This window comes from Salmo trutta, chromosome 5 (genome assembly GCF_901001165.1).
Source record: "Salmo trutta chromosome 5, fSalTru1.1, whole genome shotgun sequence".
Classification (NCBI taxonomy): domain Eukaryota; kingdom Metazoa; phylum Chordata; class Actinopteri; order Salmoniformes; family Salmonidae; genus Salmo; species Salmo trutta.
In genome coordinates this window covers 9,681,502-9,802,541 of record NC_042961.1, presented here as the reverse complement: position 1 = coordinate 9,802,541, position 121,040 = coordinate 9,681,502, and the positions used below count along the sequence as shown (strand labels likewise).

At 42.9% G+C, this 121,040-nt stretch overlaps 2 protein-coding genes across 5 annotated transcripts; one reads left to right on the top strand and one right to left on the bottom strand.

Annotated features, from left to right (window-relative positions):
• Positions 1–54,538: 54,538 nt before the first annotated feature.
• Positions 54,539–82,437, top strand: slc29a1a (solute carrier family 29 member 1a). Of its 2 annotated transcripts, none has more exons than XM_029752459.1 (13): positions 54,539–54,590; positions 69,646–69,725; positions 69,842–69,923; positions 71,880–72,061; positions 73,292–73,431; positions 73,931–74,065; positions 74,201–74,298; positions 74,794–74,878; positions 75,089–75,174; positions 75,286–75,394; positions 75,630–75,715; positions 80,750–80,949; positions 81,215–82,437. In XM_029752459.1, exons 2-13 carry the CDS (start codon positions 69,697–69,699, stop codon positions 81,324–81,326), a joined length of 1,344 nt encoding a protein of 447 aa, XP_029608319.1. In that variant the 5' UTR covers positions 54,539–54,590; positions 69,646–69,696; the 3' UTR covers positions 81,327–82,437. The 2 variants fall into 2 exon arrangements, with proteins under 2 accessions (XP_029608319.1, XP_029608318.1); XM_029752458.1 differs by having other exon boundaries at positions 75,059–75,174.
• Positions 82,438–83,961: 1,524 nt separating this feature from the next.
• LOC115193626 (atlastin-2) lies at positions 83,962–120,155 on the bottom strand. 3 transcript variants are annotated; one of them, XM_029752456.1, is made up of 13 exons: positions 120,011–120,155; positions 114,676–115,046; positions 109,852–109,995; positions 109,562–109,666; positions 109,344–109,394; positions 109,185–109,241; positions 108,973–109,065; positions 90,893–91,031; positions 90,371–90,498; positions 90,189–90,245; positions 90,008–90,079; positions 88,427–88,858; positions 83,962–86,123 (listed from the first exon to the last, which is right to left on the bottom strand). In XM_029752456.1, the coding sequence occupies exons 1-13, from the start codon at positions 120,081–120,083 to the stop codon at positions 86,004–86,006; spliced, it is 1,842 nt and encodes a 613-aa protein (XP_029608316.1). In that variant the 5' UTR covers positions 120,084–120,155; the 3' UTR covers positions 83,962–86,003. The 3 variants fall into 3 exon arrangements, with proteins under 3 accessions (XP_029608316.1, XP_029608317.1, XP_029608315.1); XM_029752457.1 differs by having other exon boundaries at positions 83,962–85,227; positions 109,852–109,992; XM_029752455.1 differs by having other exon boundaries at positions 83,962–85,227; positions 120,011–120,154.
• Between the last annotated feature and the right edge of the window lie 885 nt (positions 120,156–121,040).

The following is a 121,040-nucleotide window of genomic DNA, read 5'->3' as shown; positions in this document are numbered from 1 at the left end:
GGAGGAAGGGTGACGCTTGACTAATGCAGGGTTGAGACATGACTAGGGGAGGTATCAGTTCTGAGGAGGAAGGGTTACGATCTGACTTCTGAGGAGGAAGCTCTGATGATGGAGGAAGGTCTTACTGACATGGAGGGAGTTCCTAATATGTATTCCGTACTTGGTCGACTCCTCATCCAATTCTCTCTCATTAGAATTTTATGTGAATGGAAAAAAATATTTTCTACTTTGGTCAGAAGTTATCAAAGAAATGGGATTCACTTGCAATCCACAATAAATATAAAATCAAATAAGAGGAATTCACAAGTGCTTGTACATTCTTGTCAGAATGTTTAGTATGGGGTAAGGTAGTTAAAAACCTCCACATAGGCCTACTCAAACAAAACAATTAATGTTGCCTTGATGTAGGAGAAGAGGGATTTTCACATTGCCTCAGTAGCAAGAAAAAACTGTCAGTCATATCAAACAACACTCGTTCTCTCCTTTGGCGTTCCTGGATGAGATTGCATGACCTTTCCCTGCCAGAGTTCCCCCAGTGCTTGGTTGAACAATACAGTGCATTCGGGAAAGTATTCAGACCCCTTGACTTTTTCCACATTTTGTTACGTTACAGCCTTATTCTAAAACGGATTAAATACATCAATCTACACACAATACCCCATAATGACAAAGCGAAAACAGTTTATTTTTTATTTTTTTGTAAATATATTAAAAATAATAAACAGTAAGTATAACATGAGTATTCAGACCCTTTGCAATGGGACTCGAAATTGAGCTCAGGTGCATCCTGTTTCCATTGATCATTCTTGAGATGTTTCTACAACTTGATTTGGAAAGGCGCACACCTGTCTATATAAGGTCTCACAGTTGACAGTGCATGTCAGAGTTGGCTGCACCGTCAAACTGAGCTATCGGGGAGAAGGTCCTTGGTCAGGGAACTGACAAACAAGCTGATCGTCACTCTGACAGAGCTCTAGAGTTCCTTTGTGGAGATGGGAAAACCTTCCAGAAGGACAACCATCTCTGCAGCACTCCACCAATCAGGCCTTTACGGTAGTGGACAGAAAGAAGCCACTTTTCAGTAAAAGGCACATGACAGCCCACTTGGATTCTGCCAAAAGGCACCTCATGACTCTCAGACCATGAGAAACAAGATTCTCTGGTCTAATGAAACCAGATTGAACTTTTTGGCCTGAATGCCAAATGTCACGTCTGGAGAAAATTTGGCACCATCCCTACGGTGAAGCATGGTGGTGGCAGCATCATGCTGTAGGGATGTTTTTCAGGGGCAGGGACTCTGAGACTAGTCAGGATCGAGGGAAAGATGAATGGAGCAAAGTACAGAGAGATCCTTGATGAAAACCTGCTCCAGAGCGCTCAGGACGTCAGCCTGGGGTGAAGGTTCACCTTCCAACACAACAATGACCCTAAGCACACAGCCAAGACAACGCAGGAGTGGCTTCGGGACAAGTCTCTAAATGTCCTTGAGTGGCCCAGCCAGAGCCTGGACTTCAACCCGATCAAACATCTCTGGAGGGACTGAAAATAGCTGTGCAGCGATGCTCCTCATCCAACCTGATAGAACTTGAGAGTATCTGCATAGAAGAATGAGGGAAACTCCCAAAATGCCAAACTTGTAGCATCATACCCAAGAAGACTCTAGGCTGTAATCGCTGCCAAAGGTGCTTCAACAAAGTACTGAGTAAAGGGTTCGAATACTTATGTAAATGTGATATTTCAGTATTATTATAAATATATATATATTTTTTAGGGGTTAGATTAGTTTCAATATGGTAGAAAGATTGTAGCTTCCATCAGTGTAATTGTCTGCATAATTTCCAATCCCCCCAGATATATATATTGTAGCTGTAGCTTTGTAGCTTTATGAAACATCTACATAGGCTTACAGAGGCCCATTATCAGCAGCCATCACTCCTCTGGTACAATGGCATGATGCTGGCCTTCTAGGCAGAGTTGCAAAGAAAAAGACGCATCTCAGACTGGCTAATTAAAAGAAAAGATTAAGATGGGCAAAAGAACACAGACACTGGACAGAGGAACTCTGCCTAGAAGGCCAGCATCCCGGAGTTGCCTTTTCACTGTTAACATTGAGACTGGTGTTTTGCAGGTACTATTTAATGAAGCTGCCAGTTGAGGACATGTGAGGCATCTGTTTCTCAAACTAGACACTATAATGTACTTGTCCTCTTGCTCAGTTGTGCACTGGGGCCTCCCACTCCTCTTTCTATTCTGGTTAGAGCCAGTTTGCACTGTTCTGTGAAGGGAGTAGTACACAGCGTTGTACGAGATCTTTAGTTTCTTGGCAATTTCTCGCATGGAATAGCCTTAATTTCTCAAAACAAGAGTAGACTGATGAGTTTCAGAAGAAAGGTCTTTGTTTCTGGCCATTTTGAGCCTGTAATCAAACCCACAAATGCTGATGCTCCAGATACACATCTAGTCTAAAAAAGCCCAGTTTTATGGCTTTTTTAATCAGAACAACAGTTTTCAGCTGTGCTAACATAATTGAAAAAGGGTTTTCTAATGATCAATTAGCCTTTTAAAATTATAAACTTGGATTAGCTAACACAACGTGCCACTGGAACACAGGAGTGATGGTTGCTGATAATGGGCCTCTGTACGCCTATGTAGATATTCCATTAAAAATCAGCTGTTTCCAGCTACAATAGTCATTTACAACATTAACAATGTCTACACTGCATTTCCGATCAATTTGATGTTATTTTAATGGACCAAAAATGTGCTTTTCTTTCAAAAACAAGGACATTTCTAAGTGACCCCAAACTTTTGAACGGTAGTGTATATATACTGCTCAAAAAAATAAAGGAAACACTTAAACAACACAATGTAACTCCAAGTCAATCACACTTCTGTGAAATCAAACTGTCCACTTAGGAAGCAACACTGATTGACAATAAATTTCACATTCTGTTGTGCAAATGGAATAGACAACAGGTGGAAATTATAGGCAATTAGCAAGACACCCCCAATAAAGGAGTGGTTCTGCAGGTGCTGACCACAGACCACTTCTCAGTTCCTATGCTTCCTGGCTGATGTTTTGGTCACTTTTGAATGCTGGCAGTGCTTTCACTCTAGTGGTAGCATGAGACCCACACAAGTGGCTCAGGTAGTGCAGCTCATCCAGGATGTCACATCAATGCGAGCTGTGGCAAGAAGGTTTGCTGTGTCTGTCAGCGTAGTGTCCAGAGCATGGAGGCGCTACCAGGAGACAGGCCAGTACATCAGGAGACGTGGAGGAGGCCGTAGGAGGGCAACAACCCAGCAGCAGGACCGCTACCTCCGCCTTTGTGCAAGGAGGAGCAGGAGGAGCACTGCCAGAGCCCTGGAAAATAACCTCGAGCAGGCCACAAATGTGCATGTGTCTGCTCAAACGGTCTGAAACAGACTCCATGAGGGTGGTATGAGGGCCCGACGTCCACAGGTGGGGGTTGTGCTTACAGCCCAACACCGTGCAGGACATTTGGCATTTGCCAGAGAACACCAAGATTGGCAAATTCGCAACTGGCGCCCTGTGCTCTTCACAGATGAAAGCAGGTTCACACTGAGCACGTGACAGACGTGACAGAGTCTGGAGACGCCGTGGAGAACGTTCTGCTGCCTGCAACATCCTCCAGCATGACCGGTTTGGCGGTGGGTCAGTCATGGTGTGAGGTGGCATTTCTTTGGGGGGGCCGCACAGCCCTCCAGGCTGTAACATAAGAATATGTCAAAAAAGTCAAGGTGTCTAAGTACTTTCTGAATGCATGGTATATCATTAAAGGAAGTCACACCTGCTACCCTAGATATCACTACTGTTAGGGCTGGCTGAGTGACTGCTATTAAAAACAGGACAACATGTGACGCTGTTGCAGTTGATGTGGGATTCTTGGTGAACTAGCACAGTTGTATAGGAGAAGGAAATAAATAGGGCCAACCAAAATAGCCTCTCAAGTGGATATTTATGGCAGGCATTTGTGAGTCAGAGCACATTTCAATGTATACACGCCACAGTGTCTCCCCCAGTGTTAGTGTGTTATGTGGCTTTCTGTTTGGGAGGTGCTGATGTCATGGTAGTAATGGAGAGTGAAATTAAAATTGAGGCAAATTGAAACATTGAGTCACAATCCATTATGCTACATCAAATAGATAACATGGTTGTGACTCCTACAGTTGACTCATTCACTTTATCTCTGCAGGGAATTCATATTATCCATGGAGGCAATCACAACTTGTTACATTGTATCCACAGGAGGATTTCCATCCAGTGTTTAGTGTGCTCTGGCTTTGTTTTCCCCATATTAGGATGTTTATCATCAGAATTAATAGTGTTCATAGTACTCATGAATAAATGCCACATCCGTGTAATATAGGGGCTATAATAAAACTTCCAATATAAACTTTCCATTATAAACTTTCCATTATAAGCGAATCAACGTCCACTACATGTTATGACCCAAATTATTATAGTAAAATATTTAAATCCTGGATTTGTAAGAATTCAAAGTAAGAGGTGCCCTGCTTCAAGGAATTTAGAGCAGCCGGGTCCCCTAATGCTAATTTGCATGTGTCACCACCATCACCACTGCTTTCGGAATGAATGCAGCCCAGTTTACAAGTTTTGTCATCAAATGAGTCGGCAACTGTAACGAATCTGTTGGGAAGATAGGAGAACACCCCACCAACTTTATGTGGCGAAAAATGGAGCGTGTTTGAATGTGACAGCATCACACCACTTCTGATCATGTAAGTACATCGTTTTACTCCTATAGCTAACTATGGAAATACCATTATTTACATGCGACAGCAGTCTGCACATGGCAAAAGCTTTTATTGGGGAGACGATATGAGTCGAATCGTCATGATGTAGCCAAGCGTTCGTCAGCGAAATGTCTAATAATGTTGATGCACAGGTTTTGGGATTAAATTGTTTTAACAAACGCGTTTACCAAACACCGTGCATGCATACTGCACAGAGTAGATCACACATACCAACTCGTTTATAGCTGAAGGTCGAATGGTCACAACATCGCACTGCGCTACCTCGAAATGACAGGTGCACTGCACCGTTACATTTGAAATATGTCATGCCATGTGCGTGCATGATGCGAGGTGTTCGATTAGCCTATGTTACATGCGAGCAGGTCCAACATGTTCTTTGATGTGTGTAACTGCTACATGACCTTGCAACATTAGTAAGCCTATATTTTATAATTTCACATTGTGTGTGTGTGTGTGTGTGAGTGAGTGAGTGAGTGAGAGAGAGAGAGAGAGAGAGAGAGAGAGAGAGAGAGAGAGAGAGAGAGAGAGAGAGAGAGAGAGAGAGAGAGAGAGAAAGAGACGCATAATGTTTGGTTAGCTGTTGGATGTTGTGTTCATATAAACTATGCACAGTCCCAGTGGGCTACACAACCTCATCCTGCCTGTGGGGGGGTCTCTCTGCTCTGTGCCAATGGGAAGGTCATTTTTCAGATATGTCATTAATAACTTTATTGTTACATAATCATAACTCACAAATCGTAATTCCAAAATCATAGCATTGCCATTTGATATTACATTATACAGTGTCATAACACACATTACATTTAACCATCTAACCATAAAGTTTTGCAACCTCAGGTGGTTTTTATTCAATTAAATAATTGTGGCCAAGGGGTTATTACAAGGTCTATAATTTCTGGGCGCACTGACACAATCCTTTAATAACCCTACCTACATGTACATATTACCACAATTGCCTAAACTAACCGGTGCCCTCACACACTGACTCTGTACCGGTACCCCCTGTATATAGCCTCGCTATTGTTATTTTATTGCCGCTCTTTAATTATTTGTTACTTTTATTTCTTACTTTTTTAGGGTATTTTCTTAAAACTGCATTGTTGGTTAAGTGCTTGTAAGTAAGCATTTCACTGTAAGGTCTACACCTGTTGTATTCGGCACATGTGACAAATACAATTGGATTTGATTTGATCTGATCCCTGACAGAGACAGAATACTTATTGGTGCAAAAGATCACGCTTTGGGTTTGAAACTCTGCAGGTGTAAGGAGTTCCAAAGTAGCCCAACAGGCATCCCTGGAACTCATAGCACATTAACATCAGGGTGCAGTAAGCTAGAGTCCTACTAACTAACTAACCCTTCCCATGTGCAGCACAGCACAGCAGCAGAGTATTAGCAAGGCTGTTAACAGTCAACTCTGTGCCCGCTCTCATCCCCAGAGTCCATCCCAAGCCCCCACAGCTCCCAAACAAACAATACTCCACCAGCTCTGATCCGGCTGCAGTGAGACAATATTTAGAGGATGTGACTTTAAAGCAGGAGCGCCGACGAGATGTAACTTGCACAGTAATGTCAAGCTGCGGTTTGGCAGCCAGTACAATAATGTTGGCTCATCGCTGTGAGGATCTTTTTGGGACAGCTCCATGAATCAGAAGACACATTTTGATGGATGGAGGACATCTGTAAGATCAAAGCTGTATCAAATGGTTCCAAAGTACGTAATCTCACATTTACCACTGATATGTGCTGATTTTGGTCTCTCAGGTCCAATCTGATCTAAAGAAAAGTCATACCTCAAGAGATGGAAATTGAGAAGGAAGTGCATCATATACTGTAGGCCAGTTGTTCCCAAACTTTTTATAGTCCCGTACCCCTTCAAACGTTCAACCTCCAGCTGCGTACCCCCTCTAGCACCAGGGTCAGCGCACTCTCAAATGTTGTTTTTTGCCATCATTGTAAGCCTGCCCCACACACACTATACAATACATTTATTGAGTTTTTGTCACAACCCGGCTCGTGGGAAGTGACAAAGAGCTCTTATAGGACCAGAGCACAAATAATAATATAATAATAATAATCAATAATTTTGCTATTTATTTAACCATCTTACATATAAAACCTTATTTGTTCATCGGAAATTGTGAATAACTCACCACAGGTTAATGTCACATCCTGACTAGTATAAGGGGTTATTTGTTATTGTAGTTTGGTCAGGGCGTGGCAGGGGGTGTTTGTTTAGTGTGTTTCGGGGTTTTGGTTTATGTTCTATGTTTTCTATTTCTATGTGTTTTTTTCTAGTTTTCTATTTCTATGTTGTGTTTTTTCAATGACCTCCAATTAGAGGCAGCTGGTTGTCGTTGTCTTTAATTGGAGGCCATATTTAAGTGTGTTTGTTTTCACTTGTGTTTGTGGGTGGTTGTTTCCGGTTTAGTCTGTGCACCTTACTGGACTGTTATCGTCGTTATTTTGTTTAGTGTGTTTACCTTCAATAAATACGAAGATGAGCAATATACCCGTTGCATATTGGTCCGATGATTTCTCCTCTTCAGACGATGAAGATTATGACAGAACCACCCACCATAAGAGGACTAAGCAGCGGAGGAGAGAGCAGCAGCAGGAGAGCTACTTAGAGTCGTGGACATGGGAGGAAATAATGGATGGAAAGGGACCCTGGAGGCAGGCAGGGGAGTACCGGCGCCCGAAGGAGGAGCTGGAGGCAGCAAAGGCTGAGCGACGGAGGTACGAGGCACTATATGCTCCATTTCAGGAGGTGAGGAGGAAGCCCCCAATTTTTTTGGGGGGGGGCACACGGGGAGTTGGAGTAAGTCAGGCAATAGGCCTGAACCAACTCCTCGTGCTTATTATGGGGAGCGTTTGGCGTTGAGAGCACCGTGCACGGTGTCGCCCATCCGCACGCACAGTCCGGTACGGTTGATACCAGCCCCCCGCAAGTGCCGTGCTAGAGTGGGCATCCAGCCAGGGAGAAGTGCGCCGGCACAGCACATCTGGCCACCAGTGCGTCTCCTAGGCCCAGGCTACCCTGTGCCTGCTCTACTCACGGCAGCCATCATGCCTCAGCACAGCCCAGTTTGCCCTGTGCCAGCACTCCGCCCGTGCAGGGCTACAGTGACGATCCAGCCAGGACGGGTTGTGCAGGCTGTGTGCTTCAGACCTCCAGTGCGTATTCAAGACCCAGTGTATCCTGTTCCTGCTCCTCGCACTAGCCCTGTGGTGCGTGTCACTAGTCTGGCGCCACCAAAGCCAGCCCCACGCATCAGGCCTTCAGTGCACCTGCCCAGCCCAGTACGTCCTGTTCCTGCTCCTTGCACTAGCCCTGTGGTGCGTGTCACTAGTCTGGCGCCTCCAAAGCCAGCCCCACGCATCAGGCCTTCAGTGCACCTGCCCAGCCCAGTACGTCCTGTTCCTGCTCCTTGCACTAGCCCTGTGGTGCGTGTCACTAGTCTGGCGCCTCCAAAGCCAGCCCCACGCATCAGGCCTTCAGTGCGCAGTCCCCGTCCAGAGCTTCCGGCGACAGTTCCCCGTCCAGAGCTTCTGACGACAGTTCCCCGTCCAGAGCTTCCGGCGACAGTGCCCCGTCCAGAGCTTCCGGCGACAGTTCCCCATCCAGTGCTTCCGGCGACGTCCTACAGTCCGGAACCGACAGAGACAGCCCACAGTCCGGAGCCGTCAGAGACGGCACACAGTCCGGAGCCGTCAGAGACGGCCCACAGTCCGGAGCCTGCAGAGACGGCCCACAGTCCGGAGCCTGCAGAGACGGCCCACAGTCCGGAGCCTGCAGAGACGGCCCACAGTCCGGAGCCGTCAGAGACGGCCCACAGTCCGGAGCCTGCAGCGATGCTCCTTAGCCCTGAGCCTGCAGCGACGCTCCTCAGCCCGAGGTCTCCAGCGACGCTCCTCAGCCCGAGGTCTCCAGCGACGCACCTCAGCCCGAGGTCTCCAGCGACGCACCTCAGCCCGAGGTCTCCAGCGACGCACCTCAGCCCGAGGTCTCCAGCGACGCACCTCAGCCCGAGGTCTCCAGCGACGCACCTCAGCCCGAGGTCTCCAGCGACGCACCTCAGCCCGAGGTCTCCAGTGACGCACCTTAGCCCAGAGCCTTCAGCAGTGGTCTACAGCCATGAGCCTTCAAGGGGGGTGGGCAGGTTAGAATGGGGACTAAAGCCGGAGCCTGAGCCACCTCCGTAGTTGGACGATTGGGGAGGGGGGGTGTAGCACAGGAGCCGTCGGTGACGGTGGCCCAGATAGGCCAGTCGTGTGAGAAACTCGTCATCATGCAAGCAGTCAGACAAGTGAAAATGATGGTCAGTAAATAAAAGTTTAAGCTCGTCTCTCAATTAAAAAAAACGTGTCAGTACTTTGACCCTTGATAACCAGTGCACTTCTGTATGTTGTAAAAGCGTTACATGGTCGCTGCCCATATCATTGCATAGTGCAGAAAATACACGAGAGTTTAGGGGTCTTGCTTTAAGAAAGTTAACCATTTTCACTGAAGTGTCCAAAACGTCTTTCAAACTGTCAGGCATTCCCTTGGCAGCAAGAGCCTCTCGATGGATGCTGCAGTGTACCCAAGTGGCGTCAGGAGCAACTGCTTGCACGCACGTTAAAACTCCACTATGTCTCCCTGTCATGGCTTTTGCGCCATCAGTACAGATACCAAGATGAGCAGCAGCTACAGTTGAAGTCGGAAGTTTACTTACACCTTTAGCCAAGTACATTAAAACTCAGTTTTTCACAGTTCCTGAGACAATAACGACCCAGACAATAACGACCCATTTTGTAACCTAATATGTCACTTCATCAATACAGCTTGAAAGCCTACACTGTGTGTATGACCATGCCAAGAATTTATTGCACAAACTCAGAACTTCTACATTCACCTTTTTTCCTGAAACTGGCTAAAACGACAAAGGGGAGGTCCAAATTAGGGTTCAATATTCCCTGTATTTTACAAATGTTCCATCCCGAGAATAAATCACTTTTCTCCCCAGCAACCCGGTATTTCCTGCCCAAACCGTAAGTCTCATTCTAAAGCATATAAATGTCTGGATTTGATTAGAGCTTTGATCGGCATGAAAATTCAACCCTGATGCTACCTGAGCCTGATGAGCCATACATTGAAGACATTTTATGAGCCCTACATTAAAGGCATTTTATGAGCCGTACATTAAAGACATTTTATGATCCGAATGTCACGCTCGTCGTAAGAATGAGGAGACCAAGGCGCAGCGTGCGTAGAGTTCCACATGTTTAATAAAGGAAACTCACCAAAACAATACAGAACAAACGAAACGTGAAGTCATGGAGTGCATAACCTGCACATAAACAAGATCCCACAACTCAAGGAGGGAAAAAGGCCTAAGTATGGTTCGCAATCAGAGACAACGATGGACAGCTGCCTCTGATTGGAAACCACACTCAGCCAAAACAAAGAAATAGAAAAACTAGATTCCCCACCCCACATCACACCCTGACCTAACCAAACTAGAGGAAAATAAACGGCTCTAAGGTCAGGGCGTGACACCCAAGCCCAAAACAGCCCAAAATCATCTTAACGAAGATTGAATGGTTATGGGTGTGATTAAAGAACTGCTATGGTCAACCACCATCGCACGTTCTCTCTTCTTTCAAACTCCCTGTGAGTTCTATTGGCTGCTGTATGTAACAGTCAGCAAACATGAGATTGCATCACTCGTCCATTAGTCTATTAGTATAAGAAACAATTTTTAAAAATCCAGCAAGCTAATCTAGTCTAGCTTTTCCTGGGACTCTAAGAGCTAAGGAGCGTTTTTTAAGGAGAGAGGCCAGCAGAGTGCAGGTGTGTAATACGCAAGAGACAGAGGCTATTAGTTAGAAGTTTATGCATAACCCATCATTCATGAACTAAATATAAGGCTAGTAGGCCTACTGCATACAATGTATTACCTGAAAGAGGTAGGCTAGGATATACAGTTGAAGTCGGAAGTTTACATACACCTTAGCCAAATACATTTAAACTCAGTTTTTCACAATTCCTGACATTTAATCCTAGTAAAAAGTCCATGTCTTAGGTCAGTTAGGATCACCACTTATTTTAAGAATGTGAAATGTCAGAATTAGAGTAGAGAATGATTTATTTCAGCTTTTATGTCTTTCATCACATTCCCAGTGGGTCAGAAGTTTACATACACTCAATTAGTATTTGGTAATATTGCCTTTAAATTGTTCTGCCCACAAATGTTCTATAGGATTGAGGTCAGGGCTTTGTGATGGCCACTCCAATACCTTGACTTTGTTGTCCTTAAGCCATTTTGCCACAACTTTGGAAGTATGCTTGGGGTCATTGTCCATTTGGAAGACCCATTTGCCCAAGCTTTATCTTCCTGACTGATGTCTTGAGATGTTGCTTCAATATATCCACATAAATTTCCTGCCTCATGATGCCATCTATTTTGTGAAGAGCACCAGTCCCTCTTGAAGCAAAGCACCCTCACAACATGATGCTGCCACACCTGTGCTTACCGGTTGGGATGGTGTTCTTCGGCTTGCAAGCCTCCCCCTTTTTCCTCCAAACATAACGATGGTCATTATGGCCAAACAGTTCTATCTTTGTCTCATCAGACCAGAGGACATTTCTCCAAAAAGTACGATCTTTGTCCCCATGTGCAGTTGCAAACCGTAGTCTGGCTTTTTTATGGCTGTTTTGGAGCAGTGGCTTCTTCCTTGCTGAGCGGCCTTTCAGGTTACTGTGGATATAGATAGTTTTGTACCTGTTTCCTCCAGCATCTTCACAAGGTCCTTTGCTGTTGTTCTGGGATTGATTTGCACTTTTTGCACCGAAGTACATTCATCTCTAGGAGACAGAACGCGTCTCCTTCCTGAGCGGTATGACGGCTGCGTGGTCCCATGGTGTTTATACTTGCGTACTATTGTTTGTATAGGTGAACCTGGTACCTGCAGGCATTTGGAAATTGCTCCCAAGGATGAACCAGACCTGTGGAGGTCTACAATTGTTTTTCTGAGGTCTTGGCTGATTTCTTTTGAGTTTCCCATGATGTCAAGCAAAGAGGCACTGGGTTTGAAGGTAGGCCTTGAAATACATCCACAGGTACTCCTCCAATTGACTCAAATTATGTCAATTAGCAGAAGCTTCTAAAGCCATGACATCATTTTCTGGAATTTTCCAAGCTGTTTAAAGGCACAGTCAACTTAGTGTATGTAAACTTCTGACCCACTGGAATTGTTATCCAATGAATTATAAGTGAAATAATCTGCCTGTAAACAATTGTTGGAAAAATGTATTGTGTCATGCACAAAGTAGATGTCCATACCGACTTTCATAAACTATAGTTTGTTCACGAGAAATTTGTGGAGTGGTTGAAAAATGAGTTTTAATGATTCCAACTAAGTGTATGTAAACTTCTGACTTCAACTGTATATAAACAGTATATATACACTGAGTGTACTGAGTGTTCCTAATATTGAGTTGCACCCACCTTTGCCCTCAGAACAGCCTCAATTCGTCGCGGCATGGACTCAACAAGGTGTCGAAAGCATTCCACTGGGATGCTGGCCCATGTTGACTCCAACACTTCCCACAGTTGTATCAAGTTGGCTAGATGTCCTTTGGGTGGTGGACCATTCTTGATACCAGTGGCGGTTGGTGACGTTTAAGGTGCCGATTATATATTTTTTGTATGACATTATTTCTATTACAGAATATTGGATGACTGTCATTTATATTGCAGTCACCCAAACTATAGTTTGTTAACAAGAAATGTGTGGAGTGGTTGAAAAACGAGTTTTAATGACTCCAACCTAAGTGTATGTAAACTTCCGACTTCAACTGTTTGTTTGGCCACATGCGGACCGTTAGTTGAATTCCAGCGACAGAGTAACGGTTAATGTGATTGGATGTTAATTATTTGACCAGGTTACCTGTATTTGACATCTTGATGTTGTTCGCTGAACACTAGATGGTTTCATTTTATTTTTGGCAGTGAAACGAGGCTACTAAGGCGAGAAAAAAAACCTTACCCAAGTATATAGCCCTGTTGGAAAATATAAATGAACTGTTTGGAAATGTGAAGAAAAAAAAAAGATAAAATATGAATCACATTTTTACTTGACGTACCCCTGACGGCTAGTTTGGGAGTACCTGCTGTAGGCAATCTGAAAAGGGCAAAAGAAAGTTGTTCCACAATTGTCCCACAGTTTACCAGAATACCTGAATAATTTATATTAGCCAGGGCACGGTTACACAAACACTGTGCAGCAGAACTACCTGAGAGCTGTCAGGGAGGACCAAGGATATGAGAAAATAATCATCTGCAAGAATGTAAAGCTCCACAGAAATCCTCTATGCAGTCAAGATATTTGGTCTGAAAACAAGATTAAATCCATGAAAGTATATTGACTTAAGGCATGGAATGTACTCATTAGCTTCCCATTAAGAAAATAAACTTTGGGTTGTTTTCAGGGCTTAATAAAGCATTGGGGTTGTTTTCAGGTCTTAATAAAGCCGGTGAGACTTCAAGATAGCAAAATACACAGACTCCACAGGTTGAGCCTGGTTTTAAGGTCTGGAGATTAATATCATCTGTATTGATTGTCTTTGAAGGCTAGAGCTTGTGAGATTTACATACCAGGTCTCAAGCATGGATTACACTTGAGGCCCATGCGATTTCCACAGAGTTGGGTATGGCTGCCTTTCCCTGTTACGCTCCTTGCCTATGGAATAGCCTGCAGACTAAACTTAAACTTGAGGCTCTTGTCCCCCTTGCCCATTTTAAATATTTATTGGAGGATTTTTATTTTTGTATTGTTTGTAACTGTTTCGGGTAATGCAAGTTCTTGTGCTGTTAGGGGAATAACCTATGTGTAAATGTAATAATCTGTTGCTGTATTTTTTTGTGTTATCTGTGATCGTTTTATTTGTCTTGTGTAGTTTCTTAATCATTGTACCTAAACTGTATGTGTAAACATGTATACGCAGGGCCCAGCTGTAAAGGAGACCTTGGTCTCAGTCTGTGTTCCTTGTTGAAATAAAGGTAGAATAATAATAATATGGTAAACTGCAGTATTCTAACCAATTGCAGTTATTTGTCATATTCCTTGAAAACGAAAAGAGCTCAAATTGACTGAATGAAATAAATTGCATATTTATTTGCTCTCAGGGGGAACTATTGGTTCAATAAGCACTCATTCGAGGGCAGGGGTTTCACAGGTTTGAATTAAGTCTGATATTTTCAGGTTTGAATCACAGTCTTCACCTCTCACTGGCTGGGGGCCTTTGATATCAGCTTGTTATGGAGGGCAGGGCACATTCCATGGTTTAGCTGTGCAGTGATCTGCTAAGGCACTACCCTGCTGAGCAAGCTGCCAACTGCTGACAGTTTCACAACATCATCTCTTTATCACAGCCACACTGCCAGGGAGGGTTTGCTGAGGTGTTTTCCTAGGGCTGGTTAAAACTTACTATCCTCTTATGCATGGTGTGGTGGACAGCCAAGATATTCAAGGTTGAGAGACAATATAATTATTCCAAATTACATTAAAATGTTTCCCTCCTGCCTCCACCTGGCACTGCAGGCCCTCTTACTCACATAATGGATGGGGAGCAAAGTCAGGAAATTAGCTCCAATCGAATCCTTCAGTGTTTTAGGGTGGTGAATTAATGAACTCATTTACCACCTCAATTAAACCAAATGGGTACAATGTACCATGCATGAGGACAGACGAAAACTTCACTTCTGCTTGAATATTGGATTCAATTTGGGTGGTGTAGTAATTTTCCTCTGCTGCGCAAAATTCTTTGTTTGCTTAATTTGGACTAGGGTTGAATAGCGGGAACCGGTGTACCGAGATTCCGCATCTCAGTATGGAGCACAGTTCACAATGCATGTATTATCTCATCATGGTAGCTTTTTTTTCTTGTGACAGGTAGGCCCATATTTGCTTCAGCATAGACTATGCTACAGTAATATACAGTGCTTTCAGAATGTATTCACACCCCTTGACTTTTTCCACATTTTGTTGTTTTACAGCCTGAATTTAAAATTGATTAAATTTAGATTTTGTGTCACTGGTCTACACATAATACCCCATAATGTCAAAGTGGAATAATGTTTTTATTTGTATACATTTCTTTAGAAATTCATAAAAAAGGAAAAGCTGAAATGTCTTGAGTCAATAAGTATTCAACCCCTTTGTTATGGCAAGCCTAAATGAGTTCAGGAGTAAAAATGTGCTTAACAAGTCATATAAGTTGCATGGACTCACTCTGTGTGCAATAATAGAGTCTATTGACTCACCTGTGCGTCAATCTAATAACATAATAAAAAAAGCTTTATCAAAATCTGTCAGTTTAAGCTAGAGATATCTGTTTTTTTTGCACTGCTGCATCTCAATCCACCGCATTCGCCTATGTCGCCCTTCCACATCTGCGGTGGAAAATGGCAGAGCTACAACGCTGTTTGTCAGACCAGGAGACATCCCAAAAATCGGTTTTCTCATGAAAATGTCTGTAGCATCCGAACTGTTTGTCCTAATAACTAATATGACCACTCTTTAGAAAAGGAAGACTCACAAACACAATGATGTTCTTGGGACTCATCTGAGGTAATCCATAAAAATGAATGGAAGTATGGATGTAAGTTTTGTGCCAACAAAAATAAGGGGTTAAATGTGTAAAAATATATATACCGTGCCTTCGGGATGTATTCAGACCCCTTGACTTTCACCACATTTTGTTACATTACAGCCTTATTCTAAAATGGATAAAAAATAAAAATACTCAGCAATCTACACACAATACCCGATAATGACAAAGCAAAAACAGTTAATTGTTTTATTTTAGCACATGTATTCAGACCCTTTTCTGTGAGACTCGAAATTGAGCTCAGGTGCATCCTGTTTCCATTGATCATCCTTGAGATGTTTCTACGACTTGATTGGAGTCCACCTGTGGTAAATTCAATTGATTGGACATGATTTGGAAAGGCACACATCAATCGGGGGAGAAGGGCCTTGGTCAGGGTGGTGACCAAGAATCCGATGGTCACTCTGACAGAGCTCCAGAGTTCCTCTGTGGAGATGGGAGAATCTTCCAGAAGGACAAGTATCTCTACAGAACTCCACCAATCAGGCCTTTATGGTAGATTGGCCAGATGGAAGCCACTTCTCAGTAAAAGGCATGACAGTCTGCTTGGAGTTTGCCAAAAGGCACCTTAAGACTCTCAGACCATGAGAAACAAGATTATCTGGTCTGATGAAACCAAGATTGAACTCTTTGGCCTGAATGCCAAGCGTCACACCTGGAGGAAACCATGCACCATCCCTACCAGTGAAGCATGGTGATGGCAGCATCATGCTGGGGGTATGTTTTTCAGTGGCAGGGACTAGGAGACTAGTCAGGATCGAGGCAAAGAAGATCGGAGCAAAGTACAAAGAGATCCTTGATGAAAACCTGCTCCAAAGCGCTCAGAACCTGACTGGGACAAAAGTTCATCGCCCAACAGGACAACAACCCTAAGCACACAGCAAAGACAACACAGGAGTGACTTCGGGAAAAGTCTCTGAATGTCCTTGAGTGGACCAGCAAGAGCCCGGACTTGAACCCGATCGAACATCTCTAGAGATACCTGAAAATAGCTGTGCAGCAACGCTTCCCATCCAACCTGACAGAGCTTGAGAGGATCTGTAGAGAAGAATGCGAGAAACTCCCCAAATACAGGTGTGCCAAGCTTGTAGCGTCATACCCAAGAAGACTTGATGCTGTAATTGCTGCCAAAGGTGCTTCAACAAAGTACTGAGTAAAGGGTCTGAATACTTATGTAAATGTGATATTTGTTTTTATTTTTAATAAAGTAGCAAACATTTAGAAAAAACTGTTTTTGCTTTGTCATTATGGGGCAATGTGTGTAGATTGATGAGGATTTCTTTTTTTTAATCCACTTTTGAATAAGGCTGTAACATAACAAAATGTGGAAAAACTCAAGGGGTCTGAATACTTTCCGAAGGCACTGTATATTTCCTGAGATGTATTATACTGTATCGCCTAGATTTTGGACAGACACTTCAAAACCTTATTCCTTATGATTAACCTTATTCCTTATTTTTTGACCTACTTTATTGCCTTTTATGAATGTGTTATTCAATGCGTTTTTATGTGCTATATTAGTAAAGGCCACATTCAATATTTTATCAAATCATTTTCTTTACATTTTCTTTGATACCTAAAGGGGTATTACAATTCTAAATCACATAGCTAAATGATCAATGCTATGGCCTTCCTAAAACAATTCCATATGTTAGCTTAGAACCCTCCCTTCCTAATGGCTTAGACTTTTAAGAATTAACATGATTTCTTTTGAATACCTCATCTCTGTACCCCACATACAATTATCTGTAAGGTTCCTCAGTCACGCAGTGAATTTCAAACAGAGATTCAACCACAAAGACCAGGGAGGTTTTCCACTGCCTCACAAAGAAGGGCACATATTGGTAGATGGCAAAACAATATCCCTTTGAGCATGGTGATGTTATTTATTACACTTTGGATGCTGTATCAATACACCCAATAAATACAAAGATACAGGTGTCCTTCCTAACTCAATTGCCGGAGAGGAAGGAAACCGCTCAGGGATTTCACCATGAGCCCAATGGTGACTTTAAAACAGTTACAGAGTTGTACTTTTTTTTTTTTTTTTAATTGATTATTTATTACAAAAAACACAAGGAAGGGGTCAAATTAAAGTATTAGAACATGAAGGACAAACAATACAGCATGAAGACACTATCAAACATGTATCAGTCTTTCCGCAACAGAGCCATCCTTATGTGTGAGGGTGCGTGTGCATGATAGTGATATAAAATATGTCATAGTTTCCTTTTTCATGATCACAATCTTGTGAAACCCGAACCCTCCAAGATCCCCCCCAGTTACCCAATAGCTGTCCCTCAAGCATTCGAGACCCCTCCCACAGTCCCCCCCCAAAAATGTGTTATTCCATTCCCCACCCCCAAGAACTCCCCAATGCACCAACAACCAAGAGAATGAACTAAAGAGAAAAAAGGAAAAGACAGAAGAAAACAGCAAACAACAATGCAAAAAAAACAAAAAAACAAAGGACATCAAGGACAACTGAAATCATAACAACAATGCCTACTTTATATGTTTGTGTGCATGTCTGGCACTATTACATGTTTGTGTGTGGTCTTGTATGGGTTTATTTGAATGAGAGTGTGTGTATATACATGTGTTCAAACACCTGCACGGCATCAGATGTACTTTTAGTCAATGGTGACTTTAAAACAGTTACAGAGTTGAATGACTGTGATAGGAGAAAACTAAGGATGGATCAACAACATTGTAGTTACTCCACAATATTAACCTAATTGACAGAGTGAAAAGAAGGAAGCCTGTACAGAATACAAATATTCCAAATCATGCACCCTGTTTGCAACCAGGCACTAAAGTAATACTGCAAAACACGTGGCAAAGCAATTTACTTTTTATTCTGAATACAAAGTGTAATGTTTGGGGCAAATCCAATACAACACATTACTGAGTACCACTCTCCATCTTTTCAAGCATAGTGATAGCTGTATCATGTTATGGGCATGCTTGTAATTGTTAAGGACTGGAGAGTTTTTCAGGACAAAAAAGAAATGGAATGGAGCTAGTGGTCATAAAAACATTAGTAAACCAACAATTATTACAATATACATACAAATACATATAGAAATACACAGATCATCAGAATAAACTTAATAAATAGCATTTAGGTATCATGATGACATATAGGAAATTTAAGAGTACCACGCTTCATATTTTCAAGCATGGTGGTGGCTGCATCATGTTATGGGTTTGCTTGTCATCGGCAAGGACTAGTGAGTTTTTTCAGAAAAAAAATAACCAGAATAGAGCTAAGCACAGGCAAAATTGTAGAGGAAAACTTGGTTCAGTCTGCTTTCCAACAGACACTAGGAGACAAATTCACGTTTCAGCAGGACAATAACCTAAAACACAAGGCCAAATATACACTGGAGTTGCTTACCAAGACGACATTGAATTTTCCTGAGTGGCTTAGTTACATTTTTTACTTAAATCGTCTTGAAAGTCTATGGCAAGACTTGAAAATGGCTGTCAAGCAATGGTCAACAACCAACTTGACAGAGCTTGAAGAAAACATTTATAATAATGTGCAACTATTGTACAATCCAGGTGTGCAAAGCTCTTAGAGACTTAGCCAGAAAGACTCATAGCTGTAATCACTGCCGAAGGGGATTATAACAGGGATGTGAATACTTATGTAAAAAGAGGTATTTATATATTTCATTTTCAATACATTTGCCAAAAAAAATCTAAAAAACATGTTTTCACTTTGTCATTATGGGGTATTGTGTGTAGATGTGTGAGATATTTTTGGGGTTAAATCCATTTTGAATTCAGGCTGTAACACTACAAAATGTGGAATAAGTCAAGGGGTATGAATACTTTCTGAAGGCACTGACTGCGCATCTAATTTTCACATCTCCATCTGGCTTTCGGGGGGTCACCTTATATTTTTATTGTATAGATTATTTATTTGCAGTTGCAGAGTTTTAAAACAGCCTGTCACTCCAATATCGTTGCTTTAAATCAGTGCGCACACAAACACTCTCTCACAGTCTTTCTCTCTCTCCATCATTAAATTAAAATTGCATCCAAAATAGATAATCCTGTTCAAGATTGATACATTATATACACTGAACAACAATATAAATGCAACATCCAACAATGTGAAAGATTTTACTTAGTTACAATTCATATAAGGAAATCAGTCTAATGAAATAAATTCATTAAGCCCTAATCTATGGAATTCACATGACTGGGAATATAGATATGCATCTGTTGGGTAGGGCTGTGGATCAGAAAACCAGTCAGTATTTTGTGTGACCACCATTTGCCTCATGCTGTGCAAATCATCTCCTTCAAATAGAGTTGCTCAAGCTGTTGATTGTGGCCTGTGGAATGTTGTCCCACTCCTTTTCAATGACTGTGCAAAGTTGCTGGATATTGGCAGGAACTGGAACACACTGTCGTCCATCAAGAGCATCCCAAACATGCTCAATGGGTGACATGTCTGGTGAATATGCAGGCCATACCGGGACATTTTCAGCTTTGTTTCACAACATTCAATTCTCTGGCAATAGCTCTGGTGGACATTTCCGCAGTCAGCATTACAAATGCACACTCCCTCAAGACTTCAGACATCTGTGGTATTGTATTGTGTCCTCAGCACAAGGTCCACCTGTGTAATTATCATGCTGTTTAATCATCTTCTTGATATGCCACACCTGTCAGGTAGATGGATTATCTTGACAAAGGAGAGATACTCACTAACAGGCATGTAAACAAATGTGTGCACAAATTGTTAGAGAAACAAGCTTTTTGTGAGTATGGAACATTTCTGGGATCTTTTATTTCAGCTCATGGAACATGGGACCAACACTTTACTTAATGTGCGTTTATATACATTACCAGTCAAAAGTTTGGACACACCTACATATTCCAAGGTTTTTCTTTATTTGTACTATTTTCAACATTGTAGAATAATAGTGAAGACATCAAAACTATGAAATAATACATATGGAATCATGTAATAACCCAAAAAGTGTTAAACAAATCAAAATATATTTTATATTTGAGATTCTTCAAAGTAGCCACCCTTTGCCTTGATTACAGCTTTGCAGACTCTTGGCATTCTCTCAACCAGTTTCACCTGGAATGCTTGAAGGAGTTCCCACATATGCTGAGCACCTGTTGGCTGCTTTTCCTTAAGTCTGCGGTCCAACTCATCCCAAACCATCTCCATTGGGTTGAGTTTGGGTGATTGTGGAGGCCAGGTCATCTGATGCAGCACTCCATCACTCTCCTTCTTGGTCAAATAGCCCTTACACAGTCTGGAGGTGTGTTGGGTCATTGTCTTGTTGAAAGACAAATGATAGTCCCACAAACGTAGAGCAGCTATGTCTCACAAAAAAAATCTCAAATTTGGACCCATCAGACCAAAGGACAGATTTCCACCGGTCTAATGTCCATGGCTGGTGTTTCTTGGCCCAAGCAAGTCTTTTATAACTGGTGTCCTTTAGTAGTGGTTTCTTTGCAGCAATTCGACCATGAAGGCCTGATTCACGCAGTCTCCTCTGAACAGTTGATGTTGAGATGTGTCTGTTACTTGAACTCTGTGAAGCATTTAATTGGGCTGCAATTTATGAAGCTGGTAATTCTAATGAACTTATCCTCTGCAGCAGAGGTAACTCTGGGTCTTCCTTTCCTGTGGCGGTCCTCATCAGAACCAGTTTTATCATAATGCTTGATGGTTTTTGCGACTGCACTTGAAGAAACTTTCAGTGCTTGAAATTTTCAGAATTGACTGACCTTAATTTTAAAAAAAAATGTTTAACCTTTATTTAACTAGGCAAGTCAGTTAAGAACAAATTCTTATTTACAATGACAGCCTACCAAAAGCGGGGACTGGGGCTGGGATAAAAAAATAATATATCACGACAAGAGAGACAACACTACATAAAGAGAGACCTAAGACAACAACATAGCAAGGCAGCAACACATGACAACACAGCACGGTAGCAACACAACATGACAACAACATGGTAGCAACACAACATGGTAGCAGCACAAAACATGATCAAACATTATTGGGCACAGACAACAGCACAAAGGGCAAGAAGGTAGAGACAACAATACATCACGCAAAGCAGCCACAACTGTCAGTAAGAGTGTCCATGATTGAGTCTTTGAATGAAGAGTGAGATAAAACTGTCCAGTTTGAGTGTTTGTTCCAGCTCGTTCCAGTCGCTAACTGAAAAGAGGAGCGACCCAGGGATGTGTGTACTTTGGGGACCTTTAACAGAATGTGACTGGCAGAACGGGTGTTGTATGTGGAGGTTGAGGGCTGCAGTAGATATCTCAGATAGGGGGGAGTGAGGCCTAAGAGGGTTTTATAAATAAGCATCAACCAGTGGGTCTTGCGACGGGAATACAGAGATAACCAGTTTACAGAGGAGTATAGAGTGCAGTGATGTGTCCTATAAGGAGCATTGGTGGCAAATCTGATGGCCGAATGGTAAAGAACATCTAGCCGCTCGAGAGCACCCTTACCTGCTGATCTATAAATTATGTCTCCGTAATCTAGCATGGGTAGGATGGTTATCTGAATCAGGGTTAGTTTGGCAGCTGGGTGAAAGAGGAGCAATTACAATAGAGGAAACCAAGTCTAGATTTAACTTTAGCCTGCAGCTTGAATATGTGCTGAGAGAAGGACAGTGTACCGTCTAGCTATACTCCCAAGTACTTGTATGTGGTGACTACCTCAAGCTCTAAACCCTGAGAAGTAGTAATCACACCTGTGAGGATTGGGGCATTCTTCTTACCAAACCACATGACCTTTGCTTTGGAGGTGTTCAGAACAAGGTTAAGGGGAGAGAAAGCTTGTTGGACACTAAGGAAGCTTTGTTGTAGAGCATTTAACACTAAATCCGGGGAGGGGCCAGCTGAGTATAAGACTGTATCATCTGCATATAAATGGATGAGACAGCTTCCTACTGCCTGAGCTATGTTGTTGATGTAAATTGAGAATAGCGTGGGGCCTAGGATTGACCCTTGGGGTACTCCCTTGGTGACAGGCAGTGGCTGAGACAGCAGATTTTCTGACTTTATACACTGCACTCTTTGAGAGCAAACCAGGTCAAAGACCCATCAGAGACACCGATACTCCTTAGCCGGCCCACAAGAATGGAATGGTCTACCGTATCAAACGTTTCGGCCAAGTCAATAAAAATAGCAGCACAACATTGCTTAGAATCAAGAGCAATGGTGACATTGCGGGAACCAGATTGTCTTCCAGAGAGAATACTATAGACATCAAGAAAGGTTGATGCTTAGTCAGTTGATTAATGACAAGTTTTTCCAACACTTTTGATAAACAGGGCAAAATAGAAATAGGCCTGTAACAGTTAGATCAGCTTGATTTCCCCCTTTAAATAAAGGACGAACCGTGGCTGTCTTCCAAGCAATGGGAACCTCCCCAGAAAGGAGAGACAGGTTAAAAAGTTCGGAGATAGGCTTGGTGTCACGACTTTCGCCGAAGTCGGCTCTTCTCCTTGTTCGGGCGGCGTTCGACGTCACCGGCTTTCTAGCCATTGCCGCTCCATTTTTCATATTCCCATTTGTTTTGTCTTGTTCCATACACACCTGGTTTTCATTCCCGAATCACACTGAATGTATTTAGCCCTCTGTTCCCCTCCATCTCTTTGTGTGAAATTGTTTTGATGTTATGTGGGTATTGTTACGCGCCAGACTTTTGTTTATGTTCCGTGTTTTGGGAACGTTATATGTACTTATGTGCTTTCATTTGGACCAGAATAAAAAGTGCGCCTGTTAACTACACTCTGCTCTCCTGCACCTGACTTCGCCTCTAGTACACACCCTTAACAGAATTTCACACCTACCATGGAGTCAGCAGGCGCAGGTACCTCGGTTAGAGGAGTCGAGGAGCGCGTCCAGGAACACTCTGCAATGTTACATCATCTTGGTGCCATGATGGATCACGTTGTCCAGACCATGGACCGCTGGGAGAGACAGGAAGTCTCTCCAGTGCCTCGACCAGCGCAACCGGGGTTACCTCTACCCGCCTCAGCCGGAGCCAGTCCCAGTAGGATGCGTCTCTCCCTTCCCAGGGAGTATGATGGGAGGGCAGCACAGTGCCAGGGGTTCCTGTTACAGCTGGACCTCTACCTGGCCACCGTTCACCCAGCTCCCTCGGGAAGGGAGAGAGTGTCCGCCCTCGTCTCATGCCTCTCGGGGAGAGCTCTGGAGTGGGCAAACGCTGTGTAGGGAGAAGGAGACGCGGCGTTGGACCACGTTGAGGAGTACACCCGTCTTCGACCATCTGCCCGAAGGTAGAGCGGTGGGAGAACGGCTCTTCCATTTGAGGCAGTGGACGAGGAGCGCCCAGGAGTTTGCCCTGGAATTCCGAACCTTGGCCGCCGGAGCAGGCTGGAACGACAGGGCCCTCATCGACCACTATCGATGCAGCCTGCGTGAGGACGTCCGATGTGAGCTGGCCTGCAGGGATGCCACCATCACCTTTGACCAACTGGTGGATTTGTCCATCCGGTTGGATAACCTGCTGGTCACCCACGGACGTCCAGAGGGGGCTCTGTCGGTTCCATCTTCCAGCACCCCCGCTCCGGTGCCCATGGAGTTGGGAGGGGCTGCACGTAGGGAGGCTGGAGGAGGGGTAATCACGTGCACCATCTGTGGCCGCAGAGGGCACACTGCTGGTCGGTGCCGTGTCGGTCCCTCTGGGAGTCAAGGCAGCAGGCAGGGCACTCTGGCGTCACCCCAGGTGAGTCTGCACCACACTAATCCAGAGTCCTCTGTTAACCACCTGTTTGTACCTGTTTGTTTCCCTGTGTTTTTCCCGCATAAGGCGCTCGTCGATTCAGGCGCAGCTGGGAATTTTATAGACAGAGCGTTAGCCCTTAGTTTAGGGAACCCCATTATTCCTGTAGTTAGACCTTTCCCGGTACATGCTCTGGATAGTCGACCATTAGGGTCCGGGCTAATCAGGGAGGGCACCATCTCCCTGGCCATGGAGACGCAGGGGGATCACAAGGAGAAAATCAGTCTCTTCCTCATTGACTGTCCTGCGTTTCCCATGGTACTAGGCCTTCCCTGGTTGGCTCATCATAACCCCACCATTTCCTGGCAACAGAGGGCTCTCACGGGGTGGTCGGGAGAGTGCTCGGGGAGGTGTTTAGGGGTTTCCGTTGGTGCTACCACGGTGGAAAGTCCAGACCAAGTCTCCATCGTGCGCATACCCCCAGAATATGCCGATTTGGCTCTCGCCTTCTGTAAAAAGAAGGCGACTCAATTACCACCTCATCGACGGGTGGATTGTGCGATAAATCTCCTGGCAGACGCTGCGCTGCCCAGGAGTCACGTGTATCCCTTGTCGCAAGCGGAGATGGTGACTATGGAGACACGTCTCTGAATCCCTGCGTCAGGGGTACATTCGGTCCTCCACTTCACCCGCCTCCTCAAGTTTCTTTTTTGTGAAGAAGAAGGATGGAAGTCTGCGCCCGTGCATTGACTATAGAGTAGAGGTCGACCGATTAATTGGAATGGCCGATTAATTAGGGGCGATTTCAAGTTTTCATAACAATCGGAAATCGGTATTTTTGGACGCCGATTTGGCCGATTTATTTATTTATTTATTTAACTAGGCAAGTCAGTTAAGAATACATTCTCATTTTCAATGACGGCCTAGGAACGGTGGGTTAACTGCCTTGTTCAGGGGCAGAAAGACAGATTTTTACCTGGTCAGCTCAGGGATTCAATCTTGCAACCTTACGGTTAACTAGTCCAACGCTCTAACCACCTGCTTTACATTGCACTCCACGAGGTTACGCGAATGCAGTAAGAAGCTAAGGTAAGTTGCTAGCTAGCATTAAACTTATCTTATAAAAAACAATCAATCAATCATAATCACTAGTTAACTACACATGGTTGATGATATTACTAGTTTATCTAGCCTGTCCTGCGTTGCATATAATCGCTTAGGTACACGTTGCTCCAACCATAAACATAAATGCCTTTCTTAAAATCAATACACAAGTATATATTTTTAAACCTGCATATTTAGTTAATATTGCCTGCTAACATGAATTTCTTTTAACTAGGGAAAATGTGTCACTTCTCTTGCAAACAGAGTCAGGGTATATGCAGCAGTTTGGGCCGCCTGGCTTGTTGCGAACTGTGAAGACTATTTCTTCCTAACAAAGACAGCCTTAAAATCAATACACAGAAGTATATATTTTTAAACCTGCATATTTAGCTAAATGAAATCCAGGTTAGCAGGCAATATTAACCAGGTGAAATTGTGTCATTTTGCGTTCATTGCACGCAGTCAGGGTATATGCAACACTTTGGGTAATTTGTCAGACTTTTACATAATTATGACATAACACTGAAGGTTGTGCAATGTAACAGGAATAACGTTTTGTTTTCGAGATGATAGTTTCCGGATTGGACCATATTAATGACCTAAGGCTCGTGTTTCTGTGTGTTATTATGTTATAATTAAGTCTATGATTTGATAGAGCAGTCTGACTGAACGATGGTAGGCAGCAGCAGGCTCGTAAGCATTCATTCAAAATAGCACTTTTGTGCGTTTTGCCAGCAGCCCTTCGCAATGCATTGCGCTGTTTATGACTTCAAGCCTATCAACTCCCAAGATTAGGCTGGTGTAACCGATATGAAATGGCTAGCTAGTTAGCCAGGTGCGCGCTAATAGAGGTTGAAACGTCACTCACTCTGAGACTTGGAGTAGTTTTTTCCCTTCCTCTACATTGGTAACGCTGCTTCTAGGATGGCTGTTGTCGATGTGTTCCTGGTTCGAGCCCAGGTAGGAGCGAGGAGAGGGATGGAAGCTATACTGTTACACTGGCAATACTAAAGTGCCTATAAGAACATCCAATAGTCAAAGGTATATGAAATACAAATCGTATAGAGAGAAATAGTCCTATAATTCCTATAATAACTACAACCTAAAACATCTTACCTGGGAATATTGAAGACTCATGTTAAAAGGAACCACCAGCTTTCATATGTTCTCATGTTCTGAGCAAGGAACTTAAACGTTAGCTTTTTTACATGGCACATATTGCACTTTTACTTTCTTCTCCAACACTTTGTTTTTGCATTATTTAAATCAAATGAACATGTTTCATTATTTATTTGAGGCTAAATTGATTTTATTGACGTATTATATTAAGTTAAAATAAGTGTTCATTCAGTATTGTTGTAATTGTCATTATTACAAATAAAAAAATAAAATAAAAAATAAAAAAATCGGCCGATTAATCGGTATCGGGGGTTTCCGGGCCTCCAATAACTGGTATCGGTATCGGCGTTGAAAAATCATAAAATCGGTCGACCTCTACTATAGAGGTCTCAATCAAATCAGGGTGAGGTACAGTTACCCACTACCTCTTATCGCCACGGCGATTGAGTCAATGCATGGGACGCACTTCTTCACTAAACTGGATCTCAGGAGTGCGTATAACCTGGTGCGTATCCGGGAGGGAGACGAGTGGAAGACAGCGTGTAGTACCACCACAGGGCATTATGAGTACCTCGTCATGCCGTATGGGTAGACGAGATTTTCAGGGACCTGCATGGGCAGGGTGTAGTGGTGTATATCAATGACATTCTGATATACTCCGCTACACGCGCCAAGCATGTGTCCTTGGTGCGCAGGGTACTTGGACAACTGTTGGAGCATGACCTGTACGTCAAGGCCGAGAAATGCCTGTTCTTTCAGCAGGCCGTCTCCTTCCTAGGGTATCGCATTTCCACATCAGGGGTGGAGATGGAGAGTGACCACATTGCAGCTGTGCGTAATTCGCCAACTCCCACCATGGTAAAGAAGGTGCAGCGATTTTTAGGGTTTGCCAATTACTACCGGATATTTATTTTGGGTTTTGGCCAGGTGGCTGCTCCCATTACCTTACTGCTGAAGGGGGGTCCTGTACGGTTGCAGTGGTCGGCTGAGGCGAACAGGGCTTTTGGCCAGCTAAGAGCTCTGTTTACTTCGGCTCCCGTGCTGGCCCATCCGGATCCCTCTTTGGCGTTCATAGTGGAGGTGGACGCGTCCAAGGCTGGGATAGGAGCCGTGCTCTCCCAGCGCTCGGGTACGCCACCGAAACTCCGCCCCTGTGCTTTCTTCTCGAAGAAGCTCAGCCCGGCGGAGCGTAACTATGATGTGGGAGACCGGGAGTTGTTGGCTGTGGTTAAAGCGTTGAAGGCGTGGAGACATTGGCTTGAGGGGGCTAAACACCCTTTCCTCATCTGGACTGACCACCGCAACCTGGAGTACATCCGGGTAACGAGGAGACTGAATCTTCGGCAGGCAAAGTGAGCCATGTTCTTTACCCGTTTTGTGTTTACCCTGTCCTACAGACCAGGTTCCCAGAATATGAAGGCAGACGCACTGTCCCGGCTGTATGACACAGAGGAGCGGCCCATGGATCAGACTCCCATACTCCCGGCCTCCTGCCTGGTAGCGCCGGTCATGTGGGAGATGGACACGGACATTGAACAGGCGTTACGTGCAGAGCCCGCTCCCCTCCAGTGTCCCGTCGGGCATCTGTACGTTCCGTCTGTTGTCCGTGACCAGTTGATCGATTGGGCCCACACGTCACCCTCCTCTGGTCATCCGGGAATCGGTCGGATGGTGCGCTGTCTGACTGGGAAGTACTGGTGGCCCACCTTGGCTAAGGACGTGAGGGTTTATGTTTCCTTCTGCTTGGTGTGCGCCCAGTGCAAGGCTCCTAGGCACCTACCCAGATGTAAGTTACAACCCTTACCCGTTCCACAATGGCCGTGGTCGCACCTGTCGGTAGATTTCCTGACCGATCTTCCTCCCTCACAGGGTAACACCGCAAAACTGGTCGTTGTGGATCATTTTTCTGTGCTGTCGTCTCCTCCCTTTGCCCGGTCTCCCTACGGCCCTACAGACTGCGGAGGCCTTGTTTACACACGTCTTCCGGCACTACGGGGTGCCTGAGGATATAGTGTCTGATCGGGGTCCCCAGTTCACGTCGAGGGTCTGGAAGGCGTTCATGGAATGTCTGGGGTCTCGGTCAGCCTTACCTCAGGTTTTCACCCCGAGAGTAACGGGCAGGTGGAGAGAGTAAACCAGGATGTGGGTAGGTTTCTGAGGTCCTATTGCCAGGACCGGCCGGGGGAGTGGGCAGCGTTCGTACCCTGGGCAGAGATGGCCCAGAACTCGCTCCACCACTCCTTCACTAACCTCACCCCCTTCCAGTGTGTATTGGAGTATCAGCCGGTTCTGGCTCCTTGGCATCAGAGTCAGACCGAGGCTCCTGCGGTGGACGACTGGTTCCGGCGTGCGGAGGAAACATGGGACGCCGCCCATGTCCACCTTCAGCACGCCGTGCTGCGCCAGAAAGTGGGCGCAGACCGTCACCGCAGTGAGGCCCCGGTGTTCGCACCGGGGGACCGGGTCTAGCTCTCGACCCGAAACCTGCCCCTCCGCCTGCCCTGCCGGAAGCTGGGCCCGCGGTTTATGGGGCCATTCAAAGTCCTGAGGAGAGTGAACGAGGTGTGCTACAGGTTACAACTTCCCCCCGATTACCGCATTAACCCCTCGTTCTATGTGTCTCTCCTCAGGCCGGTGGTGGTTGGTCCACTCCAGGAATCTGAGGTGCGGGAGGTTCCACCGTGCCCCCTCTGGACATCGAGGGGGCCCCGGCGTACTGCGTTCGATCCATCCTAGATTCGAAGCGTCGGGTGGGGGGCCTTCAGTACCTCGTGGAGTGGGAGGGGTACGGCCCGGAGGAGAGGTGCTGGGTTTCGGTGGCGGATGTGTTGGACCCTGAACTACTGCGGGAGTTCCACCGTCGCCAGCCGGATCGCCCTGCACCTCGCCCTCCGGGTCGACCCTGAGGCCGGTGTCGGCGCGCCGCTGGAGCTGCACGTCAAGGGGGGGGTACTGTCACGACTTCCGCCGAAGTCGGCTCCTCTCCTTGTTCGGGCGGCGTTCGGCGGTCGACGTCACCGGCTTTCTAGCCATCGGCGCTCCATTTTTCATTGTTCCATTTGTTTTGTCTTGTTCCCTGCAAACCGGGTTTACATTACCAATCACACTGCATGTATTTATTCCTCTGTTCCCCCCCATGTCTTTGTGTGAAATTGTTTTGTGTTACGTGTTTGAGGTTACGCGCCAGGCTGGTGTTTATGATCCGTGTTATTGCACATAGTATGTTTATTTGATATCATTAGCTTTTGTGACTGTGTTTTGTGCTCTGCACTTTTGCTATTGTGGCTGGAGGTTTTGACGCACTTGCGTCCATGCTGTTTTCTCCTGCCTCAATAAAGTGTGCGCCTGTTCACAATTCTCTGCTCTCCTGCACCTGACTTCGCTACCAGTACGCACCCAACACCTTGACAAATCCAAATGAAGACATGATCCTTTATTGATGTCACTTGTTAAATCTACTTCTATCAGTGTAGATGAAGGGAAGGATACAGGTTAAAGAAGGATTTTTAAGCCTTGAGATAATTGAGACATTGTGTATGTGTGCCATTCAGAGGGCAAATGGGCAAGACAGAAGATTTAAGTGCCTTTGAATGGGGTATGGTAGGACGTGCCAGGTTTACGGGTTTGAGTGTGTCAAGAACTGCACGCTCAACAGTTTCCCATGTGGATCAAGCAGTGGAGGCTCCTCAGAGGAGGAAGGGGAGGATCATCATCTTCAGTGAATTTCATAAAAATAGTTCAACATTAAAAACTTTATATATTCACATCACCAAATAATTGAATAAAACACACTGTTTTGCAATGAAGGTTTACAGTAGCCTCAACAGCACACTGTAGGGTAGCACCATGGTGTAGCTGGAGGACAGCTAGTTTCCGTCCTCTTCTGGGTACATTGACTTCAATAAAAGAACCTAAGAGGCTCATGGTTCTCACCCACTTCCATAGACTTATACAGTAATTATGACAACTTCTGAAGGACGTCCTCCAACTTATCAGAGCTCAGCATGAACTGACATGTTGTCCACCCACCCAATCAAAGGATCAGAGAATGAATCTAGTACAGCTAGCTAGCACTGCAGTGCATACAATGTGGTGAGTAGTTGACTCAAAGAGAGAAAAAGACAATAGTTGAACAGTTTTGAACAAACTAATTTCTTTAAAAATGAAGAAGCGAGAGAGAGAGAGAGCTATATTTCCTTATTTACATTTTTTATTTCACTTAGCTAGCGAATGCACCTAGCTAGTTTAGCCTACTCAAACACCCGGCTCAAACAGAGATGCATGCTCTATTAGCTCGCTGTCTATGGTTATCCAACACTGGAACTCTTCCAAGTCAAGGTAAGCTTTTGGTTTATTGATTTATTGCCACCGAGGCCCGCGAGTGTAACTGCTAAACTGCTTGCTGACTGTACACTGTACTGCATGATTGTAGCGGGTTTACTGACGTGTTAATTCTAGTAGCTATGTTGACTGTGACATTAGCTAATGGTGATGATGATGTAGGCTGTGTGTAGTGGTTAACAGTTATGATATGAAGGTTTGGCTTGGAAAGTTTTTTTTGCCTTGTCACATACAGCTGATGTGTTGTGCATTGAAGTCCACAAGGGAAGGAGAGCGCGTAGGTGCGAGAAGGGATTATACATCGAGCAAAATGATGTGGCTGCTATGAAAGTGAACTGGGTTTGCGTGTGATCAGGGTTGTATTCATTCTGACGATTCTGTTGAAAAACATTTCTTAAATGGAAGTAAACGGAACGTTACGGGAATAAACATACCTGAATTTGTCCAATAGAAACTCTCGTTTGCAACTGTTGGACTAATAATTATGCCCTAGATTAACTGGATGCAGGCAAGAGTGTGCAAGGCAGTATTGAATGTGTCACTGTCTGTCACCTTGATTACTCAAATTTTTCACTCGACCTGTGCACCTACGTTGTAAACTTTCATTCATTGGCTAGGTTGTTGCAACCTCATGATGGGTACAGGGAAATTTGAGTATCATATAGTAGCCTAAACATATCAATGTTACAATGAAATGGGTGAATGCAATATGAATGACAGTCATCCAATATTCTGTAACGAACAGTTGAAGTTGGAAGTTTACATACACTTAGGTTGGAGTCATTAAAACTCGTTTTTCAACCACTCCACACATTTCTTGTTAACAAACTATAGTTTGGGTGAATGCAATATGAATGACAGTCATCCAATATTCTGTAATAGAAATAATGTCATACAAAAAATATATAAATCGGCACCTTAAACGTCACCAACCGCCACTGGTATCAAGAATGATCCACCACCCAAAGGACATCTAGCCAACTTGATACAACTGTGGGAAGTGTTGGAGTCAACATGGGCCAGCATCCCAGTGGAATGCTTTCGACACCTTGTTGACGAATTGAGGCTGTTCTGAGGGCAAAAGTGGATGCAACTCAATATTAGGAACACTAAGTACACTCAGTGTATATATACTGTTAATATACAGTTGAAGTCGGAAGTTTACATACACTTAGTTTGAGTCATTAAAACTCGTTTTTCAACCACTCCACAAATTTCTCGTGAACAAACTAGAGTTTTGGAAAGTCGGTATGCACATCTACTTTGTGCATGACACAAGTCATTTTTCCAACAATTGTTTAAAGACAATTCACTTATAATTCACTGTATCACAATTCCAGTGGGTCAGAAGTTTATATACACTAAGTTGACTGTGCCTTTAAAAAGCTTGGAAAATTCCAGAAAATTATGTCATGGCTCTAGAAGCTTCTGATAGGCTAATTGACATCATTTGAGTCAATTGGAGGTATACCTTTGGATGTATTTCAAGGCCTACCTTCAAACTCAGTGCCTCTTTGCTTGACATCATGGGAAAAACAAAAAATAGTACGCAAGTATAAACACCATGGGACCACGCAGCCTTCATACCGCTCAGGAAGGAGACGTGTTCTGTCTCCTAGAGATGAACGTACTTGGGTGCGAAAAGTACAAATCAATCCCAGAACAACAGCAAAGGACCTTGTGTAGATGCTGGAGGAAACAGGTACAAAAGTATCTATTTCTACAGTAAAACGAGTCCTATATCGACATAACCTGAAAGGCCACTCAGCAAGGAAGAAGCCACTGCTCCAAAACCGCCATAAAAAAGCCAGACTATGGTTTGCAACTGCACATAGGGACAAAGATTGTACTTTTTGGAGAAATGTCCTCTGGTCTGATGAAACAAAAATAGAACTGTTTGGCCATAATGACCATCATTATGTTTGGAGGAAAAAGGGTGAAGCTTGCAAGCCGATGAACTTCATCCCAACCGTGAAGCACGGGTGTGGCAGCATCATGTTGTGGGGGTGCTTTGCTTCAGGAGGGACTGGTGCACTTCACAAAATAGATGGCATCATGAGGCAGGAAAATTATGTGGATATATTGAAGCAACATCTCAAGACATCATTCAGGAAGTTAAAGCTTGGTCGCAAATGGACAATGACCCCAAGCATACTTCCAAAGTTGTGGCAAAATGGCTTAAGGACAACAAAGTCAAGGTATTGGAGTGGCCATCATAAAGCCCTGACTCAATCCTATAGAGAATTTGTGGACAGAACTGAAAAAGCGTTTGCGAGGAAGGAGGCCTACAAACCTGACTCGGTTACATCAGCTCTGTCAGGAGGAATGGGCCAAAATTCACCCAACTTATTGTGGGAAGCTTGTGGAAGGCTACCCGAAACGTTTGACCTAACTTAAACAATTTAAAGGCAATGCTACCAAATACTAATTGAGTGTATGTAAACTTCTGACCCACTGGGAATGTGATGAAAAAAATAAAAGCTGAAATAAATCAATCTCGCTACTATTATTCTGACATTTCACATTCTTAAAATAAAGTGATGATCCTAACTGACCTAATACATTGTCACGCCCTGACCTGAGAAAGAGGTTTTTCTCTGTTTGGTTAGGTCAGGGTGTGATATGGGGTGGGCATTCTATGTCATTATATTTATTTGTTTTGGCCGAGTATGGTTTCCAATCAGAGGCAGCTGACTATCGTTGTCTCTGATTGGGAATCATACTTAAGCAGCCTTTTTTCCCACCTGGTTTTGTGGGTAGTTGTTTTCCGTTTAGTTATCTGTTACCTGACGGAACTGTTTGCTTTCGTTATATTAATAAATATGAACACTTACCACGCTGCGCTTTGGCCCCCTTCTCATTACGACAGCCGTTACATACATGGAATTTTTACTAGGATTACATTTCAGGAATTGTGAAAAACTGAGTTTAAATGTATTTGGCTAAGGTGTATGTAAACTTCTGACTTCAACTGTATATCCTAGTCTACCTCTTTCAGGTAATACATTGTATGCAGTAGGCCTACTAGCCTTATATTTAGTTAATGAATGATGGGTTATGCATAAGCTTCGAACTTATAGCCTCTGTCTCTTGCGTATTACACACCTGCACTCTGCTGGCCTCTCTCCTTAAAAAACGCTCCTTCGCTCTTAGAGTCCCAGGAAAAGCTAGACTAGATCAGCTTGCTGGAATTGTTTTTTATATTGTTTCTTATACTAATAGACTATTGGACGAGGGATGCAATCTCATGTTTGCTGACTGTTACATACAGCAGCCAATAGAACTCACAGGGAGTTTGAAAGAAGAGAGAACGTGCGATGGCGGTTGACCATAGCAGTTCTTTAATCACACCCATAACCATTCAATCTTCGTTAAGATCATTTGGGCTGTTTTGGGCTTGGGATCATAAAAAGTCTTTAATCTAGGGCTCATAAAATGTCTTTAATGTAGGGCTCATAAAATGTATTTAACGTATGGCTCATCAGGCTAAGGTAGCATCAGGGTTGAATTTTCATGCCGATCAAAGCTCTAATCAAATCCAGACATTTATTTGCTTTAGAATGACACTTCCGGTTTGGGCAGGAAATACTGGGTTGCTGGGGAGAAAAGGGATTTATTCTCAGGACGGAACATTTGTAAAATACAGGGAATATTGAACCCTAATTTGGACCTCCCCTTTGTCGTTTTAGCCAGTTAAAGGAAAATAAGTGAATGTAGAAGTTCTGAGTTTGTGCAATAAATTCTTGGCATGGTCATACACACAGTGTAGGCTTTCAAGCTGTATTGACATATTAGGTTACAAAATGGGTCGTTATTGTCTGGGTCGTTATTGTCTCGGTCGTTCCACCAATTTGGTGTCTTTTGAGAAGTCAAAAAAAAAAGAATTCACCAAATTGAAACTTTCTGTCATAAAGAGCACATGTTCAAATTCATAAAAAACATATTTTCCATCTCAAGAGGTTAAATAAGAAAAATGACTATAGTATAGCCACCATGCTCATACATCTGCATTGCTTGCTGTTTGGGGTTTTAGGCTGGGTTTCTGTATAGCACTTTGTGACATCGGCTGATGTAAATACATTTGATTGATTGATTGATTGATTTATTGATTGATTAAGTGCCAAATAAAGTAACAGAGTGTACGTAACAGGGTTGATGATTTAATCTTAAACAAATAATTTACGTGAACTGAACGATTGTTTTAATATGGTGAAACTATTCCTTTTAAATGTTTGGATTAAGTGGGTTGAAATCTTCAGGGTTGACAAAGGGATGCATAATATTTGCTGAATTTTTGCACTTTAGTAAGCCTTTATTCATATGAAAAAATCTGATTTGTTGAATTCTCCATGTGGTCTATATTAAAGGGCACTTCATTTAATATAACAGGCTTTTAAAATTTCAAATTGGGGCACAATTTTGACTTAATATATCAAAGGGACGCAAAAGGCACCCATTTTGTGGAACAACCAATCTAATGGTCATTGGATCAGTCCACCCATCTTCTGGTGTATGTTGTATAAGGAAAAATGTATTTAAGTTACTACGACTGTGCTATGTGGTTGTCCCATCTGTAAGTCACTCTGGATAAGAGTGTCTGCTAAATTGCTAAAATGTAAAATGTATGTTTTGGAATCTCTGTGGCTGAGTGTTACTCAAACCTGCTTCCACTCTCACAACATCCCCACTGAACTTCAGGAAATATAGTGCATGAGGGAAATTCAGACAGACATGACTGCAGCATGGTTCCTTTGCCCATAAATGACAACTAGTGATGCCACTGACATGTTCAGAGCCAAGTGGAACCTGAACCTGTTTCATCTCACATTGATTTGCACACTCAAGGTTCACTGACTCTATGGCCTTTTCACTGAGTGGTGTCAAGGCATGTGAAATACCATGACAAATGTTTTACACAAAATTATTGGGGCATACATTCTATGTTGACATATGGAGAGAGTTTATATGACAGGCTGTCAGATGGCTTTAACCGTGCCTTTCAGAATGACAGGATCCCTGCAAGAGATGAGTGAGTTTACCTTCAGACTAATAGATTGAAAATATCCTGTCATGATATCCGCTTTATCATCTAAAAATGCAGTGTGAGCCTTGTGGATCACACAGGCTGGACAACATGTTTTAAACTGCTATTGGTCTATTTAGTTATTTGAACTTACACTTTAGGTCACCTCAGGCCACAGATTCCTCTGGGTTCATGTATTTGTTTGCTCACCCAGATTCGTAAACGTAATCAGAACACGGAGCCAGTCTTCTAGATTCCATTCAACAGCTACAGGAAGAGGATATGGGGATTCTTTCTCCCTGTATGATTAAATGTACTGGACTGTATGGGTATGGAGCAATGTTATGTGGTTCCTGCGGGGGTCCAGTCGATGATAGGTAATAGTATATCATTTTAGGAGTGAACCTAAAAGACCCTGAACCCTCTCTATGACATATGGATGTGAAGCGGAGTGGACCGATAAGCCTTTTATTCAGTCTACTGCACCAACGGTGTGTGTCTGCTGTCTGCCGTCTTGATGGCTTCAGCAGGTGCCTTCCAGGACCCATGCAAACAATTAGAAAAAGGTCACTAACAATCAGGGCTAATGGGTTGGTAGGACTGTGCTTGGCAACTCACTCTTGTTTTCTTTGGTATCAATTTAGTTGATGATGGGAAGAGAACAATTGTGTAATGACTTCTGGACAAGGAAACAGGATGTACAGCCCTTTGAGGGTTGAGAATGTTGACCTTTTGTCTTGTGCTCGAATAATAGAGTTCAAAGGGGAAAGAATGATCTACAGTAAGAAAGAAAACCCCTGCATCTAGATCCCATACATACAGAGCTTGATAGGTAAATATATCATTAAGGACCCAAATTGAGATGGGGGGTGTTCAGATTTCCTTCCCCAGCATATGGTGAAGTGATTTCAGCAGTGTCCATGTCATAATGAATTGAGTTCTTTCCGAAGCTCCATTTCTCTGCCAGGTATGTCACGTACAGGGCACACACAGATACCAACATGCCTTCAGGCACAAATCAACTCCCCCCACTGATCCCCCAAAAGCTAAACAGAATGTGTAGTTACACAACACAGCTCTTCTGGGATTTTGATACAGCTGTTGTAGATGTACTTTCAAATTTGCAAAACAACATAAGGAACACATCTTGGTCAAATTATTCAGGTCTGTGAATGAATCTGTTTCAGATTGTAGGTTCTGTCAGACTTTCAATAAATTCCTTAGAGCCTTGATTAAATAAATGAAATATTGTCTATTAATGTGTAGCAGCCACTGCCACATCCCACATAGCTGTGGATTTTAGAAGAAGGCTATGAAAAACATCAGTCGGATTTGCCCAACTGAGACCTCTTCCTTTACACTTTACACCGTAAAGGTAAATCAGAGGTAAATCCACAGTTACAGTGTTTTATTCCCTGCAAAAACTCTAATCCTGCATGGGGTTCAGGGCTCTATCAACTCCTTTAAGAGTTAAAAAGGCTTTCCCAAGGACTTTGTTTCTGTCCTCTCAGTCTTAAATCTTTATGTTGTCAGAGACACCACTTTCACTCCTTTTTGTGAATGTGTTTTTTCTTTCTTTGGTTGTTGTGCCACAAACTCAACAGGAATTTCTCGAATAGGCATTGACTGTGTGTTTGTGTTCGTATTTGTATATTATTGGCTGTCGTTACTAAAATGGGTAGACAGAATTCAAACCAATTTGAGCAAGTAGACATGTCATGTCTACTTATAATGTCATGATACTGTAACACATGGAAAATGTTAAACTAATTGCACATCTGATATTAAGATCGTGTTACTAACCGGAATAAAGTTGGTTGACTGGTCTAGTAGTGGGAGAAATGGAAGTAAGAAGGACAAGCTATACAAATGTAGACAACCACCACAGGTCTCACCCTGCCCATTTTTCCCCGTACTCCGGCCCTGGAAAAACACAGTCAGTGCTGTCCTGTTCTGTGTGCTGAGTGAGTTTTCCATCCTGGAGGAAGCCAAATAAAACCATGTGGCCGAGGTTGGAGAACAAGAGCCAATTATGACGATATATGCATCTTTGTTTTGAACTTGTTTCAGAAATATAATCAGGTCTACTTCTTTAAAGTGTAATATGGCGTCGGGCAATTAGACTCTAGTGTTTTCCAACTCCGGTCCTCCAGTACCCCGAACAGCACACATTGTTGTTGTAGCCCCAGACAAAAACACCTGATTCAACTTGTCAAGGGCTTGATGATTAGTTGACAAGTTGAATCAGGTGTGCTTGCCCGGGGCCACAACAAAAATATGTACATTTGGTGGTACTAGAGGACTGGAGTTAGAAAACACTGCATTAGAGGACAGGTTTTGGACCTTCCCTCAGCAGCTAGCCCAGTTCCTTTGTGGGTTAGGGATCTGGGGTGTTTTGAGGGGAAGCTGCCAGATTACAACTCCTCCAATGGTCTCTGTCCAAACCACAGCAGCCTTATTTTAGACTAGACATGGTGTGGGTGAAAGCAGTTGTACCATAAGAGTAAACAACAGTCTCACACTCGGCATATCCAGTAGAATACTGTCAAAGCTGAACAAAACAACGCTTCAGACAATTCCATTCAAACATACTAATTCCATTCAACAGCAACATCAGACAATCTAAAGAGCTTTTGGAAAACCACACTCAGAGCAATGCTTTATAGTGTTGTCTGAAGAAAAGGGCTCTCAGAGCGCTACATTTAGACACAAAGCTACAGTGCCTTCAGAATGTATTCACACCACTTGACTTTTTCTACATTTTGTTGTGTTACAGCCTGAATTTAAAATAGATTAAATTGAGATTTTGTGTCACTGGCCTACACACAATACCCCGTAATGGCAACGTGGAATTATGTTTTTCTAAATGTTTACAAATTAATTAAAAATGAAAAGCTGAACTGTCTTGAGTCAATATGCTTTCAACCCCTTTGGTATGGCAAGACTAAATAAGTTCAGGAGTAAAAATGTGCTTAACAAGTCACATAATAAGTTGCATGGACTCACTTTGTGTGCAATAAGTGTTTAACGTGATTTTTGAATGACTAGGCCTATCCCATCTCTGTACCCCACACATACAAGTATCTGTAAGGTCCCTCAGTCAAGCAGTGAATTTCAAACACAGATTCAACCACAAAGACCAGGGAGGTTTTCCAATGCCTCGCAAAGAAGGGCACCTATTGGTAGATGGGTAAAAAAACAAAACAAGTGACATTGAATATCTCCCATTTGAGCAAGTTATGAATTACACTTTGGATGGTGTATCAATATACCCAGTCACTACAAAGATACAGGCATCCTTCCTAATTCAGTTGCCGGAGTGGAAGGAAACCGCTCAGGGATTTCACCATGAGGCCAATGTTGACTTTAAAACAATTACAGAGTTTAATGGCTGTGATAGGAGAAAACTGAGGATGAATCAACAACATTGTAGTTACTCCACAATACTAACCTAAATGACAGAGTAAAAAGAAGGAAGTCTATACATAATACAAATATTCCAAAGCATGCGTGCTGCTTGCAATAAGGCAATAAAGTAAATCCAATACGACACATTATTGAGTACCACTTCATATTTTCAAGCATAGTGGTGGATGCATCATGTTATGGGTATGCTTGTAATCGGCAAGGACTAGGGAGTTTTTCACAATAAGAATAGAGCTAAGCACAGGCAAAATCCTATAGGAAAACCTGGATCAGTCTGACCAGACACTGGGAGATTAATTCACCTTTCAGCAGGACAATATCCTAAAAAACAAGGCCAAATCTACACTGGAGTTGCTTACCAAACAGACAGTGAATGGCCTAGTTACAGTTTTGACTTAAATCGGCTTAAAAATCTATGGGAAGACTTGAACATTTCTGTTTAACAATGATCAACAACCAACTTGTCAGAACTTGAAGAATATTAAAAAGAATAATGTACAATCCAGGTGTGCAAAGCTTTTAGAGACACACCCAGAAAGATTCACAGCTGTAATCACTACCAAAGGTGCTTCTACAAAGTATTGACTCAGGGGTGTGAATACTTATGTAGTAAATAGGATATTTCTGTATTTAATTTTAAAGAAATATGCAACATTTAAAAAAATATGTTTTCAGTTTGTCATTATGGGGTATTGTGTGTGGGTGAGAAAAAATCAACTGAATGCATTTTGAATTCAGGCTGTAACACAACAAAATGTGGAATAAATCAAGGGCTGTAAATACTTTGACTGTAGACATCGACATAGTAAATACACTTGCAGGGGCTTTGGCCCTCACTAGTGTTTCACTGATCTCTGCATCTCCCCCACTGTGGAGGCTGTTTACTCGTTTTACAGATGACTCATTTTACACACACTCAGATGAAGTAGCTGCCACGTAGAGTGCTTCGGCAAATTAGTTAATGTCCATTCTTGTTTCATTTCAACTGTCAGGCTCTGCAATCATGCTGACACCCTGATCTGTTTCACCTTTCTTTGTGATTGTCTCCACCCCCCTCCAGGTGTCGCCCATCTTCCCCATTATCCCCTGTGTATTTATACCTGTGTTCTCTGTTTGTCTGTTGCCAGTTCGTCTTGTTTGTCAAGTCAACCAGCGTTTTTGTTCTCAGCTCCTGCTTTTCCCAGTCTCTCTTTTCTCGCCCTCCTGGTTTTGACCCTTGCCTGTCCTGACTCTGAGCCCGCCTGCCTGCCGACCTGTACCTTTGCCCCACCTCTGGATTATTAAACCATTGTTAATTCGACGTTGTCTGCATCTGGGTCTTACCTTCATACCTGATAGTACGAACTGGCCATGACTGACCCAGCAGACCCGGGCCAGCTGCGCAAGCCATCTTCTCCCAAGGAGCCTCCATTGGTAGGCACGAGGAATTGCTTCGTGGTCTTATGGAGGGGGTCGAAACGTTGGCTGAGCGCCATGACATGCGTTGGACATGCTGCTAGAGCAATTCCGCGGGTTGTCTGGGGGGCAGCCTGCCAAGGTGGTAACCCCACCGCCCCTCAGTAACTCGGCAGTTAGCAGAGTCGCTCCACCTTCCCGGGAGCCCTGTTTACCTCCCCTAGAACGCTTGGAGAGCCGAGCACCTGTCGGCGTTTTTAGCTCAGTGTGCCCTCATTTTCGAGCTTCAGCCCTCCTCCTTCCCATCAGATCGCGCCAAGATAGCCTACCTCATCACGCTGATGTCTGGGAGGGCTCTCACCTGGGCTACCGCCGTATGGGAACAACAGCCGGCCATGTGCATGAGTCTGGAGGGGTTCGTGGGAGAGGTGAGGAAGGTTTTTAATGCCCCGTTCTCTGGGAAAAAAGCTGCCCGGAAGCTAATCCAGCGCCGGCAGGATGCCCACAGAGTGGCCGACTATGCGGTGGATTTCCACACGTTGGCAGCGGAGTGTGCGTGGAACCAGGAAGCACTGTTCGACATGTTCCTGCATGGTGTCTCGGAGATTGCGGGAACAACGGATGGAGAGGAAATTTGATTTTGCTCACACGTCCAGGGATTCCACCTCGCCTCTGCATCATCCCGGAAGTCCCCGACGGTCCCGTTGCCGAGAGCACCCGAGGTTTCCCGACCTTCCTTGAGAGTCACCGAAGACGACCGAGGCACTGTTTCCCGAGCCTATCCAACTAGGCAGGGCTGGGCTATCGCCAGCGGAACGGCAACACAGGATCAACACAAGGAGCTGTCTGTATTGCGGGACTGTTGGTCATTTTATGTCCTCTTGCCCGGTAAAAGACCAGGCTCACCGGTAGGAGCGAGTACTCTGGTGGGCCATATGGAGAACTTTTCTGATTCCCTTACTCGCACCCCTTTTCATGTCATTCTGCTGTGGGGAAACCAGTCCAAATCTCTCCGGGTCCTCATTGACTCTGGGCGCTCTATAGGTCGGGTCATCCATAACACCGCTCCCATCAACCTACGTGTGTCAGGGAATCAATCCCCTCATCAACTGGTCTACTGGTGCCTCAATGACATTACTGTGAAGACCCGTTATCCGCTACCACTCATTTCCTTGGCCTTCGAGCCGCTCCAGGGGCCACAGTTTTCTCCAAGCTGGATCTACGAAACGCCTACCACCTGGTGCGGATACGAGAGGGGGACGAGTGGAAGACCGCCTTCAACGTGGCCACTACGAATATCTGGTCATGCCCTTTGGCCTCACCAACGCCCCTGCCGTGTTCCAGGCTTTGGTGAATGATGATGTCCACGACATGTTGAACTGGTTCGTCTTCATCTACATTGATGACATCCTCGTCTTCTCCCGCTCCCCCCAAGAACACATGCTCCACGTCCGACATGTTTTCCAGCACCTTCTGGAGAACCAGTTTTGTTAGGCGAAAAAGTGTGAGTTCCATCGCTCCACCATTCCCTTTCTGGGCTACATCATCTCTGCTGGGAATGTCCAGATGGATCCCGAGAAGGTGAAAATGGTGGTGGATTGGCCTCATCCTACGTCCAGGGTGCAGCTGCAACGCTTCCTGGGGTTCGCCAATGTTTATTGCAGCATTATCCGGGGTTACAGCACCCTGGCCTCCCCCATGTCTGCACTCACTTCTACCAAGGTTCCGTTCACATGGTTCTCTGCCGCTGACCGGGTGTTCCGGGACCTTAAACACCGCTTCACCACTGCTGCTATCCTGGTTCATCCTGACCCGTCCTGTCAGTTCGTGGTGGAGGCCGTAGCTTCGGATGTCGGAGTGGGGGCTGGCCTGTCCCAACGTTCTACTGTGGATCTTAAGCTGCATCCCTGCGCCTTCTTCCCTCACCGCCTCAAAGCCACGGAGATGAACTACGATTTGGGGAATTGGGAGCTTCTCGCGGTGAAGATGGCGTTGGAGGAATGGAGGCACTGGCTAGAAGGGGTGGAACATCTGTTCATTGTGTGGAACGATCACAAAAACCTGGAGTATCTCAACACCTCCAAGCGCCACAACTCCAGGCAAGCGAGATGGGCCCTGTTGTTTACCCAGTTCAACTTTTCCCTCTCCTACCGGCTGGTATGGGTTGAGTACGCCCGCAACACCCTTCCTTGCTCTGCCACGGGTCTCTCGCCATTCGAGTGTTCCTTGGGATATCAGCCTCCGCTCTTCCCCGAGCAAGAGGAGGAAGTCAGAAATCCCTCTTCCCAGATGTTCATCCGCCGCTGTCGCCGTACCTGGACGAGAGCCCAGGCCGCTCTGTTGAAGTCCACTTCCAGGTATAGGCGACAAGCGGATCACCACCGGATCCCTGCTCCACGCTATCGGCTCGGGCAGAGGGTATGGCTCTCCACCCAGGACCTGCCCGTCCGGGTTGAGTCCCGTAAACTTTATCCCCATTTCATTGGCCCGTTCCCCATCTCTAGAGTCATTAGCCCCACTGCTGTTAATCTTTTGTTACCCCGTACCCTCCGTAGTCACCCTACTTTCCATGTGACTAGGATTAAGCCCGTGTCTCACAGCCCTTTGTCTTCTGTTTCCAGGCCCACCCATCCTCCCCGTGTCACCGATGGCCATCCGGCGTACACGGTGAGACGCCTCCTGAGTGTTCGACCATTGGGCAGGGGTTTTCAGTACCTGGTTGACTGGAAGGGTTATGGCCCGGAGGAGAGGTGCTGGGTCCCCGCTAGAGACATCCTGGACCCAGCCCTCATCGCCGACTTCCACCGCCGGCACCCCGGTCAACAAGGTATGCGCCCAAGTAGGACACCAGGTGGGGTACTGTCACAACCTGATCTGTTTCACCTGTCTTTGTGATGGTCTCCACCCCCCTCCAGGTGTCGCCCACCTTCCCCATTATCCCCGGTGTATTTATACCTGTGTTGTCTGTTGCCAATTCGTCTTGTTTGCCAAGTCAACCAGTGTTTTTGTTCTCAGCTCATGCTTTTCCCAGTCTCTCTTTTCTCACCCTCCTGGTTTTGACCCTTGCCTGTCCTGACTCTGAGCCCGCCTGCCTGACCACTCTGCCTGAGCCTGCCTGCCAACCTGTACCTTTGCCCCACCTTTGGATTATTAAACCATTGTTAATTCGACGTTGTCTGCATCTGGGTCTTACCTTCATATCTGATACATGCATATTTCCCTTGTTTGTCTTCAGCACATTTCTCTTGATTGTAATACCGGATGTGCTATGGAAATGCTATTAGCTTGATTCTGAAATTCAGCTCCACGTTGTAAAGTCAGTTTTAGCACCTTCAATATCCAACCTCACCCAGGACACTTTGTTACTATTAACAAAGTAGATTGTTGAGTTTTGAGATGACAAAACAGACATGGAATTGGAAAAGTTCCCACACACTTTCAGAGTATTTGTTCATATGGTAAATCTCCCCCAAACTTATGTAATTATGTTTTTTCTTTCACCAAGTCTTTCAATTCGGTTGTCGGCAGTGAATAGAGAACATTTCTCAAATCAACTCAAGATTGTGTTTTGACAAAGTGCCACTTTTCAGAGTGGCATGCACATGCTCTTTCGGTTGGGAGTGATGACTGCTGCTGACCCTTGACCAAGCAGGGCAAGCTGAATGTTCACATAACACCAGTCAGGTGTATGTCTTCAGACTATACCTCCCTCATAAGAGCCTAAGTCCTATTGGATGTGCTCTGGCATTACCTCTCCCTAACTTGATTTGAACTACTGTATGGTTTGAATTGTAAATCACAAGTCAGCCTTGTGACTTGTTGTGCGTGAGTGGTAATTGAGGAGCGATGGTGGTGAATACTTTCACAGTAGGGTCCTAAGGGGTATACGATTGTGAAGTAAGTTTTGAACCTTCAATCAAGTGAGTATTTTAAACCAGCCTCAAATGTTTACTTGCACTTTTTATTGCCTGTAATTACAGTTGGTAGTAATTTTGATGTAGTCAGATTTTATCTGTTTCCTCCATTTTTTTTTTCTTCGTTCCCTTAATACAAAAATGAATTCCTTTATAAAAAATGCATTGCCTCAAACCATTTTTTAAATGAATTGGCCTAGAGAGAAGCTACATGAATCCACAAGGAGTCAGGAGTAGCTTATCATTTGAACCATCGTTTATCAAGTCAGCCATGGTTCTGAAAAGGAAGACAAATCTGTAAATGAATGAGGTTATCTCAATAATATATTGAAATAATGAAGAAAATCTTTATATTTCGAACCAAGATTGAAGTAGAACTCGATTAACTCTGATCAATCCATGATAAGGGTGTATTCGAATCACATAGAAACACATTGGTCTTATTTTGGCCAGATTTTGGCGAGAGTAAAACCTCTCGCTTCACCTATTCCTGTCTGGTTACCATTTTGAGAAGGAGAGCGCGAATATGAGGAGGACCGGAGGTCAACTTTGATAGCTTTCTACAACTATAATAGATTTTTATTAAAAACAATGTTTCTTGCCCGTGATGTATTTATCAGTTATTGACCTCACAATAAGCTAGATTCAAGTCATTTACATTGTGGTGCTGAAACTTGAAGCAGCAGCCCCAGCACAGTCAATTGGAAATGGACAGCTCATTGTGCTGCAGGTAGGCACATTTGAGTAGGCATAATCCATTTCAACGTCTTCATCTAAATGAGACTTTACTAACAACAAGAGGGCTTTGTGTTGAAGCCTATTTCTTCCTATGTAAGAAATTAGGCTATAGGCTGCTATATCCATAGATGTGTCAGTCAATTCCTCCACCCACCATGCACTATTTACATATCCTAAAGCACAGGCCTACCCCTTGTTAGTTTAAGATTTATAAGAAAAATAACAGTACTTTAAGCTAGAAACAAGCTGTAAAATACCCGGGAAAGATGTGACTCTGATGCTTATGGGGATATTATTTTTTCGTTTCTTTGACATTCAGAGGCTGAGCTATAACCTTCTATAGTCGAGGAGACAAAAAAATGACTTTTCTTGGGAAGTGATCAAATTCTGACAATATCAATTGATTAAATGATTCACTTTCTGTACAATAGAAGCAGATTTTAGGGAAACTTCTGACCTTCTCTCATTTGGTTAAGCCAAGGAAGTAGAGTAGCAAGCAGTTAAGGCTTACATTTTTCTGCATTGGCAGGATGTCTGGGGTGGAAAAGTAGGACTAACTTTTGAAAGTACTGTACCATGCTCAGATTCCTAATGACGTCTGAGATTTAATTATTTGAAAACAGGGACAGTTTTGTTGCAAACAAGACACACTGATTTTGGCATATCTAAGGCTCTGGTCTGTCCAAGAAGTGAGGATAAATGGTAGACATGTTCTCTGCTATCCACTTTGTTTTAATTATAATTTTGGGTATAGAAGAGGACATAGCTGCGGGAAGATGTTTGGGGGTGGGGGTGATTTTTCAGGGGGTGCTGCAGCACCATCAGCACCTATACTTCTTGCAGCTATAGGTGAGGGTCACTTTTTCTTCAAGCATTCAGGCAGGGTTTAGGTCAAATATATTTAGTTGAAGGGAGGGCCATCCGTTTTCATTTCAGTCAGATTTTCTCCATGTAACCCTTATTATAAATAACGTTCACTCCCTTATTTTATTGTGTTACTATTTCATATATTTTTTTGCTTTTTTCTTACTTTTTAACTCTGCATTGTTGGGAAGGGCTCATAAGTAAGCATTTTACAGTAAAGTGAAATACCTGTTGTATTCAGTGAATGTGACAAATAACATTTTATTTGAAAAGTAATTAATTAGCTAAACCAATGCTTTGGTGATAGTATCTTTAGGTTATGATGATTTCTCAGTCATATTGGTCAAGGGGAGAGTCCTATAAATCAGTGAGGGGGAACACGACGTTTTGGAAAGTTCAGATATAAACGTGTTATGTAAACATAGAGACAGTAGAACAAGGAATCATGTCGGCTCTATTCATGGTATTTATATCTGCAAAGTTCAACAACTGAACGTGGCCCTGTTGGGGTTTATTCATTACGCCAAGTATGTTGCACAACGTTTCGTCTGTTGTTTCTTTTGCAAAACGTTTTTCAATCAACGGTTTCCGTTACAAGATGTAATGAATACACACCCCTGACTCTTCACTATTTCGTAAATTCGGAATCTATTCTGGACAGCGTTGAGGACAGACTACTCTTCTCGCGCTAAGGTACTGTTGCCATATAAAATATAATTACACTTTTTGTTGAAAACTACTTGTACATTCATAGGTTAATTGTAGAATATTTTACAAATGAGTAAATTATTGCAATAACTTGTATCGCTCGCCGAGTAGCTACAATTTATGTTTGCGCATTTTGTTTTCGGATAAGTAGCTAATTTCTTTGAGATGTCGCAATTGTTAGCTAAAAGTTATTCTCATAGCTACACTGCCATTTTGTTTGGTTTTTCATAACATGTTCCCCGCCTTGGTGCTGACAAACACCGATGGTTTGTTATAGAAAACTCTGTTGTCCTGATTTGTGAATACATTTAGCGCCAACTTTGAAGCGCGCAAAGTAGTGCGGCAAAAACAAGGCAAGGGGACTGAAGGGTTGCGTGTCTGGCTAAACACCCATCTGTTTGTTAACGTTAGGTAGCTGTCCAGTTGTTGATGTTTATTGTGTACAATTCTTGTGATCGGACGACCTAGCTAGCAATGTGTGAATGTTGCATTCATGTTTTTTTTTCTTTCTGAGTAAGCACGTTCGCTCGTATGAGTTGGCTAGCTCGCGCTGTCAGTTAACAACGCCGAAACTTGTCATGTCTTTGATATAGTTGTACTCGCATGACACAAATATTACTTTAAATGTTTCCCACAAGACTTGGCTATACTATAGCCTGCTATATCCAGGTCATAGAAGAATGGTTAGCCCAGCGTTTACCTCGCTCGTCTTGGTGCGTGTTGTCGTTCACATGTGTCAGTGCTATTTTTGGTCATCCTCCTTGTGGGTCACGAGAATGGCTTCTTTGTGTTAACATGAACAGCTGATGAACTGCAGATAACTGAGCTAGTTACTACCATACATTAGTGGTCACTACTAGCTAGAACATAGACAGCAACCGTGTTCACTCCTGTGTGAAATGGGGGGCATACCACGCAGTTACATTGTATTTAAACATTTACTGTTACTAGTTGCTAATGCCCATCTTCAGAGAGTTTGAGTAGCATTGTTAAATTGGTCTTTTTTTTTTGTGGCGTGAAATAGTTGGTGACAAAAAGGGAGTGTCATTGAGAACAATGCCTTTTGGGACCAGCTAGTCTCTTTTTGACAGCAGCTTTTGTTTTCAGTTCTTTCCTTTGGTCAGATAGGACATCAGCTTTCATTTGGCTACACAGTGCACTGCTCATCTGCTGGTCGGTGCCTCCCACTGTTCAGAGGCAACTGCCACCAACCCTTGAAGTGTATAGTAAACTAATGTTTAATATGTTGGTAGTTTAGGTAATATACAAAGTAGGGTTGGGCAAAAACGGTATTACTGGTGGTGAAAATCTCACCCCTGCCAGAACCCCCCCCCTTTCTAATTTCCTTAATTTTGTGGCTAGAGTCAAATACTTTGTGGCACACATCAGAGTCAAGTACTTTCTATAGAACAAACTTTACGTCAGGATAGGCAACCGAAATTAATAATTAATGTACAGTTGAAGTCGGAAGTTTACATACACTTAGGTTGGAGTCATTAAAACTCGTTTTTCAATCACTCCACAAATTTCTTGTTAACAAACTATAGTTTTGGCAAGTCAGTTAGGACATCTACTTTGTGCATGACACAAGTAATTTTTCCAACAATTGTTTACAGACAGATTATTTCACTTATTCACTGTATCACAATTCCAGTGGGTCAGAAGTTTACATACACTAAGTTGACTGTGCCTTTAAACAGCTTGGAAAATTCCAGAAAATGATGTCATGGCTTTAGAAGCTTCTGATAGGCTAATTGACATAATTGGAGTCAATTGGAGGTGTACCTGTGGATGTGTTTTAAGGCCTACTTTCAAATTCAGTGCCTCTTTGCTTGACAGTATGGGAAAATCAAAAGAAATCAGCCAAGACCTCAGAAAAAAAATTGTAGACCTCCACAAGTCTGGTTCATCCTTTGGAGCAATTTCCAAACGCCTGAAGGTACCACGTTCATCTGTACAAACAATAGTACACAAGTATAAACACCATGGGACCACGCAGCCGTCATAACGCTCAGGAAGGAGACGCGTTCTGTGTCCTAGAGATGAACGAACTTTGGTGTGAGAAGTGCAAATCAATCCCAGAACAACAGCAAAGGCCCTTCTGAAGATGCTGGAGGAAAAGGGTACAAAAGTATCTATATCCACAGTAAAACGAGTACTAGATTGACATAACCTGAAAGACCGCTTAGCAAGGAAGAAGCCACTGCTCCAAAACCGCCATAAAAAAACAGACTACGGTTTGCAACTACACATGGGGACAAAGATCATACTTTTTGGAGAAATGTCCTCTAGTCTGATGGAACAAAATTATAACTGTTTGGGCATAATGACCGTTATGTTTGGAGAAAAAGGGGGAGGCCTGCAAGCCAAAGAACACCGTTCCCAACCGGTAAGTACGGGGGTGGCAGCATGTTGTTGGGGGTGCTTTGCTGCAGAAGGGACTGGTGCACTTCACCAAATAGATGGTATCTTGAGGAAGGAAAATTATGTGGATATATTGAAGCAACATCTCAAGACATCAGTCAGGAAGTTAAAGCTTGATCGCAAATGGGTCTTCCAAGTGGACAATGACCCCAAGCAAACTTCCAAAGTTGTGGCAAAATGGCTTCAGGACAACAAAGTCAAGGTATTGGAGTGGCCATCACAAAGCTCTGACCTCAATCCTATAGAAAATTTGTGGGCAGAACTGACAAAGCGTGTGCGAGCAAGGAGGCCTACAAACCTGACTCAGTTACACCAGCTCTGTCAGGAATGGGCCAAAATTCACCCAACTTATTGTGGGAAGCTTGTGGAAGGCTACCCAAAACATTTGACCCAAGTTAAACAATTTAAAGGCAATGCTACCAAATACTAATTGAGTGTATGTAAACTTCTGACCCACAGGGAAAGTGATGAAAGAAATAAAAGCTGAAATAAGTCCTCCTCTCTACTATTATTCTGACATTTCACATTCTTAAAATAAAGTGGTGATCCTAACTGACCTAAAACAGGCAGTTTTTACTAGGATTAAATGTCAGGAATTGTGAAAAACTGAGTTTAAATGTATTTTGCTAAGGTGTATGTAAGCTTCCGACTTCAACTGTATATGTGTTATATTAAACATAGAAGAGGGAGTAAAATGTTGGCAAGCAATAAACATTTCAGAACAACTATGGCTGAATTATTATCCTTTCACACTGAATCGCCGTGTCTCCAGCTCGCATCCCTTTCCCTAATGTCAATATGCCTTGTTCATTGCTATTTTGGTTAGTGATTATTGTCTTATTTCACTGTAGAGCCTCCAGCCCTGCTCAATATTTCTTATCTAGCCTTTTTGTTCCACCTCCCACACATGCGGTGACCTCACCTTGCTTAAATGGAGTCTCCAGAGACAAAACCTCTCCCATCGTCACTCAATGCCTAGGTTTACCTCCACTGTATTCACATCCTGTACATGATGCCTTGAATCTATTCTTCCGCGACCAGAAACCTTCTCCTTTTACTCTCTATTCCGAACGCACTAGATGACCAGTTCTTATAGACTTTATCCGTACCCTTATCCTACTCCTCCTCTGGTCCTCTGGTGTTGTAGAGGTTAATCCAGGCCCTTCAGCACCTAGCTACACTCCCATTCCCCAGATGCTCTCATTTGTTGACTTCTGTAACCGTAAAAGCCTTGGTTTCATGCATGTTGACATTAGAAGCCGCCTCCCTAAGTTTGTTTTATTCACTGCTTTAGCACATTCTGCCAACCTGTATGTCCTAGCTGTGTCTGAATCCTGGCTTAGGAAGGCCACCAAAAATCCAGAAATTTCCATCCAAAACTATAACATTTTCCGACAAGATAGCACTGCAAAGGGCAGCAGAGTTAGCCTGCAGAGTTCTGTCACACTATCCAGGTCTGTGCCCAAACAATTCGAGTTTCTACTTTTAAAAATCCACCTTTCCAGAAACAAGTCTCTCACTGTTGCCGCTTGTTATAGACCACCTTCAGCTCCCAGCTGTGCCCTGGACACCATATGTGAATTGATTCTCCCCCATCTGTCTTCAGAGTTCGTATTGTTAGGTGACCTAAACTGGGATATGCTTAACACCCCGGCCGTCCTACAATCTAAGCTAGATACCCTCAATCTCACAAATGATCAATGAACCTACCAGGTACAACCCAAATCTGTAAACACGGGCACCCTCATAGATATCATCCTGACCAACCTGCCCTCTAAATACACCTGCTGCCTTCAACCAGGATCTCAGCGATCATTGCCTGCGTCCGTAATGGGTCTGCAGTCAAACGACCACCCCTCATCATAGTCAAACGACCACCCCTCATCATAGTCAAACGCTCTCTAAAACACTATAGCGAGCAGGCCTTTATAATCGACCTGGCCCGGGTATGCTGGAAGGATATTGACCTCGTTCCGTCAGTAGAGGATGCCTGGATATTCTTTAAAAGTGCTTTCCTCACCATCTTAAATAAGCATGCCCCATTCAAAAAATGTTGAACCAGGAACAGGTATAGCCCTTGGTTCACTCCAGACCACAAAAACATCCTGTGGCGTACTGCATTTGCATCGAATAGCCCCAGCGATATGCAACTTTTCAGGGAAGTTAGGAACCAATATACACAGGCAGTTAGGAAAGCAAAGGCTAGCTTTTTCAAACAGAAATTTGTATCCTCTAGCACAAACTCCAAAAAGTTATTGGACACTAATGTCCATGGAGAATTAGAGCATCTCCTCCCAGCTGCCTATTGCACTGAGGCTAGGAAACAGTGTCACCACCGATAAATCCACGATAATTGAGGATTTCAATTAGAGGGTGACCGCTTATGAAGTTTCAACGCCGATACCGATTATTGGAGGACCAAAAAAAGCCAATGCTGATTAATATGCCAATTTTTTTTTTTTGTTTGTTTTCTTTAAAAACATTTTTTTTATTATTATTCTTTTTGTATATTTTTTTTATTTATTTGTAATAATGACAATTACAACAATACTGAATGAACACTTATTTTAACTTAATATAATACATCAATAAAATCAATTTAGCCTGAAATAAATAATGAAACATGTTCAATTTGGTTTAAATAATGCAAAAACAAAGTGTTGGAGAAGAAAGTAAAAGTGCAATATGTGCCATGTAAAAAAGCTAACGTTTAAGTTCCTTGCTCAGAACATGAGAACATATGAAAGCTGGTGGTTCCTTTTAACATGAGTCTTCAGTATTCCCAGGTAAGAAGTTTTAGGTTGTAGTTATTATAGGACTATTTCTCTCTACAATTTGTATTTCATATACCTTTGACTATTGGATGTTCTTATAGGCACTTTAGTATTGCCAGTGTAACAGTATAGCTTCCGTCCCTCTCCTCGCTCCTACCTGGGCTCGAACCCGGAACACATCGACAACAGCCACCCTCGAAGCAGCGTTACCCATGCAGAGCAAGGGGAACAACTACTCCAAGTCTCAGAGCGAGTGACGTTTGAAACGCTATTAGCGTGCACCCGCTAACTAGCTAGCCATTTCACATCGGTTACACCAGCCTAATCTTGAGAGTTGATAGGCTTGAAGTCATAAACAGCGCAATGCTTGAAGCACAGCGAAGAGCTGCTGGCAAAACGCACAAAAGTGCTGTTTGAATGAATGCTTATGAGCCTGCTGCTGCCTACCACCGCTCAGTCAGACTGCTCTATCAAATCATAGACTTAATTATAACACACAGAAATATGAGCCTTAGGTCATTAATATGGTCGACTCCGGAAACTATCATCTCGAAAACAAAACGTTTTTCTTTTCGGTATTTTATCTAACGGGTGGCATCCCTAAGTCTAAATATTCCTGTTACATTGCACAACCTTCAATGTTATGTCATAATTACGTAAAATTCTGGCAAATTAGTTCGCAACGAGCCAGGCGGCCCAAACTGTTGCATATACCCTGACTCTGCGTGCAATGAACGCAAGAGAAATGACACAATTTCACCTGGTTAATATTGCCTGCTAACCTGGATTTCTTTTAGCTAAATATGCAGGTTTAAAAATATATACTTCTGTGTATTGATTTTAAGAAAGGCATTGATGTTTATGGTTAGGTACAGTCGTGCAACGATTGTGGTTTTTCGCAGATGCGCTTTTGTTAAATCATCCCCCGTTTGGCGAAGTCGGCTGTTTTTGTTAGGAAGAAATAGTCTTCACAGTTCGCAACTAGCCAGGCGACCGAAACTGCTGCATATACCCTGACTCTGTTGCAAGAGAAGTGACACATTTTCCCTAGTTAAAAGAAATTCATGTTAGCAGGCAATATTAACTAAATATGCAGGTTTAAAAATATATACTTGTGTATTGATTTTAAGAAAGGCATTGATGTTTATGGTTGGAGCAACGTGTACATAAGCGATTATATGCAACGCAGGACAGGCTAGATAAACTAGTAATATCATCAACCATGTGTAGTTAACTAGTGATTATGATTGATTGTTTTTTATAAGATAAGTTTAATGCTAGCTGGCAACTTACCTTAGCTTCTTACTGCATTCGCGTAACCTCGTGGAGTGCAATGTAAAGCAGGTGGTTAGAGCGTTGGACTAGTTAACCGTAAGGTTGCAAGATTGAATCCCCGAGCTGACAAGGTAAAAATCTGTCATTCTGAACAAGGCAGTTAACCCACCGTTCCTAGGCCGTCATTCAAAATAAGAATGTGTTCTTAACTGACTTGCCTAGTTAAATAAAGGTGTAAAAAAAAAAAAATATATATATATATATATAAAAAAAAGTCGGCCAAATCGGCGTCCAAAAATACCAATTTCCGATTGTTATGAAAACTTGAAATCGGCCCTAATTAATCGGCCATTCCGATTAATTGGTTGACCTCTAGTGTTATTACGTGCTCCACTAAGGCAGTTATTTATCTTATAACTTGTCCTTGTGGTAAAAATTATGTGGGTGAAACAAAGCATGAATTAAAAGTATGTATCTCAGAGCATCGTAGCACCATTAGGTGCAAAAACTTGACTTACCCAGTTGCGGCCCACTTTTTGGAAGCAAACCACTCGATTTCGTCTCTGCGTTATATTGGCATCGAACATGTCACCCTCCCTAGGAGAGGTGGTGACTTTGATCATTTATTGTTAAAATGAGAGGTTGCCTGGATCTTTAACTTAAAGACCCTTGCACCCTTCGGTCTCAACATAGACTTTGATCTTAAGCCATTCTTGTGATTATTGTGACTTTGCTATTGTAATCGTTTGTAAGCTTGTGTAGTCTAAAATTAATCTATGATCGTATGCTATCCATTAGTTTTTTTGTATGCTGTTCTTTGAATGCCATTTTTATATTTGAGAATTAACCAATGATATTAGGCAACACTTGGCCATGATTATAGACACCTGTGTGTCTTTTGACACTATATAAACAAGTCATCTCGCAGTGTTTGATCATACCCTGATGAAGACAGTTTGGCTGTTGAAACGTTGGATATTACATTTTTGCATCTGAGCTCCTAGAGTGTGCGGCTCTCCCTTATTTTCAAGTTTTCTACTCTGCTAGCCAGCACCTCGCCTAAATAAGTGTGTGTTTCTTTTTCTTCCAGATATTTCACTGGTCACCCCTAAAGCCAATTCCTCCTTTGGCCGCCTTTCCTTCCAGTTCTCTGCTGCCAATGACTGGATCGAACTGCAAAAATCACTGAAGCTGGAGACTCATATCTCCCTCACTAGCTTTAAGCACCAGCTGTCAGAGCAGCTCACAGATCATTGCACCTGTACATAGACCATCTGTAAGTAGCCCATCCAACAACCTCATCCACATATTGTTGTTTATTTTTTTGCTCCTTTGCACACCAGTATCTCTACTTGCACATTCATCTATCACTCCAGTGTTTTATTGCTAAATTGTAATTTACTTTGCCACTACGGCCTATTTATTGCCTTACCTCCCTAATCTTACCTCATTTGCACACACTGTATATGGATTTTTTTTCTATTGTGTTATTGACTGTATGTTTGTTTATTCCATGTGTAACTCTGTTGTTTTTGTCGCACAGCTTTGCTTTATCTTGGCCAGGTCGCAGTTGTAAATGACAACTTGTTCTCAACTGGCCTACTTGGTTAAATAAAGGTGAAATAAAAAAAATACTTTAAAAAATACTCGTCGAATAAGATGACGAATTTTGGCGAAGAGATTTATTTATAGACTAATACAAATCAGTTGGGGATTTAGGTACGGGAGACATTGGCAGGGCTGCATGTGGCCGGGGCAGCACAGGGCGGCCCCGGGTGCGGCGAGGACGCGAGCGCTGAAGAGGGGGTTCGCCCAGGTCGCCATACAAGCTAGAACCGCCACATACACTTGAAAGAAATAGCCAAACCAAAAACTGCAGACATAATTGCTTTCTGCTAGTAACATCAGTGAAATGTAGGCTAAACTGACAACGGAGTGAAGAGCAGAAATCTCAACTAGCAAACAAGTTGTAGAAATGAAGACCGCGAAGGGGGGGAGAATTCTGTCAGGGGGAGATTTTCGGCACAACACCGGAAGTGCACACAAGGGGTGCTATTTAAAAAATATATATATATATTTTTTTCCTTGTACAAAACTATTTAGGCAACAGGGATCTTGCTCCAGGACGGGATTGAATGTCTCTGCTGTAACCAAGAAGTTTGATCTTGACATCTAGCAAGTTAACAAACCAAATGCATAGCTGGAACCCTTAGCTGGACATAATTTTTGACACTTAGATTTCATATAATTATACTTAACTTATAGTTAGTTATAGGCAGTGCCATAGAAATTAGGATACATTTATCAAAAGTGATCAAGCATAAAGAATGTATTTTTGTAGTGTTGTGAGCTGTTCGTGTTGAGTATCCTGGTATAAAAAAATGGCATCATGTTTCCTATTAGTCCTAAATGCATATGAAAGGTGAGTTGAAGAGCTTCAGTACAGTAATGGCGTGTGTGTGTCAGTAGTATCAGTGTTCTTTCCTGCCTGGACTATCATGTGCCTCGGAATTATCGTCACAAAGCTGAATTTAACAGCATTATTTCACGTTACACACACAGACAGTTAGGGCTTGGTGATATGGCCAAAATCTCATATCTCGATATAGGTAATTTCATATCCTGATAACGATACATATCACGATCAGAGGTCGACCGATTTTAATCGGCAGGGCCGATTTCAAGTTTTCATAACAGTCAGTAATCAGCATTTTTGGATGCCGATTTCATTCCACGAGGAAACTGCGTGGCAGGCTGACCATCTGTCCACCTGACCACCTTGGCTGACCAGCAAGGAGCCAAGGTAAGGTGCTAGCTAGCATTAAACTGATCTTATAAAAAACTATCAATCTTAACATAATCACTAGTTAACTACACATGGTTGATTGATATTACTAGGTTAACTCTCTTGTCCTGCGTTGCATATAATCAATGCGGTGCCTGTTAATTTATCATTGAATCACAGCCTACTTCGCCAAACGGGGGATTATTTAACAAAAGTGCATTTGCGAAAAAAGCACATATGTTGCACGACTGTACCTAACCGTAAACATCAATGCCTTTCTTAAAATCAATACACAGAAGTATATATTTTTAAACCTGCATATTTAGTTAAAAGAAATTCATGTTAGCAGGCAATATTCACTAGGGAAATTGTCACTTCTCTTGCGTTCATTGCACGCAGAGTCAGGGTATATGCAACAGTTTGGGCCGCCTGGCTCGTTGCGAACTAATTTGCCAGAATTTTACGTAATTATGACATAACATTGAAGGTTGGGCAATGTAACAGGAATATTTAGACTTAGGGATGCTACCCGTTAGATAAAATACAGAACGGTTCCGTATTTCACTGACAGGAAAAACTTTTTGTTTTCGAAATGATAGTTTCCGGATTTGACCATATTAATGACAAACGGCTCGTATTTCTGTGTTTAATATATTATAATTAAGTCTATGATTTGATAGAGCAGTCTGACTGAGCGGTGGTAGGCGGCAGCAGGCTCGTAAGCATTCATTCAAACTTTACTGCGTTTGCCAGCAGCTCTTAGCAATGCTTGATCACAGTGCTGTTTATGACTTAAAGCCTATCAACTCATGAGATTAGGCTGGCAATACTAAAGTGCCTATTAGAACATCCAATAGTCAAAGGTATATGAAATACAAATGGTATAGAGAGAAATAGTCAACGCTTCATAATTCCTATAATAACTACAACCTAAAACTTCTTAACTGGGAATATTGAAGAACTGGGAATATTGAACCACCAGCTTTCATATGTTCTCATGTTCTGAGCAAGGAACTTAAATGTTAGCTTTTTTACATTGCACATATTGCACTTTTACTTTTTTCTCTAACACTGTGTTTTTGTATTATTCAAACCAAATTGAGCATGTTTCATTATTTATTTGAGACTAAATAGATTTTTTCTATGTATTAAGTTAAAATAAGTGTTCATTCAGTATTGTTGTAATTGTCATAATTACAAGTGTGTGTATGTATGTATGTATGTATGTATGTATGTATGTGTGTGTGTGTGTGTGTGTATATGTATGTATGTATGTATGTATGTATGTATATATATATATATATATATTAATATTAATATTAATATAATAAATAAATAAATAAATCGGCTGATTTTTAATCAGTATCGGCGTTGAAAAATCATAATCATTTGGGCTCTAATCATGATATAGCACATTTTCTGTAAATTCAATGAATAAATAGTTTATATAAAATTACCATGTAAAGGTCTTTTTCTTATTACATTTTGAATTATACTCAACAAATAAAAGGTACTTACTCATATTTGATTATTTCTCCTTTTATTTAGAACCTTTGTGCAAAAAAAATCTTAAGGTAAATAGAAAACACTTCAACTATAGTTATAACCAAAATAAATACAGGCCTAAAATATATACAGTTGAAGTCGGAAGTTTACATACACTTAGGTTGGAGTCATTAAAACTCGTTTTTCAACCACTCCACAAATTTCTTGTTAACAAACTATAGTTTTGGCAAGTCGGTTAGGACATCATCTACTTTGTGCATGACACAAGTCATTTTTCCAACAATTGTTTACAGACAGATTATTTCACTTATAATTCACTGTATCACAATTCCAGTGGGTCAGAAGTTTACATACACTAAATTGACTATGCCTTTAGACAGCTTGGAAAATTCCAGAAAATGATGTCATGGCTTTAGAAGCTTCTGATAGGCGAATTTACATTATTTTGGTCAATTGGAGGTGTACCTGTGGATGTATTTCAAGACCTACCTTCAAACGCAGTGCCTCTTTGCTTGACATCATGGGAAAATCAAAAGAAATCAGCCAAGACCTCAGAAAAGAAATTGTAGACCTCCACAAGTCTGGTTCATCCTTGGGAGCAATTTACAAACGCCTGAAGGTACCACGTTCATCTGTACAAACAATAGTACACAAGTATAAACACCATGGGACCACGCAGCCGTCATAACGCTCAGGAAGGAGACGCGTTCTGTCTCCTAGAGATGAACGTACTTTGGTGGAAAAAGTGCACCAAAATGCAAAGGACCTTGTGAAGATGCTGGAGGAAACGGGTACCAAAGTATCTATATCCACAGTAAAAATTAGTCCTATATCGACATAACCTGAAAGGCCGCTCAGCAAGGAAGAAGACACTGCTCCAAAACTGCCATTAAAAAAGCCAGACTACGGTTTGCAACTGCACATGGGGACAAAGATCGTACTTTTTTGGAGAAATGTCCTGTTCACTGATGAAACAAACATAAAACTGTTTGGCCATAATGACCATCGTTACATTTGGAGGAAAAAGGGGGAGGCTTGCAAGCCGATGAACACCATCCCAACAGTGAAGCATGGGGGTGGCATCATCATGTTTTGGGGATGCTTTGCTGCAGGAGGGACTGGTGCCTTGCACCAAATAGATGGCATCTCGAGGAAGGAAAATGATGTGGATATTTTGAAGCAATATCTCAAGACATCAGTCAGGTAGTTAAAGCTTGGTCGCAAATGGGTCTTCCAAATGGACAATGACCGCAAGCATACTTCCAAAGTTGTGGCAAAATGGCTTAAGGACAACAAGGTCAAGGTATTGAAGTGGCCATCACAAAGCCCTGACCTCAATCCTGTAGAGAATTTGAGGGCAGAACTGAAAAAACGTTTGCGAGCAAGGAGGCCTACAAACCTGACTCAGTTGCACCAGCTCTGTCAGGAGGAATGGGCCAAACTTCACCCAATTTATTGTGGGAAGCTTGTGGAAGGGTACCCAAAACATTTGACCCATGTTAAACAATTTAAAGGCAATGTTACCAAATAGCAGGATCGGTAGGATAGTCTGTTTTACGAGGGTATGTTTGGCAACATGAGTGAAGGAGGCTTTGTTGTGAAATAGGAAGCCGATTTCTAGATTTACTTTTGGATTGGAGATGCTTGATGTGAGTCTGGAAGGAGTGTTTACAGTCTGACCAGACACCTAGGTATTTGTAGTTGTCCACATATTCTAAGTCAGAACCGTCCAGAGTAGTGATGCTGGTCGGGCGGGAGGGTGCGGGCAGCAATCTGTTGAAGAGCATGCACTTAGTTTTACTTGCATTTAAGAGCAGTTGGAGGCAACGGAAGGAGAGTTGTATGGCATTGAAGCTCGTCTGAAGGTTTGTTAGCACAGTGTCCAAAGAAGGGCCAGATTTATACAGAATGGGGTTGTCTGTGTAGAGGTGGATCAGAGAATCACCAGCAGCAAGAGCGACATCATTGATGTATACAGAGAAAAGAGTCGGCCCGAGAATTGAACCCTGTGGCACCCCCATAGTGACTGCCAGAGGTCTGGACAACGGGCCTCCCTTTTTGACACACTGAACTATATCTGAGAAGTAGTTGAACCAGGCGAGGCAGTCATTTGAGAAGCCAAGGCTATTGTTTCTGCCGAGAAGAATGCGGTGATTGACAGAGTCGAAAGCCTTGGCCAGGTTGATGAATACAGCTGCACAGTATTGTCTTGTATCGTTGCCGGTTATGATATCGTTTAGGACCTTGAGCGTGGCTGAGGTGCACACATGACCAGCTCGGAAACCAGATTGCATAGTGGAGAAGATACGGTGGGATTCGAAATGGTCGGTGATCTGTTTATTAACTTGGCTTTCGAAGATTTTAGAAAGGCAGGGCAGGATGAATATAGGTCTGTAACAGTTTGGGTGTAGAGTGTCTCCCCCTTTGAAGAGGGGGATGACTGCGGCAGCTTTCCAATCTTTGGGGGATCTCAGACGAGACGATACGAAACAGAGGTTGAATAGGCTAGTAATAGGGGTGGCAACAATTTCGGCGGATAATTTTAGGAAGATGGGGTCCAGATTGTCAAGCCCAGCTGATTTGTAGGGATCCAGATTTTGCAGCTCTTTCAGAACATCTGTTGTCTGGATTTGGGTGAAGGAGAAGCGGCGGGGGCGGGGGGGGGGGGGGGGGGGGGGGGATTGGAGAAGTTGCTGCAGCGGGTGCTGAGATGTTGGTAGGGGTAGCCAGGTGGAGAGCATGGCCAGCCATTGAAAATGCTTATTGAAATGATCGATTATCATAGATTTATCGGTGGTGACAGTGTTTCCTATCCTCAGTGCAGTGGGCAGCTGGGAGGAGGTGCTCTTATTCTCCATGGACTTTATTGTCCAAAAACTTTTTGGGAATTAGTGCTACAGGATGCAAATTTCTGTTAGTCAGGAAAGCTAAGGCTATATTGGTATATTGGTTCCTGATTTCCCTGAAAAGTTAGTTGCATATTGCGGGGGCTATTCGATGCTAATTCAGAACGCCACAGGATGTTTTTGTGCTGGTCAAGGGCAGTCAAGTCTGGGGTGAACCAAGGGCTATATCTGTTCTTAGTTCTACATTTTTTGAATGGGGCATGCTTATTTAAGATGGTGAGGAAAGCACTTTTAAATAGCAACCAGGCATCCTCTACTGACGTGATGAGGTCAATATCCTTCCAGGATACCCGGGCCAGGTTGATTAGAAAGGCCTGCTCGCTATAGTGTTTTAGGGAGCTTTTGACTGTGATGAGGGGTGGTCGTTTGACCACAGACCCATTACGGATGCAGGCAATAATCGCTGAGATCCTGGTTGAAGACAGCAGAGGTGTATTTAGAGGGCAGGTTGATCAGGATGATATCTATGAGGGTGTCCGTGTTTCCGGATTTGGGGTTGTACCTGGTAGGTTCATTGATCATTTGTGTGAGATTGAGGGCATCTAGCTTAGATTGTAGGACGGCCGGGGTGTTAAGCATGTCCCAGTTTAGGTCACCTAACAGTACGAACTCTGAAGATAGATGGGGGACAATCAATTCACATATGGTGTCCAGGGCACAGTTGGGGGCCGAGGGGGGTCTATAACAAGTGGCAACGGTGAGAGACTTGTTTCTGGAAAGGTGGATTTTTAAAAATAGAAGCTTGAATTGTTTGGACACAGACCTGGATAGCCTGTAGAGTTCTATCATACTATCTCTCAGTAGATTGCATGAAACCAAGGCATTTACGGTTACAGAAGTCAACAAATGAGAGTGCCTGGGGAATAGTAGTGGAGCTAGGGGTTGCAGGGCCTGGGTTAACCTCTACATCACCAGAGGAACAGAGGTGGAGTAGGGTACGGCTAAAGGCTATAAGAGCTGGTCGTCTAGTGCGTTCGGAACAAAGAGTAGGAGCAGATTTCTGGGCGCGGAAGAATAGATTCAAGGCATAATGTACAGGATGTGAATACAGTGGAGGTAAACCTAGGCATTGAATGACGATGGGAGAGGTTTTGTCTCTGGAGACTCCATTTAAGCAAGGTGAGGTCACCGCATGTGTGGGAGGTGGAACAAAAGGGCTAGCTAAGGCATATTGAGCAGGGCTGGAGGCTCTACAGTGAAATAAGACAATCACTAACCAAAACAGCAATGGACAAGGCATATTGACATTAAGGAAAGGCATGCGTAGGCGAGTGATCATAGGGACCAGTGAGTAGCTAGGCGAGCTGGAGACATGGCGATTCAGACAGCTAGCGGGCCCAGGCTAGCAGATGGGCACCCGTGGGACGTTGCAATGGAAGAGCATGTTGAAACCCCTTTGGACGATTACGTCGGCAGACCAGTCGTGATGGATCGGTAGGGCTCCATGTCGGCAGTAAAAGGGTCCAGGCCAATTGGCAAAATATGTATTGTAGCCCAAGAATTGGCTGAATGAACTTCTTCGGCTAGCCGGGAGATGGGCCTAGCTCGAGGCTATCTGGTGCTGGTTTCGGGACAGAGACGTTAGCCAGGACTAGCCACTCGGATAGCAGCTAGCTAGCTGCGATGATCTGGCATAAAGGTTCAGAGCTTGCGGTAGGAATCCGGAGATGTGGTAGAGAAAAAGCATTCCGATATGCTATGGGTTGATATTGCGCTATGCAGACTGGCAGGAATTGACCGGGCTGAGGCTGGCTGATGTTATGTTACAGCCTTATTCTGAAATTGATTAAATCGTTTTTTTCCTTCATCAATCTACACACAATACCCCACAATGACAAAGCAAAAACAGGTTTTAGAAATGTTAGCAAATTTATTATAGATTTTTAAAAAAAACGGACATCACATTTACACAAGTGTTCAGACCCTTTACTCAGTGCTTTGTTGAAGCACCTTTGGCAGCGATTACAGCCTTGAGTCTTCTTGAGTATGACGCTACAAGCTTGGCACGCCTGTATTTGGGGAGTTTCCCCCATTTTGTCTCTACAGATCCTCTCAAGCTCTCAGGTTGGATGGGGAGCGTGGCTGCACAGCTATTTTCAGCTCTTTCCAGAGATGTTCGATCGAGTTCATGTCCAAGCTCTGGCTGGGCCACTCAAGGACCTTCAGAGACTTGTCCTGTAGCCACTCCTGCATTGTCTTGGCTGTGTGCTTAGGGTCATTGTCCTGTTGGGTCATTGTCCAGTCTTAGGCCTTGAGCGCTGTAGAGCAGGTTTTCATTCAGGATCTCTCTACTTTGCTCCGTTCATCTTTCCCTCGGTCCTGACTAGTCTCCCAGTCCCTGCCGCTGAAAAACATCCCACAGCATGATGCTGCCACCACCATGCTTCACCTTAGGGATGGTGCCTGGTTTTCTCCAGACGTGACGCTTGTCATTCAGGCCAAAGAGTTCAATCTTGGTTATATCAGATCAGAGAATCTGGTTTCTCATGGTCTTAGTCGTTTAGGTGCCTTTTTACTGAGGAGTGGCTTCCGTCTGGCCACTCTACCATAAAGGCCTGAATGGTGGAGTGCTGCAGAGATGGTTGTCCTTCTGGAAGGTTCTCCCATCTCCACAGAGGAACTCTGGAGCTCTGTCAAAGTGACCATCGGGTTCTTTCATCTCCCTGACCAAGGCCCTTCTCCCCCGATTGCTCAGTTTGGCCGGGCGGCCAGCTCTAGGAAGAGTCTTGGTGGCGCCATCATTTTAAGAATGATGGAGGCCACTGTGTTCTTGGGGCCCTTCAATGCTGCAGAAATGTTTTGGTACCCTTACCCAGATCTGTGCCTCGATACAATCCTGTCTCAGACCTCTACAGACAATTACTTCAACCTCATGGCTTGGTTTTTGCTCTGACATGCACTGTCCGATCAGTTGAATTTACCACAGGTGGACTCCAATTATGTTGTAGAAACATCTCAAGGATGATCAATGGAAACAGGATGACCTGAACTAAATTTCGAGTCTCATAGCAAAGGGTCTGAATACTTATGTAAATAAGGTATTGATGTTTTTTATTTTTTTTTGCGAACATTTCTAAAAACCTATTTTCTCTTTGTCATTATGGAGTATTGTGTGTAGATTGAGGATATTTATTTCATCGATTTTAGAATAAGGCTGTAACGTAACAAAATGTGGAAAAAGTTAAGGGGTCTGAATACTTTCCGAATGCATTGTACACACCAACTTTTATGTATTCCCTCTTTCTAACTCTTTCTCATAAGATTCCTAAGATTTTCTTTGTTCTCTCAGCCAATGGCCAAAGACTTGGGTTCATCTCCACGCCTTGTCTGTCAAAGCCTCTAACACAACCAACTGTGTTACCTAGGCCTGCTGTGCTGAGCTAATGCTATTTTAGCCATGTGGAACTGATGGACTGAATATCTATTTGGCCCAGGCTTTAATTTCCAAGTACCCCATACGAAGTAGGAGAGAAACTAGCAATGGGGAGCTTACAGAGAACTCTGCATTAATAGGATTTTTTTGTTCACACCAAAATCCTAGGAGTCCTAGCCAACTGTCATCATAAATGGGCTCTATGGTGGGATGTGTGATGCTGCTGTGTAGACAGGTAGACTGGATGTGTGTTGGCTGCCTGAGAAACCCACAGACACACCACAGTATCATACGTACCATCCTCCTATTACAGGCCCAGCAGTGTCTGTTATAAACCAACCCCAGCCCACAGGCTATTCGTGGAGCCCACAGCATTGTTTTTGACATGATAATCCACCCGTGTCTGATTCAAGAACCAGATCCCTGGAAATGGTGGAGGAAATAGCTTTTGGATGATGAATCTGAGAGGTAGCCCTTGGTCGTTAAACATAATCGTAAAGGATTGAAGTACGTGTGTGTGTGTGTGTGTGTGTGTGTGTGTGTGTGTGTGTGTGTTGGTCAGCAGGTAGTGTGCTCTCCTGTCCTCAAGGTTGGGCAATGGGGTGAAGGCAAGGGGAGCTCTGATATTTCCACCAGATTTAGCTCCCGCTAACTGCTTGCAAACTGCCCACATTAAACCAGAGGGATGAATTACAACATGTAAAAAAAAACATTGTGATACTGTTGATATATCTATTTAGACTACCCGATAACAAGTTGCAAGTCTGCTTTTATCCAATGCATGGGGGGACTGCTTACTATTCTTTGTGACCAGTTATTTATCTGCTGCTACTTCGCTCTCCTAGTAATATTCTGTAACGTTTAGCTAATTTTGAATGGGACAACTTCTCTTGCGAGCACTATTGATTTCTCCCTTAATCTCCATTGAAGTTATCCAACAGTCGAACAGTGATCAGGACTAGTGCTATATAAACTCCTGGGAAATGGTGAAGCGAGCGGTTATTTTCACCTTGTCATGTGACCCATACACTGTCTGGGAATGAAGGTCTACCCGTCACAGAGCTATTCCAAAACAATACCCTCATGTCCACCTCAATTTGGATTTGGTGGTGTGATCAAGATCATATAGGCCCCATTCTATGCTGACGCAAATGGTGACCGCCACACTATTCCAAAGTACTTTCTTACTACTGTTTGGTCTCTTGGGAATGAGGCTAAAGTGACGGCTTTAGATTTATTGGGTGACTTCAAAGGGCAAACAACTTGTGATCTCAACATTTTGTTAGTAGGTATTTTCCTTAGGGCTGGAAGTAGGCTTAGTTGTGATTGGCTTATGAGAGTTTTACAACTTGATGTAAGAGTATTATGTTGCAGCCAACTTCCACTGCAATAGTGGTACTTAGAGTCAGTTTTTATTTTGAGTGGCACCGATGAAGTGTCATTGGCTCAGGAAAATGTGGGATTTTGTGTTGTGGCTCTGAGTTGGTCAGACAGGGGGACAGACTTCGGTCCAGAGGGGCACGCCAGCCAGCTGGCACTGTTTGATGACACGTTCAATGGAGTGAGGCAGAATGAACCGGAGCTTGGTACCTCCAATTGGATTCCTTCTTCAGCCATGTGACACAGTCTCAGTAATTCCATTGGCTGTGATAACGTTGTTCTTATTAGTTTGTGCTGGATTTCAACGATTAGCCTGTCACAGGGGCCAAGAGATTGAAATCCTATCCGCATGTAGACCTTTCACTATGGACCGACCTGTCCTCAAAGGCCATTCAATTCCAGAGACAAAGGGGACAATATTTATGTAAGAGTCCAATGCAACAATTGCAGAACTGTAAGTTTATCCTCTATTTTTAGTTACCATTGCCTTTAAAAATGTAATGGCATAGTATCTACAGCTATAAATACTATGGGGGAACTTAATAATGACCGCTTTTAATGCGTTGCTGGGCTCCTAATCAGAGCTTCAGATAACCTAACCCAATCAAAGTCGCCATGCCTTCCGCTACTAACTTGTTCCTTGCGTGTCAGATTATTCAGTCAGTCCTTCCTCTGATCAAGTTTTCCAATGAAACACACTATTGAGAAATACTTAGCTCGTCAAATCCAGTTTGTAGGGTTGGGCGGTATAGGCGAATATATTGATAAGTCACCTTGTCCTAAAGAGATTTACACGGTTATAAAAACGTCACGCCAGGGTAAGCCTACACGAAACACAGCCCTTATTTTAAGTTTTTCCAAAATCCCCTATGGGAAAAATGAAGGGTGGAAAAAGGATTGGAACCATTTCCCTGTTTGACCTCTAGCTTTATGGGTGTTATGACTCATACTGTGGTACTCTATGGAGACGCCCTTTCTATTAATTCTTATTTCTATGCTGGTTTCCTCTGGACAAACAAAAAACGGTTGTTTAGTAACCGGATACCAACTGTTCTGTGGAGAGAGAAAAAGTGATAGAGTTCCAATATTAGGATAATAGTTGTGATTGGAGGATAGCTGTGAGACTTATCGAATCAGGATCAACTCCTCTGTTTTCCTAGAGCTCATTAATGATAGAATATTCATTGAAGATGGCAGAAAGGCCAGTCTCTTTTTGACAATGACTAATGGAATGTTACTGTAGCTAAAGAGACTAGTATTCAGGCTAGAATGTCTGCTGTAACCAAGAAGCTTGACATCTAGCCACTTGACATCTAGAAAGTTAACAATCCATATCTATATATGTGTGTGTGTGTGTGTGTGTATACATTATATGTATGTATGTATGCACTACCGTTCAAAAGTTTGTGGTCACTTAGAAATGTCCTTGTTTTTGAAAGAAAATAAACTTTTTTTTTGTCCATTTAAAATAACATTAAATTGATCAGAAGTACAGTGTAGACATTAATGTTGTAAATGACTACTGTAGCTGGAAATGGCTTTTTAACAAAAACAAATTTAATGGAATATCTACATAGGCGTACAGAGGCCCATTATCAGCAACCATCACTCCTGTGTTCCAATGGCACGTTGTGTTAGCTAATCCAAGTTTATCATTTTAAAAGGCTAGTGATGGTTGCTGATAATGGGCCTCTGTACGCCTATGTAGATATTCCATTAAAAATCCGCCGTTTCCAGCAACAATAGTAATTTACAACATTAACAATGACTACACTGTATTTCTGATCAATTTGATGTTATTTTAATGGACAAAAAAAGTAGCTTTTCTTTCAAAAACAATGACATTTCTAAGTGACCACAAACTTTTGAACGGTTGTGTGTGTATATATATATATATATATATATATATATATATATATATATATATATATATATATATATATATTACAAATCCATACTTGGAGTGAAGTATTGATATATCGTCCAGAAATTATATTGCGATATGTAACTGTATCGATTCAGCGTGGAACAATGAGCTGCATTCGATGCTCCTAACCCATAGCACTGTGCATTCACATGACAATGATGATGACTCCACTACCTAAATTGGACACGCACATTTCCATCTAAAAAGGCTTAGTCTATTCCTTTATGGCATCCACAACACATCATGCTTATGAGACACATTGGGAGGTAAACCTTTTGTTTGGGCTGCTGGGATGCTTGGAGTTCTGCACAGACATCTGTGTGTACAGTGAACTCTGGCTATTTGTTTTAGAGGGTCTCAGAAAGCCTGCTGTGTTTCAGAAAGGCGTCACAGAAGTATCTGTCTGTGTGTAGATGTCTTCCATCAGAGTGGTAGAGTAGTTGCTATGGGATGTGTGGTGCCAGTGAGAATATTGTGATAGGAAGGACTAATGCATGTTCTTTTTAGACCACCTCTTAACCAAGGCTTCCTCCCATGTATAAAATGAAATGATGTTCAGCTGCCAGTCTATCCTTTCAGTAAATCAACTCTTGGATTTAGGCTACTCCTGCGCTACTCTAAGTAAGTGTAATAAAAAAAATCTGAAGAAAATAGTGCTGATATAGTAGACTCTGTCTGGCTTGGATGATACATTTTGACTTGTTTGCATATTTGGCTAGAATGTTTTGATTTGTTGAGATGACACATTATCGTACTTAATAAGGTTTTGAAGGTTGTCTTGTGGCTTTATTTGTCACTATGGAATGCTGAAACTGGATAGGCTAGACTTTGTGGTTTAGTTTAATGGTAGGAGTTATAACTGCTTGTATTCCTATTGTTACTTTTTTCAATTTAACAAACTATATTTTCCTGGTAAACAAGACCTTGGTTTGTATCTTTCGGTTACAAATGTAGTAGGTAGGAATTGTTGTTTGTCTGAAATGTAAAGTTGGTTACATGCTCATCTGTATATTTGGTCAGAATAAGAAAGTAGCCTAATTAGGGCTGTGACGTTACCAGTATCGCAATATGTTTTCCCACGGCAAAAAAATGTAAACACGAAGCGGCCCAAACTCGTCGGGCCTTTCAAAACCGGCTGTATGTAAAATATTGTGAGATATACAGTACCAGTGAAACGTTTGGACACAGCTACTCATTCAAGGGTTTTTCTTTATTTTTACTATTTTCTACATTGTAGAATAATAGTGAGGACATCAAAACTATGAAATAACACATATGGAATCATGTAGTAACCAAATAAATGTTAAACAAATCCAAATATATTTTAGATTCTTCAAAGTGGCCACCCTTTGCCCTGATGACATTTTTGCACACTCTTGGTATTCTTTCAACCATCTTCACCTGGAATGCTTTTCAAACAGTCTTGAAGGAGTTCCCACATATGCTGAGCACTTGTTGGCTGCTTTTCCTTCACTCTGCGGTCCAATTCATTCCAAACCATCTCAATTGGGTTGAGGTCGGGTGATTGTGGAGACCAGGTCATCTGATGCAGCACTCCATCACTCTCCTTCTTGGTCAAATAGCCCTTACACAGCCTGGAGGTGTGTTGGGTCATTGTCCTGTTGAAAAATAAATGATAGTCCCACTAACCGCAAACCAGATGGGATGGCGTATCGCTGCAGAATGCTGAGATCATCCGTTCACCTACTCTGCGTCTCATAAAGACACGGCGGTTGGAACCAAAAATCGCATATTTCCACCAGTCTAATGTCCATTGCTATTTTTTTTTTGGCCCAAGCAAGTCTCTTCTTCTTGTTGCTGTCCTTTAGTGGTTTCTTTGCAGCAATTCGACCATGAAGGCCTGATTCCCGCAGTCTCCTCTGAACAGTTGATGTCTTTTTTATTTATTTTTATTTAACCTTTATTTAACTAGGCAAGTCAGTTAAGAACAAATGTGTGTGTGTGATAAAACGCACATCACGACAAGAGAGACAACACTACATAAAGCGAGACCTAAGACAACAACATAGCAAGACAACATAGCAAGGCAGCAACACACAACAGCACAGCATGGTAGCAATACATGGTAGCAGCACAAAACATGGTACAAACATTATTGGTCACAGACAACAGCACCTATTATGAGGCTGGTAACTGTAATGAACTTATCCTCTGCAGCATAGGTAACTCTCTCTTCCTTTCCTGTGGCGGTCCTCATGAGAGCCAGTTTTATCATAGCGCTTGATTGATTTTGTTTTGTTACTGGCAGGATGGTGAACTTGTGACCTGAATTTCAGTTGGAGATGTGATGTACAATGTTGGATAATATCACAATGTGGCGTTTTGTTAATCTTTTTGGGATAATTGGCAAACTGCATGTCGAATTCATTCTCCTGAACATTGTTACTTTATGAAGACTAGGCTGATTTTATTTATGAAAATGTCTGTTTTCAGAACCGTGACACATTTTGACTTAAGAGCTGGTTCCTGCAGTACTTCAGGACAATGACGGTCATCAACGCTCCACAGGACAAGTGAGTGCAGTGACTTTGCATTTTCTGCTTCTGCCTGCAATCATTTAATGCTATATGGATACAATTGGTAATGGCTACATATAAAAATGTCTGGTGTGTGAATGTGTATTTGTCAGGTATAATGCGGTGTGGATAATTTTCTTTGTCCTTGGCTTGGGAACCCTCCTGCCATGGAACTTCTTCATGACTGCAACCATGGTAACTGTTCTGCATTCTTCACAACTGCTTGATTATAATAACCATGAGAAATCAGACTTACACGGAACCCAAACCGGCGTGTGACATCGTGCATACATTTATTTTGTCCCCCTACACCAAATGCGATCACGACACGCAGGTTAAACTATCAAAACAAACTCTGAACCAATGACATTCATTTAGGGACGGGTCAAAAAGCATTAAACATTTATGGCAATTTAGCTAGTTATGTTGCACTTGCTAGCTAATTTGTCCTATTTAGCTAGCTTGCTGTTGCTAGCTAATTTGTCCTGGGATATAAACATTAGGTTGTTATTTTACCTGAAATGTACAAGGTCCTCTACTCCGACAATTTATCCACACATAAAACGGTCAACCGAATCGTTTCTAGTCATCTCTCCTCCTTCCAGGCTTTTTCATCTTTGAACTTATATGGTGATTGGCATCTAAACTTTCATAGTATTACCACGACAACCGGCAACACAATTCGTCTTTCAATCACCCACGTGGGTATAACCAACGAGGAGATGGCACGTGGGTACCTGCTTCTATAAACCAATGAGGAGATGGGAGAGGCAGGACGTGCAACGCAGACGCGCGCGAGCAGTGTGGGTGCAATAATTGAATAACATAGATTCATAAATGTATTTTACAACTGTTAGGTTTGTTCCTTACGTCCTACCTTGTCAATCATTGGTTCATTGGTGAAATTAACATGATGACAATATCTTTAATTAAATCATTCAAAAACCTTTATTAATGCAATTGCAGATAGAAGTTGACAAACAGGAACATGGCATGCATGTTTATGAGTAAGTTCTGCATCATACAAAAGGTCTCAAGTAGTTTTATTAAACTGAAGTCCCGCCTTAGTGATGTCACTGACTACATCATTACCTTTTTACTCCTGAGACCAAAACCCTGCATCCATGGCGATACAAACATAGAGTTTCAGTGTTTATCTAAAAGCTAGGCAATAAATGTCCCCTCCCCAAAGTTGATTTATTGTGGAATGTCTGAGTAGTCTCTTATCTCCCACACTCCCCTGCAGAGTTCTGTCTTAGTCACACATTGAGTGAGTGAATGAGAAAACAACTGTGGAACAATTCTAAAACTATATAATGAATATATGTATTGTTAATCTGTAGTCTAGGACCCTATAAATGTAAGGAGGGAGAGGTCTTATAACCCCTCCCCTTCTATTAATATAACATAAGCACAATCAATTATTTTAATACATCAAACATTTGTACAGCCCCAAATCATGACCGCTAGGTGAATCTTGACACAACGCACGCGACTCGAGTGGTGTGGTCAGCCTATAAGAGCTGAAGTAGTAGAAAAATAATATGGTTACACACTCCTTTCCTGTCTCTAAGTGGTAGTACAACTGGTCTTAAAAAATGTGACTCCTCTAATAAAAGGGTCATTTTAATGCTTCTGGAGCTGCCTCGAGGGAGGATGTTTCATTGAGACCACTTTTGTAAACAGTTAGAAGCCGCCTGGTTCATCAAACTTTTGGCCAGGTGTGTTGCCATGCCAAAATATCCCCGCCCTCGTCAGCAGGCTAGCATTATGAAAACATTAGAGATGTAACGATTCACCGATACACACCCAAATACGTACCCCAAACTGAAACACATGCAGCATACATCGGTCAGAAAATCAACTCAAATGTTACGAATCGCCAAATCACTAATTATTTTACTTTCTTTCTACCTTCTGAGACACTCTCGCCATAGTATTTCACTGAATCGTTTCACACTAAATCGTATCGTTCCTGTATTGCATCGGAGCCCATATATTTTCAAGTTTCATATCTAGATACATATCGAATTGTCTTGAAAGGGAAAGATGCACATCCTTAGAAATCATTGACTCTCGTAAGCTTTGGTCATGAACCCCCAAGTCTTTCGCTCTCGCTCTTTCTCCTCCACCCTGCTGCTTCCCTTTTAGTACTTCACCAGCCGACTGAAGGACCCGGCCGTCGAAGGCTTAGCGAATCTGACGGCCAACGCCACGGTAGTTGAGGCAGACACGAGGAACGTCCTGGAGTCCAAGTTCAACAATGTGATGACCCTGTGTGCCATGGTGCCCCTGCTCATCTTCACCTGCCTTAACTCCTTCATCCACCAGAGGTATAGTTAGAACTAATGGTAAATTTTCTACTGCAGGGACTTTTCTACATTGGTATTATGGTTGCCCTATTCCCTGGGGCAATTGAACTGAGCAGTTGCACAAGTTGAGCCTGCTCTGAGGTTGCATCATTACTCCCAATTGTTCAATCAAATTTATTTATAAAGCCCTTTTTACATCAGCAGATGTCACAAAGTGCTATTCAGAAACCCAGCCTAAACCCCCAAACAGAAAGGAATACAGATGTAGAAGCATGGTGGCTAGGAAAAACTTCCTATAAAGACCGGAACCTAGGAAGAAACCTAGAGAGGAACCATGATCTGAGGGGTGGCCAGTCCTCCTCTGGCTGTGCCGGGTGGAGATTATAAGAGTACATGGCCATTTAAAGCCAGATTGTTCTTCAAGATGGTTTATGTGGAAGATGGACAGTTTATGGCAGGCCGGCAAGTTGAGCCTGCTCTGAGAATGTATTTTACTGATAACAACCAAAATACAAAGAATTCCAGTAGTGATCTTCCTGGTTCCTCCTATGTGTAGGTGAAAGCATGTAAATGGCTAATTAGCATAACCAATTAGCATTTTTGGGAAAGTGATGATAATCTTGGGAAGCCAAAAAATATTCCTGACTTGTCTGATGGTGAAGCACTTTTCAGACTTGAATGTCGATCCCTTTACTGTGACCTCGAGGAGACCCAGGACTCAAACTCCAAACCACACCTCATTCCTCTTAAAAGCACCTTGAATTGATACCTCACTCTTATCCTCAAACATTGCCTGTTCACATGCCCCCTTAACCTCGCTCCATACATTACATTTACATTTTAGTAATTTAGCAGACGCTCTTATCCAGAGTGACTTACAGTAGTGAATGCATACATTTCATTTCATGCATTTTTTGTATTTTTTTGTTTTGAACTGGCCCCCCCATGGGAATCGAACCCACAACCCTGGCGTTGCAAACACCATGCTCTACCAACTGTCCTCAGTTTTCCCCTAAGCTACCCTGAACGGTACCTTTCATGTAAACCTAAGTTATCTCTGCCTACCTAATCCTCACTCCGTGAACTCCATCAGTTGTTTCCTATAGAACATTGGTATGTGGACTTTAATTATAGTTGGATATAGAGAGCTTCAGCAAGGGCTCGACCATCAATGAACCCCACTCCTGTCTAAACAGTCCTATGAATGTCTCCTTCTGTTTTTCTCCCCTTTTCCCCTCACCTGTCCCCCAGGATCCCTCAGAATTACCGTATCGCCGGCTCCCTGTCTGTGATCCTGTTGGTGTTCCTGTTGACGGCAGTGCTGGTCAAAGTGGACATGAGCCCTCTCACCTTCTTCTGTCTCACCATGATCAAAATTGTCTGCATCAATTGTAAGTGGACCCCACCCAAACTACTAGACTCCTACCTAACATACCAAGCTCACACAGAAAAACTCACTCACCTTCACACCATCTGCTACGGACTTGGCTTGTTTAAAGTGGGATGTTAAACAGCAGGGATACGCTCTCCTGTTAGTTTGATCCTGGCCCCCCGATGCCTGATGAGGAACAGCTTCTCTGACGGTCCAGGTTCCACTAAAGGGGAGGAGAGGGTGACCCAGTTGGAACGCTTTGATGTTGACATCCACACTCTCCCTGTAAAGACTTCCTCTCTGTCTATACTAGGAAGACGGGTGAATTAAATAATGTTTATTATGTAAAACAACCCCTGTGATGTTCTCATTGGTTTTGCTTTATTTTTCTTGTGTTGCTGATATAAACCTCTTGCCCTCTCCTTTGATTTTAAATGTATTACTCCCTCCTATATCCAACATCTGCAATCATTCATTCTCTCTCTACTTTGACTTAAGTACATTTTTTCTCTCCCCAGCGTTTGGGGCAGTGCTGCAGGGCAGTTTGTTTGGCCTGGCTGGGATGCTGCCGGCCTCCTACACTGCACCTATCATGAGTGGACAGGGCCTCGCCGGGACCTTCGCTGCCTTCTCTATGATCTGTGCCCTGGCCAGTACGTCTGACACACTCAAAACACACACACTGCTCTCAACACTTTCCATAACACCAGGTCCATAACTCATATCCCAGGATGAGAATAGTAAGTAATTCCAGGTCATGACCCTGTATTTTCTCTGTGTGTGTTTAGGTGGCTCTGCCCTACAGGACAGTGCCTTTGGCTACTTCATCACAGCGTGCGTGGTCGTCTTCCTGGCCATCTTGTCCTACTTTGCTCTGCCCAGAATGGTGAGAACTCAACTAACACACTATTGACCCCTACTAGTGTGTTCTGCCTAATGGAATGCTCTGACCTCAAAATGCTAGTTCACTCTGTCAGACAAGTTGTCATTGGCTCAACAATGTTATCTGAGGGAAGCATTTAGTAGTGTGTAGCATTGTATAGCCTCCCTGGCCTGTATCCATAATGTGTCCTTACATGCAGCTATATAGATAGATAGATAGATAGATAGATAGATAGATAGATGCAGTAACCTGATAATAGTATGTTGGGGGTGTTAACCCCCGTGTCCTGGCTAAATTCCCAATCTGGCCCATGGAAACCTGATCCCCAGCTTCCACTTGGCTTCATTCATCCCCTCTCCCCCTCCTGTAACTCATCCCCAGGTCGTGGCTGTAATAGCGAATAGTTCTCAGTCAACTTAGCTGGTAAAGTAAGGGTAAGTAAAACATGTAGGTTGGCAAATGTGCTGATTTTTGTTAATGTCTCTCCCACCCTCGCAGGACTTTTTCCAGTACTACCTGGAAAGTAATGGATCCAGGCCAGCTGGCGGAGATGAGGAGAACAAGATGGACCTTTTGAAAAAAGGTGCAGATGGAATGTAACGTTGAGAATTGTTTCTCATTTGCTGTGTAGTAGTGTACTCTGACTCTGCCCAGGGCTCACTGGGTTTATACTACAATACATAACTTTCTTGTTTATCTATGCTCTTTGACTTAATTCTTAGTGCTTTTCTTCCAAGTTGTGCATTTCTCTATCTGTGTAAAGCTAACAGCAAAAGGGGATGTTATGTGACAGACAGTCCAGCACAGAAGAGGCCGGTGGTCAGTCTGACAGAGGAGGAAACTAGGTCCACCATATCTGTGTTTGCCATCTTTAAACGGGTAAGGGACCGGCACAAAGATGATATAAACAAAGTAGTCCTCCCAAGTGAGGGAATTGGTGGTGGGGCCTAAAACCCCCTACTGATGTCCTGATGTTGTGGTCTCCTGTAGATCTGGGTAATGGCCCTCTCTGTGTGCTTCGTGTTCACCATCACCATCGGAACATTCCCTGCAGTCACAGTTGATGTCAGGTCCACCGTGGCCGATGGGGGAGCCTGGGGTGAGTGTCTTAAGGGAAAGTCTTTATTGACTGTGTTTTGCTGTATTAATGGCTTGTGAAAAGCCAGAGACCAGCATACAGGCTCATAGCATTGATCCTCTCAAAACTGGCAAGGACAATGTTGAACATCTGCCTTTGCGATTTTGCTGTAATGGGTTCCAGTATTGATTTAAGAGTCTGTGAGGACAATAGTCTTATTCGCCATGCGGTTGCTGCAGTTCCTTTGTCTCCACAGATAAATACTTCATCCCTGTGTCGTGTTTCCTGCTCTTCAACGTGATGGACTGGGCAGGCAGAAGTCTGACGGCTGTGTGTATGTGGGTGAGTCTGAGGTTTCTGAGCACTATTTCCACTAACACTGGCTCAAACAGACAAAGGCTTGTTGGTGTAGATTCCCACCTAACATCTGTGCTCCCCTGAAATGGTTCCCCCTGGCCTGACCAATTGTTCCCCTTGGCCGACGTCTTTGCCGTTTCACTGGAACATAGATCAGAATGTCTTGGCGTCTCATCACTCTGAAAGGGAAGAGGAGAGGATTAGACTGACGACTCCCATGACAACAGTATCATACATAATGACACAACAAATTCATTTCTGGCATTTGTTTAAAAATACCATCTCAAATGTGTTAAATCGAAATATTTAGCCCAAATCTGATCTGGATTACTGCCTGATAATGTCATGGGGTTCTAACCCTCGCCACAGTTGAAAACATATTGCCGAGACATCAATCGTTCAGAATTCTCTGGAAAATCTGGAACAGAACACTTTGATGTGTAGGCCAGTGGTTTGTATTGGAAAAAAACCCTTGTGTTTTTAGGATGAAGAGGTTGTGTGACTGCTGAAAGAAGTGTGTTTGGAAGGGTAGGTGAGGAGTGGCTCATGGTGACACTGAAGACCCCCTATTGATTTGGACTAGTTTCCTGTTGTAAATAGATCACATTACTGGGGCTGTAACAGCTCCCAGTTCTGGAGTGTGTGATTCACTGGCTGAGAAGTTGCCATAGAGATATACAGGTAACTGTCAAAATAAAGGAAACACTGACATAGGGTCTTAACTTCACTAGGGTAGGGGGCAGCATTCGGTATTTTGGATGAAAAGCGTTCCCAAATTAAACTGCCAGCTACTCAGGCCCAGAAGCTAGGATATGCATATAATTGGTCAATTTGGATAGAAAACACTCTAAAGTTTCCAAAACTGTTAGTGAGTTTAACAGAACTGATATGGCAGGCGAAAACCTGAGGAAAATCCATCCAGGAAGTACTATTATTTTGAAAGGCTGTTTTTCCATTGAAAGCCGATCCACCATACAAAGACTTAGGACCCAGTTCACGATCTCTATGGCTTCTTCTACATGTGGCCAGTCTTTAGGCATTGTTTCAGGCTTTAACTCTGAAAAATTAGGGAAATACAGCACTTTCAATGAGTGGACAGTGGAAATTTCCAGACATGAGTCCAGCGTGTGATCGGGAGCGCGCCTTTCTTGTTTCTCCTGTTCTATTGACAAAGCTTTTGTCCGGTTGAAATATTATTGATTATTTATGACAAAAACAACCTGAGGATTGATTTTAAACATCATTTGACATGTTTCTACAAACTTTTATTGTACTTTTTTTGACTTTTCGTCTGGATGTTGAGAGCGCGCTTTGTGCCTTTTGGATTACTGAACTAAACGCACCAACAAAACTGAGGTTTTTGGACATAAAGAGGGACATTATCGAACAAAACAAACATTTATTGTGTAACATGGAGTCCTGGGAGTGCCACCAGATGAAGATCATCAAAGTTAAGTGATTAATTTAATCGCTATTTCTGACTTTTGTGAGTCCTCTCCTTGGCTGGAAAATGTCTGTATGGTGTTTTGTGGCTAGGGGCTGTCCTAACATAATCGCATGGTGTGCTTTCGCCGTAAAGCCTTTTTGAAATCGGACACTGTGTTTGGATTAACAAGATGTTTAATTTTAAAATGGTGTATAATACTTGTATATTTGAGGAATTTTAATTATGGGATTTCTGTTGTTTGAATTTGGCGCCCTGCAATTTCACTGGCTGTTGTCGAGGTGGGACGCTAGCGTCCCAATGATACCAGAGAGGTTAATAGGGCGTTGGGCCACCACGAGCCAGAACAGCTTCAATGCGCCTTGTCATAGGTTTTACAAGTGTCTGGAACGCTATTGGAGGGATGCGACACCATTCTTCCACAATAAATTCCATCATTTGGTGTTTTGTTGATGGTGGTGGAAAACGCTGTCTCAGGCGCCGCACCGGATTTTCCCATAAGTGTCCTATTGGATTGAGATCTGGTGAGTGATGCACACACACTTTAAATGCCCTACGGTTCTTCGAGACCCCAAAATAATGGGGAACTGGGCATTTTTATACATAATGTTAATTGCTTAATTAACTCAGGAACCATACCAGTGTGGAAGCACCTGCTTTCAATATACATTAAACAAAAATATAAATGCAATATGTAAAGTGTTGGTCCCATGTTTCATGAGCTGAAATAAAAGATCCCCCAAATTTTTCACGTTATTTTATGGCCAGTCATATGCTACGGACAACGAACACAATTGCATTTTATCGATGGCAATTTGAATGCACAGAAATACCCTGACGAGAACCTTGAGGCCCATTGTTTTGTGGGTGGGGGGGTGGGGTCTGTGATCAACAGATGCATATCTGTATTCCCAGTCATGTGAAATCCATAGATTAGGGCCTAATGAATTTATGTAAATTGACTGATTTCCTCAGATGAACTGTAACTCAGTAAAATCTTTGAAATTGTTGTTTTATATTTTTCTTCAGCATACTTTGTATCCCTCATTTACTCAAGTGTTTCCTTTATTTTGGCACTTACCCATAGATGGTGTTTATTTCATTCTGTGGGTTTCTACCTCAGCTCCCTCCCATCCACTTCAATCCTATGATTACTGTAGAATAGAATTATGGGCTGAGTGCACATAGAGCACTGTTACCTTACAGTACATTCAGTTGGATAGAGGTTCATTCCTTAAAGTGCACATTTGCATTGCGACCCATTTCTATTAAAGGAAATTGCTCTAATTCACTACAAGTTGGCTACCCTCAAAGTCCGTGGAAAACGTGGACAGAATCCAGACATTAAAATGAACAAAAATGCCCATTTTAAATGAACAAAATGCCCAAGTTAATAATAACATATATTAACAAAATGAATCAGTGATGCAAATGAACTGAATCCCCCAAAAACATTTCCACTGCATTTCAGCCCTGCCACAAAAGGACCAGTTGACATCATGTCAGTGATTTTCTCGTTAACACAGGTGTGAGTGTTGACAAGGCTGGAGATCACTCTGTCATGCTGATTGAGTTCGAATAACAGACTGGAAGCTTCAAAAGGAGGGTGGTGCTTGGAATCATTGTTCTTCCTCTGTTAAATATGGTTACCTGCAAGGAAACACGTGCCGTCATCATTGCTTTGCACAAAAAGGGCTTCACAGGCAAGGATATTGCTGCCAGTAAGATTGCACCTAAATCAACCATTTATCGGATCATCAAGAACTTCGAGAGCGGTTAAATTTGTTGTGAAGAAGGCTTCAGGGCGCCCAAGAAAGTCCAGCAAGCGCCAGGACCGTCTCCTAAAGTTGATTCAGCGGCGGGATCGGGGCACCACCAGTACAGAGCTTGCTCAGGATGGCAGCAGGCAGGTGTGAGTGCATCTGAACGCACAGTGAGGCGAAGACTTTTGGAGGATGGCCTGGTGTCAAGAAGGGCAGCAAAGAAGCCACTTCTCTCCAGGAAAAACATCAGGGACAGACTGATATTCTGCAAAAGGTACAGGGATTGGACTGCTGAGGACTGGGGTAAAGTCACTTTCTCTGATGAATCCCCTTTCCGATTGTTTGGGGCAACCGGAAAAAAGCTTGTCCGGAGAAGACAAGGTGAGCGCTACCATCAGTCCTGTGTCATGCCAACAGTAAAGCATCCTGAGACCATTCATGTGTGGGGTTGCTTCTCAGCCAAGGGAGTGGGCTCACTCACAATTTTGCCTAAGAACACAGCCATGAATAAAGAATGGTACCAACACATCCTCCGAGAGCAACTTCTCCCAACCATCCAGGAACAGTTTGGTGACGGAAAATGCCTTTTCCAGCATGATGGAGCACCTTGCCATAAGGCAAAAGTGATAACTAAGTGGCTCGGGGAACAAAACATCAATATTTTGGATCCATGGCCAGGAAACTCCCCAGACCTTAATTCCATTGAGAACTTGTGGTCAATCCTCAAGAAGTGGGTGGACAAACACAAACCCACAAATTCTGCCAAACTCCAAGCATTGATTATGCAAGAATGGGCTGCCATTAGTCAGGATGTGGCCCAGAAGTTAATTGACAGCATGCCAGGGCGGATTGCAGAGGTCTTGAAAAAGAAGGGTCAACACTGCAAATATTGACTCTTTGCATCAACTTCATGTAATTGTCAATAAAAGCCTTTGACACTTATGAAATGCTTGTAATTATACTTCAGTATTCCATAGTAACATCTGACAATATCTAAAGACACTGAAGCAGCAAACTTTGTGGAAATTAATATTTGTGTCATTCTCAAATCTTTTGGCCACGACTGTACACAGTAGCCTATGCCTGCCTGGCAGAGTATCATGATTATTTGCATCAATCAAGTGGCTATTTCTTTTGCAAACTGCAATCACATGAGCGCTACAGAAACATTGCTAACCAAACAGTCTCTTGCTGGGGCAGGGTTGAGTTAAAGGGTAACTACACCCAAAAATGAATATTTCTTACATTTTTTCCAGACCTCAAAATGTCTCTCCTGATGTCGTTTAAGCATTGTTGTGGACTTAGATTAATTTTATTAAAGAAGTGTGGTTTTGAGAGCAAGAAACTTGGAAAACCAAAATTATATTTTGGGGGGGGGGAAACTAAACAACAACATTTTTTAATTGATTTCCTAGGGCCCTACCAATTGAAATAATCAAATCCAATGCCATTAAGCTTGGCCAGGGGTGGTATAGTTGAATTATTTCACTTAGAAAATGTTTAGCTTACCCTTTATACAGCGCTGTATTTTATTAGCTTAGCTCCACGGTGAAGCGCTTAGTAGGCCCGATATTATGTAACTGAGTTTATTAGCTAGTTGAGAAGATCAGTTGATTTCTCTTGTTTTCTCTGAATTATGTTACTCATGGCTTCATTTGAAAGTCATTGCAGAATTCTGTGAGTTCACTGGCTCCTTGTCTAAGCTCTTTATTGGAATGTGTGTGGGTTAATATATGATGTGCAATATAATGGTGGAGTGGATCTGTATTATAATGTTGACGTGTACTGAGATGTCCTCTTTTGTCCCTTCAGCCCGGTAAGGACAGCATCATCCTGCCAGTCATGGTGGGTCTCCGTGTGGTCTTCGTGCCTCTCTTCATGCTGTGTAACGTCCAGCCCAGGAACTACCTGCCTGTGCTGTTCGCCCACGACGCCTGGTACATCCTCTTCATGATCTTCTTCTCCTTCAGCAACGGATACCTGGCCAGCCTCTGCATGTGCTTCGGACCAAAGTAAGGCCAGTGCCAGCGGCAAATACAGCATAGTTCTCAACCCTCTGGTTCCTCAAATTGAAAGCTGACAGTAATTGCAGTCAGTTGTCAAGCGGTACTCCATAGAAGGGAACCATAGCTTACCGGTTCCTGCAAACATTTTGAGAAACACTGTACTACCACAGGCTACTCACGACAAAGACATTGCACTGGTTCATCAAGGTGTGTACAGTCCTCTTTTCTCCTCCTAGTCATGTTGTTTTGTCCCTCCTGTGTTTCCATACAGGAAAGTGGCACAACACGAAGCAGAGACAGCCGGCGCCATCATGGCGTTCTTCCTGTCTCTGGGTTTGGCTCTGGGAGCAGCCCTGTCCTTCATCTTCAGAATCATTATCTAGACCCGAGAACACTTTCTTCTAACCAACCTGCTGTGGAGGAGGTGATGGGGGTTGGAGGTTGGAGGAGGTGGTGAACTTTTCTCTGTTAATTGTTTTGTTCTTCGCATACGGGAGCAACGCTACAACACTCGGAAGCAGCCAGCCTCAGAGAGTCTGTGCTTCCCCTCCTGCCACTGACTGATGATACTCTTTTTCATTATGAAAGAATGCAAAGTTCATCTAGTTCAGCTGCCTATGTTACTGCTCTCATATCTTGTTCTAGTTGCCAACATCTATAATGTCTCTCTCATCCTCCAAGGACCATGGTGGAAGACAGTTCTCTCCACTCAAGGGATTATTTCAGTTTATTGATCAAAATGCCGCTATGAGCCGTAAATTGTATGAGCCATGTATATTTATATGGATTGTGAAACTACCCAGCTTCTTATGTCTTGGTGTGTGTTATCATTGAATTGTATAGGCATTCTAGTTTAGAATGTTTTAAATCTCAATGGAGTTTTACCAGCCTACGTCAGTGTGTAAATGCTCATTGTGGTATAGCCTTGCCATGACATGTAAAGGTATTTTATAGTATTTGAATATCTTTACCACAGTGACATATGTAGCTATTCATTACATGCGTTGTGCTAGTGGACAGTGAGGGTAGGAGAGTTTGTAAACTCACCTGATCATTTGTTCTGCCAGTTTGTGCCATTTTTGTATCAGATCTAGTTTTGAGTGCTCTATTTTAAAACCGGATTGGCACAAGTTAAATTTGCCTGGTTCGTATCAATCAGGTTGTTTTTATGAATAAAAAAAAATATGCAACGTGCCAAGGGCTTTAAAGTACATAATATTTTGTTGTGCGACCTTTTTAATTTGGGAGCACCAGTGCAACAAACATCTAATATATATGTGTGTGTGTTCATAATTGTAATAAGGCTTTGCTGTACCGTTGTTTCACAAGCGCATAATCGTTAGCGTCATGCTTGCACCATTACTACAGCGAAAACTGCTTGTTTCTAGCCCAAACAGTTCGAAAGATTTGACCCATATTACTGGTGGAAAGTTTTTATCTTCCTGTAAAGGATTGGGGGGCTGCATTTTACATTCATAAACAGTTCTGAAACTCTTTGCGGGCCGTGTACCATTTGTTTTACACCTTGTTCAGTCATGGTTGTTACCTCATTAGCTAGCTAGCCAACAACCTGCTAACTTTACCAGTATAGCCAAACATTGGGGCACTGAAGAAAAAAGATAGCTTTTTCAGGAGATCAATGATCATAGCAAAGCATGAATGGCTGATCTCTTTCACCTCATCACAAACCTGATGTTTCTAAAGAAACCTTGTACAATTTAATGTAATTCATCTCCATAGGAAAAAGGTGCTTTAACATACTGTAGAAGCCTCTTTCCACAAATTAATTATACATTTCAATGAACAAATGTATTTATAGGGTTACATACTGGGCACTAGGTAGCCTAGCTGTTTAGATCGTTCGGCCGTAAACAAAAGGTTGCTAGTTCGAGTCCATTCGAAAAAAAATCCAATTAAAAAAAAAACATTCTCCAATATGCATCCTATTTACAGCCGTTTGCATCCCAACAGCACAATGAGTCTTCTCATCCTGACTGGAATGAAAGTCTGATCCAGAAAGTTATTGTACACTACAAAATTAAGCAGTCCTGTAAAAAAATAAATAAAGACATTCTCTCTACCTGCACTGAAATGTAAAGGGATTGAAGTTTCAAAAATAGATCTAACCACATGTCCAGCATTTGTGAATACATGAAAATTACATTTCATGCCAGAACATTGCAACAAGTGTTTGACTTTAAAGCTTTGTTATATAAAATTGTCCAGTCTGCTGAATTAGTCGACAAAATAACCTTGTAGAGCAGTTCGGTTGTATTTTGGGGCTCCCGAGTGGCACAGCACCTCAGTGTTTGAGGCGTTACTACAGACCTTGGTTTGATTCCAGGCTGTAACACAACCAGCTGTGATTCGGAGTCCCATAGGGCGGCGCACAATTGGCCCAGCGTCGTCCGGGTTTGGCCGTCATTGTAAATAATTAATTCTTAACAGACTTGCCTAGTTAAAACGTTAAATAAAAATTAATACATTTAAATGGCAGAATAGTGGTGGTCTGATAAGAGCTGACTTTGCCCTGTGCAGCAGCAGCAACTGACTTAATGCTCTCCGCTCCATTACATGTGTGACAATCCTACCGTCAGCCTGGACAAGGACATCCCTTTTCAGGGTCTTGGGATAACACACTCTTACTGCATACACACACCCGTTTCATACAAGATCGTGGTAGTTAAAGAACCATGCACTGAAACGGACAGCGGGTTTAGCTGAGGACACCGGCCATTAATGTATTGGGGGAGGGGTCTCCATTTCCACAGACAACCCTAACTGGCTTATGATGCCATGTGTCCAGTGTAAACTGGGAAGACAAAAACAGTTATGGTAGTTATTACAAATCTGACTGATATTGAACTACCAGTGTGACTTAAGTTATCAAATTCAATGCGAACTCGTTATTTCCGCACGCATTATACCTACTGTGTTGACATCTATATTGAATACTGCGGGAGCAAGCCGTGATGATTTTGCCCTCGTTCCAATAAACAAAGGAGTCTGAACAGTAGATCGATTTAATTCAATAAGGTCAATGTACTTGTTTATTGAAAAATAAATTACAGGAAGTGATTTAAAAAGACAATCTCGACCCACTCAAATTCCAGAAAGCTTTGTCCGAGGTGGAATCTAAATGCTCTAGCCTAGAGTTTGTTTACATAACGGTATAGTAGATCACAGAAAAAGATGCAACTGTAAGACCAATCACAAAACATTCCTTAAACCACACTAGGCCAATCAACAACAAAACACCCTGCCAACAACACTATAGAATTTATACAAAGTGTAAAATGTGTCAAAACATTTTTTTTTAAATGAGCCGTAACAACTGCCGCGTTCCTAGGCGAGACAGTTGTGGATGGAATTGGTACAAGAGTGTTGACCTAACTGATATCATTAGTGCTGTATTGACAAGAAAAAAAACACTCGATGTGCAATACCATTGATCACGCCCACTGTCCTGTGGGTTTTCAAGAAAGGCAAATTAATGAAACTGTCTGAATTACATTCCCCTGCTAAGCACAATAGATTGAGCTCTAGGGCCTATTATAGTGCTATGCTGTGTTTGTCTAATACCATGCAGTAGATGACACTAAAGCAAGATTAAAGATCAGTATCTTAAAACAACTAAAGAGGCTCAAAGGATTTCAAAATCCACCCCAGTTAACCAAACAGCATCAGGAGAGAGGGTAGGAACACTGGCTTGGCTATAGTATGTATGACTATGCAGACAGTTCATCTTGCATCCAATGGCACACCATCAAAGAGCTGTGACTCCCTGAATTAACCTTGAAACCCAAGCAAGTGCAATCTGCTTAATAATGACAACACTAAAACTGGGTCAGCAAACCTAACTCTTCATAATTTAAAATCCTGACATAGGTGTGTATGGGGGGGTTGCATGTGAATCAGTCAAATTGTGGAAAAGGTGAGAGCATACTGGCAACTACTTCTTAACTCGCTGATTGTCCACCTTCCAACAGGGGGGATCCAAGAGTAGAGTAGCTAGCAGTAAGACAGGCCACTACAGCAGACAGGGAGGCTGGCTGGGCCTGTGCAGGGTAAACTTTGGTTTGCACAGTGCCACAGTCCTAGGATTTAGCACACTGAGTGAAGGGGTGGGATGAGTGGCTGGTAGAGTAGTAGCAGGAGGAGGGGTCAGTGTGACTTTAACTTTGCATGCTGTGTGGCTTGTTCTGTCAGACTGGCTCTGATGGAGTTAACCACAGTCTGTCTAACATTATCCTCCATGTATTGCGCACTCAGAGGCTTCAACACCTGGAGAGGAGGGAAGAGGAGAGCACAAAGGGACATGACATGAGACAATCAAATCAATAGAAATGAAAACATGAGGAGAAAGGGAGAGAAGAGATTCTGTCCAACATGCAGACTGAAAAGATTAATGATCATTTAAAACTAAACTCCAATAATGGCAATTGAACATATGGATAAAACAAAAAAATCTATTAAATCATCTCAACAATTTTCAGACTAGTCAGTAGGCCAATTCCAGTGGGCCTGCTGTGATTACAATCAGAAGATTAGGGAGTCCCAACCTGCATTCTACATGTAACAGAGTGAACTACCCAGACACAACCTCCCTGTAATTAAGACCGGCCACAACATCCCTGTAATGACAAACAGACCCCATAGGCCACAAGGAATGACAAGAGCAGAATGGCAATTGAACAAATGGATAAAAACAAATAAAAAAAACTATGAAAATTGTGGATGATTTAAGACTAGTCAGTAGGCCAATTCCAGTGGGCCTGCTGTGATTACAATCAGAAGATTAGGGAGTGCCAACCTGCATTCTACATGTAACAGAGTGAACTACGCAGACACAACCTCCCTGTAATTAAGACCAGCCCCATAGGCCACAACATCCCTGTGATTATGACCAGCCCCATAGGCCACAACCTCCCTGTGATTATGACCAGCCCCATAGGCCACAACATCCCTGTGATTATGACCAGCCCATATGTCACAAGAAATGACAAGAGTGGACTGCAGATGCATTTGGAAATAAAGAGCCAAGCAGCTAGCCAGAAAAGTTAGTGAGTCTTCTTGTCATTGTTGTTTGAGGGGAGTCTCTTTCTCTGCGTTGCTGCTGCTGGTAGGAAAGAGTGCCACGTGAATCGACTCCTGGCCAACTCAAAGAGTTTGGAAAGCACCTGGAGACATGGGAGGTGAGGAATTAGCAGAGAAGAGCAGAAAAAGCAGGGAAACAACCAAACAAAGACAGAAAACATAGTACACTGAACCAGGAACACAGGCAGGAAGAGAAACCTCCACCTCACCTTTCTGGCAGTCATCTGAGGCGGAGAGGAGAGCAAGATCAGATTAAAGAAGAAAAACAGATCACCAGCTGATTGGGCAGGCTGAAGGCTGGTAAAGGAAAGGCTGGTAGCTCATTGGATAGGGCTGGTGAAGGATAATGCGATTGAGTTCAGGGCTGATGGGGAACTAGAGGGCCACTAGAAAGAGGTCGACCGATTAATCGGAATGGCCGATTAATTAGGGCCGATTTCAGGTTCATAACAATCGGTATTTTTGGCCACCGATTTGCCGATTTTTTCCCCCACCTTTATTTAACTAGGCAAGTCAGATTAAGAACACATTATTTTCAATGACGGCCTAGGAACAGGGATTAACTGCCTTGTTCAGGGGGGATTCGTTTTTTGGAACCTTCTGGTTACTAGTCCAACGCTCTAACCACCTGCCTTACATTGCACTCCACGAGGAGCCTGCATGGCAGGCTGACTACGTGTTATGCGAGGGCAGCAAGAAGCCAAGGTAAGTTGCTAGCTAGCGTTAAACTTATCTTGTAAAAAACTATCAATCTTAACATAATCACTAGTTAACTACACATGGTTGATGATATTACTAGTTTATCTAACGTGTCCTGCGTTGCATATAATCGATGCAGTGCCTGTTAATTTCTCATCGAATCATAGCCTACTTCAACAAACGGGTGATGATTTAACAAGCGCATTTGAGAAAAAAGCACTGTCGTTGCACCAATGTACCTAACCATAAACATCAATGCCTTTCTTTAAAATCAATGCACAAGTATATATTTTAAAACCTGCATATTTAGTTAATATTGCCTGCTAACATGAAATTGTGTCACTGCTCTTGCGTTCATTGCCTGGCTCGTTGTGAACTAATTTGCCAGAATTTTACGTAATTATGACATACCATTGAAGGTTGTGCAATGTAACAGGAATATTTAGACTTAGGGATGCCACCCGTTAGATAAAATACGGGACGGTTCCGTATTTCACTGAATGAAAAAAACTTTGAGATAATAGTTTCCGGATTCGACCATATTAATGACCTAAGGCTCATATTTCTGTGTGTTTATTATAATTAAGACTATGATTTGATAGAGCAGTCTGACTGAGCGGTGGTAGGCACCAGCAGGCTCGTAAGCATTCATTCATACAGCACTTTCGTGCGTTTTGCCAGCAGCTCTTCGCAATGCATTGCGCTGTTTATGACTTCAAGCCTGTCAACTCCCAAGATTAGGCTGGTGTAACCGATGTGAAATGGCTAGCTAGTTAGCGGGTGCGCGCTAATAGCGTTTCAAACGTCACTCGCTCTGAGACTTGGGAGTGGTTGTTCCCCTTGCTCTGCATGGGTAACGCTGCTTCAAGGGTGGCTGTTGTCGATGTGTTCCTGGTTTGAGCCCAGGTAGGAGCGAGGAGAAGGACGGAAGCTATACTGTTACACTGGCAATACTAAAGTGCCTATAAGAACATCCAATAGTCAAAGGTATATGAAGTACAAATCGTATAGAGAGAAATAGTCCTATAATTCCTATAATAAACTACAACCTAAAACTTCTTACCTGGGAATACTGAAGACTCATGTTAAAAGGAACCACCAGCTTTCATATGTTCCCATGTTCTGAGCAAGGAACTTAAATGTTAGCTTTTTTACATGGCACATATTGCACTTTTACTTTCTTCTCCAACACTTTGTTTTTGCATTATTTAAACCAAATTGAACATGCTTCATTATTTATTTCAGGCTAAATTGATTTTATTGATGCATTATATTAAGTTAAAATAAGTGTTCATTCAGTATTGTTGTAATTGTCATTATTACAAAAAAATATATCTATATATTTTTGTTTAATTTGTTTTATATTTAAATTAAAATCGGCCGATTAAATCGGTATCGGCTTTTTTTGGTCCTCCAATAATCAGTATTGAAAAATCACGTTGAAAAATCATAATCGGTCGACCTCTACTAGAAATCTGAACTAGAGGGCCACTAGAAATCTGGACTCTGAGGGGAAGGAATCAACATCACAGACGACAGTGGAGAACATGAGGAATTCTCAGCTTCACATGGCTTTGAATCTGGAGTCACACGTGCTAAATAAACATATACTTCCTGTATCCATACTTCTATCCTTAACAGAAAAATCTATGAAAACACCTTTAACCACACAGACATCAGCACCCACCTGTTCCCAGAGTGTCTCTGCCAACAGGTCTATGATGGTGCCCACATCTCTGAACTCCCCTGAGTATTTGACGTAGGACCACATGCAGAGAGTCATGAGAGTCACGCCCATGACCAGGTTGGCCAGCACGGCAATAGTGTTCATTCCTATGAAGCCAGTCAGCCCTGAGACGATGTAGGTGGTGAACATGACAACGAAGAGCGTGGCGGGCGTGCGTGCAGCGTAGAAGATGTTCTTGCCCTCGTTGTGCTTGTGGAAGTTGGAGTAGGCCTCATCCAGCTCGCCCTCCAGCTGCTCCTGGTATTTCTTGCAGAAGTCCTCCCCTCCCATCTTCTTCACAGAGCGGAACTGACGCACCGAGCACTCCTTGAACTCCTCGTGGCAGCGGTCCAAGTCTGCAGGGGCGATGTAGGGCTTGTCCCCTCCACACACCTAGCAGGGAAAAAACACCACATTTCAGAAACCAAACATTACTACACCGACTAACAAAGACTAGTGGCAAAAATATTACCTCTACGAATGACATCATTGGTTACATTTGTATTATGACAATTTGTATTTTATTAGGATCCCCAATAGCAACACTAGTCTTACTGGGGTCCGACACATTACGAAAAATACATTAGACAAGACTTTACCGTTCACATACATTTAAAAACATTAACATGTAGTGTGTGTATAACAGCAATAGTAAATCAATCTGCTTGGAATGTGTAGATACAGTGCATTTGGAAAGTATTCAGACCCATTCACTTTCCCAAATATTGTTACATTACACCCTTATTCTAAAATTGATTAAATTCTAGACAAAGAGTTAAATCTTGGTTTAAATCAGACCAGATAATCTTGTTTCTCATGGCCTGAAAGTCTTTAGGTGCCTTTTGGCAAACTCAAATAGGGCTGTCATGTGTCTTTTACTGAAGAGTGGCTTCCGTCTGGCCACTCTACCATAAAGGCCTGATTAGGGTGCTGCAGAGATGGTTGACCGTCTGGAAGGTTCTCCCATCTCCACAGAGGAACTCTGGAGCTCTGTCACAGTGACCATCGGGTTCTTGGTCACCTCCCTGACCAAGTTCCTTCTCCCCCATTTGCTCAGTTTGACCGAGTGACCAGCTCTAGGAAGAGTCTTGGTGGTTCTAAACTTCTTCCATTTAAGAATGGAGGAGTTCTTGGGAACCTTAAATGCTGCAGAAATGCTGGTTTTTGCTCTGACATGCACTGTCAACTGTAGGACCTTATATAGACAGGTGTTTGCCTTTCCAAATCATGTCCAATCAATTGAATTTACCACAGGACGACTCCAATCAAGTTGTAGAAACATCTCAAGGATGATCAATGGAAACAGGATGCACCTGAGCTCAATTTCAAGAGTCTGAATACTTATGTAAATAAAGTATCAGTTTTTGTATTTTTATACATTTGCAAAACAATCAATCGATTTGTCATTATGGGGCATTTTGTGTAGTCCATTTTAGAATAAGGCTGTAACGTAGCAAAATGTGGGAAAAGGGAAGGGGTCTGAATACTTTCCGAATGCACTGTACATTGTTCGTGTAACAAGCCAGGGGTGAACAAACCTACCATTTCCATACTTTTGCTGTAAGTGTCTTTTGCTCCAGCAACTGCTGTAAGGTTGTTGGCTTCAGCCGTTGCCTAGGTAACAGAGCACAGACAAATGCAAAGAGAGTTTGAGCAAGATAAGAGAAAACCCCCACAAGCTTGCTCAAAACTTTACATCAATGTTGATCAAACCAGTACAGACCTGTAACATTGACTTAGGATGAGGAAGCTCCTCCCCTTGATATATCTTTATATAGGCCTGCGAAGAAGATGTGGAGAAAATGTGTTTTCTATAACTTCAGTTGTGACGAGAAGTTAGGAAGTTTCAGAACATTTTCAGGCATTTAAAGTAGTTTATAAGCCATGGGAGCACATGGTGCTCACCTTAAAGTACTCCACTAGATCTCTGCAGGTCACTTTAGCCCCTCCAATCTCCTTCTCCACCAGGTTCTCAGGAGCCAGCAGTAAGGGCACCAGATTTCCCAGCGCCTCCTTAAAGTCACCATCAATGTCTACACAAAGAACACAGCCAGAAGCATAGTAAAGCCCAAGAATGTCTCCTCCAGGGGTTAACTATTTTCTTAAACTGCCTCTCCACCTCAGTATTAAGAAAAGGGTCTGGGAGTCACTGAGGATGGGATAACGTCGGGTGGAAGGAGTTAGTGAAGTATTGGAGGAGGGGGGTGGAAGGGGTCAGTTGAGTATGGAGGAGGGGGAGGAAGGGGTTAGTAGAGTAAGAGTGGGGTGGAAGGGGTCAGTGGAGAATGGAGGGGGGTGGTGGAGTATGGAGGGGGTCAGTAGACTATGGAGGATGAGTGGAAGGGGGTTAGTGGAGGATGAGTGGAAGGGGGTTAGTATATAGTATGGAGGGTGGAAGGGATTTTTCTCTGCAGTGAGAGGCCTCACCTTTTAATCTGCCGTCAAACATGGGGTTGGTGGCCACTTTGAGGCCGGGGTGGGGCAAGAGGAAGCAACCGATGTTGGAGAAGCAGGAGTGGATGTGTTTCCTCACGGTCTGCAGTTCCTCGTGCTGGTTCTGTTTCACCTGTAGAAAACACACACAGCTGTTACATAATATCCAAGACACTGGTCTGTTGTCTAAGGCACAAGTTTAAAGGACAATTCCGCCACTTTATAATCAGTTATGCTGTTTGTATATATGCACTACTGTAAGATTTGATGTTATCATTTGTTAGTCATACTGCACAATCCTTGTTTCGGTCATTTTTGAAAGTTTCTGCATTACCCTCTTCTACTAGAATTCCCAGGGTGCATTTCATCTCCATGATGCAATGCTCCGCCTAGTTAACCTGCAGTTAGCTTAGCTGTCTAGCAAGCCAAGACAAAGCTTATGTCATAAGTCATGAGTGCATTCCACATTACATTTGGGTTGTAATCATATTATAATGCTTGCATGAATATTATTAAAAGTATGTGGACACACCTTAAAATTCATGGATTTGGCTATTTGAGCCACACCCGTTGTTGGCAGTTGTATAAAATCGACCACACAGCCATGCTATCTCCATAGACAAACATTGGCAGTAGAATGGCCTTAATTTAGAGTTCGGCACCGTCATAGGATGCCACCTTTCCAACAAGTCAGTTCGTAAAATTTCTGCCCTGCTAGAGCTGCCCAGGTCAACTCTAAGTGCTGTTATTTTGAAGTGGAAAATTCTAGGAGCAACATCAGCTCAGCCGTGAAGTGGTATGCCACACAAGCTGACAGAACAGGACCGCTGAGTGCATACAAATCATCCATCCTCGGTTGAAACCCTCACGTCCGAGTTCCAAACTGCCTCTGGAAGCAACGTCAGCACAAGAACGGTTCGTCAGGAGCTTCATGAAAATGGGTTTCCATGGCCGAGCACACAAGCCTAAGATCACCAAGAGCAATGCCAAGTATCAGCTGGAGTGGTGTAAAGTTCGCCGCCATTGGACTCTGGAGCAGTGGAAATGCATTCTCTGGAGTGATGAATCACGCTTCATTCACCATCTGGCAGTCGGACGGACTAATCTGGGTTTGGCGGATGCCAGAAGAACACTACCTGCCCCAATGCAGAAATGGTTTGTCGAGATCGGTGTGGAAAAACTTGACTGACCTGCACAGAGCCCTGACCTCAACTCAACTCCATCGAACATGTTTGGGATTAATTGGAACGCCGACTGCGAGCCAGGCCTAATCGTCCAACATCAGTGCCCGACCTCACTAATACTCTTGTGGCTGAATGGAAAGCAAGTACATCTAGCGGAACACCTTCTAGCGGAACACAACATCTAGCGGAACACAACATCTAGCGGAACACCTTGGAGGCTGTTATAGCAGCAAGGGGTGATTAACTCTATATTAATGCCCATGATTAAAATGGCGCCGGAAGAAATGGCAGCAGTTTTAAGGGCGCCCGACCAATTGTGCTATTATGTTTTTTATTTTTTGCATTACTGGTAACTTATTTTGTACATAATGTTTCTGCAACCGTACCTTACGGCAAAAAAGAGCTTCTGGATATCAGGACAGCAATCACTCACCTCGGATTAGACAAAGATTTTTTCTACAACAAAGAAGACGCACAAGACATTCTCCAAACACCCCACAGGGCCGACATCCCCGTTATTTGCAAGAGGAAGCGATGCAGGTACAGAGGACAAAAGAGCCGGATGCCTGGTCAGGACCCGGAGAAGGCGACTGGGAAAGCTGCCGTTACCGTAAATACTACTCGCCAACGTGCAATCATTGGACAATAAATTAGACGAGGTACGATCACAAATATCCTACCAACAGGACATCAAAAACTGTAATATCCTATGTTTCACGGAATCGTGGCTGAATGACGACATGGATATTCAGCTAGCGGGATATACGCTGCACCAGCAAGATAGAACAGCACACTCCAGTAAGACGAGGGGGGGGGGGGGTCTGTGCATATTTGCAAACAGCTGGTACACGAAATCTAAGGAAGTCTCTAGATTTTGCTCGCCGGAAGTAGAGTATATTGTGATAAATTGCAGGCCACACTACTTGCCTATAGAGTTTTCAGCTATACTTTTCGTGGCTATTTATTTACCACCACAGACAGATGCTGGCACTAAGACCGCGCTCAGTCAGCTGTATAAGGAAATAAGCAAACAGGAAACCACTCACTCAGAGGCGGCGCTCCTAGTGGCCGGAGACTTTAATGCAGGGAAACTTAAATCAGTTCTATCAACATGTTAAATGTGCAACCAGAGGGAAAAAAATTCTAGATCACCTGTACTCCACACACAGAGACGCGCACAAAGCTCTCCCTCGCCCTCGCCCTCCATTTGGTAATTCCGACCACAACTTTATCCTCCTGATTCCTGCTTACAAGCGAAAATTAAAGCAGGAAGCACCAGTGACTTGGTCTATAAAAAAAATGGTCAGATGAAGCAGATGCTAAGCTACAGGACTGTTTTGTTATCACAGACTGGAACATGTTCCGGGATTCTTCTGATGGCATTGATGGCACGTCAGTCACTGGCTTTATCAATAAGTGCATCGAGGACGTTGTCCCCACAGTGACTGTACATACATAACCCAACCAGAAGCCATGGATTACAGGCAACATTCGCACTGAGCTAAAGGGTAGAGCTGCCGCTTTCAAGGTGCGGGACTCTAACCCGGAAGCTTACAAGAAATCCTGCTATGCCCAGGACGAACCATCAAACAGGCAAAGCTTCAATACAGGGCTAAGATTGAATCATACTACACCGGCTCTGACGCTCGTCTTATGTGGCAGGGCTTGCAAACTATTAGAGACTACAAAGGGAAGTACAGCCGCGAGCTGCCCAGTGACACGAGCCTACCAGATGAGCTAAATCACTTCTATGCTCGCTTCGAGGCAAGCAACACTGAGGCATGCATGAGAGCATCAGCTGTTCAAGACGACTGTGTGATCACGCTCTCCGTAGCCGACGTGAGTTAGACCTTTAAACAGGTCAACATACACAAGGTTGCGGGGCCAGACGGATTACCAGGACGTGTGCTCTGGGCATGTGCTGACCAACTGGCAGGTGTCTTCACTGACATTTTCAACATGTCCCTGACTGAGTCTGTAATACCAACATGTTGTTTCAAGCAGACCACCATAGTCCCTGTGCCCAAGAACAAAGGCAACTTGCCTAAATGACTACAGAACCGTAGCACTCACGTCCGTAGCCATGAAGTGCTTTGAAAGGCTGGTAATGGCTCACATCAACACCATTATCGCAGAAACCCTAGACCCACTCCAATTTGCATACTGCCCAAACAGATCCACAGATGACGCAATCTATTGCGCTCCACACCGGCCTTTCCCACCTGAACAAAGGTTTTTAGTTTATTAATTCGACCATTTTATAAAACAAGGACACATAAAACTTAAAAGCCATACATGCACATGAATAAAATCAGAGGATAACAAAGTCTGGGACTTATTTCCATTGTGGTCCTCTTGAGACAAGCTGGCTAGACAAGATCAAACACAGTATGGCAGTGAAATAATAAAACAAAAACATAGATGTTCTTTTATCTCAACATTCCAGTTACATCATAGGGGTTATTCATATGGGCACAGAGGACATCAAACATATTTTTACTTTATTTTTTAAATCTGTCCAGAGAGGACGTTGTTTTTATAGGCAGAGGCAACTCATTCCAGTCCGAGGCTCCAGTATACAAGAAGGTACCTTTCCCAGCATTACTCCTGAACCTGTATAAGCACACATCAGCAACACCTGATCTGGTGCTGTGATTGTGTGCATCCCTAACAAGAGGAAAGTAATCACTTAGATATCTGGGCGCAGGACCATAAATACTCTTGTAAACCAAACCTAGTCTAATCTGGGACAGCCTAGCCTCAACAGGGAGCCAGTTTAGTTCCTGAAAGCAGCTCCTGCCTATGTGAGTACGTGGACTCACCTTCAATACTACCCTGATCAACTTATTCTGGGCTATCTGGAGCTTCCCCTTCATAAGTTTAGATAAGGCCCCAAACCAGAAGTACTAGCATAGTAAAAATGGCATTGAATGAGGGCAGTAGCTAGCACTTTCATGGAGTCCTTATCAAGCAGCTTGGACTTTCTAGCCAAAAACTTAGTCCTGGAATTAACCTTCCCTAGCACCTTATTGGCCATGCTCACACCTCCCAAGCTTCCATAAAGGATACATCCCAAGTAGCTAACAGAGGTTTTAGTAGTCAACACCTCACCCCCAAACTCCACTCTGATTTCAGACGACCTACACAATTTAGGTCTGAATCCAAAAATAATTGCTTCAGTTTTCCCTAAGTGCATAGATAGCTTATTATCTCCAAGCCATTTGCTAATGTTAGTAGGCTCTGTGCTAAGTATGCTCTCCAACATAGTTTTACTTTTGTGAGACACCAGAAGTGTAGAGTCATTCGCATAAAGAAAAAGATGGCAAGAACAAGCATCTTTCATATCATTAAGATACAATAAAAACAGCAGAGGCCCAAGCACGCTCCCCTGCGGAACGCCACAACTCATTGGTTTTGCCTGAGACAGTGAACCTCTACTACTTGCACCCTTCCTGATAAATAGGACTTTACCCAGCCTAGAGGGATACTGCTTAACCCCAGTGCCTCTAGTTTGGAGATTAGGAGACAGTGGTTAACTGTATCAAAGGCCTTCTGTAGGTCAAGCAGTACCATTCAACACAGATTTCCCCCATCAATCTCTTTCCTGATGAAGTCAGTCAAGTAAAGTAGACATGAATCAGTGGAGTATGTTTTTCTAAAACCTGACTGAAAATCATACATTACATATTCATACATTTGATCAAGTACAATTCTCTCCAGAATCTTTGATGTTACACAGAGGATAGATACAGGCATACAATTCCCAGGGTCAGACTTTATCCCCTTCTTATACAGAGGTATAACTTTAGCTTGTTTCATGTCCCTGGGAAAGGTGCCTTGTTCAAGAGAGAGATTAACAATATGCGTAATACAAGGGCAAATTTGCTCAGCAGAATCTATTAGAAACCTTGCGGGAATATTATCCAGGCCTGTGGCTTCGGAGCATTTAAGCTTTGCCAGCATACTGACTATTTTGGCTGTTGCTACCTTTGCAAAATAAAAAGAGTTTGGCTGAACCCCTAACTCTACATAATACTTCTTGACTTGGTTGCTTCCATTCAAACCAGAACTGGTGGGCAGCTTGCTAACCAGCTTACTGGTAACAGAAGTAAAAAAAATAATTTAATTCATTGGCAATCTCTGCTTTTTCATATACCATCTCCCCTTTGATGTTCAGTCCAATACAGTTTAGTTTGTTTTTGGTAGTACTACTCCAGCCTAGTTCCTTAAATGATTTCCAAAGCTTTTTACGGTCATTTTTGTTTTCAATTATTTTCCCAGCAAAGTAACCCCTCTTAGCTTCATCCATCCTGCTCTGTGCTTCATTTCTGTGATGTTTATATAGGATAAAATCATGCTGCTCTTGAGTTCTTAAATTTCTTAAAAAGGCATTATTCCTTGCTTTGATAAATTCTAGAATCTCATGATTAAACCAAGGGCTAGATCTCTGCTTTACCCTGACCCGTCTAATAGGAGCCTTCACATTCACCACATCAAGGAATCTACATTTAAAGGCTTCCCAGGCACTGTCTACCCCTACACTATCTGGCACAGGTGACCAGTCAATTTTACCCACTTCCTCCCTAAACTTTTCTACACAGTATTTTTTGAGTCCTCTGATTTATGGTTTTGTGACACTTAAATACATCTTTAAAAATCCTCCTTGTGCAAAATGATCACTGATTCCATAGACTATTACTCCACTCTGCGATATTTTAGATTTATCAGACAGCAATATTAAGTAAATTGTACTTTGCACTGTTTCACATATCCTGGTGGGATCTTATATCATTTGGGTCAGAGCAAGTGATCTATAAAAGTGCATAAATACATTGTGGGTTGGGCTATTCTTTTTGCAGACATCTGTATTGAAATCCCCTAACAAAATGATTTCCTTCAACAGCGAATCATTACAGTTTGTGTTGTCAATTTCAAGACCTTCATAGAATGCATTCTGCTTGGGCGGCCTATAACACACCCCCAACTAAATCGGCTTGGTTTTGGGAAGGCAGATATCCAGCCAGACAATCTCCAGATCAGCATTTAAAATTAAAATATTTTTTTTTTAATCGCAAAAGGAACACTTCTGTGAGAATGTTATTCATTGACTACAGCTCAGCGTTCAACACCATAGTACCCTCAAAGCACATCACTAAGCTAAGGATCCTGAGACTAAACACCTCCCTCTGCAACTGGATTCTGGACTTCCTGACGGGCCGCCCCCAGGTGGTGAGGGTAGGTAGCAACACATCTGAGCTCCACAGGGGGTGCGTGCTCAGTCCCCTCCTGTACTCCCTGTTCACCCACGACTGCATGGCCAGGCATGACTCCAACACCATCATTAAGTTTGCAGACGACAACAGTGGTAGGCCTGATCAACGACAACAACGAGACAGCCTATAGGGAGGAGGGCCAGGTCTCTGACGTGTGGTGCCAAAATAACAACCTATCCCTCAACGTAACCAAGACTAAGGAGATGATTGTGGACTACAGATTAAGGAGGGCCGAGCACGCCCCCATTCTCATAGACGGGGCTGTAGTGGAGCAGGTTGAGAGCTTCAAGTTCCTCGGTGTCCACATCAACAAACTATAATGGTCCAAACACACCAAGACAGTCGTGAAGAGGGCATGACAAAGCCTATTCCCCCTCAGGAAACGTAAAAGATTTGGCATGGGTCCTGAGATCCTCAAAAGGTTCTACAGCTGCAACATTGAGAGCATCCTGACTGGTTGCATCACTGCATGGTATGGCAATTGCTCAGCCTCTGACCGCAAGGCACTACAGAGGGTAGTGCGTACGGCCCAGTACATCACTGGGGCTAAGCTGCCTGTCCCCCAGAACCTCTACACCAGGCGGTGTAAGAAGAAGGCCCTAAAAATGGTCAAAGACCCCAGCCACCCCAGTCATAGACTGTTCTCTCTACTACTTCATGGCAAGTGGTACCGGAGTGCCAAGTCTAGGACAAAAAGGCTTCAACAGTTTTTACCCCCAAGCCATAAGACTCCTGAACAGGTAATCAAATGGCTACCCGGACTATTTGCATTGTGTGCCCCCCCCCCCCAAGCCCTCTTTTTATGCTGCTGCTACTCTGTTTATCATATATGCATAGTAACTTTAACCTGTTGGGGCTAGGGGGCAGTATTTGCACGGCCGGATAAAAAACGTACCCGATTTAATCTGGTTACTACTCCTGCCCAGTAACTAGAATATGCATATAATTATTGGCTTTGGATAGAAAACACCCTAAAGTTTCTAAAACTGTTTGAATGGTGTCTGTGAGTATAACAGAACTCATTTGGCAGGCCAAAACCTGAGAAGATTCTGTACAGGAAGTGGCCTGTCTGACCATTTCTTGCCCTCCTTGATCATCTCTAACAAAAACAGGGGATCTCTGGCATGACGTGACACTTCCTACGGCTCCCATAGGCTCTCAGAACCTGGGAAAAAGCTGAATGACGTAATTCAAGGCCCAGGCTGAAACACACTAGCGCGTTTGGCAAGTGCTCTATCAGAGGGCCATCAGACTGAGGCTCGTGCATGAGGGGATAGCATGCTTTTACTTTCACTCTTTGTAATAAAAAACGATTTCCCGGTCGGAATATTATCGCTTTTTTACAAGAAAAATGGCATAAAAATTGATTTTAAACAGCGGTTGACATGCTTCGAAGTACGGTAATGGAATATTTACACATTTTTTGTCACGAAATGCGTCGTGCTCGTAACCCTTATTTACCCTTTCGGATAGTGTCTTGAAAGCACGAACAAAACGCCGCTATTTGGATATAACAATGGATTATTTGGGACCAAACCAACATTTGTTATTGAAGTAGAAGTCCTGGGAGTGCATTCTGACGAAGACAGCAAAGGTAATAACATTTTTCTTATAGTAAATCTGACTTTGGTGAGTGCTAAACTTGCTGGGTGTCAAAATAGCTAGCCCTGTGATGCCGGGCTATCTACTCAGAATATTGCAAAATGTGCTTTCACCGAAAAGCTATTTTAAAATCGGACATATCGAGTGCATAGAGGAGTTCTGTAGCTATAATTCTTAAAATAATTGTTATGTTTCTTGTGAACGTTTATCGTGAGTAATTTAGTAAATTCACCGGAAGTGTTCGGTGGGAATGCTAGTCACATGCTAGTCACCTGCTAATGTAAAAAGCTGGTTTTTGATATAAATATGAACTTGATTGAACAGACATGCATGTATTGTATAACATAATGTCCTAAGATTGTCATCTGATGAAGATCATCAAAGGTTAGTGCTGCATTTAGCTGTGGTTTGGGTTTGTGACATATGCTAGCTTGAAACATGGGTGTCTGATTATTTCTGGCTGGGTACTCTGCTGACATAATCTAATGTTTTGCTTTCGTTGTAAAGCCTTTTTGAAATCGCACAGTGTGGTTAGATTAACGAGAGTCTTGTCTTTAAAATGCTGTAAAATAGTCATATGTTTGAGAAATTGAAGTAATAGCATTTCTAAGGTATTTGAATAACGCGCCACGGGATTCAACTGGCTGTTGAGTAAGAGAGGTTAACTATACATTCATGTACATACTACCTCAATTGGGCCGACCAACCAGTGCTCCCGCACATTGGCTAACCGGGCTATCTGCATTGTGTCCCACCACCCACCAACCCCTCTTTTACGCTACTGCTACTCTGTTCATCATATATGCAGTCACTTTAACCATATCTACATGTACATACTACCTCAGCCTGACTAACCGGTGTCTGTATGTAGCCTCGCTACTTTTATAGCCTCGTTACTGTATATAGCCTGTCTTTTTACTGTTTTATTTCTTGACTTACCCATTGTTCACCCAACACCTTTTTTGCACTATTGGTTAGAGCCTGTAAGTAAGCATTTCACTGTAAGGTTGTACCTGTTGTATTCGGCGCACTTGACAAATAAACCTTGATTTGATTTTGGAATGAGATGTTCGACGAGCAGGTGTCCACATACATTACATGGCCAAAAGTATGTTCATGTCATTGGTGACAACTGCATTACACCAAAAAAGAAATAATTTAAGTTAATGTGTCTGATGCTGGTTAGCTAGCATGCTATTAGAGCCAAGTTTAATCTTAGCGACTCTTAAAACAGTCCAAAAACACAAGATTTACAGGCAAATCACTAAGGACTCCTAGTCTCATGATTGAAGCCTGCTCAACATTAGCAATGCTAGCTAGCTTAGTAGCTAACCCTGCTGCATCTGAAATAAATTGTTTACAAAACTAACAGCCAAATACAGCCTTAGCAACTATCCAACAACACTGTAGGCCTACTGGAACTAATAAAAAAAGGGGTTTACAAGTAATTCACCACGAAACATCGGCTATTTGGAAAGAGCGCAATGGCTGCAACTTCAGCTGGTGGGAGTGGTTTTGCCAAATGGAATCATGGGAGTTGGAGCCTTGAACCAAAAACATATTTTGAGCATCTATTTAAAATATTTCATGTTATTAGATGAAGACAACCAGACCAACATATATCAGGGAGTCCCAATATGATCAGAAAACTACAGACAGGTTATATAGATTGCGGAAAATGACCGTCCATTATCAGGGATCCTACTTGAAAACGTCAGAGAAGCAAATGCGTTTGTAGGACCCTTCTTTTCTTCTAATGCCTCAAAGTAAAGATTCACACATTTTGATTGTTATATTGTTTTTGTACATCTGAACCATGTTCTATCGATTCCCTGGGTCATTTAATGTGTATCGGAGTTATTCAGCTGGTATGATTGAGATTTCCATACCCAACTACAACATTTTCCGTCAAGATAGAACTGCCAAAGGGGGAGGGAGGAGTTGCAATCTACTGCAGAGATAGCCTGCAAAGTTCTGTCATACTTTCCAGGTCTATACCCAAACAGTTCGAATTTCTAATTAAAATAATTAATCTCTCCAGAAATAAGTCTCACTGTTGCCGCCTGTTACCGACCCCCCTCCGCTCCCAGCTGTGCCCTGGACACCATATGTGAATTGATCGACCCCCATCTAGCTTCAGAGTTTGTTCTGTTAGGTGACCTAAACTGGGATATGCTTAACTTGTTATGGATAGAGGGCAGTATTTTCACGGCCGGATAAAAAAACGTACCCGATTTAATCTGATTATTACTCCTGCCCAGAAACTAGAATATGCATATAGTTATTAGCTTTGGATAGAAAACACTCCAACGTTTCTAAAACTGTTTGAATGGTGTCTGTGAGTATAACAGAACTCATTTGGCAGGCCAAAACCTGAGAAGATTCCAAACAGGACGCGCCCTCTCTGACCATTTCTTGGCCTTCTTGATCATCTCTATCCAAAACAGGGGATCTCTGCTGTAACGTGACATTTTCTAACGCTCCCATAAGGTGCCAGAACATTGAATGATGACTTTGCAGGCCATGGCTGAAAAACAGTAGCGCATTTGCATAGTGGTCGATCTGAGAACAATGACTGGTGCGCGCATGCACGAGAAGAGTCCATTTTACTTTCTCCGTTTTTGAACGAAAACAATGACTCCCGGTTGGAATATTATCGCTTTTTTACGAGAAAAATGGCATAAAAATGTATTTTAAACAGCGTTTGACATGCTTCGAAGTACGGTAATGGAATATTTTGATATTTTTTGTCACGAAACCCGCCGGGCGCGTTACCCTTCGGATAGTGTCTTGAACGCACAACAAAACGCCGCTATTTGGATATAACTATGGATTATTTGGAACCAAACCAACATTTGTTATTGAAGTAGAAGTCCTGGGAGTGCATTCTGACAAAGAACAGCAAAGGTAATCCAATTTTTCTTATAGTAAATCTGAGTTTGGTGAGTACCAAACTTGGTGGGTGTCAAAATAGCTAGCCATGATGGCCGGGCTATCTACTCAGAATATTGCAAAATGTGCTTTCACCGAAAAGCTATTTTAAAATCGGACACCGCGATTGCATAAAGGAGTTCTGTATCTATAATTCTTAAAATAATTGTTATGTTTTTTGTGAACGTTTATCGTGAGTAATTTAGTAAATTCACCGGAAATGTTCGGTGGGAATGCTAGTTCTGAACGTCACATGCTAATGTAAAAAGCTGGTTTTTGATATAAATATGAACTTGATTGAACAAAACATGCATGTATTGTATAACATAATGTCCTAGGAGTGTCATCTGACGAAGATCATCAAAGGTTAGTGCTGCATTTAGCTGTGGTTTTGTTTTTTGTAACATTATATGCTAGCTTGAAAAATGGGTGTCTGATTATTTCTGGCTGGGTACTCTGCTGACATAATCTAATGTTTTGCTTTCGCTGTAAAGCCTTTTTAAAATCGGACAGTGTGGTTAGATAAAGGAGAGTCTTGTCTTTAAAATGGTGTAAAATAGTCATATGTTTGAAAAATGGAAGTTTTCGGATTTGAGGAATTTGTATTTCGTGCCACGCCCATCATTGGATATTGGAGCAGGTGTTCTGCTAGCGGAACGTCTAGATGTAAGAGGTTAACACCCAGGCAGTCCTACAAGCTAAGCTAGATGCCCTCAATCTCACACAAATCAATGAACCCACCAGGTACAACCCTAAATCTGTAAACATGGGCATCCTCAGACATTATCCTGACCAACTTGCCCTCCAAATTCACCTCTGCTGTTTTTCAATCAGGATCTCAGCGATCACTGCCTCATTGCCTGTATCCGCGGTCAAACAACCACCCCTCATCACTGTCAAACGCTCCCTACAACACTTCTGCGAGCAGGCCTTTCTAATCGACCTGGCCCGGGTATCCTGGAAGGATATTGACCTCATCCCGTCAGTTGAGGATGCCTGGTCGTTCTTTAAAAGTAATTTCCTCACCATCTTAGAAAAGCATGCCCCTTTCCAAAAAATGCATAACTAAGAACAGATATAGCCCTTGGTTCACGCCAGACCTGACTGCCCTTGACCAGCACAAAAACATCCTGTGGCGGACTGCAATAGCATCGAATAGTCCCCGCGATATGCAACTATTCAGGGAAGTCAGGAACCAATACACGTAGTTGGTCAGGAAAGCAAAGGCTAGCTTTTTCAAGCAGAAAATTGCATCCTGTAGCTCTAACTCCAAATAGTTTTGGGACACTAAAGTCCAAGGAGAACAAGAGCACTTCCTCCCAGCTGCCCACTGCACTGAGGTTAGGTAACACGGTCACCACCGATAAATCCATGATAATCAAAAATGTCAATAAGCATCTCTACGGCTGGCCATGCCTTCCTCCTGGCTACTCCAACCCCGGCCAACAGCCCCTCCCCCCGCAGCTACTCACCCGAGCCTCCCTAGCTTCTCTTTCACCCAAATCTAGATAGCAGATGTTCTGAAAGAGCTGCAAACCTGGACCTGTACAAATCAACTGGGCTAGACAATCTGGACCCTCTCTTTCTAAAACTATCCGCCCCCATTGTTGCAACCCCTATTACCAGCCTGTTCAACATCTCTTTCGTATCGTCCGAGATCCCTAAAGATTGGAAAGCTTCAAAGGGGGTGACATTCTAGACCCAAACTGCTATAGACCTATATATATATATATATCCTGCCCTGCCTCTCTAAAGTCGACGAAAGCCAAGTTAATAAACAGATCACTGACCATTTCGAATCCCACCGTACCTTCTCCCCTGTGCAATCCGGTTTCCGAGCCGGTCACGGGTGCAACTTAGCCACGCTCAAGGTACTAAACAATATCATAACCGCCATCGATAAAAGACAGTACTGTGCAGCAGTCTTCATTGACCTGGCCAAGGCTTTCGACTCTGTCAATCACCGTATTCTTATCGACAGACTCAATAGCCTTGGTTTCTCTAATGACTGCCTTGCCTGGTTCACCAACTACTTTGCAGACAGAGTTCAATGTGTCAAATTGGAGGGCCTGTTGTTCAGTCTTCTGGCAGTCTATGGGGGTACCACAGGGTTCAATTTCTCGGGCCAACTCTTTTCTCTGTATATATATCAATGATGTCGCTCTTGCTGCGGGTAATTCCCTGATCCACCTCTACACAGACGACACAATTCTGTATACTTCTGGCCCTTCCTTGGACACTGTGCTAACTAACCTCCAAACGAGCTTCAATGGCCTACAACACTCCTTCCATGGCCTCCAACTGCTCTTAAACACTAGTAAAACCAAATGCATGCTTTTCAACCGTTCGCTGCCCGCCCGCCCGACTAGCATCACCACCCTGGATGGTTCTGACCTAGAATATGTGGACAACTATAAATACCTAGGTGTCTGGCTAGACTGTAAACTCTCCTTCCAGACTCATATCAAACATATCCAATCCAAAATCAAATCTAGAATCGGCTTTCTATTTCGCAACAAAGCCTCCTTCACTCATGCCGCCAAACTTACCCTAGTAAAACTGACTATCCTACCGATCCTCGACTTCGGCGATGTCATCTACAATATAGCTTCCAATACGCTACTCAGCAAACTGGATGCAGTCTATTACCGTGCCATCCGTCTTGTCACCAAATCACCTTATACCACCCACCACTGCGACCTGTATGCTCTAGTCGGCTGGCCCTCGCTACATATTCGTTGCCAGACCCACTGGCTCCAGGTCATCTATAAGTCTATGCTAGGTAAAGCTCCACCTTAGTTCACTGGTCACGATAACACCCACCCGTAGCACACGTTCCAGCAGGTATATCTCAATGATCATCCCCAAAGCCAGCACCTCATTTGGCCGCCTTTCCTTCCAGTTCTCTGCTGCCGGTGACTGGAACAAATTGCAAAATCACTGGAGACTTATATTTCCCTCACCAACTTTAAACATCAGCTATCTGAGCAGCTAACCGATCGCTGCAGCTGTATATAGTCCATCTGTAAATAGCCCACCCAATCTACCTACCTCATCACCATAATGTTTTTATTTACTTTTCTGCTCTTATGCACACCAGTATCTCTACTTGCACAGCATCATCTGCTCATTTATCACTCCAGTGTAAATCTGCTAAATTGTAATTCTTCGCTACTATGGCCTATTTATTGCCTACCTCCTAATGCCTTTTGCACACACTGTATATATACACACTTTTTTGTGTAATTGGCGTGTTTATTCCATGTGTAACTCTGTGTTGTTGTTCGTGTCACACTGCTTTGCTTTATCTTGGCCAGGTCGCAGTTGGAAATGAGAACTTGTTCTCAACTAGTCTACTTGGTTAAATAAAAGGTGAAAAAAAAAATTGCATTGTGATAAAGCCGCTCTCACTACACTGGAAGTTAAAACCTCTTACATCTACACGTTCCGCTAGCGAAACGTCTGCTCCAATATCCAATGATGGGCGGGGCGCGAAATACAATCTCCTCTAAAATCCGAAAACTTCCATTTTTCAAACATATGAAAGTTCATATTTATATCAAAAACCAGCTTTTTACATTAGCATGTGACGTTCAGAACTAGCATTCCCACCGAACACTTCCGGTAATTTTACTAAATTACTCACGATAAACGTTCACAAAAAGCATAACAATTATTTTAAGAATTATAGATACAGAACTCCTCTATGCACTCGATATGTCCGATTTTAAAATAGCTTTTCGGATGAAGCACATTTTGCAATAATCTAAGTACATAGCCCGGCATCACAGGGCTAGCTATTTAGACAGCCAAACAGTTTAGCCTTCACCAAAATCACATTTCCTATAAGAATACACTGCCAGGACTTCTACTTCAATAACAAATGTAGGTTTGGTCCCAAATAATCTATCGTTATGTTCCATCAGCGACGTTTTGTTCGTGCGTTCTAGACACTATCCCAACGCTAAATCTCGGCCACGAGCATGACGCAGAATTTGACAAAAAAATTCTAAATATTCCATTACCGTACTTCGAAGCATGTCAACCGCTGTTTAAAACCAATTTTTATGCAATTTATCTCGTAGAGAAGCGATAATATTCCGACCGGGAATCTGCCTGTCTGTATACTGAGGGAAAAACCGAAAGCCGGGGGCGGGGCGGGTCGCGAGCGTGAGGCTTAGTCCATTGAGTGACCACTCAGCTTTTGCTCTCGTGTGCTTCAGCCAGGGCTTTGAATTACGTCATTCCTGTTTTTCCCGGGCTCTGAGACTTCATTGGAGACGTGCAAAGTGTCACGTAACAGCAGAGATCCCTTGTAATAGATAGAGAGAATCAAGAAGGGCAAGAAATGTTCAAACAGGGTACTTCCTGAACAGAAGCATCTCAGGTTTTTGCCTGCCATAGGAGTTCTGTTATACTCACAGACACCATTCAAACAGTTTCAGAAACTGTGGAGTGTTTTCTCTCCAAAGCTAATAATTATATGCATATTCTAGTTTCTGGGCAGGACTAATAATCAGATTAAATCGGGTACGTTTTTTATCCAGCCGTGAAAATACTGCCCCCTAGCCATAAGAGGTTAAAAGGAATACGACTTTTAGATCAAAAACATCAATCATCATACGTGAGATTTCAATACTGGCCGATGTCATAACACGGGAGGTTGTCTCCTCTCGAATTAGCCACTGATCATATTTTTGCAATATTCCTACCACAAGAAATGTGTAATTTAACAGAGGACACATGTATCCTATTTGTCTGCCTCTTCAGTCCAGGGTGCATTGTATGGTGCTGTTGCAAATGGCAGACCACTCTGTAAGGCACATCGATCTGCAGGTTGAACATGGTGAGATTGGAGACTCCTAAACTGATAGCTGTAAAATCACCTAAACAAACTGCACTAACTAGCTACTTCACATGCAGATATTGACTTATTGTGTGTAGCTACGTTTGCTAGCTAGCTAGCCCATAGAGAGAGCATTGCTGGTTTTGTAGTCGACTTGAGCTGCAACTGATTTCTACAAAGATTTTAATGTTGCCACCAACCTTTTTAAAACAACAAAATGAAACATTTGTTCACAAAAAAAATTCAATTCTCACGTTAGTGTTATGTTACACTGTAAATTATACGAGTCAGTGGTTTTGGGTGGATTTGTCCTGGCTAAGGGACAGTATTGAGAATTTTGAAAAAAACATGTGGCCATTTTTAACTGCCTCCTACACCAACTCAGAAGCTAGAATATGCATATTATTGTTCAGGTTTGGATATAAAACACTGAATTTTCTAAAACTGTTTGAATGGTGTCTGTAAGTATAACAGAACTCATATGGCAGTCAAAACCCTGAGACAAATTCTGACAGGAAGTGGATACCTGATGTGTTGAATTACCTTTAAGCCTATGCCATTGAAACACACAGGGGCTTATTAATTGTTGAGCACTTCCTATGGCTTCCACTAGATGTCACCAGTCTTTACAAAGTGTTTTGAGTCTTATACTGTGAGATCTGACCGAACAAGAGCCATGGAACGGTGGTGGCCGATTAGACTCTGGCGCGCGAGTTCATGTTGGGTACTCTCGTTCCAATACGTTTTAAAAGAGAATGCAATCGTCCGCCTTGAATATTATTCATGTTCTGGTTAAAAAAGGCACTAATGATTTATGCTATACAACGTTTGACATGTTTGAACGAACGTAAATATTTTTTCCCCCCTCGTTCATGAAGTGAAGTCCGGCGGGCATAGATCATGTGCTAACAACACGGAGATTTTTGGACATAAATTATGAGCTTTTTCGAACAAAACTACATTCGTTATGGACCTGGGATTCCTGGAAGTGACATCTGATGAAGAGAATCAAAGGTAATGGATTATTTACATAGTATTTTCGATTTTAGATCTCTCCAAAATGGCGGTTAGTCTGTATCGCAAAGCGTATTTTTCTGGGCGCAGTGCTCAGATTATTGCAAAGTGTGATTTCCCAGTAAGGTTATTTTTAAATCTGGCAATCCGGTTGCGTTCAAGAGATGTAAATCTATAATTCTTTGAATGACAATATAATATTTTACCAATGTTTTCGAATAGTAATTATTTAATTTGTTGTGCTGATTGACTGGCGGTTATTGGAGGGAAACGATTTCCTGAACATCAACGCCATAGTAAAACGCTGTTTTTGGATATAAATATGAACTTGATAGAACTAAAAATGCATGTATTGTCTAACATAATGTCCTAGGAGTGTCATCTGATGGAGATTGTCAAAGGTTAGTGCATAATTTTAGCTGGTTTTCTGCTTTTGGTGACACCTGTCTTTGAATTGACAAAACATTACACACAGTTATTGTCAATGTACTCTCCTAACATAATCTAACTTTATGCTTTCGCCGTAAAGCCTTTTTGAAATCGGACAACGTGGTTAGATTAAGGAGATGTTTATCTTTCAAAGGGTGTAAGATAGTTGTATGTTTGAGAAATTTGAATTATGACATTTAATTGTTTTCAAATTTGGCGCTCTTGATATTTCACCTGTTGTTGATAGGGTGTACCAGGGGTGGCACGCTTGCGTCCCACATAGCCCCTAGAGGTTAAAAGGGAATATAATCCAAAAGTAACCGTAATCAGATTTGTTAAATCCAAAAGTTACATTTGATTACAATCTGACAGTAACTAATGTATCACATTTAGAAAGTAACCTTACAGATCGTCCACTAAAAGTGATACTGCACGCCACAGGAGGTTGGTTGCACCTTAATTGGGGAGGACAGGCTCTTGGTAACAATTGGAGAGGAATAGGTGGAATGGTATGAAATACTTCAAACACATGGTTTGATACCATTCTATTCGCTCCGTTACAGCCATTATTATGAGCCGCCTTCCCCTCAGCAGCCTCCACTACTGCGAGTGTCCTTCCATTCACAGACACACTGAACAAAATTCATATTACAATTCTGCTGAGATAATTTAGTTCAAAACTGTAGTGGAATGTCCTCTCCGGAAAAGCCACACTGGACTAGATACTAGGTTTAAATGTGGAGGAGCCCATTCTAAATGAGCCATCATGGGCCCTATTCTCTTCTCCAGACCTACCTGCAGTCTCTTTTCTAGAAAGCGTTTACCTCCCTCCAGTCCATAGTTGTGCTCATATGGATAGCTCCAGTCTCTGATGAGGAACATGAGAGACTGGAACACAACACAGACAGGGTTACTGAGAGAATGTGCTCAGGGAGGACAAATGTGCATGTCCAAACTTTGCTGAATATATTGAACAAACAATATCCATTTTCAGGACAGTAACGCACCTGGAAGGGTTTTAGATAGATTTCCTCCAAAGCAAGCCGGCCGTATTCTGTGAAGAGCTAAGCAGATGGAGAAAAGACAATGTTAGCCATAGCCTTAATATTGTTTTCAAACACACCAACAAATGTATTCATTAAGATGGGGAGGAATGGTGTGTATACCTGGAGATGCTGAAGATCATCCTCCTGAATATTCTGGGACAAGTTATACACCTGAAAAGAATTAGACCATGAAATATCCTTTGTACATAGGCCAGTTCTTGACATCAACCAGCCCTTTCCATCCACAACACACCATTAACTCAACTGACACAATGTGTGCACCTTTATGGGTATGTAATCAAACAGTGAGAACTCAGTCAGGTCCACCATAGACTCACCTGTACAGAGCTGGTCATGGTGCTCAAGGCAAAAACCGTTGCACAGTCCTTTATGGTAGACTGGCTGTCGAAGGCTCCTTGTGTGTCCACTAACAGAACAGCAACCTGTCAAGGGTTAGGATATTGCAGGTCACCTTTAGGTCATTAACATGATGGAAATCCACTTGAAGACAACAGTCAATATGAGTGGCAGGGATGGACATAAGATCATACATAAAACACGACTGTGTCACTGTGGTGTTCCTCTCAATGTTAATAACAGTGTGTGTGTGTCACAGAGTAGGGCTCACCTTGCTCCCATCCGGCTTGTTGACCACAAACACCTGACTCCAGACCTGGATCCCTGTCGTCTCCCTCTCACAGCCTCCTCTCCAGCTGAACCCTGTCAGCGGCTCATCATCAGCCCCAACCCACGTGTCTGACTGCTCCTGCTGCTGTAAGAGGAGGGGGGTACCAAGACAGAGGGAGTGAGTGGTCAGTACAGGAAACAAGTTATTGATTCCTGTAGGCAAGTGTGTGTTTCATATTGGCAATGTGGAAAAAGCCCAACAGTAATCAAAGGAAGGAATAGGCATACTGGTATTTCTTACATGCATTTGCAACTTACTACCACTGGAGGTCACTGTGGTATCACATTCAAACCACTGGTGTCCTGAGATCAGGGTCATTTTACACAGCCTATGCCAAACGCAACATCATGTCAGACTCAGTTCAGTGTAGGCAGTAAAAAAGACAAAGAAACTTAAGTCTGAAGAACACCTTTAATAGGATATGAGCTGCTGTTGTGAAAACAAGTCCGTTAGAAGTGTGAGAGCGTTACTCCACTACTTCATTACGGGGCTGGTCTTTAATTACAGGGAGAGCGTGGCCTACGGGGCTGGTCTTAATTACAGGGAGAGCGTGGCCTACGGGGCTGGTCTTAATTACAGGGAGAGCGTGGCCTACGGGGCTGGTCTTAATTACAGGGAGAGCGTGGCCTACGGGGCTGGTCTTAATTACAGGGAGAGCGTGGCCTACGGGGCTGGTCTTAATTACAGGGAGAGCGTGGCCTACGGGGCTGGTCTTAATTACAGGGAGAGCGTGGCCTACGGGGCTGGTCTTAATTACTTCCCTATTCAAGAATTGAGAATAAATGCAAGGTTGCTGAAGGAGTAAGCCAATAATGAGATTTGACTCCCAAAGTAACTAATTCAACAAAATGGTATGCTATATTTCATGCCTAAAAGGTATTACTTAACAAGTGAACCTGGCTCTGTCTACTGGCAGCATTCCGAAGCAGAAGGTGAAGAGTAGCTTAACCTAAAATTGCCTGGTGGTGATAGATATCACACAGCTATTAAAATACACATCCTGCAGCAGTGTTAATGCAAGGATAATACTCAAGTGCTATTAAACAATTTATTTTATATTTAACTAGGCAAACCAGTTAAGAACTAATTCTTATTTACAATGACAGCCTAGGAACTGCCTTGTTCAGGGGCAGAACGACAGATTTTTACCTTGTCAGCTCGGGGATTCGATCTAGCAACATTTTGGTTACTGGCCCAACGCTCTAACCACTAGGCTACCAAGGATACTACGGCGCTATTAAACAAGGCAGACTTCAGATAACAAGCTTTAGTTCTGTCTCCTCCCTCTGAGGACATCAAACAGTCCAATTGGTTAGTAAAACTGCCACACACACAGAAGAGCAGACTTCTCTATCCAGCAGGAAATGTGACTGGAATGAAGTGTTCAAATTCTAGGCCGTAAAAGAGAGTGATCACAGATGTACAGTGCAGACACCAGGAGGAAAATTAGGTTGGCCAGACCGAGAGCCCGAAATAGCACCTGCCTGGGACGTAATTACAAAGATATCTAAAGGGTATAACCTGCTGGAGACTAACATGGGGGGGGCTCAACAATCTCTTCAGTTCCTTATGTTTTTTCAGGACTGGAGTTCAATGTTGCTGTGAAAAAAAACTTAGGCAACACAATCAGAGCAATCCTGAATACCTGACCCTAGATGCGATGGAGTGCATCGTCGTCTCAGAGCAACACTAGCAATCACTGCTCCTCTGACCCCACTGTGACCAAGTTTTTACAGACTTTACTTCTCCTATGCATCTGTCCTCAGATCATTCAGTGTGTCAGATAGTGCTGAGCAATTAGTGCTTTTTGAAGTTCAGTAACACAGAATAAAACAATTAATAACAGTTCCATCATGGTAGTGACTTCCCATTAATGCTTATCACTTATTAACCATCATTTATTTCACAACTTTAATAAAATATTTCAGGTGTGTGTATCACATGTTTTATTTGATGACTTTATTACTTAATTCCAAGTCATCATCTCAGCTCTATAGTGCTGCTGCCTATTTTGTCTAACAAAAATCACTATTTTGTAGTTCAGCAAAGAATACCAACTATAAAATCACTTCAATCATGCATTCTCAGGTAGAGATACCATGCAAAGTAAAAGACCGGACAAGGAGATGTGCAAAGGATTATGGTCATTGTAGTTAATTACCACGTTTCGTGTGCTAAACTATGTAGAATATTGGCCGGTTGGAAACTACAACTCCCTACTACATCGTACAGTTCAGGCTGGATCAGATTTATCTTTAGAGAAACTGATGTGCGCATTGAGCTCAGAGGAAAACAATGGAATTCAAATAATTGAACAGACATTGGTCAATTGGTTGCTTAAATCTTGAAAATAAAAATAACAGAAATTTCAGTTAATTGCTCAGCACTAGTGACAGACCTTGAGATGAACAACAGACCCAGGCAGGCAGGGAAACTAGCAGCAGACTACATAGTGAGAATGAGTTTGAGGCAGCTATAATGATATAAGATAACGCTTTCCCAAGCTTCCAGAGCTATAACAACACTTTGTGGTCTGTAAAGTGATACTGGCCCTGCAATCACTGGCTGCTGCTTGGCTGTCCTGATGGAGGTCATGACTGACTGTCCTCTTCCTCACTCTCTCCCTCAGATTCAAGTCATCAGTAGAAATATTGATTATACTTGTATACATCCATGTTTATTCAGTGCCGAGAAAACACCAGCCATTTCCAAATCTAGGCCTATAGCTCCATAAATATTTCTCAAAAACAATCTTGCTCTTTCGACACATGGTTCAAGCCAAATCCTTGACAGTGGACACATTAACATAACCCCTGGAAGCTGATTAGAAATTTGCACTGGAATGCAGTGATGCGGCCTTGGTAATGTATGCCCTTCCCTTGGGAAGCTCTTGTCCCAGAAACTGGCAGAGAAATTCATATTTCAGCAAAAGGAATGCTAATGAGGCAAATTGCTTTTGAACTACAGTATGTGAAATGACCTGAAGACAACGCTAATTATCTAGCAGTCTAAGAATGGAAAATGCATTTGGCTGAAAATAAAATGTCCTGAAGGAATTTCACAATACTAAATGAATCCCAAAGGAAAGAATAACTACTAACATCCATTTAGAACCATTAGCAGACTTCCCGTTTCGAGACGTTTTATCAACCCCTAGATGGAGGACATTATGTAAAATCAGACAGGTAACGCAGTCAGGTCAGTAGGTGGCTAATTCATCTGGAAATCCAAGACTAATACGGGGTTTATTCAGGATCTCCAAACTGCTTTACAAATGTTGGTATTGAACCGACAACCCAGAGATTTATCCTGAAAAGGTTAGCAGCGTTACACAACACCTTATAATTAACCCTACACCCAGGGGTGTGTTAATGACGTGAGATTGTTGATGTTGCCAGAAAGTGCTTTTAACCACACAGTTTTTCCAGCTAACAGACAGTTCAATTGGTTCTTCCTTTTAGCACAGCAAAACCTTCATTCAAGCTGATCTGCCCAATGAATGATTCAGAGAAATAGCAGTATTTTGTAGTGAATTGTCTGTACTGTAGGTACAGTGACTTCAGAAAGGATTACAATTGATTACTTCTTTTTTTTAATGATCTACACAAAATACTCTGTCAAAGGAAAATAAGTGTTGTACACTTATGAAAAATAAAACGCATATCATAATTAGATAAGCATTCAACCCAGAGTCAATACATTAATCACCTTTGGCAGCGATTACAGCTGGGAGTCTCTGGGCTGTTAATCATGGTTGTTGGTTGGTTGTTAATCATTGTTAGACAGCAATTTAAGTCTTGCCATAGATCAGTCTAAACTGTAACTAGGCCACTCTGAATGTTCAATGTAGTTTTGTCCTTGTGTTTTAGGTTATTGCCCTGCTGAAAAGGTGAATTTGTCTCCCATTGTATGTTGGAAAGTATACAACCAGGTTTTCCTCTACTATTTTGCCTGTACTTAACTATTATTTTCCATTTTATTACAAAAAAAATTTAAACTCCCTAGTCCTTGCCGATGACAAGCATACCCATAACATGATGCAGCCACCACTATGCTTGAAAATATGAACAGTGGTACTCAGTGATGTGTTGGATTTGCCCCATCACAGGTATTAAACTCTGTAGCTGTTTTAAAAAGTCACCATTGGCCTCATGGTGAAATCCCTGAGACGCTTTCTTCCTTTCCGGCAACTGAGTTAGAAAGGACGCCTGTATCTTTGTAATGACTGGGTGTATTGATACACCATCCAAAGTGTAATTAATAACTTCACCATGCTCAAAGGGATATTCAATGTCTGCTTCTTTTTTTTTTTACCCATCTACCAATAGTTTCCCTTCTTTGCAAGGCATTGGAAAAACTCCCTGGTCTTTGTGCTTGAATCCGTTTTTGAAATTCACTGCTCGATTGAGGGACCTTACAGATAATTGTGTGTGTGGGGTACAGAGTCATTCAAAAATCAGGTTAAACACTATTATTGCATGCAACTTATTTAGCACATTTTTACTCCTGAACTTATTTAGGCTGGCCATAACAATGGGGTTGAATACTTATTGACTGAAGACATTACAGCTTAATTTTGTTATACATTTGTAAAAAAATAAAAATTATATTATATTATGGGGTATTGTGTGTAGACCAGTTCCAATGTTTTCCTTCTACTTAATACATTTTAAATTCAGGCTGTAACAACAAAATGTTGAAAAAGTCAAGCTGTTTGAATACTTTCTGAAGGCACTGTATATGTGAGTGTGCACCCGGTCTCACCTGGTTGAGCATGTATCGGAGCATGAAATCCAGCAGGAAAGACTTGCCCTTACGGAAGGCCCCAGCCACCGAAACCACCACCACATTAAGGTCTCTGACAGCCTCCTGCAGTAACAGCTTCTCCAAAGCCGCCGTGTCCAGCTCAAATTTGTGGTCGTCTTCGTGAGCCAGGACAATCTGGATGGGCCGAGCCTTCTCCTCCACCTCTTCTACAGGCTGCTCCTTGACAGGACTCTGATCGGCAGCAGTCAGCTCTGGGGCCTGTTCCCACTCCTCGTCTGTCTCGCTATCCACCTCTGCCCGAGGCGCCATCCTGGGAGGAGGCTTCCGATCTGGCAGGGACAGAGGAACATCTTCCACACCACCCGCACCTGAGAGAGAGAACAGGACACACGGTGTCATGCCGTTAAGAGCAGGGAGAGAGTGCACATGGTGCAATTCAAACTTTACACATCACAAGGACAACACAGAGAAGTGTAGTCAGGGTATTATCTTAGAGGATTCCAGCATCTGGACTTCCATCAGGCATTGTACATATTATAGGCCATTCCATGACAGTTCCTGGACATGGTATTTGTTGCCTGCTGCAGAGGTTGACACGGGAACAGGAATCCAGCGGGTCTTGCAAGTCCTGCGGGATTCCAGCAGGAATAGGTGTGAAGTTCTTAGAGTCAAGTTTGGAACAGGAGAGGAATAGTATGTAGTGTGGAGCATTTAATAATAATAATAATAAATATATATATATAAAAAGAGCCTTCTATACACTGAGTGTACAAAACATTAGGAACACCTGCTCTTTCCATGACAGACTGACTAGGTGAATCCAGCTACAACCAGGCTTGCCCTGAGAACAGTATTGGTTTCTGCTAATGCGATGCGGCCACAGATCCGGGACAGACAGGCCAGTAGCTAATGGAGGAAGTTATTTCTGAGCATTAAAAATGAACACGGAACGGGAGTGATTTTTATCGGGTTATATAACTATACGTGAAAAAAAATGGTACAGGACAGGAACAAATTTTCACTCCTGTGTCAACCTCTAGTATGACGCCAGTACATTGCCACATGCCTGCAGTGCACACACTTGGGTATTAGGAAACATATCTGAGAAAGGGGGACAAAAGCCAGTGGTATTATGAGATGAAGTACTAGGCCTACAAATGGGCCAATCTCTATAGCATCTACACTGTGCAGTAGCCTCTTTTCTATGTCCAAGCCTGTAAGTATTTCACTGTTAGTCCACACCTGTTGTTTACCAAGCATGTGACAAATACAATGATTTATTGGGCTATGACATCAAGGAGGTCAACATCACAAAATAAGCAAAAGTGAAAGCATTTCAAAAAGCTTTGTTTGGCCTTTTAATCTTTCCATGAAAGGGTGTCTAAAGGTAGGCGTTCCCCTCCAGGTGTGGGAAATGTCCTCTACATCAGAGATGTCCCTCCCCATCACATGAGAGACACCCTGTGAACTGGTATGACAAGTATTTGGGACTGCTAGTGCTCATGCAAACAAGCATCCTACAACTGCTACCAACCAAAAACAGTTGTGTCAAGGAGACCCTTGGAGAGGTACGGTTCCCAACACCAAGCAAGATTCCAAGGAAAAACCTTATTCTCCCCATTATGACATGTTCCTCCTGAGCTGACAGTCCTACAAGACATGTGACTTTAACATATCAAACAACAAACACTTTGTACCAAAACTCAGAGTGAGGATTTTGTCTAAGGCAGGTTTGAGGGCTTGCCGCAAGGCTGTTCTCTGCCGATGGCAAACAACAGTGGGCTGACTGGGCTCTATGGCTGATGCCAGGAGAGGGGTTGCCGAACAGAAGGTATGAGAGAACAGGACAGCATTCTCCGGAGCAGAGCTTACACTGGAGAGGCATCCTGCTGATTCTGGTATAATGGCTGTCTGGTCTGCCAACAGACATAATTCACTGTGGGTTTGAGACTGTTAGATAAACACTTCCAAAGTTTTTTAAAAAGTAAACAATAAAATCACAACAAGACAGGTTATGAATTTATTCTACAGCTAGACATCAATGCCAGAGTTCCTTTTTAGTCGCAGTGACACTAAAGCTGAATTTAAATACACTCAGCTCCTGATACCTCAGAATCTCCCCCACATGGGCAGACGTGAAGTTTACACCAGTCCAAATAATGATTAGCTGCAACACGCGCATATTAGCAGGTCAGGACATGGAAGAGTCCCTGTGTTAATCGGGTAATCTACTGTAACTCGTGGCCAGACTGCTCCTAACTTTACTCACATATAGACAACTGTACTAAACATCCAACATCAGTCCAGTGTAAAGTGTCCATCAAAGCGAGGTATACGACGCAGTAGTCAGCTAAATTAAGTGGCAGTGCTGCCATAGGAGCGAGACAGAGACACTATTCTGCAGGGACTGGGCTGCGAAGTCCAATCCCCTCATCCTTGGAGAAAACAGAGCCAGATCTAAAATTGGCAGGCTTATTTATCATTCCTTATCTTGCCACAGTTCTCTCCTGTTGCATCTGAAACAGCCCTGATCCGGGTCTCTGGCAGGCCATGTATGGAGCCAGTCTAGGTCTACATCTGAAACAGCTCTCTTTACTCTGTCCCTCCTCTCCTTCGTCGTGACACTGCGGACTGGTGCCAACTCCAAGAGACGACTCCCTCTCTGGACCGGAGTCAAGCAGAGCAAATGTTAAACTGCAACAAGGGATCTGCACACCAAGGACAAAGTGCAGCACCACTGAGTGTTAACTATTGCCACACAAACAAACCCAGCTGTATTTTGCACTGATACAAGAGTCATGTCACAAGGCTAAAGGATTTGAAAGACCCCCATTACTAAAGTGATGTCAAAAATAACACCTTCCATTTTCCTGTTGACTGATTTCTGTATACATTAACATTCCAAAAACAACATTGTTACACAAATAATTGTACCAGATTGCAACTGTTGTTCAGTGAGAGAGATGTAAGCTAGGGGTGTTGGGTAGGGGTGCAAGGGAATTTCCCCATGTGAAACCAAGACTAGGCCAGCTGAGGAAATGGAAGGTTACGCATAGCTAGCCTATATCACATTACAATAGAGTTGATGATGGCTGTTGCACCTGACCTGACAGAGGGAGAGAAAAAGCATCTGATGTTGTTCGTTCATTGCATGAGTCTGATGCAAGGATACAGAATGGGCATGCAAAACCACAGGAGCAAAGCGTTTTCTTTTTGATATATTAAGCCTACTTTGGTCGCCAGATAACATTAGGCCTAGTTGTCTGAGTTTAGAGGGTTTCAGTTAATCTGCAAGAAGAAAAAAAACGCTATTCCAAGAGAGGAATATTGGTTTCAAGGAAAAGTCAGAAAGTTGAAGTTCCTAGCTAACTTTAAAACAATAGGGAGTTAGTTCCTGGTTGTCTCAATCCAAAAGTGAGAGTTCAAACATGTGCGCCGCTAAATCTGCTAAATCCTTCTCGTCTCCTGATTCTGCCTCGACCAGACTCTCCTCCCTTTCCGCATCCTATGACTTCTACTGTCCCCTTTCCTCCTGGCCGGCTTGGCCCTGCCCTTCTGCGCCACGGCTGAGTGACTCATTGCCAGCTTACACAACAGGGATGCAGGCAGCAGACTGAAAATGGAGGAAAACTAAACTTCCAGAGGACCCATCATCCTTTCCCTCCCTCCTCTCTACCTTCTCTTCTGCTAAAGCCAATTCTATCAATAAATGTCAAGCTTCTTCCTCTAACCCTAGGAAACTGTTTCCACCTTCTCCTCCCTCCTTAATCCTCCCCTGCGGACAACTTTGTAAACCAATTTGAAAAGAAGGTTGACGACATCCGCTCCTCAAATCACTCAGTCTATTGAGGCACCTGTCCCAATCACACAGAACTACCCTACACCTTGACCTCTTCCCCAAATGTTCAATTCGACCTTTGCTTTAAAAAGCAACTCAAACAAAGCATGTAAGAAGGAACTAAAGCTATTGACTTCTACAGTGCCAATATACTGTGTTATTTAAGCAATAAGGTACGAGGGGGTCTGGTATATGGCCAATATACCACCGCTAAGGCTTGGTCTTAGGCACAACGCAAACTGTGCCAATATATCCTCAAAGCACCGGCTTCCAGGGCATTATCACTTTTATACAACTGGGTCACCAACATATTTAAATAATGATTTACATATTTTCATTGAAAAGGTTATTTACGATTAGTTCGCGTCCATAGATGCAGAACAAAAAGACAACGACTGGATCGCGTATATGGCAACCGAACCGATAGAACGAACAACCAGCCGGCTTGGGTAGCAACCCTAGATTTGTGTCGGGACTATATATTGTTGTAGGATGAAATAGTATGAATACCATACTGGCTGGCAACGTTCTTATCCCTTGCTTGCTAGCTAGCCAACTATGGCTAATTTACAGGCACGTCAAACTGTGCCAGAATAACATTGAAGTAGCTGCATTTGCATAAACTGTTTTCTAGTGACATTTATTTGGATACATCCATAACAATGAGCTAATGATGCGCGATTTCACCTGGCATAGAAAATGTGCTCTCTCGTCAGGACACTTGTTCAGAGGAGCTAACCAAACAACCACTTCAAACTGAAGCTGGAAAGACTTCAAACTAGCTGCACTTCGGTTCGTTTACCTGTTGTTTTCTATTGACTGTTATGTCCATAAAAATCATGCTGATTCACGATTTCGACTGGCTGAGGAAAAGCTGCCGACCTCTCTCTCATCCCAACTCATTCATTACTAAGGGTCAGCTGGAACTCCAATTTGAATATTGAAACAATGTTGGAAATGTTGGAGACCGACAGTAATCTGTTGAAAACCAAATGTTAGTCTAAAAGAAATGCGAGATAATGTCTAGATGGTTTTTATAGAGAGAGATCAAGTTTATAAATTGCCTGGCTGGGTTTATGAGACAGTGGATTGCTTAGTCGGATGGAACAGAGTATAGGCATTTTAATGTCATAGATTTAGCCGATGGTAACTTGTGGGAGAAACACCGGCTGGAATGCAGTTTTAACCAATCAGCATTCAGAATTGAACGGACCATGGGATAGACGCAACTCAACAGCGGGCAACACTCGCGGTCCGAAAATGACAGACTCGGCCAGGTGAGAGTAAGGGCTGGCGGGCGCGAATTAGCCAGCTAAATTAACTATACAAAAACGTTAAACCCTTCACTGGCTGGGTCCCTGTAAAAGTAAAAACATACGTTACTATTTTGCCTACTGGAGGTTACGGCACTCAGTAGAAACAACGCCGAACGAGGTACATGTCACAATATTACTATCCAGTTCCACATATTCTCCTTAAATAAAAAAACATTACCTTCGTCAAAGACATGTCTTTTGCGGTTTTGTTCGAAATGATTCCGTTTCCTCAGCCCGCTAACCTCCGCCATCTTGTCCTGTTTAAAATAATCCCACGTAGTTGCGTCAAAGAACCCTTTTTCTTCTTTGGGATTGTGTTGTTGGATCGCATCCATTACACCGCCACCTACTGTACTGACTGGAGTGTTTGGCCGTTCACGGCCTGCCTACATTACATTTTTGTGATAAGGTACTATAAAATTGTGGAAAAGGAAAAATTACCATGCCAACTATTAGCTCTATCTAAGAATATATATATAATTTTTTTAAATAAAAAAACACCGCCCCATTTCACTATTTACCCTAGAAAATCCTACTCGAGACCAACAGCCTAAAGAACTCTTATTTTTCTTCGTCTTCTTCTATGGTATATTGGCAATCACACAATTTAATGCAGGATTCCCACCAAAACTGAACAAACTACCCAAAAAATGACCAAAGAAATACATAAATAATTCTAACAACTCTTCCGGTAAAAAATACAACCGATCTGATCCCTACACAGGCACAAGGGGAACCTGGGAGGGCGGGTCTTCCGGCACCAGTACCCCTTGCAAGTCTTCAGATGTAAAATCCTTAAGTCCACAAAAACCTTTCTGCCGCAGCCACAATAATGTCCAGTTTCTTAGACTTCTTTGAGACTTGTGCTGTACAGTTTATCACTGTGGCAATGAACACAACAAAATCCACACAGGGTATCTTTTGTCTGGAAGCAAACATTTACTACAGGCTGTGGTGTATCCACTACCATATCTTCACTACCATCACTTGTTTTCTCAATTATTTTATTCACCTCCGCATAAGAGATTCGATAGACTGCTCTAACTTTTGCCACTTTAATCTCCTTCACCCTTACAGGGCACTCCAGGAGCTCAGAATCATGATCCCCACCAGAATTGCAACACTGTTGTCGTTCTACACACCGTTCTTCAGTATACTCTGTTCGTCTGCACACACTTAAAACATGGCGGAATCCTTTTACAATTCTT

Bases quoted from the DNA above. Each gene is read 5' to 3' on its own strand.
- LOC115193626 (XM_029752456.1), bottom strand. From the start codon at position 120,083: ATGGCGGAGGTTAGCGGGCTGAGGAAACGGAATCATTTCGAACAAAAC. The intron at 109,242-109,343 runs GTATACACACCA...CCATCTGCTTAG, and splicing joins ATGATCTTCAGCATCTCCAG to CTCTTCACAGAATACGGCCG. The intron at 91,032-108,972 runs GTAGGTCTGGAG...TGTTTTCTACAG, and splicing joins TTCTAGAAAAGAGACTGCAG to GTGAAACAGAACCAGCACGA.
- slc29a1a (XM_029752458.1), top strand. From the start codon at position 69,697: ATGACGGTCATCAACGCTCCACAGGACAA. The intron at 69,726-69,841 runs GTGAGTGCAGTG...TGTATTTGTCAG, and splicing joins ATCAACGCTCCACAGGACAA to GTATAATGCGGTGTGGATAA. The intron at 74,879-75,058 runs GTGCAGATGGAA...ATCTGTGTAAAG, and splicing joins GATGGACCTTTTGAAAAAAG to CTAACAGCAAAAGGGGATGT.